The sequence below is a fragment of the Martes martes genome (assembly GCF_963455335.1).
Source record: "Martes martes genome assembly, chromosome: 13".
Classification (NCBI taxonomy): Eukaryota; Metazoa; Chordata; class Mammalia; order Carnivora; family Mustelidae; genus Martes; species Martes martes.
This window is the reverse complement of record NC_137901.1, coordinates 71950356-72090281: the sequence shown is the minus strand read 5'-3', so window position 1 is coordinate 72090281 and position 139926 is coordinate 71950356. Positions and strand designations below refer to the sequence as shown.

Sequence of the window (139926 nt, the reverse complement as noted above, 5' to 3'; positions counted from 1 at the left end):
GACGTCTCCCGAAGCCTCCCGGAGTCCGTGGCGGAGCTGCTAAGGGGTCGAGCAAGGAGACCTTTCAAAGCCGTGGCTGGCGCCCAGGCATGGACAGAACGGTCCCTCCCCCCTCCCCCCGGAGTCCCCGCGCTCCGCAGCCCGAGCCTCCGCCGAGCACGATCCGCTCGCACAGTCTCTGTCGGCCCCGAGCAAGCGGCTACTGCTTCTTCAGCGGGTCGGAAGGCTGGAGGCTCCGCTCGGCATCACGGGCGCGGGCCCTGAGCCGAGGGCGCAGCGGGGCTGGGGAGGCAGCAGGCGCCCGGGGTTGGAGCCCAGGTTTGAGGGAAGGCGCGGTTCCCCTGCTCCGCGGCGGGTGCGCTGCACCCCGGCGCGCCGCTTCGCGGCCACGTCCGCCGCCTGCCGCTTCTGTCCTCGTCTGTTCGGTCTCTGAGTTCGCGGGGTCTCCGCGCCCGCTTCCGGGCGCGGGCGGGCAGCGAGTCGAGGGGTTGGGTCGTTCCGAAGCTCGGGTTCCCTGCCTCCAAGCCGAGGTGCTTCACGAGTCCCCCTCAGACCCGAAGAGGGGGGCGTACGCGGGTTGGGGGGCCAGGCTAGGCGAGAGGGTTGAGGCGTTCCGGCTACGCTCTAGGAGCCCGGCATGGGGGGGCGGGGGCAGTCCTGGGGGGGTCCGCGCACCCCTCTGCTGGCTGGCGGGGGGGGCTCTGCGTGGGGCGTTCCGAGGGTCTCGGCTCCCCTCTCGGTGTCTGCCTCTCGCCCAGCGCCGGGAGAAGCAGCAACAAGTTTTGCATTTCAGCAATCAATTTCAGCCATTACATTTGCACCAATCAGCGCAGCCCGAGCTCCGGGCCCGGGGCGGGGCTCGCTCTTAAGGTGGTCCTGGTTGCTGGCTGCCGAGGCTCCCGCCATGAACCCGCACTCCGCCAGCTCCCGGGTCCCCCGCGCGGGTTTTGCCTCGGGGTCGGCGCCAGTGCGCTGGGGGGCGCGCCCTGGCCTCCCGGCGCTTCGGGCTGGAGGGGGCGCAGGCGGAGAATGGCGGGATCTTGGCTTTGTTCACCCCCTTCCCACTCACACAGTTCCCAACTCCCCACCCCTAACTGAAGAGAGACCTGCGGGTTGGGCAGGGGGCGGGGAGGTGGGCGGTAAGCGGTGCGGGGCGCTTAGACAATAGGGTCGCCGAGCAAAGCTCTTGGACTCGCCACGGAAAGTCGCAAAGAGTCAACTGCGCTTCAGCCCCGGGGCGAACCCACGGTTCTCCACCGCTGTCTGCTTACCAGTGGCACCCAAGTTAGCCGGCCCTCGGATTTTTCTGGAGGTGGAAGCAAACGGGGAACCCCGAAGTTAGGGTTCCGCTCGAAAGGCCCGGGAGCCTGCTCACTCCTCCTCACTAGGGCGCGCACAATTGTTCTTTATCCGCACACTCTGGGGTTCCCCGTTCTCAGTCGCAGGCTTCCGCCCGGAGGAGCCGTAACGACTCGGCTACTTGTGGGGGAGGGAGGGGTGCACATCGAAAATGAACGCAGAGCTAGAGCCGCAAGGCGGCCAGGAGCTTCGAGAAGACCCGTGCGCAGAGGGCGCGCCCGCCCGGGGAAGCAGCCTCCTCCGGACACCCGGGCCAAGGCCCAGGCCCTCTGCGGGCGCGAGGTTGGCCTCCTTAAGAGATCAATTAAACTGAAGAGGCCAAGGAACGGAATTGGGTTGTGATACTAAAATCAATAGGAGTAATTTAATATCTGCCCTTCTCTTTATGAAATATTTATCCCAATAATCTTAGTTAAAATGTTTAGATCTTCCTGATCCCTACTGAGGCTGAAATCTATCTTGCAATTAGAAGTTGCGAGTTTAGAGGGGATGGAGAGTAGGGAAGATGTTTATTCTGTGTGCCTGCGTGTATTTTCCTCCCTAAAGTGCGTGTAAGGGAGGGAGGGGGAGAAGGCCTGTAATTTCCCTTGCCATAAAATAGCACGAGGTGATTTTGCTAGCAAACCAGCATTCGTCGGAGAAGGGGAGGGGAAAAAAGAACTTCCTTTGAAGTGCCCCGATATCGCTATTAAATCTAAATAAAATTAACCATGGTGTATAAAAATGCCTTTTCCCCCCACAAAAGAAAGTGTTTATCACCCAAGTCTGTCTAGCGTTTGCTAAATTGCGCATGAAATCTGAAATGAAATAAACGTTATAATAAAACCAACCCCTGAGCCCTTTTTATTTAAAAACCTCAGATTAAGCACTCCACCGTCGCGGGCAGGAGTTGAAAAGTTACCCACGTTGTGAGCACACGGATTCATTGCTCCCCCGTGTCGCTGCTGGGAAAGCAGACTCTGGGTGTTCCTGAGCCAAAATGCCAGGAAAATGGGTTCCACTTAGGGGGAGGGGAGGCAGGAAGCAGGGTCTCTTGAGGGACTCTGGAAGAAAATAACACCCCTCCCCAAAAGAATACAAATGAAAACAAGCAATAAAAACCTGCAACTTTGAAACTCACAGAGCGGAAGCCAGCTCAGATCCAAGGTCCTTCCTGGGACCTTCCTGTTGTGGATGTCTACAGATATTTTTTTCTTTTTGAAATTAAAAATGAAAATTACCCCCACCAAAAATGGAGTCCATAAATAAGCATCGGGAAGAAGTATTTGTACGGGGTGGTGGAGTTTTAAAAGGATTTTTCTGCAGGATCAGGTTGTTGGTCTGTGATTAAATATTGATTTTGTGTAATTAGTTTTCATGTGAACTATCCTCTTGCTGATAGCTTAGAGGTTCCAGAACTAGAAAGAAATGGAATCGGACATGGAAATTATTACTTAGCAAAGTGACAAGGAAGTGAGAGCCGAAAAAGACTGGGGCTTGGCTGATTTAGGCACAAAGAAATAAAGGTACTGGGTAGGCCTCCAGTGGGTGGGGGCAGGCCCCCGAACTCCCACCCAGGCCAGAGACAGGGAGACCCTGCGCCTCCTGGTCAGGAAAGGGACCAGCAGGGGGAATGGTCACCGGAGGAGGACCCTGAATGGGCAAAGGCCTGTGCAAAGCCCATGACAGCTAGCTGGTGGCACGCCTTGTCCAGAGCCATCAGTGCTGGGAGAGAGGGATGTCTCAGGAGCCCTATGAGAGAAGCATTATGTCTCCTGTATGTCTGGAGGGAATGGGGGAAGTTGGGACCTGTCTGGAGGCCTGGGTGGGCCCGGGCAGTGGGAAGAATGGCCCACAGACCTGCAGTCTGGGGAGACCCTGGCTGGGGTGTGCTCTCGGCTAAGCCATGACTTCACACGGGGGTGGGGGTCCCCTGAACACCTGGGCAGGTTTCCTGTGGAATAATTCTGTGTGCTCCGGGGAAGGGGGAGTGTGGGAGTATTTTTCTGGGGCTGTTTCCAAGAGTTCAGTCTACAAGGTGTGTGAGTGTCTGAAAAGAGGGTGTGTTGGGGCCTGGCTGGGTTTCTGCTCAGGATGTGTCTGGGTCACCTTTCCTTCACACTAGAATGTTGTGCGGGTGTGTGGCGGGGGGCCTGCGCTTTGTGTCTTGGCCTGAGTGGGGGTGGCTGGGCAGCCGTGTGTGTTTGTGGACGTGCCTCCACGTGCTTCTGGGCATCTCACTGAGTGTCCCTGGGGGAGGGGCTGTGGACCCCCACCCCCATTTCTCTCTGTGCGCACACCTGTGTTGGCCCCTAGGCGTGCGGCAGCCTCACACCTTGTATGCCCGAGTCTCTGCTCGAGTGTGTCTGTTTTCTCTGCAAGTGTGAGACTGGGCGCCCACCTGGATCCATCTGTGCCCATGGACACGCTGGCGCGTGTGCCTCCATGGGATGGGCGCCCCTGCGTGTGCCGGGATGTGCACTCCGCCAACGAGGGCCCGCGGCTTCTTTGGAACAGACACATTGCCCCCTAGCGCTCAGACAATTCAAAGTCCCCTCCCGCTGGCACTGAGCCTGGAGCCGAAGGGTCCACCCCCAGGCCCGTCCTTCGTCTTCCTGTTTCCCTTCCTTCGGCCTGGTCCTCGAGGGGTGCTGCATGTGCTGGCATTCAGAGGGGCCTCCTGGATGGAGAAAGGAGATGCTGGACTAGGGCCCCAGAGCTATGGAGGGATGCTCCCAGCTGGTGACAAGTGAAGGGACTGCCTGGAAGGGACCCCAGAGGGCTACCAGAACTCGCCCTCCTGGGGCCGAGAGACTGGCATATTCGAGCCACCCTAGGAGCTCCAGTTTAAAAGGGAGACCCCCCAACCAGTGAACACTCCGCTCAACAGAAACACAGAACAATCAACACTCAACACCCTTCACCTAGTAGACACACAGCCCTCACACCTTGCCCCTCAGGTCCCCAACACCAAGACAGGCACAATTGCCCACACACACCTCCATAATGCACACATCTGAACACCCGCTCATGGGTATGGAAGGCTCAGTGCTGATTGCTTTATATCTGGGGTCCCATTTCATTCTCATGGGAGCCCCACGAGGTTGGGGCTCTGAACCCGTTTTACAGACGAGGATGTAGAATCTCACACTGGCCAAGTGACTTTCCCAGAGTCCAATGGTGGCAGAGCTGGGATTCCAAACCAACCCACCTGGCCCTGAGCCCTGGTTCTTCGCCACTGCCTGCTCTCCCTAAGTGTGATCGTTCAGGTAAACCCCTCAGCACAGGGCAGGGAACACGGTAAATGCCAAAAAATGGTAGCTGCCTTCATCACTACTGCCGTTATTATCACTATTAATATGATTGTGGCTATGATGATTATTATTAGTCTCTGTGTGTTCCCCTGCCCCACACAGACAGGAGAGAGCAATGGGCACACATATACATACACACACTTCTAGCCTCAGCCTTTTCTCCCTTAACCCCCATGCCCTTTAGAGCCCAGGAACTCACAGGAACCCCAGCATCCCTGAGTTGCTATGCAGACAATGGGACCTGCTTCCCCTAATGCCAAGGGTAGAGCATTCACGCAATGACTACCTCTCCTAAGTCAGTGGTGGGGAGTGTATGAGTTTTGGCATGACCTAGCCAGATTCCAATCTTGTCTTCACCGCTTCTGAGCTGTGCAACCTGGGACAAAATACTTGCCTCCTCTTGGCTTCAGTTTTCCCCCATTGCAAAGGGGAATCACAGCCAGCACATATGGAGCGAAAAGATTGAAGATGATGCTTAAAGAGAGGCCCAGAGCATGGCAGGTGTCCTCTTTTCTCTCTATTATTATCATTATTGTTTCTTCTGTGTTTGGATCCAGGGAGGAGGAGAGCAAAATAAAGACCCCAGAAAAACTGGATTGATTTGGTAAACCAGCCTTGTCTCATCAACCAGGCTTTGAGAGAAAGGATGTTTCTGTTAGGTGGTCACCATAACCTCCCCAACTTCGCACTGTGCTGGTGTAAATGGGTGCAGGCCCAGCAGCTGGCCAAGGAGGACCCAGGGCTGAAAGCTCTGGGAGGGCCCGGCTATGGCCAAGGCAGAGGAGAGGACCTGGCTAGAGGTTGCAAGGGATGAGACCCTCAAGTAGCCACAGGTTGCCGGGTGTGAAGCAACCACATCTCCTCCCTCTCTCTATGTAAGATGCCTGATATTTTCGGAGGCCGGTCCTCCATCTGTCCATTGAGTGCCTACCATGTGCCACTGGGCTCAGGCTTAGAACTTAGGAAAAAGGGGAAGCTCCAGTCCTGTCTCTCAAGCCAGATCCAAGAAACCACCTCGTATTATAGACTACATTACACACTGTAAGGGGTAAAATAACTGCTCTGGGAGAAAGGGGTTCTCAGAGGTGGGTTTTGAATATAGAGTAAGAGTTTAACAACCAGAACAGGGTCAAGGGACTTCCCAAGCAGAGAAATCAGATTAGAGTGCGTGGGGGAGGCTTGGGCAGCACTTTGTTTAGAGCTGGATGAGGGAGAGGCAGATCTAAAGCCCAAAAGGTCAGGAGGACCTGAATTGGGAGGAACATAAGGCAGGTGGGAGAGTTTGGACATGGTTCTGGGGAGCTAGGAAAGGGTTTCAAGCAAAGCCACGTGACCTCGTTAGAGGTGGGTTTTAAAAGATGCTTGGAGACCTGAGGCTCTCAGCTTTTCTTTGCCTTTCAAGGTGTACCCAAAAGCCATCTTCGCTGGTTTCCCTGGAAACAGAGACTGGGGAGGGGGATAACCCTAGGGTCTGTAACCAGGCAGGGAGCACAGCAAGACAATACCCACTGGTTTTCCCAGACAAGGGTCCCTTCCCCTCAGTGACTACAGATGCTGCTCCCTGTTGAATTGAACGTGGCCCACCTGGCCCTCAGCTAGAGGAGACTGAGGGATGGGTCCAAGATGTCCCAGATTCAAAGCCCAGTTCCGCCACCCCCTGACCACAGGACGGTGGCCCAGACCTGGACTGGAGCTCCAGTTTCCAGCTCTATCACAGTACCAGTCTCCAAGGGTGGCAGGGAGACTGCAAGCATGGGAAAGCACCCAGCCCATATAATATCATATATATCATATGTAACATATTATTTATTATATCCAATATTATATTGAATAACTACCTTGTGATGTAAGTTCTATTATTTTTCCTCTTTTATACAGGAGGAAACTGAGGCACAGAGAGGTGAAAGGATTTGCCCCAAGTTTCCAGAGAGCAAGGGGCAGAGCCGGACTCACACCGGGACTGACTTGACCCTATGATCAGCCCTCCACCAGTCCACAATCCGTCCAAGTTGGCCTGGGTCTGAGCCTCCCCAAGGGAGGAAAGGGAACGGACCTTGCCAGAAAAACTTCTCCTTCCCCTGTCCCTGGAGACTCCCAGCCTGGATCGGGGGTCCCCTTGCTCTCTGCTCCTTTCTGCACACCTCCTATTCCCAGAGGTGTCTGGGGTCTGACGACAGCATTTCAATATAAGAGAGCCAGTGAATTTCCCCTTGAATACAACCGGGCCGCTTCGCAGCTCACCTGGCTGGGGAGGGCTCCCTGTACAGGAAAGGAGCTCTTGCCACCATAAAGCCGTCCAGCTTCCCAGGGACCCAAACACACAGGGACCGAGCCTGTAACCTGCTTCCAACATCAAGCTGTCCTTGAAACCTGGCCTTCCCTGGGGCACACCCCTCTTTCAAGAGCCTAGCTCATAGCCAGTACCCACATGCTCAGCTGTGACCCAGGGGACCAGAAGTAGGACCATGGCTTGAAAGTATGAATAGTAACATTAATAAGAGATGCCTCTTTTCTGAGCACAGAAACTCCCCTCAACTTCATTTAATCTTGAAAAAGATCCTAGGAGGGAGACAGGTGCCTCCATCACCCTTGGGAACTTGCTGGAGCCCACACGGCTTGTCCATGGCCAGGCCTGGACTCAGACTCTGGGCTGTAGGATCCTTAAGCTGTTCGGCCAACCCCTCCATCTACGAGGTTTTCTCTTCTCCAGACAGCATCCAGCTCTGAGCTTCTATTTTCCATTCTCTAAGCTGAACCCAGGCCCCAGTCCCAAAATAACTCAAACCAGTTCCATGGGCTGGAACTGAAGGCCTGGCGACTCCATCGCCCTGTCCAGCCTCCCTCTGAAAAAGTTCTCATTCAGCAAAATAACAGGCACCACGCGAGAAGCATCACACAGCACACAATGAGTCAGAAAATGCGAAAGTTCGGAGGGGGTCATAATTATTCAACAAACCTAGTTAGCATGATACGCCCCCCCACTTCATTCTCTCCCTGCAGCCGTCAGCGAGGTGAGCTCATTACCACCGAGAATCTAGCTGGCAAACCAGCTCCATAAACAGAACCAAACAAGCATATATGATGGGAAAACATTGGACCAGCCGGTCATTAGCTAAAGCCTTTCAAATGCCTTGTCTGTTGTTCCCTCATCCCCACCCACCCCTGCTGGGGGGAGGCTGCGGCGTGGTGGTGTCTCCAGTGGGGTTGGGAGAGGGGGCCAAGGCAAGGGGAAGGTCACCCAGATGTGGTCCAGCAGCACCTGGGGCCAAGGACCTGTCTCCCAGAGAGGATTCCTGGGAGGACCTAGAGTCTGAGGGGGCTGCTGGCTAGGACTTCCTTAGCTTTCCGCTGCGGAAGGAAGGTGCAGGGCTGGCGGGGCTCAGAGCCTCCCCCAGATGTGAGATCTATGACCTTGGACAGGCCATTCCTCTCTCTGTGCCTCAGTCTCCTCATCTGAAAAAGCAGGTCCCAGCCTACCTATGCCAAAGGATGTTTGTGAGGGGGCCACCTGGGTAGCCAGTTGGTTAAGCATCTGCCTTTGACTCAGGTCCTGATTTCAGAGTCCTGGGATCAAACCCCAGAGCCCTGTGTGTGGCTCCCTGCTCAGCAGGGAGTCTGCTTCTCCCTCTGTCCCTCCTCCACTCATACACGCGCACGCTCTCTCTCTCTTCCTCTAACAAATAAATAAAATCTTTTAAAAAAGGGGTGTTCCATGAGAATACCTTGAAATGACATTGATTGAGTGTCTCAATGTTGAACCCCCCAAGAGATAAGGGGAAGCCAATGTAGGAAATGGGGAGGGCTAAGAAACCACAAAAGGAGGAACGCGCTCTCCTGGTCTGAGTGCTCCCTGTGGCAGCCTCTGGTCTGAGTCTGCTCCTTAGATTATTTTTAACTCCTAAGGCAGCAGTACCCAGGGTTATGCATGTACCCATTTTACAGAAGGGAACTTAGAGGAAGGTACACTGCTTTGGGAAGGAGTGTGGGGAAATTTCCTTCAAAATAAGAGCCTTCGTCTGTGGCTCAAAAGACCCCGGGGTCGGGGGGCGGGGCACGGAATAAACAGAACTCCCCAGGGAAGGCTCAGACTACGGTACCCCACCCCTGCCACTGAGGCTTGTGGAGTGAACCCCGGGCCTGGTGGGCTTTGAGGGCCCTTCCCACTCCAGTGAGGCAACGGAGCCCAGGCCGACTCAGTAATGTGCTGATTGGAGTCAGATCTTTGGAAAAGTTCACAAATTATCACTATTTGGCCCGTGACAGTATGAACAGCTCTTCCTCGGCAAACTGTTCCGTGAGTAAGCAGAGGGCCAGGACAGTCCAGACGTAAGTGGGATCGGCCTCAAGTGTAGCCACTCACAGCCACTTTACGTCTCCGAGCCTCAGTGTCCTCATCTGTCAAATGGGGGTAATAATCATCCCTTGGGTCGTCTGTTTGTGGGGGGACCCAGCACAGAGTACTTAGCACATAGTTAACACTCCATAAACAGCCACCCGCTGCTACTCCTGCAGGGCGGGCCTGGCTCCCACGGGGCGGGCCTGGGGAGGATTGATGAGGTGCCCAGACCACACTTTCGCTCCCTCTCAGCCCCTGGCTGGGCTGTTCAAGGCCCCCAGCTTGTATCCAGAGGCCTGGCAAGGCCAAACACATGGCCAGTTCCAAGGAGGCGTAGCAGGCCAGCGTCCCCAGCCCAGGTTCTCTGGACCTGGCCCCAGCTGTGTGCGGCCCACCCTCCCCTGGCTCCCCCCCACCCACCCCTCCTCCCCCAGCTGAGGCCCTGCCACCTCTGACATTTGCCACCAGGCCACCTGGTGAGCTCTGGGCAGGCTCCCCTCGCCAGCTGCCCCCACCTCTGGCTGGGATGAGCTCATTTGGGTTTGGTAACTTCCAAAGCAGCCAGGAATGTTTGCTCAAATGTTCCAGGCCTAGGGAGCAGAGAGAGTAAAACGGTGCCCTCCGCCCCGCTTGTACACGCAGAAAGCAATCTGCTATAACTCAGACAGGCTGGCTTCACCAGGCCTAGGAGATGGATGCCACGTTTTGGAATCTATATCACCCAAAAGGAAAATGCCTCTTAAATCACAGGGAATGGAGGGAAGAGGCCGGGAAACAGGGACCTGATGTCACTCCAAAGGTGGGGCCACGAGGGTGGGGCCGCCTCCAAGCACTGGACCTCCTCCTGCCACCGATGTCATGCCTACTCCTTTGGTGGAGGAAGGGAGGCCCGGAGGGGCTCACCCAGCTTGGACCCGCACCAGGGTGTGCATACATGTGCACACACACGCACATCCCTAGGTCCTGTCAAAATCTCTCCTAGCTCCTTCCCTTCCCTGGTTCTGCTACCCTCCCCACCCCCACCCCACTCAGGAATTAAATCGGATCAAATCAGATCACATACACCCTTCCCCCTTCCCCACTCCCACCCTACCTACATCCTGAAAATGTATGCAAACCCCAGTGTTTGGGAATAAAGATTAAATTCCTTGCCACAGGGCGCCTGGGTGGCTCAGTGGGTTAAGCCTCTGCCTTCAGCTCAGGTCATGATCCCAGAGCCCTGGGATGGAGTCCCGCATCGGGCTCTCTGCTTAGCTGGGAGCCTGCTTCCTCCTCTCTCTCTCTCTCTCTGCCTGCCTCTCTGCCTACTTGTAATCTCTGTCTGTCAAATAAATAAATAAAACCTTTAAAAATAAATAAATAAATAAATAAATTCCTTGCCACAGTCCGACAGGCCCTAGAGACCTGGCGATGTCCACCCCGTCTCTGCCTAGCCACACCTCTGGGGCCCTCTCCATCCTTCACAGAACCTCACATGCGCGGTGCCCCCAGCTGGCAGGCGGTGGGGGGGGGCCTCTTTCCTGCCCATGCCCCCCCCCCCACCAGGTGAGGCACAGCCATCGCTCAGCTCAGCTTCCACATCCTTAGGTAAGTCCTCCCCAGCCAGTCCTACCTGAAAGGCTGACTTCAGGAAGTTCTCCTCACCCTGGGACTGAGTAGAGTGACGCTCATCACTGAGGACATCTAGCCAGCATTATTAGCTCGGGGGATCCTTTAATGAATCTCTGTCCACCCCACTTAATAGTGAGTGCCAGGCAGGCAGGGATTCTCCCTGCCTCTGGGTTCCTCTGGCTTGCTGGCATCATGGAGGTACACAATGCACATTTACCGAATGAATGAATGAAGACATTGTGCATCCAGAGAAAGGGGCAATATTGGGGGTGCAAACAACATTTCTAAAACCTGTTAGATTAAGCCTGGCGCTGGTCCTGACTAGGGAGAGAAACACAGGAACAGTCGTTGAATGCCTAGATGGGGGAAGCTCTAGATCTGCAGGAGCAAAGAGGAGACCCTGGAGGGGCCGGGCAATCAGAGTGGGCCTCCTGGAGGGGGTGACGCCTGACCGGAGTACAGCAGGAGAAGCAAGGGCATTCCAGCAAGGGCCCACCAAGGGCCCTTGCAGTTCAGTCTTTCCTGCTCAGTTCCTCCGGCTCCAGGGCCCTCCTCTGGGCTCATTGTTACTTGCCTCTCTGGGCCTGGTAAACTCCTATACATCTTTAGTGCTTTTCAAACTGGAGGCTGTGACCAATTAATAGATTAAAAATCCATTTAGGGAGTGTGGTGTCTCCACACCATGGAATATTCGTCAGCCAGAAAAAGGAATGAAATTCTGACACATGGTACAACATGGGGGGACCCCGAAAACATCGTGCTAAGTGAACTAAACCAGATGGAAAAGAACAAATATTGTAGGGTTCCACCTACATGAGGTAACTAGAAAACACAAAGTCATAGACAGATAGTGGGATGGAGATCACCAGGGGCTGGGGTAGGGAACAGTGGGGAGTTGTCGTTTAATGGGTCCAGAGTTTCCATTTGGGGATGAAAAGTTCTGGAAATGACCTGTGGTGATGGTTGCACAACATGTGAATTATACTTAATGCCACTGAACCGTACACGTGAAAACAGTTAACATGGTAAATGCATGTTATGTATATTTATAATAAACAGTAAGAATCCTTCAACTACCTGGTAAGTATGCAAGTAAGAATTATCTAGCGAAACTTTTGTTTGACATGTGTTTTTGTTAGGGTGTTTGTGTAAAGTATGTTTCTGACTTTGGGTCAATTTGGGTCAATTTTGAAAAACACTGCCCTCCAGAGTCACAGGTCCTCAGAACTCTGACCTGGCCTCAGGGAGAGTGAGGTACTCCCTGGCCTCTGCTTTCAGGCCCCTTCATGCCAAGGCTCAGTACTCAGCAAGCGTCCCCTGTGGTCTAAGCTCACGTTTATCTGTCGGTCACCAGAATCAGACCACAAGCTCATGAGGCCCAGGGTGGTGTCACACTCATCTCTGCGCCCTCAAGATGTCAAGCTAGGTGCCCACCCATGACCAAGATCCAGGTGAGTCTAATAGTCCCAGACCTGGATTCACCCAGATTTCAAGTCCCAGCTCTGCCACCAGTATGCTGTGTGAGCTCGGGCAAGTCACTGCCTCTCTGGGCTTCTGTTTCTTATTAACTATAATAACAAAAAAAAGCACCGTAATTTATTGAGCACTTGCTATATGGCAGGCTAAGTGATTTATAAACATGGATTCGTTCAACAAATGTTTGAGCAACCACCATATACAGCCCTGGAGATTAAAAGGTGAGCAGGACACGTGGATCCTGGATCTTTAGCTTTGTGGATCTTTGTCTCATCAAATCCTCCCAGCACCCATTTTACAGACAAGAAGACTGAGGTCAGAAAGTTCTGACTCTGAGCCTAGCCTCTTTGCTGCCTCCCATCGCCCTATGAGGGTCCCATGGCAGCAGAGCCCAGGACTGGAGAGGAGTCACGTTCTTTCTCATCCCGTAAAGATTTCAGTAGCCCCACTGTGCACCTGGCGCTGGTCCTGACTGGGGAGAGAAACACAGGAACAGTCGTTGAATGCCTAGATGGGGGAAGCTCTAGATCTGCAGGAGCAAAGAGGAGACCCTGGAGGGGAGAGGCAATCAGGGTGGGCCTCCAGGAGGGGGTGACGCTTGACCGGAATACAGCAGGAAAAGCAAGGACATTCCAACAAGGCCAACAAGGAAGAGCCCCAGAGAGCTCCCAGTTTTCTGTTTGGATGGCTGGTTGGGAAGGTTGATCCTCTCTACTTTGCATAAAGGAAGGTCACGTGTGCCTGCATGTCCTGGATGCACTGGCTGGTGAGGAGGCAGGAAGAGGCAGAGGAGAGGCAAGTGGAGGGATGGGGGCAGCAGCCTGGGGTTCCCGGAAGGACTCATTGTTGCTGGAAGTGAGGCAGGAAGGCAGCCCTGCCTAGCTTCAGGCAACCCAGAAACTGCATTCGCGACACCCATCATCTGATTAAAAAAAAAAAACAAAAAAAACGGGAAAGGCTCCTTCCATGCCCAAGCCTTCTTTCCCTGAGAATGCCGGGTACAGCCCTAACTACACATTGAGACCATCCTCCAGAGCCAGACATGGTGTGGCTTCCCAGGCACCATGCAAAATGGGTTGTAGTGGGCCCTGCACTTAAGGGAAACTGAGGCCATAGAAGGGAGGAGACAAGATTAGGACTCCTACAAAAGAGACGGTTCACTTCAACAGACTCTAAGTGAGCCCCTACTATGTGCTGCATACCAGGACTATGATGATGAGTTAAAACAGATGCAGTCCCAGCCTTCAAGGAGCCCCATAGTCCAGAGGGAGATGGGGTATGAGTACAACAGGGACAGGAACGGCACAGGATTCCAAAGAGATCAGGGCCCTGAAGGCTCTGAAGGGGAAAAAGACAGAGCCTGACAGTAAGAAACTCTGAATGAACTGGAGCCCAGGGAGAACAGGTGGGAGCTAACTAGGGGAGAGAAAGAGAGAGGGAGAGAAACAGTGCCCCAGGCAGACAGAATGGCACAGAAAAAGGCCCTGAGGCAGGAAGCACCAGCAGAAGTTCAAGAAACAAGACAGACCAGAGAAACGAGAGGCAGTGACAGGAGCCAGGCCCGTAAGACTCACAGACCAAAGGAAGCCCTTCAAGAATAAGGGCAGGGAAATTCATTCATTCACTCGGTTAATCAGTACGCATTTAACATCTCCTGTGAGCCTATCTTTGCATGGCTCTGTTCTAGGCCCTGCAGAAACAATACGGAGTAAGACTGACAAGGTCCCACCCCTCAGAGAGCTGACCCTCTTGAGACCTGACTTGTCATATTTCATAAACTATCCTCTCCCTCCCTCCCTCCTTCCTTTCTTCCCTCTCCTTTCCCTTCCTTCCCTCCTCCTAACTTAAGCTGTTCTTCCCCAAGAGTCTCAACGCTCATCCTTGCATCATGTTACCAGCTGGAGAAAACTCACATTTAAGCAGCTGAAGCAAGATGGGTAGTGAGCCCACGTAGTAACATCCTAGGGTTCCCATAACAAAGCCCCACAAACTGGGCAGCTCCAAACCACAGAAATATACTCTCTCGCCATCCTGGAGGAAAGAAGTCCAAAATCAAGGTCTTGGAAGCCTGCACCCCCCCTCCCAAAGGTTCTAGGGTGGTGGTGGGGGGCGAGGGCAGGGGTCCTTCCTTGCCTTTCCCAGCTTCTGTGGCCTCCAGCCAGGCTTGGTCTTCCCAGACTTGTGGATACTTCCCTCCAGTCTCTGCCTGCATCCCCATGTGGCTTCCTTCTGTGTGTCTCTAAATTCAAATCTCCCTTTCCTTATAAGGACCCGGGTTATACTGAATGGACGGCCCGCCCTAACCCAGTGCGGACACATTGTAACTTGATGACATCCACAAATAAGAAAGACCCTCTCTCCCAATAAGGTCACATCTCCAAGCTCTGGGTGGGCCTGAATTTTGCGGGGATAGGCTCTTCGACTCAGCGCACTCTGGTTCCTTTAACTCAACTAGAACGTTTCGCAGGGACTTTTCCAAGATACGCTGGATCAAACCCATGGACGAGAATTGTCCAGATTCAGCAGGTGGGACTCGATTAGATGCTCAAATATATTTTATCAGGTAATATCACAAAGTCCTCCAATGACAGGTAATCTGAAGTTCATCTCACAGGTTCAGCCAATAACGAACAACAACAACAACAAAAATTTTTAAAGGAGGGGGCGCCTGGGCTGATCAGTGGGTTGAGCCTCTGCCTTCAGGTCGGGTCGTGATCTCAGGATCCTGGGATCGAGTTCCACATCGGGCTCTCTGCTCGGCAGGGAGCCTGCTTCCCCCCCGCCCCTCTCTGCCTGCCTCTTTGCCTACTTGTGATCTCTCTCTGTCAAATAAATTTTTAAAAAAATTTTTAAAGGAGATAAGTGCAGACCAATTAGGCTTGAGCAACATCTAGGTTTGTCTTTCACTCAAAGCAGAGGAAAAGTCTGATCATGAGTCACCTCATGACGGGATATGCTCCCCTGAACAGCTAATAATAATTATTTCACTAACTAGGGTTGTTTTATAATTGTATTATGATGAAAAATATCTTATATAATAATTGCATTCTTATAACCAACAGTTTATAATTTTATAAAAAGATATAATCTATTTCTGTTACTTTGATCAACTGTATATCAATGATAACTATAATGATAACTCATGCCAGAAAAAAAATACTGTAATCCTTCGAGCTTTATACCCAAAGAAAACGAGACAAATATTTTAAAATTTTTAAAAAAAAATATGTGTGTGATAATTTGGGCTGAAGAAGATAGGACTGAGTCTGGGTGGTGAGAATAATATTTCTTTTTAAAGATTTATTTTAGAGAGAGAGAGAGCATGAGTGGGAGGGGCAGAGGGAGAGGAAGAGAGAGTCCTCAGAGCTGATTTGGCGCCGAGAGCAGAGCCCGACGCAGGGCTCGATCTCACAATCCTGAGATCACGACTTGAGCTGAAACCAAGAGCAGGTGGCTTTGACTGCACCACCCAGGGACCCCTGAGAATAATATTTCTATAGCGTAGAACCCACCAGGCTCAAAGAACCCACTGGGATCCTACTCGTGTTTCTGGATCTTTCTCATGCTCCTGCAAGACATGGCACAGTGAGGATATACATTTCATGTGTCCATTAACCTGCGGACGGACACTTGGGTTATTTCTGCCTTTGTATTGTTGTGGATGGTGCTGCTGCAAACACGTTCCTAAAGTTGCTTCTTTGTGTACCAGGCGTGGTACCTGGCCTTGGGAAAGCAACAGGGAAAGAGCTAGGAACATGGCTGCTCCCTTGAGCTCTGGGGCTGCGGAACACGGTATGGGGGGTGGTGTGTGAGTGATAAAGTCGATTTCCTGCTGGACAGTTCCTCTTTTGGTTCCCTGGCTCCTGGAGCTCAATAAATGTTAGTGGCATGCATGAATGAATGAATGAACAAACAAACCATTGTCATTGTCTAACTCATTAACAGATCCCCAGTGCCTGGAACGGGAGTTACGTGTCATAAGTATTCAACATACATTTGCTGAATGACTGGACCCAAAACCCAAGGCTTGGTTCCAAAGAGGAGTGCAGGGCTTCTGCTCAGATCCTAGCCCACATCCCAGCTATGTCACTCGCATGTCGGGTGACGTTGGCCAAGTCCCTCACCAATGCCTCATCTGGAAAGCAGGGATAGAGCTCTTGCCCCTCCTGGGGCTGCTGTGACAGATCCCCAAGGCTGGGTGACTTCGGGGGAGGGGTTGCTGGCCCCAAAGGGTTGCTGGCAAGGGGAAGGCCCTGCTGGGTCACATGGCTGGCGGCCCTTCCCGCCCCAACAAAAGGCCCAGTTTAACCCAGCCACAGCCACAGCGGCTGCGGCTGGAGCACAAAACAGCGGACTCGTGGCCAGCGTTGCTGATCAGATTTCGAGTAAAATCCCCGCCAGGCTGCCCAGGCCAGCAGACAAAAGCTTCTTTGTTGCAAATATATATATATTTTTTAAATCCCTGAAGATATTAGCAGTGAAGGGAGATCACACTGCAAAACAGTTCAGAAATGTTGTGAGGAGCCTGTTTCAAATGTGAGGGTGATCACTCCAATGGAATCTGCTCCGTGCTTTTTTAGGAACAAGATTAGCTCAGGGCAGACTTGGGCCTTGGACCTGGGCTGGGAAGTCTCTAAGGGGAAATAACTCCACAGCCATCATGACAGCTGTGATTCACGGAGCCCCTAACAGGTGCCAGCCCGCCTACGCACGTGACTGCCAGTCCTCAGCACTCCGGGAGATTGAGACTAGGACTCCCGTTCTACGGATGGGAAAACTGAGGCATAGGGATGCATGAGTCCACGTGAGGGGGCCAGACTTGACCTGGGTGTCTTGGACCTTCTAAACCATTTCCTTTGTACCCTCTTCATCCCGTTGATGGTCACACACATGGAATGCATTCCCACCTCTGAGCTCTACCCCACTGGTCACCCGAGAGGACATCCAACAGCCACTCGACCTCAGACACACCCTGTTGCTTCAAGTTCACACGTGAGCACCTCCCCCAGAACCTCTCTGCCTGACCGGTCTCACCTCCAAAGGAAGCCCATTGGCTCCCCTCAAGTTTCTGATAAATGAGTGACAGTTCTTCAGGGCTGTGTAGTGCCCAAAGCAGACAGACACTTCCACGACCCTCAGCGTGAGGACCGCGTGGTGAAGGAGAACTTGGACTTGAATCAGAAACACCAGCTCCACCTGGACGTTCACAGGTTCTGTGACTGAGGGGAGGTTCAAAGCAGATTCCCATTCCTCAAGCAGTGGGACTGTAGGGTTACCGGATGACCCAGAAGTTCCACCCTTAGGTATATACCCAGGAAAATTAAAAACAGATGTTTGTTCCAACAAAAACTTTGCCATGAATGTACATAGCAACACTGTTCATAACAGCCGAGAAAGGTGGAAAAAACCCAACGTCCGTCCACAGACGAATGCGTAAACAAAATGTGGTGAGTTCCTATGACAGAATATTATTCAGCAATGAAAAAAAAAAAAAAACCAGTGAACTACTGATCTACGCTACGACGTGGCGGATCCTCGGAAACGGTGTGCCAAGGGACCAAGGCAGACGCAAAAGGCCACATATTGTGATGACTCTATTTCTAGGAATTGGCAGATCCATGGACACAGAAACAAGGTTAGTGGTTGCCTGGTGCCTGGAGGAGAGGGGGATGGCGAGTTAGAGCTCATGGGTTCAGGGTCTTTTTTTGGGATGACAAAAACATTTTGGACCTATACAGAGGTAGTGGCTATACATCACTGGGAATATACCACAAACACTGCGGAATGAGACCCTAGGAGGTGGTTAAAATGGTGAATTTTATGTTACGTGAATTTCACCACAATAAAAAAATTCGTGTAATCCCTTGGCCTCAGTTTCCCTGACCTTCGCGCAGCTGTTGTCCTTGAGAACACAACAAAATGACGCATTTAAGGAGCTTGACACCCCGTTAAAAACAGCAGCTACTCATTTTATTTTTGTTTTGTTTTGTTTTGTTTTGTTTTGTTCTGTTTTGTTTTATTTTATTTCTCAAAACCACTCAGCTGCCCCTTTGCCAAGATTCAGAGGTGAAGTGACCCGGCTAAAGTCATGCAGTTAGGCAGGGGCTGTGGCAGCCTCCTACCCGGGCTGGGTGTGGGCCTCGGCTTATTGAGGTAACCATGCCCTGCTTACCTCCTCGAAGAGAAGGGACGTCTCCAGCAAAGAAGATGTTCAAATGAAAAGTTGCCACCAACTCCCCACTCTGCTGAGTGCATTAGCAAGAGCCTGGAACCTGCCAGCCACCAAATGAGCCCACACGGGGCTCGATCCACGACCCTGAGATCATGACTTGAGCCAAAACCGCAAGTTGGAAGCTTAACCCACTGAGCCACCCAGGCGCCCCAATGCAAATGATCTTTCTCGAATCAAACTGTATCTTGAGACCTTGGGCCCACTCTGGTGGTAGCTTCTGACTTTTCTCATGGGACCAGGCGCTGTGCGTCGTGAGCAGCTGAAAACAGTCTCGATGTTTATGCACTGAGGCCTCACTCTGTGCCCACATCTGCCGGGGTCCAGCAGGAGCTCAGAGTTAGGGGATGGGATGGGGGGTTCATAAAAGGCCCTTCCCATGAGCAAGGGCCAGGGATCAAGTCTGCGAGACAGGTGACAGATCTGCACCGAGCCTGCCACACATACACACACAGTCCCCAAGGAGGACTCAGGGGACAGCTCCTGTTCTCTTAAAAATGGCCAGCATTCTCTGTCTCAAGCTAGGACCCGTAGCTAATGTGGACATGGGTCCTAATTTGGCCTTTAGCCACGAGAAGCTTTGGGCCAGTCCCTTCCCTTCCCGGGGCCTCAGTCCCTCCCTCTTTATAAAACAGGAGTTTGGGTGACATCGAAAGGCCTCTCCAGCATACGTGTCTTTGCAGTGCTCTCCCCTCCTCCCAAGAGTCATTCGCCATCCCTGATCCCCAGTGAATGGCCGTCTCACCCGTCACAGATCACCTGTGCGTCACTTCCTAGAGGAAGCCCCGATGTGATCTATCTCAGTGCTCCCCCAGGGGGACACATCACATTCCCAGATGGTCTGTGTGGTGGGAGGGCATGGCTGCCTTGGCCGCCGCTGCCGCCCCAGCCCCAGCAGCAGTGCATGCACAGCCTGCAGCGAACAAGCAGGTGGGAATGTCCGCAAACATCTCTGACCTTCACCGCAGCACCAGATTCTGTGCTGACACAACTTAAACACAGAGTCCTGCCCCGGACCCAGCCGGTCCACTCCGCGTGTATGCCCCCCAAAGACTGAAAGCCAGGGTTCCAACATAAACGGGTGCAGGAGGGCTTCTAGTAGCGAAAGAGGCGGAAGCAGCCCCATGTCTAGCAACAGAGGGATGGATAAACAAAATGTGGTGTATCTGAACAACGGAATATCAGCCCGCCTTAAACAGGCACAAAGTACAGACTCACTACCGTGCGGATGTCCCTGGACATCGTCCTGCTTACGTGGAGGAAGCCAGTCATAGGACCACGGCCGTGTGATGACATTTATGTGAAATGGTCTGGAACAGGCAATTCTACACACCCAGAAAGTAGCCTAGGGGTTCCCAGGAGCTGGGGGAAGCGGAGCTGGCGGGGAAGGGTATAAGGAGTGACTGTTACAATGGGTACAGGGTTTCCTTTCCATGTGAGAATGGTCTGGAACTAGTTAGAAGCGATGGTTGCACCACTCTGTAAATGTACTCAATGCCACTGAATCACTCACTTTATTTTATTTTAAAGGTGTATTGATTTATTTGGAAGAATGCAGAGGGAGGGTCAGAGGAAGAGGGAGAAAGCAAATCCTCAAGCAGGCTCCCGGCTGAGCACGGAGCCCGGCTTAGGGCTCCATCCCAGGACCATGAGATCGTGACCTGAGCTGAAATCTAGAGCCAGTGGCTTAACTCACTGAGCCCCCCAGGTGCCCCTGACTCATTCATTTTAAAATGGTCCAAATGATCACTTTGTATGTATTTTGGAACAATAAAAACATACGTGTTCATCACTCCTCTTGCAGGCAAGAGGCAGCATGGGGACAGGAAATAGCATCAAAAGACACAGAGACCAGCTGAGCTCTGCTCTCCATGCTGAGAGCCCTTGGGTAGGTGAGGGAACCTCTCTGAGCATCTCTGTCCTCCTGCACGTATCAGGTCTATTGCTCTTGGCCCTGCAGACCTCAGGGCTCAGGGGAAGCTCAGGCAGACCCCATTGGTTCAAGAAATTGTATGATGGCTATGAAAGCAAGATGGGGACCAAACCTTGGGCTCCATGCAGACAAGTGACATCCCTTAGATTGTCCTTAGGTTGGCCCAGACTTCTCCCTTTTTCCAAAGGGTTCTATTGCACCTTGTTCTCACAAAACCCCTGGAAAGAAGGCAGGCCAGAGAGGAGGGGTATCCTTTGAGTTCGACCTGCCAGTGGGTCTGCCCTGGCCGGGCTTTCGAGAGGGTGCACTATGGGTGCACATAGGGAGCACCCAGGGAAGCCTTCAGGTGCCCACCTGTACAGGTAAGGACCTGCCCTTGTCGCTGGCAACCAAGTAAGGGAGAGGAGAGCAGCAACCATACCGGCCTCAGGCTCCTATTGGCACAGTATGTCCATGCTCACCCCTGGCCCTTTGCACACACGTTCCCATGGTGGAGCGAGTCTCCACCACTGTCTTCACTTCCTGTTGCTGCTGTAGCAAATTGCTCCAAACCTAATGGCTTCCAACAACACACATTTATCACTTTACAGTTCTGGAGGTCCGGGTCTCCCTAGCCTAGTATTAAGGTGTTTCTTGCTGGAGGCTATAGGGGAGATTCTGTTTTCCTGGACCTTGCCTGCCCCTTTGCCTGGCTCGTGGGCCGCCTTCTCCCATCTTCAAAGCCAGCAACACTGCATCTCTCCAGCCATCTTCCCACAGTCACTTCTCCCTCTGAACCCTCAGGAGAGATGCTGTACTTTGAAGGGTTCCCTGATTACGGTGCTTCTGCCACCAGATAAACCAGGATAATCCCCCATCTCAAGATTCTTAACCTTAATCACATGGGCAAAGTGCCTTTTGCCACGCAAGGAAACATATTCACAGGTTCTAGGGCTTAGGACTTGGACATCTTTGTGGGCTGTTATTCTTTCTGAGACGATCACTGCCTCTGACCTTGACCTCTCCCGTTCGTTCAGTGATCTAAGGCCCATATTTTGGGCACCTGAAATGTCCCAGGTACCACACTGGGGAACACAGCAGTGACTCGGACAAACTCACCTTCTGCTATGATGGACCTCCCAGACCAACGGGTCTCAATATAGATGATCACCGCCTCTAAGAAGCCCTTCCTGACTGTCCAGGGGGCTCCTTTGAGCTCTCCTGGCCCCAGGTGTTACCCCCATCCCAATACTGTCATCTTGTAAAGTTGGCCCATCTCTTCAGCTGGATTTCTTAAGGTCAGGGAATGTGTCCCATCCACCTCCGTATTGCCTGGGCCCCCATCTAGCAGAGTGGGTGCTCAGGGACACACCAGTTGAATGGGTGAATCTGGGTCTCATCCCGGTTTCTCTACTTCCTGGCTGTGTGACCTTGGGCAATCCCTCTTCCTCTCTGAGCCCAGTTTTGTCATTTCTACAGTGGGTATATGCAGCGGCAACTGGCTTCAGACCTTGTTGCAAGAATTAAACCAAACAAGGTCCACCCTGAACATGGGAGCTGTTCAACAATCTGCAGTTTCTTCTTCTCTTTGGCCTATTCCACAGAGGCAGATTCTGAGCTAAGTGACCCCTTGGGGTTGAACCCGGGCCTCAGGGTTCTCCATCAAAGAAGTAGGTTATAGGGGCATTCATCACAGCCTCATCCATGTGAGGCACACAGTGTGGCCACAGGTGTCACCCTCCTGAACATAACTCCCCCCCACCCCGGGAAGCACCAAATGCCACTCTCAGAAGATGGGTTAGAAGCTTGAAAATTACGTCTTAGCTGGATATACGGCAAGAAAGCCACGGGAAAGAAGAACCCAACCATATCTGTCTGCACACAGTAGGTGCTCACATCCACATCTCGTGCTGGTGAAAATCAGGACTTGGGAGTCAGGCAGAACTAGATTCCTATCACCACTCTCCCATAACTGATATACTGACCTCGAACAAGTCCCTTCAACTTCTCGGAACTTGATTTTTCTCCTAAGTGGAATGGGATAAGAAGAGGACAAGGATAGAAATGCCTGGCGCGTGGTCTGGTCTGGAAGGGACCAGATCATTCTGAGAGCGACGATGATCAAAGAAAAACCTCATCACCCCCGTTGAGGCACACGCCAGGAGACAGAGCCCCTGGAACCTATACAAGGTCAGCCTCTGATTTCCCGTAACTCAGCGACTCCTACTCGCCTCACTACTTTGGAAAATATTCTCTTAGCATTTGCAATTCTTGATCTGGGCCCAACACTGAAATTCCTGCAGACGGTCTTTCTTCTTCTTCTTCTCCTTCCTCCTCCTCCTCTTCTTTCCTTCTTCTTTTTCTTCTTCTTCTTCTTGACAGCTTGAGCAAAAGGAGCTGTTTTTGAATTTTGGGAGGGGAAAAACACACACGCGCGTGCGCACAGACACACACACACACAGATCAAACAGCATCACTTTGCAGGACAGAATGTCCCCTGTGCTCCAGCGCAGGCGGCCCCGGCCCCGCTCCGGCTGGCCCCACAAACACTTAGTGTCACTGCAGGTTATGTAAGCGTGGTTTGGGCCTGCGAGGTTGGACGTGGCCTTGGGTTTTAAAAGGAGGCAGAAGAGTTTGGGTGAGGAGCTGTTTGGCTCAAAATAAATCCAGGAACTCAATGCAGGGGAAGAAAAAAAAAATCCTCGGGGCTCTAATGGAAGGAATATTTAGAGGTAGAATTTGGAGTGTCAAAAACTCAGGAAACTCAGGCCAGCGTGGTTTTCTCTACCCCATCATGCATGTGGGTGAGGCTGAGAGGGCAGGAATGTAGAGTGGGGGGTCATAATGTGACCCTTTTAGTGGGATGAAGGGCAACACGTAGACCATATGACTCTTGGAAGGAAAACACCACTTCTTAATATTTTCAAAAACGTTTTTTGCCTTTTTCAGAGTTTACAGCCCCCTTTGTTCTGTTGGGGCCCCCCAGTTTAGTGATTCCTACTGGCCAGGGAAGCCAGTAAGCAAGATCTTTGATCCGGCTCAGGGGGAGGGGGAAGAACAAGAGATATAAAGTATCCAAGTCATCCTGATTTGCCTGAGACCTTCCTAGCATTAAAACTGAAAGCCTCACACTCAAGGAAACCCCTTAGTCTAGGGTAGATGGGGAAAGCTGGTCACCCTACAAGACCATCAGAGCCATTAGAGACCATCATCTCAGTGCCCCTTGTCATGTTAAGGCTTTGTATAAATAGATCATCTTTTCAGGGATGTTATGCCTATTTTACAGACCAGGCAACTGAGAATCAGCAGGAGAGATTAAATAGCAGGAGAGTAGAAAATCTGCAGGGGCTTTTATTAAAATCAGAGATCCCCTGACCCCATGCCTAGAAAATCCAACTCAGTGGCTGAGGGATCTGTGTTTATAAAGCACCCTCCCACTGCTCCTATGAGCAAATAATTTCAGTGTGCAAAGCTCTACCAAGATCCACTGGGAATGGCCTTGGAAGTGAACACAGAATGGACGTTCGATGGAGACAAGCATTCAAGCTAAGGGAACAGTGTGAGGCAGGGCCTAAAGTTGTAAGGACTGATTAGCCTGTACTTGAATATAATGCCCTTGAGGGACAGAGCAGGAAAGGAAGCTGCTGTTGAACGGTCCAAGTCTGGAGGGCTTGAACACCAGGCTAAAGAATTTGGACTTTATCCTGAAGGCACTGGGGAGCCATGGGAGGGTTTAAACCATAGTGACAAAGTCAAATTTGTACTTTGGAAAGACAATTCCAATTCTTATGCAGTGGTTGTGCTGGAAGGAGCTGTGACTGGGGTCAACAGAACAGCTAAGAAGAAAGTGAAAGAAGCCAAGCTCAAACTGGCTTGGAAATGCATTGACTTACATAATTGAATTAGCTTCAGGCATGGCTGCATCCAGGTGCTCAATTAAGAAACCAGTCTCTCTACATGTCTTAGTCTGTTCTGGTATCTTCCCAGATAGACCTTCTGTCTTTGATGATAGGATTGCCCCCAGAAGCGCAAGGCTTGGCTTTGTGACTTAGACACCCCACCAGAAAGAGAATGCCTGTCACAGTACTTTCAGCCTAAGTCCTAGTGATGCCAGTTGCTGGCTTGGATAGACCCACATCTTAGCCAGTCACAGTGGTATCTCACTGACCAGGTCTACATCAAGGCCCACACTTGGAGTTAGGGAGTGGGATCAGCCCCACTCCAAAGCCACCATCTGAGATGGGAAGGGGAATGGTCCCCAAAGGAAAGTCTGAATTCTATTTCTAAAAACCTCGATCATGGGCCATGAAGGGGAAGGAGCAAACTAGCCCAGCCTTGGGCTATAACTGGATTCCACTGGATTACCACTCTCATTTCCCTGAAGTGGAAACAGAGAGGTAAAGTGACTGGCAGGAGGTCACACAGCCACCCAAAAGGACTCAGGTCTCCAGACTTCCTTCAGATAGCTGCAAAGGCCAACAGCTCACAAAACCCCTGCAGGGTAGGAGCTATGCCCACTCTCGTAACAACCCAGAGAGGCCACCCAGGGAGCCTCAAACATTTAAGGAGTGACTCTAAAAGCTGCTTTCCTGCAAGCATCTTCTCAATAGCCACTAGCCAAGAGAGCGGAAGCCTCAAGCAACCTCTGATCTAGAGTTGCGACTGAACAGAGCATGGAAGCCCCCAGAACACATTGCTTCACGTGGGAGCCATGAAGAGAGGGCTGCAGGTGGATGGAGATCAGGGGCCATGAAGCACATGAGGCCCCAGGGACTCAGCACCCAGGCATGGGGAGTACTGACATGCAGAGCTGTAGCTACTGGAAGGGAGTTCTTTGTGGGATAAGCAGGAGAGCAAATGGCCCTGAGTGTCCCCTCCCAGAACAACATGGCACCCACTGTGAGTCATTGCCCTTTACCCTCTGTCCCCGCCCCTGGACTATGAGCTCCAGAAAGTCAGGGGCCGTGTCGCCTGTGTCCTCATCATAAGGCCCAATGAATGTCAGATCAGTTGTCAGATCAATGGATGGCAGCCCCCGTGGTCTTGCACACCTCCGTGCACAGGAGGCTCACTGCCACCCAAGACAGTCTATCCCTTTGTTGGACAGCCCCGCGAGGAATGTCATCCTCAACCGTCTCAGGATGGCAAAATGACAGAACAAGATTCAGAGACCTCCCTCTGTGGATTTTATTCTCAGGAGAGAGTTCAAAGGAATTTTTTTAAAAACCCAAAATATCCATAGGAAGATGTTCACTCTAGTGCTTTGTCGTGGTGGGGACCTAGGAACAATGGGAACACCTCACAGGTGGCAAAGAGTGTGTGTGTGTGAGTGTGTATGTCCGTGTGAGTGTGTGTCTCTGTGTGCACGTGTATGTGTGTGTGAGTGTATATAAGTGTGTGCGAGTGTGCAAGTGTGTGTGTGAGTGCTAGTGTGTGTGCACACACGCTTTAGTTACTCCTGAGACACCACGGCATGGACTATCTAGCAACCCTAAGACCGCGAATCCTGCGAAACACATAGAACACAGGAAATGGGATGGGACAGAGGGTTAGGAACAGTGGAATATGCCCTGTACCTGCAGCCAGGGGAGCTAAGGACACACACAGGACAAGAGTGGGAGGGGCAGGACAAGCGTGCAGGAGGGACATTGCCATGGGGTCAGCGTGACAGCACCTCGGCTCTTTCTAAAGTTTCTTTACGATTACATCCCCTCGGGCCACTGGTACTATTATTCCCATTTTAGAGATGAGGCAATTGAGGTCAGGGAAGGCAGCCATTGGCACACGGTGCTGCTGGGACGGCTGGCAGCTGACTCAGAGGGGGACCTCAAGCCCCTGTGTGGAGCCGTGTGCCATCCCTGGCCTGCGCCAGCCACTCCTGCCACCCTCCTGAGTGCTGAAGACAGAGCTCTTGCCTCTGGATCCTTCTCTTCCCCTTGCTGATCATTCCTGCACCCTCGCTGTCCCCCAACTCTGGACCCCTGCCCCAAGACTTGGTCTCAGGTCTCCCATTGCAGACCAGGAGGGACACTGACCGGAGAAGTCTCCGCAACAGACAGGAATGGCCTGGAACATACCCGCATGGCTGCAGCCCGGCTTATGTGTGAGTCTTGAGAACAAAAGCGCCCGCTCCCACTGGGGCCACACTGCCAGGCAAGCAAACAGAGCGATGTGTCAGAGCCACCCGGGGTGGCCATCTGCTCCTTAGCACGCAATGAAATCTGACCCAGTGATGATGACATTGAGGTAGGCAACGACCTCATAACCACAGAGCATCCCCTGGCCCCAGGTTCAGGGGAGAGTTCTAGAGTGTCATCCATACAGGTAAGAAGAGACCCTTCTTCTAAGGGAAGTGAAAGAAGTAATTCTGCCTGCAGACAAAGCTGGCTCTGCTGGGACATGGATTTACATTCTCTTCTTTACACTTCCTGACCCATGAAGCTATACAGTCAGAAGACAAGAAGGGGTACAGGATGCCAAGAGAATGTGGGGCCACAGAGGGTTTCGCTGATGGAGTGCCACACAGGCTAAGAGCTAAAGATCGGGAGAGGTAACAAAACAAAGAAAGGAGAGAACAGTATTCCAGGCAACAGAAACAGCATGTGCAAAGGCACTGTGGTAGGACCCAAAAAGATCAGTGTGAAAGGAGCATAGGAAGTGTCCAGGGAACAAAATAAATTTGATTAGCTCCTAACTCCAATGGTTCCAGCTAACATTTGCTGTGTGTCCGCTGCACAGGGACCCACATAGCTTCCTGTGTGTAATCTCTTTTAATCTTTATAATACTTCCATGGTGAGGGTATCCCACACCCTCCCCCGCTGTTTTTCAAATAAAAGGAAATGGAAATGCAGATGTTGGAAGTCTCCAAAGCCAGTATTCAACTCCACCTGCAAACCCAGCCACTGCAGTGGCGGGTTATTCTGTACTTGGCTCGTGTGAGTCACTTTACACACATTATTGTGATGCATCCTTCCAGCAACCCGTGACACAGAGACCATTATCACCCTCACTGCACAGATGAGAACAGTGAGGCTCAGACAGGGCATGTGACCTGTCCACGGTTACAGAGCTGGGGAGCCGCAGAGCTGGGATTCAAACCCCAGTGAGCTCGGCATCTTGCTGATGGTTATCTCAGGGCCTGGCCCCTCTTGTCCCCCTTGCAGGTCTCCTGGATTATCACTGGATTCCTTTGGCATGCCCATGCTGGCTGGCATCTAGACACACTCGGTCTGGGCTCCCCCCAGAGCAGACCCCGAGGTAAGGTTTTGGAGGCAAGCCCCTTGTTTGGCAGGAGATCCGGGAAGTGGAACAGGAAGGGGGAAGTGAGAGGAGAGGAAAGCCAATAAAGGATACATTCAGGAGTGGGGTACCATTGTGGGCAACAGGGATGCCTTTCTGCTGGTCTGTCTGGGAGGCTGTGCAGATAACACTTGGGGGGCTCCACCCGAGGGACAAGGGAGCTGGGGTATGTATCCCCCAATGCCCATCCTGCTCTGACTAAGGCTGTTCCTGGGGTGGGGCTGGAGGCGTTAACCCTCTGGGGTTTGCAGCCAGCCTGCTCCCTCACCTGGCTGGAGAGCACAGCCGCTGGCCTGTGTGCACGTGACCTCCGGGGTGGGCTGGGCCAGGACACGTTCCAGGGCATCCATTACAGGAAGTTTGTTCACCTATCTGGTCTGGCAGGCAGTGAACATTTCTCCAACCTCCATATGGTTGGCGGTGCTGTGCTCCGAACAGAGGGCAGCTTGGAACAGCAGAAACAATCAAGCACCTGCCACGCAATCAGGCACCAATTGAAACTTCACATGCGCTCTCGCTCCAAGTTACATGTGCACATGGAAGCATCAAAAGACCGCTACACGGGATTTTGTATCTATTAATCCTGGGCTTTGGAAACTAGGGCATATGAATCACCTTGGAACCTCAGTTTTTCCATCCATAAAATGGGCACAAAATCAGTATTCGTTGAGGAGGATTAAACCATAAGGTTCCAGGAAACCATGCCTGGTACAGAGTAAGCATGCCACAAACTGGAATGATTCTCCTAGTCTTTTCTTCTTAGCACCAAATTTCACCAAATCTAGGACATTATCAGTTGTAAATCACATCCCAGTTTTAGAGCTATTAAAATGCAGGGTTGGGAGGAAGGACTTCTTAGAATTGACAAAACACAGCATTTTTCCCGTTTTCCTGGTTGGGGCATTGAGGCTCGGGGCAGGGGTATAATATGTCTGTTGCTCCTCTCTATGTTCCCTGCTCTTGTCCCAGGACAGGATCCTTGCCAAGTCACCGTCAGGTTCGGGCACATTTTGCTGTTAATGCCACGTTGCATGAGTAGACTCAACCCTGTTCAAGCAGTGGATTAACTTATTTTACTGCTGTGTCAAAGAGAAGCAGAAGTCTGGAGCAATTATGCTGATTGGGGACCCCACCTACCCAACACTCTGCTCCTGGCCTCTGCCAAGATGACTCAGCCCAAATTATCCTCCTAATTGTCTCAACCTGTGTGGACTCCCAGCTGGGGCCCTCCTTCCCCCAAACTCACATTACTAGTCCTTGAGGGCTGCAGACAGGAGGAGAGATCCAAAGAGTCTCCAAAATGGAATGTGGACTTCCAGGCCTTTCCAGCCTTCTTATAAACCCAGTTTCCACTTCCCTTCTGCCCACCCTCCTCTGCATACATGCCTGGGTGTCAGTGGCCTTTATGAGAGTTCCTGCTTAGAACAGAGGACCTCTCCCCTTGGGCATCCCTGTTTCTCCACCCTTGGCCTTGTCTTATGCTTGTTGATTGGCCTAAGAAAGGGAGAGTATTAAATTTGAACCCATATTGAAAGGAGGAAAGATCTTTCATTGACATTTGAATCCCACCCAGTAGAGCAAATGGCACAGAGAAGCTATTCAAGACACATGGGTTGAATAAAGAGAAGGGGGGGTGGGGGACAAGAACCGAGGGAAAGCTTGAGTCATGGGAAGAGAAAAGACCTCCAAGGCATGGGGTGCTACAGCTGATCAGACTCCTGCAGCGAGAACAAGCAGACAGAGCAGCAAAAGCAACAGACAGAACAGCAAGAACAAGCAGACACGGCTGTGTTCCATGCTAATCAAGTAATCAACAGCTGTCACCAGGAGGGGAGAGGAGGCATTAGAAGGTGGGTTTTTATCTGCAGGATTCCATAATTTTTTTTTTTTTTTTGGGCCAAGCAATCTCTTTTAGTATACTGGTTTTATGAATGCAGAAGTTCTATGAATTGAACAGGTATATAATGAAAACCCACAGAAGAGGCAGTTTGAGGCTCAGGGAACCCAGGACCATAGTCTGGGAGACACTGGGAGTCTGACTTACTTCTTTTGGGATATATTTTTTAAGTGATCTCTATACCCAACATGGGGCTCGACTGACTTGTTTTTGATTGGCAGGTGCACAGGAATGAATGGATTCCCTCAGGACACTCATCCAGGAGAGCTCAGTATTATCACCAGGCTGGCCAGACCTTCCCCACTAGGCTGTTCCCCTCCCTGCTGCCGTGGACATGGCCACCATATTTGAAATGTAGCTTCATCCTTCCAGGACACCTGCTGCCCTTTATGTACATATTTATTTATATATTTATTCAAGAACAACAAACAATAATGGGTAGGTGGTTTTTAAATGAACAGAAGAGATATCATCTTCTGTGGCTTGTTTGCAATTTTCTTTTCTCTGTCAGTATTAATTTCCAAGATTTATCCCGGCTGGGAAGTGTAGGGGTAGCTCCCTTCTTTTGACTACTGTGTGATATTCCACTGCATGACCATCCCCTATTTTATCTGTCCACTTCCCCATGGATGGAGACACAAGATATTTCTAACCCTGCCCGACTAGACATACATTTTCCTTCGTTAGTTATCTCTTCTATAAAAATGAGGTGCCACAGCTGACTTCCAGCTTCCCACAGGCTGGCCACCTGAAAAGCAGAGCTTACCCCCTACCGCACCCCGGAAGGTCATAGTCCAGTCGGAAAGACAGGGATCGTAGACTTGTATGTACAGAAAAGGGATTTCACTGCTGAATAGGGTGCCAATGTGTTTCTTAATTCTCATCTCAGCCACCAGTCTCTAAACTCCTCCCATCCTGAGAATGCTTTCCACAGTGCCCGGCACTCCTGGAGCAATGAGCAAGGCGAGCGAGGGGGTCTGGCACTGGGGGGAGGGGGTATGTGCAGCTCCACTGATTCTGTCGGGAGGCCCTGCCTGCTCCATCAATAACAGCCCAGGCTGGGCAGCTTCCTGCCCCAGACTAGCAGGACGCATCTCACGTCACACAGCGGGAATCCTCTCACTGTTATTTATGTTGGCTGCAAAATCCAGGAAATCGCCACTGGATATATAGCCCAATGTCTCAAGATTAAATCCTGTTAGTATGAATCTCATTCCCCAGTATTCCCCTGTGATCCAGACCACGGGGCCTGCCCGATGGTGGATCCAGGTTTGTTGTTACAGGGAAAAAAGAAAGAAACCAGAGCCCACGTCGAGGAAGCTCAGAATCAGATGTACGGCCTGGTGGAAACACGGCCATATGCTTAATTGTGCTCCAATTACACAGAATGCTCCAAAATCACCGCTCTGGGGTAGAGAGATGCTAATGGCCATCATTACATTTGGACAGCCCTGTTCGGTTATATTGTGATCTCGCCGAGAGTCACCAGCCTGGTCTAACGTGGGAGAAACATCAGAGCTGCTCCTTTGCCCACGCTTCCTGAGCACCTAGAAGAGACCATACCTGGCTCTGGGAACAGAGGACGGGGAAAAATTGGCTCTCGTTGAACTTCCAGTCCATCTGGGAGAGACCAGCTGTACACACGCACGTGCACGCAAACACGTAGGCATGTATGTGCCGTGCAGGTAGTGATAAGTGCTGTGAAGGATTAGGAACTATGACAGATGGGGAAGGGCCTGGTTTTATATGAGGTGGCCTGGGAAGGCCCCCTTGAAGAGGGAACACTGGAGCATCCAGGTGAGACAAGGGAGGGAGCTGTGAGGGGCTCTGGTGAAAGGGTGTTCTGGACAGCAGGAAGAACCAGTGCAAAGTCCCTGAGGCGAGCTGCCCGGAGTGTTGGAGAAGCAGCCAGCAGGAGGCCAGTGTGGCTGGAGGGGAGTGAGGGACAGGAGGCCTAAGAGGGCGGTCACAGAGAGGGGGTCACAGTAAAGGAGACCTATACTTTCTGAGTTACATGGAAGGGCTTTGAGCAGAAGAGGGATGTGACCTGTCTGGTACTTAAATGAAACCCTCTGGCTCCTCCATGGGAGGGGAAGGGGCCAGTTACGAAGGTCTTGAGCCACTACCTGGGAAGAAAGGATGGTGGCTAGACTGGGTCAGGATCATTGACCATGTGGTGGATGGACATGGTCACAACGGTCAGATTCTGGAAGTATTTTGGAAGGTGAAGCCTACATGATCTCAAGTAGGGAGTGAGAGGCACAGTTGACCCAGGCAGGGAGTTGGGGCGCTGAGATAGGTCCTCTGCTTCCTTCTACAGCCTACTGCTGGGGCCTCAGATGATACACTTGAACAACCGTGCTGACAGCCACTAAACCCAGTGAAACCGGCGGTTTCGATCCCTTAAGGTGAGCCCCTGGCTCCTTTCGCAGTCGCTGCCTCTATTCTTCGCATCTGGTCCCTCTTGCCAACTTGATGATCACGAGGGTGCGAGACCAGGACCCTGAGCCAAGGGCAGTGTTTTCAGAGACATACAATGCAAACCCATGCAAATAATCCTTTCTGTTTGCACCACAATCCAGAGGAGAGTCTTTCCATCTTTATCATACAGATGAGGTGGCGAGACCTGAGAGCTTAGAATAAAGCTGGGGGTTGCGCTCAGGTGACAGGGTGGGGGGGTCACCTGGCCGAGCTCTGCCCATTGAGAAGTGAAGGATCCTGGTGCTGAGATACTGCTGGGGCCAGGCACGGGTTCCCACTCCTTTACCCTTGGCCCAGCTTGTTTTCCAGGCTCCCTGGCTCCCCCAACCCAGCCTGGAAACCTCACACTTGAGTCCACAGCTGTGATTATTTGGGAAGCCGCAGACTTTCAATATTTGAAGGTACCTAAGGGATGTGGAGCTGTGATAATCAGGTACAAGACATCCGGCCTCTTGTTCTTTCTGGCTGCAGAAGCTCCCGGGACGATTAAGGAAGAAAGAACGGTTCTGTCTTAGAACATTCACAGTTCCCGTCCATTCCATTTTAGAATTTCTTAGATCTAATTTCTTGTGTGTTCCATCTTGGGACTTCCAAGGTTTTTGTTCCCTTAAAAAATATCCTAGATCTAATTCCTGCCCTAACTCGAATTCCCTTGATCTAATTTCTAATCGAGTCATCCCAGAACTTTGGAGAAGTACGTGGGAAACAGGTCTGGGTCACTTTCCCTACCATGAATATTTGCTTGTATCTAATTATTCCTCCAGTCTGTTTGGAGTGTTGACTGCGGGCCAGGCACAGAGCCTGGAACTAAGAATTCAAAAGTGAACGGGACAGAGCCTTTTCCTTCTCTTGAGGGTTTCACAGTCAGCGGGGGAAAAAACACTCTACATAAGTAAGTGATGATGGCATTTGGTGCTTAAATTCATGCCAAATGTCCTATACATCCCATCTGTGCCAGGCACACGAGTGAGAGAGCATGGCCTCTGCGGGCACTTGTGGCTTCCTGCTACGCTTCCCAAGTTCAAGTGTGTACGAGCATCACTGCTGGAAACCGATCAAAATGCAGAACCTTAGGCCTGAGCCCTCAGGACTTTTCCCTCTGCAAGTCCAGAGTAGGGCCCAAGTAGGATGAGCAATTGTCCCATTTGCCCAGACCTTGGGGGTTCTCCAGGGCACAGGCCTCTAGTTCTAAAACCAGGACAGTTCTGAGCAAATTGGGACAGTTGGTCTCCCATGACCCAGGAGTATGCATTTTTAAAACTCCCCAAGTGATTCAAACGTGGGTGCTCCACAGGGTCCCATGGGAGCCGACAGGAAGCCCTGAGCCCCAGTGTTCCCTTGGGTAGGCGGGGTAACATGGCCCACCTCTGAAGTCCAGAGGTAGAGTAGGTGGAGAGTTTACAAGGGCAAGTTCGGCTGGCCAGGGGTAGGGACGTGGGTAATCCAGGCAGAGGGGGCAGTCAAGACTCCTAAAAGTGCCCTTGGGGTCTAAGTACCCAGAATCTGCTGACCTAGATCTCCTTCAGAGCATTCCCAGCATGGCAGGCTAGTGCGGGGAGAAGCAAAACCGAAAATGGATTGATCAGCCCAACTGGGTGGAGACAACTGAGCTTGTCGATACCGCTGAGCCAAATTTCCCGGCGGCCCCTAGCTGGGCACAGCTGAGCTCCGGCTTCTGTGAGCTGCAGGATATTTGAAGGAAAGGCTCAACCTTGAAGAAGTATTAATGAAAATGTCACAGGCACTAAAGTCAAAGCAGATGCGAAGCCGGCTACACGGGCAGACATAGCTGATAAGAAACAGCCCAGGAGAGAACAAAACCTCTTGAGATTAGGTCAAGGGCAGACCAAAAAAAAAAAAAAAAAAAAGACATCCGGGGGTCCCCCATGGCAACTCAGAGGAAGGCTGTCGCTCCTATGAAGCGGGCTGACATTTTGCGCTGCTGTGTTATATGCTGACATCCCGACAGGGCAGCGTTCGGAGGCCTCCACATCAGCAAATAAATATTACGTCTCCATCTTCAGCTAAGCAGAGATGTGGCGCATTCCTATTACTTCATGTGGATTAACCATCTGGAAGTTGAATCAAGCCACAGAGTAAAGAATGGGATCCAATTTTGCATTCACCAAAATAAGCCGTACTAGTCTCAATTTATGGCAGATGGTTATGCAGTCTCAGCGGGCCAAAAAATCTCTCTGCAAAAGAATAAAGTTTATGCCAATTACTGTAATAGGAACCAGCACAACAACTGCGTGGGGTTGACTGAGATCGCAGATATCGCCGTACAGCTCGTAAACGGCGGGGGGCCGGGGGAGCGATGGGGACCCAGTTAATTCATTAAGATAACGCAAGAGAAATGAGGAGCAGAGTTAGTCATAAAACAGAAATATTTCCTCGCCAAGGATGGGAGGGGATCGAGGTGGAAGAGGTCTTACCGGGCTGCGGCCTCAGCCGTGCTACCGGCGGGGGCAGGGGAATGGCTGGCAGTTAACGTTGAGAGACCTGGCCTGCCTGCTCCGTGGGAAAAGGCATGGGAGGAGAGGGGTTAAATGTGGGGTTTCTCTGCTCCATTCATTCAGCACAGATCTGCTCAGTGGCCGGTGATCCTGGCACCTGACCTTTGAGCATCCAGTAGGGATGCGGGCCGAGGCAGCTGGTCAGGGGAGGGGGTCCTCAAGGACCTGGACCTGGGGCTGAAGTCGAAGAATGAACGGGGGACAGAAAGGGACTCTGGGCCAAGAGGACACCGTGGGCTTTGGTCATGAGAGCCTGGATCGTGGAGGGGAGGGGTTAGGACAGAGAGGGTGGCCAGGCCCAACACGCAGGGCCTCCTCAAAACCTCAGAGGAAGTTTTGCCCATCCTCAAAGCAAAGATGGAATGAGGCGATCCACCTTCCTTCTGGAGAGCCCTTGGGCTGCGGGAAGCTCTCCTCTTTTCAGCAGAGGGCAGCTTCTTGACCTGTGTGTGCCCTAGTTTCCTCAATGATAGGGAAATGTGAGAACTCTCCGCTCCCTCAGGGGGCCGGTGTTGGGGGCGGGGAGTGTGAACCACAGCAGCGGGGGTCATGCTCTCCCCCATGGAATGGCCCTGCCGGAGCAAAGTACTCCCAGGCCCCCCTGGCCAGCACCTATGAAGGCTGGAGAAAGGATGAGGCGGCTGGTTCGGGACCACATCAGGATACAGAACAAGGCTGCTTGTCTCCCATACTATGTTCGTTTGGCTTTTGTATTTGTTTTTAAATGAAGCTGCTGGCTTAAAGAATGTGAATATTTGGGGCTGGAAATTAGGTGGCCCACTGTCCCCAGTTTGCCCAGGACCATCCTGGTTCAGCCTGCCAGGAAACTCCCCTATCCTGGGTGAACTGGGATGGCTCGTCGCCCTTACTGGTTAGGAGACCCACTAAGGGGCAAATCCAGTGCTGGAGAGATTTTCAACCATGACTTACACATTTCTTATCTCGGGGCCCTATTCCGTGTTGGTATTAGTACCCCAACCTTCATGGGCAGGAAGCAGAGGCTCAGAGGGCCTGAGGCTTACTCACTGGCCTGTTGCTCAGTAAGTGGAGGCAGCAGACTCGGAATGCAGGTGTCGGATGCCAAAACCCCCTTGTCCAGCGTGGCCTCTCCCGGGGGAGTGAGGGGGGAAAGAGACAGCAGCAGCAACCATTAGTAAAACCCAGTGGCAGAGGTCATGGCTGCCAAGCTCCACATTCTCTGGATAGGCTGACAAGGAAGCGAACAAAGTTCTTCGTAAGCAACAGTCATCTCACGATTCCTCGCCTGGCCAGACGACTCCTTCCAACTCACACTAAGGCCTGAGCAAACACGGGGGCCAACACTGTATCCTGGTGGCCCAGAGCCAGGGCTAGGCCAGGCTGGCCTCAGTCACCGGTAGAACATCCCCCGGATGCTGGGGGCCAAGCGGCGTGCAAACAGCCCCAGGATGGAGAGGACTGAAGATGGGGGGTTGGTGAATTCCAGGGCAAGTGGGAGAAGCCCCTGCTTGAGGCCTGGAGCTCGCATGCGCGGGGAGCCCGCCGGCCGGAATGCGGGCGCTGACCTCAATCGCACAAGTGGAAAATCTGAGCCTCTTGGGTTTGGAAGGGGCTGGGAGGAATCCTGAAATCCCCTCCCCGACGGCTTTCTGGCACGCGCCTAGGAAGAGGAGCGAGCTCATGGCCCACCAGATGCAGAAGCAAAAGATCTTATCCCCAGTGATAAAAGGCACTGCTGGGCACTCGCGTATGGGGGTGTCCTTTCTCAAGGCCTGGCACAACCCAAATAGAGTTTTAAATAAGATTCTCTTGCAAAGTCAAACACTGAAGACAATTCGGGGGGTCGGGGGCAGTGGGGGAGAACAACCCACAATCCTGCCATGTTAACAAAACAAGCCCGATGGCTCCCTTCCAGATGTTCACAGGCCTCGAGATTTCCTGCAGCTGAGGAAGACTGCAGCTCTGAATTCTCACCTCGACATTGCAGAGAATGTTTGCATTTCCACACGCATTTCAGAATTATCACTAAATCTTTTCCCCCGTGTACTCTGAGGTGCCTGACGCAGGAGGCAGGGAGACAGGAGAACCACAAACCCTCCGTTTTCACAGCGCCATTGCACAACCAAGTGTGAGGGCTGAGAAGGGCAGCTGGGTTTGGGAGGCGGGTGAAGGAGTTAGGTCCGGAAGCCTGCCTAGAGAAGTTGCCTCAGTTGGACACAAAATGCAACATGGGAGCTGCCTAAGAAGCAGGGAAGCATGGGAAGCATGGGAAGACTGAGGGGGAAATTCGACACTGACTAGGAAAAAATGTTTTCTCTGGTCTGGGCTCTGGGAAGAATCAGTCATGGAAGGTTGCTCCTAAGGGGTGTTTAAGAACAAAGGGTCCTCAATAGAATTTTTATCATCAGGGTTGCTCCTTCCTTCGACCCTTAGTAAATGCCACAGGCATGGACCTCAGAGGTCCTGAAAGACAGGGAGGCAGGATGGGGAGTGGTTAGGGGTGACTCCGGTGTGACTCCACGAGTTATATCCCTAGTTCTGCCGCTTTCAGGAACGGGACGTGGCAACATTAGCCTGGGCCTCAGTTTCCTCGTCTGTAGAAAGGGGGTGTAATAGCAGTGCCTACCTCACAAGGCGGTTGTTAAGGATTCAGTAAGGCCGTTTATATGTTGCGCTCAGAACAATGCCACGCTCTTAGGTGCTGGCTGTTTTGGGGGGGGAAGAATCTACAGTAGGGATTGGCAAACTCTCCGGCCCACTACTTGTTTGTGTAAATAAAGTTTTATTGGAACACCACCACTCTCATTAGTTTACATTGCGTCTAAGGCTACCTTCATGCTACAAAGGCAGAGTTGAGTAGTTGCCACAGAGTCTGCACGGCCCACAAAGCACAAAATATTTACCATGTGGCCCTTTATAGAATTTGCTGATCACTCATCTAAAGAAAGGCATGGAGGGCTCGTGCGATGTCCATGCGGGGCTGATGTGGCCCTGATTCTAAGCCTCCCTCCAGCCTTACTGGGAGAAGTCACCTGTCCTACACAGTGCCTCTCCGGAAATGACATTTTGGAGTTATGGATACAAAACACTCACAGAACCTCTTGGTAGGCTGAGTTGTTTCAGGGCTTCCCAGGCCATGGGAAAATGGAGTCAGCTCTGAGAGAACACGCCATCAGTATTCCAGGCTGCAGGGAGCCAGCGTGCAACGGGATGCCCAGAGGCAAAGCTTTTGTTTAGCACATACATTAATAAACACTGGAAGCCACTCCTCCGTTCCACTTCATGAACCTCCCTCAGTCTGGAGTGCGAGGCAATTCTGCTATCGACTGATTAGCAGGTGGTGGCAGAATATATAAGGGATCAACGAGGCGGAGGCACGTCACGGTGCTTTACTGCTTCTCAGAAATTCAAGGAGTAAACAGAGTCGACCCAGGGTGGAGTGTCACTGACTCTGGGAAAACGGGACTGATTTTCGAGGCCAGGGCCTGGCTTTGCCGTGCCCCATGAGAAGTCATGAAGCCAAGCTCGGGTTAACCTGTGAGCAGTGGTATCTAGAAAACTGACTTTCAATCGTGGGAAACACGTAGGGCATCTATGAGCTTTTCCGTGAGCACAGCATTCAGTTTAACAGCCACAGATGGTATTTTCTGGACAACAGACGACAGACAGGGACGTTAACACATGCCAGTTGAGAAGTTTAGCTAACCGGCATTATCTTCATTGTATTTCAGACACCAACAGCTTTTGTTAGCACATCACAGCTCTACCCTTCAGCTCGGGGTTGGTACTGGTTGGCAATCTGACGGCAAACAACAGCAACTGTCTTCCGAAGCTGAGCGCTTTCTAGGACAACATCCACGTTACGCACAGCTGACATCAGCTCAGTCCCTTCCACCCAGGCCTGGCCATCCATCCGCCATGAGGAAGATGAGCATCACTGGCTCCACTTTACGGAGAGCAGGAGGCAGCTCTGGCTGGTCATTGGCCTTGGCCGCACTGGTCTTCTGGGCCTCAGGGAGCCATGCAGGTGTTCAAGAAGGGGTTCGGCACAATCAGGGGCATTCTAGAAAGTCTCCTCTGGCACAGCCTGATTTGGGGTATCTGTGCTCTAGACCAGAGCCTGGTGAACTTTGATCCCAGCAGCCAAATCTAGCCCACCACTTATTTGTGTAAATAAACTTTCATCAAAACAGACCCACTTATTTGTGTACTGGTACTGTCCGTGGCTGTCTCTGCAGTACAAGGGCACAGCTCAGGAGCTGGGATACACCAAACGGCCTAAAAAGCCTAAAATAGTTACTGTCTAGCCTTTTTACGGAGAAGTTGCCGGGTCCCTGCCCTAGACGAGAGGACAGCTTGGAGCAGGCCCCTGCGAGCAGTGGGATATGGTATCACAGGCACTTGGGGGACTTCTAAGACTCAGGGGCCAGTAAGGCTTCCTGGCTTGGGCAGTGGAGCCGGCGATGCAGGTAACCGACGGAAGACAGTACACCTGGGGTAAGGAGGAAAGACGTGAATCTGGTTTAAGACTTCTTGAGTTGGAAGAGCCTACCAAAGCTCCGGTTTAGAGGTCTGGAAAGAGAGGAGGAAATGTGGACCTGGAGCTCCCTCCTCTGTCCTCTCCCCATACTTTATACCATCAGCTTCTAGAATGACTACATCCTGTTTTAGCTCGTTGCCACGCTTAATTCTCTAAGGGCAGATATTAGAGCTTACTTAGATTTGGAGGCTCTGCTCCCTTCCCCTCTGACCCCAGGACTCAAAAGGGGCCTTGTACAGGGTGGGCAGGTGTGCGCTACAGGGGAACAGAGCAGTTTCAGAGGCCAAGCTCCCCCGAGGAGAGGCGCCCCGGGTGTGGAGGGGGGAACAATGGTGGCTCCTGCCCACAAGGAGGTCCCAAGCTAACTTGGGATGTGAGACACACAGACACGGAAGACGACAGCATCGAATAACCTACTGAGGCAGCACGGAGTCCACAGGTGCCACAGGAGGGGTACGGACTGCTGCAGAGATCACACCGGGTTAAGGCCGGCTATGTGGAACGAGTGGCACTTGGCTTTGTCAACTGGGTAGGAGTCTGACTGCTTGGAGACAAAGCCGTCTTCTCTGTCATCTCCTAGGAAGAGGGTGGGAATTCCCTGGGCCCTCTTTCCCTGTCCTTTGAAAACAGGGCACACTGAACCCAAGCCATAGAAAGGCATAGAAAAGGCAACTGGTGGGCAGCTGATACTTTTAAAGGCTCCCCCACGTGACTCAAGGGTGCTGCCAAGGCTGAGAATCTCTGGTTTACATGCACTGGATTTTTTCAAACCAGTAGCCCTAGCAGGACAGAGCTAACACTCAAGAGATGCAAACCCCTCATATGCCTGGGGAGAGATTCATCCAGTGACGGATTTTAATTCACGATTTAACTCGATGCTGGAGGTGCTCGCTTCAGCAGCATATATACTAAAACTCAATGCTGGAGAAGAGCATGAGGAAGTCAGGAAGCAGGGGTTCTCCACACAGCTCCCTCCACCCCCCACCACCCTGGGGGAGCGCAAGCAATCTTGGGGAGTTGGGGAAGCAAACCGAGTTGGCTCTGAATCCCTTTTAAACCGTAAGCTGGCAACATGGCACTTTCAGAAGGGATGAGCATCAAAGCGTCAGGAGCCTCCAACTGCTGACCACTGCTTCAGATGCCTAGCATGGCCTCGAAGGACACGGCCTTGTGAGAGGCCGCTCTGGAACAATCCAATCTGGTTGAAGACTGGTTTTGAAGAGACCAGCTGTTGTTTCATTTTTCCAAGTCAGAAGACACAACCTCACGTGACCCTGGAAGGATCCCTAGGAAGCACTCCCTGTGGGCAGTGGATGCTCCAAGCTCAGTGGGATAATCTGCAACCTGTCTCTTGGCGCTTTCCCTCCCCACCAACCATTCCAAGTCCCGAACTCCACAACTGCCAGTGAGGGCAACTTGAAAAAAAATCCTAAATCATAAAACATCGTAACATTCAGTGGCTCTCTGGATGTCAGATTGGAGGGTCTAAGAACAGGCAGAATGTTCTCCTTTCAAATGGTCAAGAACAGGGTATCCCCCAGGGACCCCTTGTCAATGCAGCTGCTGAGAGATGAACAGAGCAACTTGCAGTGTCTCTTCCTCAGAGACAAGAAGTGAGGAGGTGGGGCTCTGAAACCATACAGCTTAGCAAGTTGGAAATGGAGAGAGAGGTGAGCTTTATAAAAGCCAGGTGTTGGGTCCACCATGATTTCCGACCAACCAGGAGGCAGTCTGCCGAAGGAACAGGAAGGGAGAGATGACACGGAAGAGGGTGCACCATGTGCTCAGGGACACATCCCGACTGACCCCGAATCCTCTGCAGCTGGGCACTCTGGGACTCAGCAGGAAGCCAGCAGGGGTGTGCCTGACCCCAGGCCCCCTGGGGCAATGCCAGCTCAAGAGCAGCACCCTAGGCTCCTCAGGTGCCCAACTCCCATCCAGCTACCTTTTGCCTGAACATTTGCTTTTGCATCTGTACGATGTGGATGATGTCTAAGCTCTCTCTCAATCAACCTACTGAACTGTAATTATCTGTTCATGTGTCTGTTTCCCACACTGGACCGTGTGCTGCTTTTACTCATCCTGGTGCCTTCGGAGAGACCCAAACACTGAGCTTTAGCATCAGCATCCCGAACGACAGACTGGTCCGTGAACACAGACACTAACTCTGAGACACAACACGAAGAAAATCACCTCAAGAAACAAATGACCACCTGGAAATATAACATTCTGTAAGAGCCCATCCATGTAGCAGGCCACCTCTCCTAATGCTGAGCAGCTCTAGAATATAAGACGGGATCATGAGAAAATAGCTGTGAGGTGTCTCGAAACAAGGAGTGGAAACGATGACATCTCAGGAGAGGTGAAACGCCGCCCAATCAAACCAAAAAGTCACCATCTTGAAACAATCAGAGGCTGATAACAAAATCCTGAGTGCTTCTAGAAATACTATGGGCTTTCCTTATTTTTCCCCTGGAAACATAATTTTTAAAAAACCTCTGAGACCACAAAGAAATAACCCTTTAGTTTTCTCCTTAGCTTTTAAAAGCAGAATATTATCTAAGAAAACAAATGTAACAGGTTAGTGTAGCATAGGCACATTTCAAGACTAAGAGTTTGCAGTGGAAAATTTTTAAAAACCATGTTTTTCCTTTATTTTTCCCAGAATGTCAGGGCTGCACAACAGAGACGTCTTGAGAAAGAGGCAGAGAAGTGGTCCGCAGTGTGCTGAACCAGACGTGGCACCGGGGAAACAACCACGCAAGCACACAAGTGGCATTTTGTGATCAAATTTATTTTTTGTTTCAATTTCATTTACTTTGTTTTACTGTAATTTACACAAGAGACTGCCAAGTAAACTAGATATTTTACATTCACCGCACATTCCCTCAAATCTCCACAGTTGTTAGGAAAACATTAGAATCCGTGCACTGGGCATGGATTTCCATGTGCGCCCAAGCTCCCAACAATGCTACAGACGCCAGTGAGAGTTTAGTCCATTAAAAGGAGAGGGCGAGATTCTTTATTTCACAAAATTAGCAATAATCTTCCTTGCACCAAACACTTTGCAGACAATGATTATGCTTTGACAACACCTATCTTACAACAGTGCCCAGAGAGTAAACATGTCTTGATCCTGAGTACGTGGGGGATATATGCGATGTGGGGCTTGGAGCCAAGGCTAACAGGGCATCACGGTGCGGCAGTGATCCTCAACACCCTCATCTGACTCGCGGCCACCACCTCGGTGGGGACACAGGGCATGTGGGACAACGGGGAGCAGGGTGGGCAGCACTGTCAGCAAATCAGATTACGAATGTGATAGGACTACAGGGACCGGCGTGTGGCAGGAGGGACGAGAGGTTCAAGAAGACAGTTTGTGACCAGAAGGCTTCAACAATATCATTCTAATCAAGCTTCCACGACTGACAGGAGAAAAACTGGCTCTGGACAGAGAAAGCTGATAAAAATCTTACCTAGCTATGGTTCCTTTCTTAAAGAAGGAAGAAGGACAAGGTGGCAGCGGCTGCTAACCTGCACGCTCATGACACTTACTCATGACAGGTTCCAAATGGCATCCTAGTAGAGAGCACCTCCCCGTGGGAGGCAGAGCACTGGCCCCTCAGGGGGACCACCCAGGCAAGGAGCCCAGCCTGCGGCTGCCTCTGATACACTTTCTCAAAGGCGAAATTCCACTACCCACTATCTCAAAGGCAGCGCCTCCCCCTCAGGGTGTATTTTCAATATGAAAAGAGCAAAAAATAAAAAATAAAAAACAAAAACAAAAAACAAAAAACCGTCATTACTATCTGTATTCTAGTGTGTCAGCTGTGAGGAATCTAGATCATTTGCATAGTTTCCAAGCTCTAATTTCAGAAAACAGTCATTTCAGAAACAAGACTCCATGGAAGTGCTCTACTTCCAAGTTTTCCTACAGCCTACGATGCTATTCATTTCTTCATCAATTTCTTTGTTTGCCTAACAGGAGCCTGAAAATTGTATAGTGTTTATTATAAATCACAAACCGTCAACTCCATTTTTGTTACGTTTGATGTAGAAAAATACTTGAAATTTAAAATACAAAAATCCAATAAAAACCAGAATTTTTTTTTTTAAGGATTTTGTCCCCTCAGGGCAAACAAGTAAAAACTGGCCGGTAACTACACTCCTTACTAATAGACACTGTCCAATTTGAATTTAAGATAATAACCATTCCGAAATAAATCGTTATAAATACATTCAAAGTTTACATTCCAGATTCATTGGAATACCAAAAGATTCTGAATATTTTCCTGTGGGAGTCTGTTGCTCATGGGACTAAAATAAAAATTTATAAGAGACTGATTTAAAAGAACAGAAAAGTAATAAAAGGCTATATATATTGGTCCACAATTTGACATTTATGAAACATACCAGCTAGTATTACATTGCAGTCAATTTGTCCATTAATGGTATTACTCTGATAATTATTAAAATCTGTTCCAGGTATATATATTGAAAATATTTTCTTTTGCACTCTTGCTGAAGATAGGTACAGTACTTTGGAGAAATTGTACTAATCCTTTCAGTATGTTTGTATGTACATATATACACAAGTGTGTGTATCTTGATCTGTAGCTCTACATGCGTTTTATATACAGCTACAGATTTATACACACACAAACATATATACACACGTGGTTGGGAACCTGTGCAAGTGAGTACATCATCACAAGCACACGTCTGGGAAACGTCAACACTGCAAGATACTGGTCAGATTCTTCTTCACTCATCACTGGCTGCACTTGTTCCCCTCACTTGACCTTGATTACGTAACTGTAAAAAAAGCGAAAGACAGGGCAATATGTTAAAACACAGAGACACACAAAAAATGTTATTGTGTCACATACATTCTCCAGAAAAAGAAAAAAAAAAAATCCTCAACAGGGCAAAACTTTTGGCAGAAAATGTATCTCAACTACTACTTTAAAAAATTTAATCTCTTGAAGATTTTGGTCTCACTGTGACATAACATTTTGTTTCATCAGGGAGAAAATACACTGGAAGTGGAAATAAGTCACAGAACTTAGAAGAACTTAACAAAAAAAGTAACAATTTATTTTTTTCTAAATGAACACTGTATTTAAAGACAGGGCTCTGGAGGAATCCTGGCAGAGTTCCTTTATTCTCATTTGTACAACTACTTGTGTTCACAACTGAACAATTCATTTCTCCCCTGTTTGATAATTCGATAACTAAAGAGCAGGTAGCACACGTAAGGGGCACCAAAGAACCACAGTGAGGGAGGAAAGTGTTTTTTTGTCTTGTGCTTTTCCTCAATAAACACTGTAGCTCAACAGTAATAACTGGCGGCAGTGGACTGTCCCTTTGTGTTTACTCATGCTGCTTTCCTGTGTTTCCCCTCAAGGACTATCTCTTATCTGAGCATATAAATTTGTGTTAGGAAATGAAGCCAGAGAAATGTTTTATATTATTGTGAAAACCAAAGCGTATTTATACATATTAAAGCTAACTGTAAAGGTAACTGAAGATGCAACATGAAGGAAGACGTTGAGATGTTCAGAAAAAATTTCAACTACAATGAATCACTAAGGTTGCCCTTCTGGTATGGGACGAAGGAGCTCTGTTTGGTTTAGAATGCTTTTATGTATTTCCTTACTAACCACATATGGTCCTATTGAGAAATAGGTCAATTAACTGGCCATCAATGAAGAATCAGCTGGCTTCCAGGACAACACTACGTGATGAATGAGTATGCCTGACAGTTGGTTTCTGGCCCTAACACTAAGCACTAACTGGAGATTACCATATTCAACCTGTTCCACAGAATAAAACTCTAAGTAACTTCAGTGTTCCATGTCAATCTCTAAAATATGTTATCTCTTTAAATTCTAAAAATTAAACAACATTTAATACTTAGTCTCTGCTCAGCAAGTCAACTACCCATTACCAACAAGGTACTGGTTTTTAAACATTCTTTTTACCGGGTCTTCACTTACACAGTTTGATATTGTCTCTGACCCTACAGGGAACTCATCTAGACATCAGCAGCCGACGTGCCTCGGACGGAACCCTTCTTACGCATCTAAACGTAAAATAAAATCATGAGCTGCTGAAATCACAGACTCTAAATTGGGTTAGTAAGCGAAGGCAGAAGAAAGGATCTAGGAAAGATTGTGAATAACCGCTGCCTGTTCATAACACCACACCCACACTGAGAATGAAGCTCTGAGGCCCCTCTTGCTGCAATGTTGGTTATCTAAATCCTGCAAAAGGCTTTTCTTACAACAACACAAAAAAATGTGTATCTATTCTTGAATCTAGGAAACAAAAGCCTGCAGATGGTATGAAATTATCAAAGACAGCCAAGGGTAAATGAACTGTTGTTCACTAATACAATGTAAGAAAATGCCCTGACAGTCTGATTCAGATTCTCATAGTCCCTGGACCAGACAGGAAGACTCCTCTGCTGCTTCCGAGACTAGAGTCCCTGAGAAGAGTTCTTCATGGGAAGTTTATTTAAAAGAGGGAGGACAAAAGGAAGAACAAGTGACCATGGGAACAATGTACGAAAAAAACAAAGGACATAAGGATGCATCAGAAAGGACAGGCATTCGTATAGTAGACCACAGACAATTCAAAAAAACTTAATGAGAAAATCAGAAAAGAATGGACAGAAAAAGGAACAGATGTAATAAACACACTTCTAAACCTCAACACTTCTCCCCGCCCCCGAGAAGTGCCAGTTGTGAACAAACAGGCAGTAAGTTTACCCTCGGTACTTCTTTAGCAGCTAAGCCTTAAACCCATATTTCTCTTTAGGATTCCAGGCAGGGACATTCCTGTCATGCCTAAGGTCTCAAGATGCTGTTCCTTTTCTCCAGAGCCAAAACCCATATGAACGAAATCCAAGTCTTAAAATATTTGTGAATTAAGAAGAGAATTATAATGTATCAAACTCTATCATCAGGTCTCAGGAAACAGGACCTCAAGAAAAGGGGAAACCCCTGGCGGCGAAGACTTGGAAATGTTAAGCCCCCCGTCATGAGGCAGGTGCTTTCTGGGTAGGGCGCTGTGGCCTGCAGGCATGCTACTGCCCAGAGTCTGAAGACGCTCACAAACCAACTGTCAAGGCTCAAAGCAGCAGCAACATGATGTGGAATAAAGCACTCCCCAATGACCCAGAGCAAAGTAACTTAAGTGGGATTTTACGTTACGATGATCAGCAAAGAATGCTGAAATTGCCTTAAAATGTTTTGGAAATACTTAACAAAGAAACTGACACGTACCCCCAAACCCTGAACCAACAAAAGATTTCTACAAATTTCATGTGGGAATCAGTCAGGCTGAGCCATGTAGGCACAACAATGGTATCTTCTAATAAACCAGGCTTCTGTGTAACTACTTGTCTACCTTAGGGACCTGCATGATGAAGCAGAGTTGAGCCTGCAGGCCCACGGCAAGAGACGGGGGCGAGTGTCCCCACCTCATCAGGGCACTCGCTGTGTTCACACTGGGAATGCTCTGTGTCCTGAGACTGGGAACTCAGGAGGCAAGTAAGGACGCCCTCCTGAAGGAAGAGGTCTGTCTGAGAGGTCCAGGGGTAGGTAGGGCTCAGAGCTCCAACCGGGGAGGGTTTCATCCCTCACCCTCAAACCATGACCTCTTTTCCTCATGTTATGGACAGTCCTCTCAGAGTAAAACTCAAAACCAGGGGCACCTACATGGCTCAGTCCGTTGAACATCTGCCTTTGGCTCAGGTCATGAGTCCAGAGTCCTGGGATCAAGCTCTACATTGGGCTCCCTTCTCAGCAGGGGTCTGCTTCTCCCTCTCCCTCTGCGCTCATGCTCACTCTCTCTCTCAAAATAAATAAAATATTAAAAAAAAAAAATCAAAACCAAAACCAAAACTCCTCTTTGAGAGTTCAAACCAAGAAAAATAAGTATGTTTTGTTTTATCTCAACACTGGCAAATCCTTTTTGAAGATACCAAGGCTATGCCGTGAATTTAGTAAGAATGAGCATGGTCACCATGCCCCTAGCTGCTCAGGGGGGCTGGGGACAGCTGACAGGTATCTCTGGAGCCTGGAGCACCTAGAGGGAGCAGAATCAGGCAAGACAAGGGAAAAGGGACTAAAACTGGGTGGGAGAAGGGGTGCTTCTTAGGGAAGGGCACTGGACTCTTGAAAAAGGAGAGATAGAAGTGGGAGACGGACAAGGGGAAAAAGGAAGTATCCATGACTTACTCTTGGTTTAAATATTAGGGGCCAGCCTAAAACTAAGGGGATGAAGGAGAGCCCTCCATGTTTACCATTCTATCACTCTACTCCTGAGATCCAGAACTCAGAGTCATACTATTAGTATGAGAAATGGAGGTCAAAGAGGCTTCTATTGTCTGGCCTAGAAAACGAACTCCAATTTATAATGTTGTCTCCATGGTAAAACATATCCCAAATTCCAAAAAGTCAACTTAAAACTTTGGAACAAAATCCATTCATAAGTTGGAGACTGCCGAAAGTTTACTTTCTGTGTAAGATAAGGTTAAAACATTTTATTGCCTTATAAAGAAAATATGTCCTAGTCCTCTCAGAAGGTTTGTATAAAGCTAATTAGAAGCAGATCTGCTGTAATCACCAAAAGTAAGCAATTTTAAACACAGATTCTTTATAAAGCTGTGTGCCAGACAAATAGATTTCCTTTTGTGCCAAAGAACCTGATTCGCTGCCATTCTCCTGTGATTAAGTGGGGGTCCTGCCTCACACACAGGCGTTTGTCAAACACTCCCGTCTGCAGGGCTTCCAAAACTGGGACTGCTGGCGGGACTCTGGATGACTGCATGGAAACCACTAGCCTATCCCGGACATTCCTTGGGTTCACTTCCCCCCAGGAGGGCCTTACTTTCAACTGAAAAGCAGTGCAGCTCAGAGCAAAACCAAAACCAGACACTTCTAAGATGAAGTGGGAAGAATCCAACCCTGGCAGACAGGGGGCGCTCACAGGACGCAGGGCCTGCCCTGCTCATTGGTGGTGAGCCGGAGCTAGGGCAGGTTTTAACTGTGAAACATGGCATGCTGACCTCCAGCCCAAGCATCACCTCAATTTCTGCCTAAAGCTTATGAAGAGCTAAGGATTCAGTGCTAGCTGCAGGGAAGGAGGCATTTCTGGCATCTGTGACAATATGGCCAGGCTTATCTTTTCTATAGAAGAGGGAAGTACGACTTACTGTGCTAACATCAGTAACTTTCAGTGATAGGAGCCAAAGGCAACTTGGTCTGATAAAGTGAGTGCCTAAAAGGACTATGAACCATAAGAGAGAGCTAATGCATGACAAAGAATACAGAACCACTGGGCACTTTACAGGTAACCAACTCTAGATTAACAAAGCTCTAGTCTACTTTCACGGAAGATGCTCAAGAAAAGAGTAATCAGAACATGCGAGGGATGTTAGTGTCTAAGAAACCTGATTTTGATGAGGGTAAATATTAAAAAACAGCTTTTAACGACATTCTTCTTAATCCTAAGTCTACACTTACTCAGCACGCACACAGTTTTAGAAAGGGGAAATGAGAGAATTTCCACAGACAGGGAAGTCTTACTGTTTCTAGTTCTTTCTGAGTTTCATCCTCCATTCTCCTAATGTCTTCCATTGTCAGATCAATCCACTTGTCAATCCAACAAAAAAGCTGGCGATGAAAGTTTGTAAATATTCTTTTCTCTTGCTTTTAAAAAAAAAGAAAAGTAGTATAAGACAGCAAAAATCTAAGATCAATAACATACTAACTTTCTACGTCCCAATTAACCCATGCAACCTCCATAAACCTGGTTTGAAAAGAACACTTTGTCGACTAGTAGAAATCTTAGTTCCATCCCATTACCATTTTGTAAAACAAATGAAAAAGAAAAATCTCCCTGTGAAATGTGAAACAATCCTTCCTTGCAAAGGCAGCACAATTTATCAAGAACTGAAAAAACCATGGTGCGCACATTCTGATCCCACATCAACTCCTGCTAGACCTGATCTATTTTTACTTTTTTCTATATCTCAATGACCAAAGGTCAACTCGATGCCTTCTACTATAAGACTATACACGGTCATTCTTCTCTGCAATGCAAAGAAATACTATGAAGTAGATTATAATGTGTACAGAAACTAAAGAATCCTGGTTCTTTGGAATAAGATGTTTATCTCAATCAAGAATTATTACACACAGGGGCGCCTGGGTGGCTCAGTTGGTTCAGCGACTGCCCTCAGCTCAGGTCATGATCCTGGAGTTCTGGATGGAGCCCCGCATCTGGCTCCTTGCTCAGCAGGGGTCTGCTTCTCCCTCTGCACCCTTCCACCTCTCATGCTTTCTCTCTCCCTCTCTCATTCTCTCTCAAATAAATAAAATCTTTAAAAAAAGAATTATTATGCACTCTCCATCAATTTTTATACTCCCATGTTACTGAACTACACACACACACACAACCATGTATATAATGAGTGGTTTTAATTGCTGCATTATTTAAATTTTACAAAAATTTCCCAAGAAGAGAGAAAAATGCACTGAACAGTGAGTACTTTAATACTTTTGGACAATCTTCAACTCTGTAATTTTTTTCCATGAACAGAAGGGACTTCATCAATTACACGTGTGACGAACTAGATTGTTAATCTATTACTGTGATCCAAGAGGAAGGACGGAAGCCAACATTTACAGAGTGCCTATCGTGGGCCAGCTGTAAGCAGGCCCAAGAGTAATCACAGTTTCCAGCACATTAGGACCCTTCTAAAAAAAAAAATGTCAGAGCAGTTCCAGCTTAACAGTAGAAAAGTTATGGTGGAACAGACATGAGCAGTTGTGGGTTCAGAGGTATACCAGGGGTTTCTTAATAATGATAACAGAAAAAATACACTACACTACAGGAAAAGTAGACACCGAAGAAACTTTTCATATCCCCTATGTGTTTTCACCATGTGAACGTATTTACAGAGCTCCAATTCTCCCCTCTTTCTAGATCAAATTGTCCATGTTACTCTCACTTTAATAAAGAAGACATAAAAAAGAGGTAATCAGAATTTGGATCCTCAGATTCTGTCACCCTAGGTTCAAAGGGGTACTATTCCCAGTAAGGACCTCTAAAGAAAACATCCCATGAGAAAGTGCCAAGTATGTAAAAAAGTGTGTCGAGAGAGATTCGGGTTGGGGTGTGAGTGGGGGGCCAGCTGAGCTAGGACAGAGGAGCCCCTCACCGGGGAAGGCCTGGCCTCTCCCTCCAGCCAATGCAAGGACAGTAGGTCCCATTGGGGACATGCTGTATGCAGAAAGCATTGTCTGCAGAACAGCTGGGGAAACCACTGGGAAAGCACTTGGAACAAAAAACTCCTATGCTCTTCCCCAAAGAAAGCCCCTTAAAACCTGCTGGCATCTGTCTTTGCTGTTTCTAGGGAGAATAAAAGAAACACGAGATTAATTATACAGAGGCAATAATTTTTACCTCATAAGTGAGAAAAAGCAGTGCTAACAGAAAATACCCCATTAACAGCTACCTAATTTAAGTCACTGCATTTTGAACAGCCCTTTACCTTCTGAATGAAGTTTTCTACTTTGCTTTGGAGTCCCCACCACTTGAATTTGATGGTCACCAGCTTATAAGCACACATCTGAGGACAGTCAGGGTTGTTTGCCAGCTCCTTCTAGATGAAGAAAATTGAAAAGGAGAAATCGTGACTTAAATATTTATGTTTTGATGAAAACTGACTGCTGCGTAACAACGTCACAGACATACATGAAGAAAAGTACAATCTCTTATGTGTTTAATTCGGGTATTCGGAAATTCAAAATCATTTTAGCAAAAGCAGCGGTATTCCCCTGCTGCAAACCCTCCTTCCACAGACGAAGTTACTTCCTGGCTCTGCAGTTTAATAGGTGCATTGTTCTGCCTCAAATTACCCTGTTCAGATTTCATATTAAATACCAAATTCTATCCACATCATGTCAACAGTGAACTCGGATATGGCAGGGTTCTCCTAACACCATTATCGCACTCCCGCCGAGGATGTGCTGAGGCATCATGAAGAACGATCGCAAAGTGTAGCCGTCGTCTTCTGTGTCTTCTAACACAGGCACAGGGAGTGGCACTGTTTGTTAACTGAGGTATCTTCCCTGCAAGGGCAAACTGAAAAGGGACACGGCAAGCAGCAGGAATGATCTCCAATGACCAAGTCTTTGAAGATAGTCCCATACGGCATGACTTGAATTTCTACAAATGACCACACCTCATAGTTTAAACGGCAAATGGCAAAGTCAGGGAATCAAACCAAGAGTTGTTATGGTTAAAAAAAAAGAAAGAAAGAGGGGTCCCTGGGTGGCTCAGTGGGTTAAGCCTCTGCCTTCGGCTCAGGTCATGATCTCAGGGTCCTGGGATTGAGCCCCGCATCGAGCTCTCTGCTCGGCGGGGAGCGTGCTTCCCCCCTCTCTCTGCCTGCCTCTCTGCCTACTTGTGACCTCTCTCTGCCAAATAAATAAAATCCTTTAAAAAAATAAAATAAAAAATAAAAACAGAAAGAAAGAAAGAAAGAAAAAAGGTGGGGGCGTTTATTTTAAAAAAAGGAACAAGGGAGAGAGGTGGGGGGTTATCTGGATTAAAAGAGACTAAAGTAGTAAAATATAATGTCTATACTGTACTTTCAGAAAAACATTAAAAAGCACTTAGAAAAAAAAAAGAAAAAAAAAGCAATTAGAATTTGGAACTTCAGATTATGTCAACCTCGGTTCAGCCAAAAATCTTGGAAATATGCAATACATTTGTGTAGAGAGAGGAGGAGAGGGAAGGAGGAAAGAGGAGAGGGGACGGTGAAGTGCTAACAACTGGTGAATCTAGGTGCAGGTGCTCATTGTTCTTTCCAGGTTTGGGGGCAAACTGTGAAATTTCTATTGTAAAAACTTGGTAGGGAATTGCAATCTGTATTACCACCCATTTCTGTGAAACTGAGTAAGGCTTCTGCTGTGGGAAGTTCAATGCACCAGCAAGTTTGAGGGAAGGGTTAAGGAGGGAGCTTCATGTGGGTCTTGCAAGGTGTATGCAGGAGACCAAAAGCCTCCTGGGCTGAGCCAGAAGAGCGCCTGGGACGGGCTCATGCCAGTGAGCAAAGGCAGACACGGTCCTGACGGTGTGCATGGAAAGGAGGTGCGTGTCAAAGGATCACAGACTGCAGGAGAGGACGGCAGGTATGGTCTGAGGAAAGAACCATTTGGTAAACTGGTAAGGCCCCAGGGCCGGTGTACTTACAGGACGAAAGCTATGTCTCAGGACCCTCTTGTGAAGACTTAGTAAAACTGTGAGCTCCATGCTTAGCTGGGAGAACTCAAGAGCTGAATACATATTACTTCTCACTCTCCTTTATTCTTTCATAGAGTAGGAATAACCAGTTTTGAGTTTGCAAAACAATTTTAAATAAAACTTCTCAAAAGAGTACAAAGTCATGTACAACACTATGGGGGCACTTTTTATAAACACTGAATTATTGAATGAAAAGAGAAAACAGTCTTTTTTATAAGGAAGGGCTTTTCCCCCTTCTTCACCACTGTTCTCAGCTTCACCCCACACTCAAGACACTGCAGTGCCAGCATCGGTCACACTGTGTGCCGTTGTCCCTTTTTGTTAGCTGCAACCCCTTTGCACATCCCACTTTCAGAAGGTTCACTGGCTGTGGCAAATATTTGTTCAACTATATGTACATACTCTTTAAAAAAAATCATGAATTTCTAGGTCATAGTCTAAACCTCAAAATTATTCTTCATTTAAGCAATCATAGCACCAGACCACAATTCCCCCCAAATCCTCAGTAATGTCCCAGTTCCAAGTGAATTCTAAAGACCGGATAGATGAAAAAATTCTCTCCTGGAATTATTATTATGACTCCACGTTCTATAGAGTCCTGCATGACTGATCAACTTTTCTCAGAGAATCTCTTCTGTCAAAACATTTCATCCTATTAATGAGCTGGTACATGGGTTAAATCGGGTTCAATCAGTGAGGTAGCACCATTAGCATTTAAATGAAAACATGATATACACAGCAAACTGTCCTTGTACAGGTGAGTTCTATGTCAACAGAAGAATTTGGTTAGCTGAGCTCTATTTCCCCTGCCATAAAAGAGTACTAATGTTAAAATTCAGCACAGATGTGTATATATACACCCACACATATACAATCCCATACACTTTATGAACAAGTTTAATTCAGCAAGTATTAAGAGGGTGTCATTTACAACCCTATCCATGCTAGGTGTTGTAAGAGGTCACAAAAGTGGCCAGTTGAGAGGAGAGTCATTCCATGTGCATAAATAACAATAAAACCACTATCCTTGGTGCTAATGAGCTCTACCAGAAGAGATACCTTTCTGCTGCTGTTGCTGCGGCCCTGGCCTGAAACATACTTGCAATTCCCCCTCACCCTCCCTGGCCTGCTGGTCCCATGCACTTCAGGGGGGCTTCTGTGTGTGGAAGTAGCCAGCCAGCCTTCCACACAACTAGCTTCTGAATGCCCAGCCTCACTGAAATTATCACAAGACTGGTCTTTCACAGGTCATTTTTTCAATAAGCCATGAGCCAATGTTGAGGTACTCTCTAATCCAAAGAGTGTCACTGAAAACCTTCATATGAAACACAATTTTGGATATGAAGAATATAGTACTTAAGTACCTGTTAAATAGTAGCTAGGACTAGGGGGACATGAGTTGCAGTTCCCATTATGCAAGGTAACTTCCTATGCAAGGCAGGTAGGATCCTTAACCTCTCTGGGCCTTATTTCTCAGTCAGTAAAAGGAAAGGTTCAACTTTTCATCCTCCACTGATAGGATATTAAAAGCAAAGGTGAGTGAACTTAGTTCGTCCAGGGTCGGGGGTGGCCCAGTGCTATAGGCAGTAAGCATATGTCCTTGACATCTGATGGCCTGTCTTAAAATTTTCTTTAATTTTGCACTTTATTCTATAATGGGCTTAGTGCAAATCCTCCTGCCCATGCACGTGGGCTAAATTCCCTCTACAGCTGAGAACCTCTGATGCACCACTCATTAGCCCTAAGATAACTTCCAGATGGAACATTCCAAGGTCCTATTAATTACGGGCGGCTGATGGCTTCGTTCCGAAACTCCAAATCATTGCACACCTTGTGCTAACCAAAAACCTTGGGTGTTTTCAGCAGAACACCAACTCCTCAGAATTCTCCTACCATTTTATAAAAGCAGTGGGATGAAGCATGGTTCTAATTAAAGAGTAAACTAAATTTAATACAAATATGTCCATACCACACTTGCGATCCAAGAGCAGGACACACAGGACTTCAACAATTACCTAAGTCTGTTTCTCACATTCTTTCTAGTGACTCTGGCAGTCTGTTCAAACCAATTAAGGTAATACTGGTAATTTACAAACTAACACTCATCTATAAAGTTTAGTTTAAGTGATGGGACAAAAGGAACCTGTTCTCTGAACTATCTTCCCTAGATATAAAATGTGTATTCCAGTCTCACTGGCTTTTTGTTTTCCATGAAAGTTGTAAGTAGTTATTAAAGAGAAGAAAAATTGGAGGAATATGTACCAATTAAAGAACATACAAGCAAATGAAGAGCCTGCTGCCTTTATTCCTTCGCCTAATTCTCTGTAGTATCAACACCTTACAGCATGAGTCACAGAAACATAATCTCAAATAACCAGAAGAAAGAGCTGAGAACACAGAAGTTGTGTTTTTTTCATTATTAATATATATATATGACAGTCAAGATCTCACTCAGCTGTTAAAATGACTCATGCAGGGGCGCCTGGGTGGCTCAGTGGGTTAAAGCCGCTGCCTTCGGCTCAGGTCATGATCCCAGCGTCCTGGGATCGAGCCCCGCATCGGGCTCTCTGCTCAGCAGGGAGCCTGCTTCCTGCTTCCTCCCTTCTCTCTCTGCCTGCCTCTCTGCCCACTTGTGATCTGTCTGTCAAATAAATAAATAAAATCTTTAAAAAAAAAAAAAAAATGACTCATGCAATTCTCCTCTTAATTTGAGCTATGTATGGCCTTAAGACTAATGGTTAAATTAAAAAAAAAAAAGTCTCCACACTTAGGGGCGCCTGGTGGGCTCTGTTGGAAGAGCACGTGACTCTTGGTCTTGGGGTCCTGAGTTCGAACCTCACATTGGGTGTAGGGATCACTTAAATAAATTTTTTAAAAAAAGTATCCATACATAATGGTGAAACCAAAAATAGAGAAATTGCCTAGATGTGGTTAAGTAAAAGCGGAAATGATACTTTTGGCACCATCTTCTTGGGGTAAGATCTGACCCCACATCATTTCAGAGCCTTAAAGCTGTTCATTTCCTATGTATACCACATATTTTTTAACTCGGCAATTCCACTTTCAGAAATGTATCCCAGTTCATCAGGTAAGGAAAAACACTACAGATTTATTTATAATCGCAAAAACCTGGACTTAACGATGGGTTACTGTACAGCCAGCCACTAAAAACCATCTTTTTAAAGAATGTTCATTTTTTAAAAAAGGCATAATGTGAACAGAAACAGGTATCTGTGCATGGCATAAACACTTATTAACAAAACTACATAAATCAGGAAATATAATAAATAGCAATACTTAAATGGTGAAACACTAATTGATTTTTACTTTATTTTCAAAACTTAACATATATCATTTTGTAATAAGAAAAAAATTATGTTTCAAAAATACACTACAGAAGTTTTTGCCCTAAGCTGATCATTTTAGGACAAAGAATTATTTTGCCCTAAATTGCCTTGGGTACTATTTCAAATCTTCATTCTTCTTTGACTATAAACAATCTAAATGTTTTCCTGCTTCTTTTCGTTTTGATGTTTAATAAATAAAAGCTACACAAAATCAAGCTAAAAGCTAAACTAAGATTTAAATATCTAACTTTAGCCCAGTCCATACTACATTTTTCCTAATCTTCTAAAGTAAAAATGAGGTACACACGCAGAATAAAATATACTCTTCAAAGTTATTAGGAATATTCTTGTGAAAAAATGTGTAATTTTAAAAAATGTGAACAATCTCAACAGGGCAAATATTTGGGCCTCCACATTCAGAGGAATGTTCTAGGATCCAGAGAACCCAAACGAGTTCCAGTCTGTCTGCTCAGCTCTGAGGAGGCTCACTGGGGCCTAGCAGAGCTTCCTCTCTAGCCTTAAACAATACAACCGTTTTCTAACTCTTTCCTCTTCCATCAGGTTAAAAAAAAACAAAAAACAAAACAAAAAAAAACCCCCAAGGCAAATAAAGCTAAAATCCAAATTCAGATCATTCATAACATTCCAACATAACCCAAACTTAACAGTTCCTAACTTAAAGCAAGACAGGATTCACTCTTTCCTAAATCTAGAAGTAAATACAATTATTTCACTGATAAATATGAGTTGTATATAGATTAAAGCATGAAAATTTAAAACAGCAATTGAAAATAAAATGTATAGACTGGTTGGTCACCAAAAGGCAAGAACAGTCACAAGTTTTAAATGAAAATCCTGAGCTAACTGAAGAACCCCAAATTATGACTCATCTCGACATAATTTAAATTTCATCTGTAAAACAGCAAGCACAAGCTAGCTGCGAAAACGTTTCCAAAATTGTATTTAGTTTGTGTATTCACTGAATTCCTTACATTTCATGTTTCTAACCATAAATGAAACCCCCAAACTCAGATTGTGTTTTTAATTTAACGACGCGTATTAGGTTACTCTGAGGTATGTGGACTGGTCCTGAGGGAGAGGAATGTATACTGGAGCCACGCAACAGAACTAAACAAAACGCAGCGTGTGTGACTGGAACGGTGAGCAATCAGGCCACGTTATTCACAAGAACTAGTTTCTTGTATCTGTGACAAACAAATATAAATAAATGTAAAAGACAATTAGGAAAAAAAAAACAAACCCAAAGGCATTCTGGGAACTCATTTTCTGAAAATGTGGTCCTCTTACAGTTCCATGCTACATGGCAACTCCACACACTTTTTCCAACCTAAAATGCGTTGGGATGAAGGTGGAATTGGTATGTGCTACAGTTAATCAGAGTTAATACTTTGGAAGGACACAGGCATTTCTGGTAGGCTTGCACTGCCTTCATATTTTAATTTTTCAATTTTAGACAATCTGAATGCTCAATTTCAACTGTTGATTTCATAATGTTAAGTTTCCAACCCAGATTTCACTTAGAAAGTTAAAAATAAACGCACTGCTGGGGCTGTTGCCAGTGCATGCATCAGTAAATATCAACAGAAGATTACAGAATATATGTGAAGTATGTGTAACAAAATTTCAAGCAAAACCCAATTCCTCACTCAGCCATACCATTCCCTCAGTTTTGTTTAGATTTTGGTAGCCACTGGGACATACCTACAGTGGGCATTATATTCTTTGTAAGTATACAGCAAGTCCAACATTCGATTGTGTTTTATTTGGTTTAAGGCAGTTAACTTGAATTCAGCATATACTTACTAAGCCTCTCCCAGGAGCAAACCTCTGTGCTAGGCAGTGCCCCATATTAAGTAGGTCAGAAGACACAGAGCCTATGGCTGAAAACTCAGTGTATACAAGGGGACAAAGGAGGTGGGGAAGAAAGACAGGGTGAGCACATAAACCAGGACCCCGTCATGAGACACAAAAAGTACCATGAGAAAGGTCACCAACAAAGGACTTCAGTAGGGTTCTGAAATGGAAGATTCCTATCTGACTGGGCAAATGGGAAATGTTAAATGGAGTAAGCAAATGTGAAATCAAAGTTCAAAAGATGAAACTAATCACAGGTTAAACTAGTTTCATGAAAATAGGCAAAATGAAAATAAAAAGGAAAGCTTCCTTCCTGGGGCAGGACAATCAGTCACATTTTCCATGTCTCCAAACTTCGTATTTTTGTAGCTCACTCACACCCATTTTACTAATCAGAACTCTGACATGTCCTTCATGCTTGTGGCCAATTACTCTAGGAGTGACACTATTTACAAGTGAAACCACAGGTTCACCCTTCAGATAATACCCATGAAGAATACATCGTCCCTGACAGCATCAGTAAGAACTCTGCAAGGGGCACATCCTGTCAAGTCACCTCTCGAACTCAAGTAAGACACTCCATCTGTCCAAGCCTGAATCCTTTGGTGCTGCCTGAGAACAAAGGCATTCACTGTCCAAGATAAGGTGAGAACTAATCATGTATCACTCCTGGGGCACTCAGCTTCTTGAAGACCTGGAAGAGCTTTTTTGGTGTCCTCTGTAGGTGTTAGATAATTCATACATACCAAGTGTTACTTATATTTTATGATGTATTAAAAACCTAGTTTCCAGGGTGCCTGGTTGGCTCAGTTGTTAAGCACCTGCCTTTGGCTCAGGTTGTGATCCCGAGGTCCTGGGATCAAGCCTCGCATAGGCTTCCTGCTTAGCGGGAAGCCAGCTTCTCCCTCTCCCACCCCCCCATTTGTGTTCCTCTCTCCCTGTGTCTCTGTCAAATAAATAAAATCTTAAAAAAACAAAACAAAACAAAAATACCTATTTTCCAAACCAGATGCTCAACAAACAAAACAGCCATGTTTTAAGGTCTGCTTTATTATACATAATCCACATGTGGTCTAACCAGAAACTAATTATTAAGCATCTTTATGTCACCCACTATAGGTTTTTGAAAGTGAGACTCTAGGGAGGTAACACATTTTAAATGTCTTCACATCCTTCCTGGAACTCACAGTGATGTCTAGATGAAGACCTCAGGAGAGCACCCTCAGTCTCTTTCCTTGGGGGGCTATCAGTGCTCATCAGCCTCCTGAGGACTCTCTGGGCTATGTTCTCGCCAACCTCTATCTCAATGAGATTTCCACAACTGAACTGTAACTTCTCCCTCACCCCACTTCCATTCTTCCCATCCCTGGCCAACAGGACCTAGAGGTATCTTTACTTCAGGCCACTGACAAGCAAGGTTCCCACTTCTTTCCACAGATGTGAGGCGGGAGGAGAAAGGAGTCTTCGTAGCAGGGCAGCGAACAAATTAGCGTCCCTATAACCCACAAAGATGGCTACCCTCCAACTAGCTTGAAGGATCCAGAACAGCCTCTCTGGTAATTCTAAAATGAGTCTGAAGCAGGACTGAGCAGGCAAACAGCATGACATAATGCTGTGAAAGCTCCAACTGCCAGAGCTTCTGCTCCAGAGTGGAATTAGAACATTAACATGACATGTCTTTATGGTTAGAGAGAGCACGTAATACACATATAAAGATAACATAAAAGTCTCAATTTCTAGATCAATACCTTCATTTGACCTGATCCCCTGTACCTCAATGTTCAGACTCAAGATAACTCTTTTGAGACATGTCAAGTACTCTAAGGGCCAGATACTTTGGCAAAGCCTCCTACAGAGGCCTAATTATTAACTATCTTATATATGTAGACACAGAAGCTTAAGTCTTCATGAGGAGTCTGGATTAAATGAGGAAAGAAATGAGGCCTTGCCATAGAATTAAAATGACACTATAATCTTCAAAGATGGTATTTCAATTTGCTAAAATGACAACTCTTCAGTTCGGAGGAGGTAAACTGGAAAACTAAAGGAATCCACATGTACGTTGTTTTTGATAAGCCATTAGAATAGGCAGTCATACCCATGATTTAATACACACAAAGCCCTCAAAACCAAAAAGAAGCCAAAGCATGTACACACACACATGCATGTGCATGCAGTGCTATAACAAAATAAACATTTAAATCCATAAGAAATGCACAAATCTACCTTGAAATAAAAATCTTTATCAGGTTGAACACTACTTAACAAAACAGAATTCATGTACTCAGATTTTTAAAAAATTATCTTTTCAGAGGGAAAATGAATATATAACTAAGGCTGACATCTCTGGATCTGAAGTTTTCAAAAAATAAAAGGTATGTATCATACCACAGGGGGGAAAAAAAACCCTGGAAATTGGAAAATATGAACATCTACTGCCCAATTGGAAAATATGAAAATCTATTCCCTGGCATCCCCATGATCCCCTGCTAGCAAAGACTCCCTAGACTTTATGCAGCCTCTGCTTTATGGCTGACCCAAGCCAAGCACTCATTAAATACACATAACCATAAAGGGTAAGGACAGGTGAGTCAAGAAGAGTTTGACAACTCCCAGATACTAGAATGAGGGAAGCCCTAGAGACTGGACAGAGACAAGGAATAACTGCGTCATAAATAGGGTAGCTTATGCATAGATGTAATCAACCCCAAGATATGATGAGGCTTTTCATTCCCAAAGACCAAAGCTTCCTCTCTGCTGGGAATGTGACATTCCTTACTTCATTCAGTCCTGCAACAACCTTGAGGCAGTTATAACATCCCTCCCATTTCAGAGATGTGGAAACCCAGACCCAGAGCTAGGATTGAGTTATTGAACTCACAACTTGTAACATATGGGATAAGGGAAAGGATTTCACCCACAGACTCCCTGACCATTGGAAACATACAACTGATACCTGGCAAATACCATGAATACAGAGACCCATACAAGTGCCTTGAGGCAACAGGGCATAAAAGATGCACTGGTGATTGAGGAGTCATGGGCTTCTGAGTCAGAAACTGCTATGTCTCTGCGCATTACACATCTCTGTGCCAAGCCCTGAATCAACTGCTATGGATACGGGAGCCATCCTGCTGTTTCTCCTACAGCTATTAACTGTGTTTCTCTGACCAAGTTTCTCATCTATATAATGAAGCAGTTGTACTTACCCCACAGGAAGGTCGTGAAGATTAAACACGACCTTGCATAGTGCCTGGCACCAAAGGAGAAGTTTCTTTTCCACTCTCCAGTCTGGTACAGACAAGCAGTAAATACTGCAATAGGTCAGAAGAACACCCCAGTGTGGGATAAGTAAGGAAAAGTTTCAAAGAGATCACACAGTTTGCAGTTAGTGCTGAAGAGACTTATGAGTATGTTCCTATAAGGGGAGTTTCTCCCAAGGGGCCACAGGAAGGGAGAGTGAGGGTGGGATGGCACTTGGAAGGCCTCTCAAGCAGCTGCAGAGCTACTAAGCAGCTCCGACACAGGAACATTCCGACACATACACACTGGGGTAAGTGGGTCCAGAATGGGATTTCTTCATCCTTTTTGCCCTAATTACCATGTATTTCTTGCCTTCTCTCCTATTTCAGAAGCACAGAAATCTGCAACTATCACCCAGTGCTGCCCTCAGTGCCGTAAGAAGTATAGTTACTGACAAACTGGGCCTACTGGAGACAGGAGCCGCTGAGAAGGTCAAGATCAAGATCAAGTCAGTCCACAGTTTTCTACATGCTGAATTACCAGTTACCGTCATCCTTTCTACTCTTTATTCTTCTTGAGAGAAGTAAGCAGATGGTGTAATTTAGCAGGTCCCCCTTATCCATGGGGGGTATGCTGCAAAATCCCCCAGTGGAGGCTTGAAACCACGGGTAGTTCTGACCCCTATATATACTATGTTTTTTCCTACATGTACATACCTATGATCATGTTTGATTTATAAATAAGGCACAGTGAGACATCAACAACTAATCACAAAACAGAACAATTACAACAAAATACTGTAATAAAAGTTACACGATGTGGTCTTTCTCTCTCTCAAAGTATCTTCTTGTACTGAGCTCACCCATCTCGTGATGGTGTGAGATGACAGAATGCCTACATGGTGAGACGAAGTGAGGTGAACAACGCAGGCACTGTGATGCAGTGTCAGACTACCACTGACCTTCTGACCTCAGAAGGAACAACTAATTCCAGAATGCATTTGACCACGGATAAATGAAATCTCAGAAACAGAAACTCCAGAGGGGAGCAGGGGGTGAGGTGCGGGCAGACAATGACAGATTACTGATTATTTCTGGGACTGTGAAAATTCAATGTAATTCAGTTAAGCAGTAACTCCACTTTTAAGAGTAGCTACATACACCATCATTTGGCTGAAGTTAATGACCTAGAGATAAATGGGTAGAAAGGGATCGCTCAACCAGCATCCTCTCAGAGAAATAATAAGCAACTGTCTCATGTGCATACACACACACACACACACACACACACACACAAACACACAAAATGGGGAAGAATGCTATACTGTAACGTGAAAAAATGTAAATTTCACATTTCTAAAAACTAAACCTATTCTAGAATTTTAATTAATCACTGATGATAAAAGACAAAGCAATGTTGGTTAAAAGGGTAAAAATCATAAATAAAAAAGGAATAAAAATCATATTCCAAGTTCTAAAAGGTTGGAAATTAGTCTCAACTTTGCTCTCTCTCTCTAGTCCCTGTAAAAGCATTGTTAGCTAGCATTAGGACTTAATGGAGCAAGACAGCCTTCTAGAAGATAGGGCTGCCTTTGAGGTGGCCACCCATCTATTGCTCCAACACGACCCGCTCTTTTGGAAGACCAGGTTAAATCTCAAAGGGGAAAGACTTCTCCTCTGACTCAGTGTGAGTTCTAAAGTCCACAATTAGAAATCTGCAAAAGGGTGGGAAATTCTTTAAATCCAGTCACTGAAATTTAGATCATACATACCAAATCTATTCCTTAATTTGTAAGTAACATAGATCACTTCCTGGGACTTAAAGTTAAAAGTCTCTGGCCATGACCATTCAATTGGGAGAATCTTGAACTAAACTCTACCCAGAGAACAAATGCAAAATTAAGGTAATTATGAATCATTTCTTATAGAACAAAAGTCAGACCCACTCTTCATTTTAGCTGATGTGCAAGACAGTCTACAAAACAGTCCAACACCCACGGAGAACCACTGAATGGGTTATTTGTGGGGCCATTATAGTAATCCTCTTTCAGCAAACAACAACTAGCACCCAGACATATTTTATCGATGACCAGTGACTGGCATTAGCATGAAGAGACTAGTTACCAAGTTAAAACACGTTGGTGGAAATCTGCTTTGGGCATGTTTAAGTTTTAATGTTCCTCTGCTCCTGTCAAATTAACTGTAATAACTTGCCATCACCACATTAAGCTGTCTTTAAGGGTCTGTCATTTAGTTTAGTGGATATCTTTAAAATGCATTATATTTCTATAGCAATTTAAATGATTATCTTGACATTGCTTTTCCTACTCCCATGAATAAAGTAAGGATGTGTTCTTTATTAGAAAACGACTACTTGCCACCAAAATTGTTCTCTGGTGTCCTGGTTTCCAGAATGTAACTATTAAAAGGCCAGGAACATGAGCTCAGGTGAAGGCAACTTGTTCAGTTTTTACTAAGACTAAATTTAAACTATAAACCTTCATTTAACATGGATTTTTGTACTGCTTCAAGTCTCAAAAGAGAACATTACAATCCCCAAAGACTAAATCACTTGTCTCTTTTAAGAGTTATCAGAATAGCATTATGCTGAAAGTGACAGTCTGGCTGTGTTCTGTTTGTTAATACAGCACAGACTTGCTGGCCAACTGCAACTGGCTGTAAGTCCTTATCACAAATAAAACTATTTTTGTGCCATTTCTATTTTTCACTTAAACATCACCAGCTCTTCCAGACTCGGGACCTGTCAAGTGGTCTGTTGCCAAGACTCTGCCTGTCAGAAAGGTCAGCAGCCAGTACCTTCCAGTTGGGTCCCAAAGGGCCTCTCTTGGTCTTGACTGACTGGAATAATGCTGGGTCTTCATCAGCTTTGTAGTCCTGCAAAGCAAAACAAAGTCAGAGGCAGAGAAGAAACACAGAGAAAATTCTTTAACCTTGCCAGAACAGCTCTTTGCCACTACTAAAACATGGGACAGAAACTGATTACACCTGCTGTGCTTTTGTGTAAACGTAGCAAAATGGTTCGTTACAACATTAAGTTATGGTTTGGTTCTCTTGCTTTACACTTTCACGTTAAGGCCAGACAACTACGTAATATTTAGTCAAAAATGTCTTGATGAGCAAACCACTGGTTACTGTACAGCTATCTCCATGAACAAATCTTCCCACATTTAACAGTTTCAACATTCTGATACGTATATAGTCATATTCGAGAAATAAAAGGTACCCATCCCAGTCTTGACAATACCCAGAGGTGATGACCAAGAGTGACTACTGTGGCTGGGAACGCAGACTGAATTCCTGATCCTGAAACACCCCCATCTCTTCCATGGCTGGGTCTGTGCCTGATGCCTCACGACAAAGCCAGCCTCTCCAAACCCTTGCCCAGAGACCCATAAAGTGCAAATCCCTTGGCCTGCTCATGGAAGAGGGACTGCTCTCATGGCAGCTCCTTGTTGTCACAGAAGGTGAGAGAAAGGCTTATGACTCTGTGATGGGACTACCTCAGTTATATCATGTCACAGGGGAACGGCCCTAAGACTTAGGTTTTAAGCAAAGTTCTACAGCGTGTGTCAATTCTATTTCCCTAACATCCTCTTCCATATAGTATGGAGGAAATGAAAGAAGTAAATCTTTTTAAGCCTGTCTGCTTTACAAAAGTTCTTTTGTCATTGCACACATATACACACACAATCCAGCGATAGGAAAAAACTCCCTTTGGAGAGCGAAAGTCCAGATTCAGAAAAATAAATGAGGTTTAATGGTACCAGCGAGCAGAGGTCAGTTGGTGAGTTGAAAATCCTACAAAAGGAGAGCCCCTGCCTTCTTGAGTAGAATTTCTCAGCCAGGGGGTCCTTCATGGCATTCATGGAAGGACCACATATTTTGGGGGAAATGCCCAGGCAAGTCAAATACGTAAAGTTATTGTTCTAGAGAAAACAGCAAGCACTGAACAGACTCTAAGGTATATGAGAAACTTTCACAAATCAAAGAAAACATGTTGAGAAGCAGCCGCTCAAGATTCAACACTTACTCAGGAAATGCACATGACATGGAAATAATTATTGACAAAGTTATAGGTAAATAGTGTGAAGAAGGAAAAATGTGAAGTTCGAGTAGAAAACAAACTTCAGAAAGGCCCCCAACAGCGTACCATAATTATTAAACAAGCACACTTAGCTGGCTACACTGGGTCTTAGTGCTTTACAAGACGCAGTGTGGTGCAGCCACAGGCATTAGGTCATTCTGCATTATCCACGAACAGTGACCCAGGACAAGCCGTCTGCAAGGAGCTGGAGAATTGGAGTTACTCATGTGTCTGGGCACATCAACAGAAAGTTCAATTACTGTCAACTAACACAAATTCTTAAATTCCAATTAGAGCCGCGCCCTCAAAATTAACAACTTCACTGCTGAGAAAAGAACCAACTGGACAGGTGGTCTCAAGACCTGGGTTCACAGTGCAGACTCCGCCATCCTGCAGACTAACGTAAATAATCACGTGGTGCCAGAAAACCTTTCCTCTAGCTCTGACACCTAGAACTGAAACCTAGACACAAGCTCACTTTTCTCCAAAATTGAAAATATTTAACATTCTATCAAATAATCGCTTTTGACACCATCTCCCTCCATCAAGGTCTATTTATTTCCATAGCCACCACACATGGAAGGCAGCAAGCAAGATACTATGAGGTAGTACGAGGAGTCTGAGGATGTAAGGAGAACCAACACTTACTCAGGGCTACCTCCTAGAAAGTCACAGTTGGGCTGAGGGAAAGAAAGAGAGGCAAACAAAGAAAAGATAACAGAAACCCCAGAGAGCACAGATTAACTGCCAACAGAGAATGGAGTGAATTATACTCAGAATCGAAATCAACCGAAACAAGCCAAAGAAATGTATTTTTAAAATGAGTTTTAACATCATGTTTAAAGGTAGAAAAACCTTAACTGCTAAAGTGTATGTTAAAAAATTTTATGATTAAGTTATAATTATCTCTATAATGCCCAGAGGCCTGAGGAGTGTTTTGTATTTCATCCCATTTAAAGGGAAGATACCTTTTTTTTTAAACGGTCTCAGGTGTGACCTCACTGTGGGTATGCCATTCAAGATGTTCTTTTTAATGCAAAATCTGAGATTATTATGGAGCCTGGCACACGCTGAACAGTAAATATCACATTTCTCAAATCTGAGAGGCTGGCAGTGAGAGGATGCTCCACCATTTTCTATGTGCCATTAAGAAGGAACACACTCAGCCAATAAAATATGCCACAACTGGAAGACAAACCCTAATTTCAAAAGTATTAAAATGTGAGGAAAAGAAGGCAGGGGAACCTTAGAACTGATAAAATGGAGCCTGCAGAACTACCACACAATTATGGCCCCAGTGAGGGTGAAAACGAACAGGTGCATCAGGCAGACTTCACTGACAACACTCCTTCAGGCCCTTCCCAACCCCAGCTCCACACCAGGGTGACAACCTCAGGGATTCTCAATGCCTATCTGACAGATTAATTAACTGAAGAACATGGAATAATGCTTCCAAAACTTCTCCACTCTGTGCCCAACACAGTGCTGTAGTCCACTTCCCAGCCCCCATCACCGGTACCAGTTATTCACAGCGATACTTTTCTGAACTAAGAACTCACAGAATTATAAAGGAAAACCCAACCTTGGAGACCATCCCAGATGCCTCTTTCTGCAGATGAGGAGGCCACAGTCCCAGCAAGGAAGTGGTATGGCTCTCTTACCCGAGGGCTTCTTAGCCTCTGTCCCGGCTCACTCTAGTACACCACACAGGAGGTGGCAGAAGAGCCAGATAAGCAAAGCACATTCCAGCAACACCAAGCAGCAGCAGGGGTATCAAAGTAGATCTGCCTGTAAGGCAGGAGTGTGTGTGCATATAAAATACTATACACACATACATAGATCTCCAAAGGTAAGTCTTCCTGGCTTTTTTCTCTTGACTAAAAAGCAGCAAATATTAAAGGTATTATACTGAAAATGTAACAGAACCCAATTATTAACAATAGCACCTTAACCCTGACAGATGAGGATAATGCATCTTGTCAAAACCTAGGAATTTTTGTGCCTTTTTAAAAAAATATTGGTTTGAATACGTAAATGTTTAATCAGTTGAATTAAGTAGCAAGGTATTAAAAAGCAGGAAGCAGGTATTGCTTTAACAACCTCAGTTTTGTACCTTTATAACAAACATTTAATTTTTTTAATTTTCGTCTTTGCTACAATTTTATTGTTGGGTATCTAGTCTGGTCTTTCTGCATTTGAGAACTGGCCGACTTATATCCGTATCACAATGAACAAATATATTCCTTCATGTATGACAGTTTCAGCATACAGAATGCAACCTCAGCTACCAATTATAGCTGCAAATGAGCAATAGTGTGGAATGAGACAGCCTGCTGGCTTTGTTAGTATTCTGTCTCCTTTGGGATCCCATGGGGAAAGGGGAGGCTCTGATGAAGAGAAGCCCTTGGCTCATGGTTTATTGTGCTTGCCACCAGCTGCAGACTTCTCATCTCATTAGTTCTTTTAGAATACTGTGGGTGAAGACAGCTGTAGCCTACTTGAGTCTTCAGCTCCTGGGTATTCTGAAGGCTGAATTTGCTATGCACTTTCTGTAATCCTTGGGAAAAAAAGAAAGCAAATTCACTAGGCCAAGGAAATGTATTTTTTTAAAATGAGTTTTAAAATCACGTTTAAAAGTAGAAAAATCTTATTGCTAAGGTGCATTGTGTTTAAAATTTTTTATGATCAAATTTTAATTATCTGTATTGCCCAGAGGCCTGGCCAGGATAAGGGCTTAGTAAAACCATCATTATCAAGTTAGGTGTAATGTCCCTAGACACTGCTCGCTCCACCAATACTAGTGCCCGAACAACAGGGAAACACAATGGTATCAGCATAAGGTAGATTCGGATTAGTTTTAATACAACTCTATTTAATTGAAAACTCTTATTTAAGTAAAAAAAAGGAAGAAAGTGAAAGTCAAAACACCCTTTGGAGAATAAAATATAATATGGTAAATAAATGGCTGAGTCTCCATGCTGAAGCCACAGAATACATTCATTAAATTCTTATAAATAGCCGTTTTCTGTCACTGGAATACAAAAGTTGTGCTACCTCTTGGGTGTACATCTGTTACTCACTACAGCTCTCAACAGAAACTCTCAACAGAAACGAGATTCATTTTGAAGACAAAGAATATTAGTTTTATGAATCTTTTAGCATAGTGGCTGTTCCCCAAAATGCAAGTACAATATCTGTGCTGAGCCAACCTAAATGTCCTTGAGCCCAGATTTAACTCATGATTATGAATGGGGAAGTGAGTAGGAGGTGGGGGACTGGTAGGAGTTTCTTGACAGCTTGTGGAAAAATCGAGATGAGCTCCAGATACCAGAAACTGCTTAAAGAACCATGCATGGGTTACCACAGGTGAGGCTAAATGTAAGCTGAGGAAAACAGGGCCCAAACCACAAGCATTAGCAACTCCTCCACACCTGCTTATAAAAGGGCATTTCCCCTGCCTCTCACCCCCACAAAAAAACAATTCTACAGGGTAAAAATAAAAACTTGAGAAAGATATCAGGATCCTGCAGCCTGCTGTAAAATGCTTTCCTTTAGCACAAGATGATTAATTAGGTGTCTATTCAAATAGCTCAAAGATAATCACGAAGTTTAGAATGCATGGGTATTGCTGCTCAACCTGGCAAAGCTTATTTCCTCTAATCACATCCTAAAAGTAAAGACCAGGATGAGTGGGAAAAGACCAAATTAAATACGAAGATAAGTAACAAACCTCATCTATTAGCAATGCCCTTCCTTTTTCAGTACACACTGTGGCACGTGGAACACAAGGAGTTCCTGGATCCTATCACCGCTGACCCTAGTGCATAACTAATTGGACCTGACAAAATTCAAGCCAGACTCCAGAGGGGAAGCCCATTAAAAAAAAAAATGTTTGCATTAAATTTTGCAAAAGCAAGTAACAGAGGTGTAAAGACAAATAACATTTACGAACTTGTTTAAGAAACTCATTTCAACAGTTATTTGCAATAAGCAGCTTTCTTTCCTATTTTTAATTACATCTCCCCAAGGACTCCTCACCCTTTCAGGTTCCCACAGAGCACCATTAATATAGTATAAGTAAATCTCATTAATTCAGGTCCTACCACCTTGGAATTCATAATAATTCGGACAGGGGCTGGACTGAAGTTTATCTTTGCGTGATCTATGAAAAAAAGATTTGCTACACAAATTAATAGAGTAACAAGATCTCAGGAGGGCTGTTTAAATAGTTCAGAAGTGTTTTAGAGCAATTCAGAAGCATTCATTTGCATATAATTATTATGCTAATTACAAATCATTCTTATCTATTCATTAAAACAGATTCCCAAAGGACCACTAATTGTCAATAACTTGTTGGCCTAGTTTCTGTTACTGAATGTACCTCAGAGGAACAAAACTGCATTAAAAATATTCTCTAATTCAGCCCTCTCATTAATCCTTACCGGCTTCCCACCAATGAATCCTAAAAGGAGAATTTTTAAACAACTGCACTGAGAAAAGAAATGCAGTCAAACCTACAGGGCCGAAGAGAACACTTGTTTTGTGATCATTTTAATCTCATAGAGACCCTGCATAGAGATCTGGGGTGGGGGTGAGGATGGCATTGAGCTTAGGAAGCAGGCAGAGGCTGTCAACAGAGCTCTATGTTAAAAGGTGGCCACAGCCCAGAACACAGTCTGGCTACAGACAGCGGAGGTTAGAGTACAGTCAGGCTGGGGCACAGCCAGGCTGGAGCACAGTCAGGGAAGGGCACAGCCAAGCTGGGGCACAGTCAGGCTAAGCACCTCTTCCATTCTTTCTCATCTTATCAGTATCTTAGTCAGAGACAGTCGACACTGTCATGCTTATGAAGGCAGATCCCCAAAGCCTCTGGAAGGTTACAATAAACAGAAAGAAATCAGAATTCCAGCCCTGAAAGTAAGTTACAACCAAAAGCCTAATATGACAGGGCACCTGGCTGGCTCAGATCCTAGAGCATATGACTCTTAATCTATGGGTCATGGGTTCGAGCCCCATGCTGGGGCTCGAAATGAAAAAAAATTTTTTTTTTTAAAGCCTGATGTGACAAATCCATCTACAACCCAACAGGGAAACCAAACAGTTGTGCTCTGAGATGTGGGCAGGTGGGAAAGGATAGCCCAAGGCAGGGGGTGCTACTTCTTAGCCCTGCCTTCAGAGTAGGTGGGCTACTACTGGTTTGGGTAAGCTTGCATTCCATACACAAACAGACAGTATGTTTGTTACTACAACATATTCATTATTATGTTTTTATATTTATTAAAGCATTTTAAAATGAAGATATTTTAAACTCGACACCAGTAAGTTTTAACACATTAACAAGTCAGTTTGGTTAAAGGTGCTTGTTAAACGTTACATATTTTAAGATTAAATTTCAAATGCCTGAAATGTAGTATGTTTAAGAAAGTCTTAACACAAAACGTATTTACTTCCTTAAATGACAATGGGTAAATATAAATAAACAATATAAACCTACCATATCTAATTCCTTAAACTAAAACAAGGGGGAAAGTTGTAATGAATATTCAGGTGAGCCCTTTCCAGCAAAATGTTCATGTTGGTTTATGAGCTGACCTTCAGACACAGCTGCTCCTAAGACCCATGACCCCAGTTAACCCATCAGCACTAATTTAACAAATACTAAATAGGAAATAATTACAGAAAAAAATTATACTTTTTTTTTAACAGCAAGAGCAAAACCCAATAAATAGCATCATTCTTGCTACTATATTTGAACTTACTTATGTGCCAGGCACACACATTCTCTCAGTTAACCCTCACAATCTTGGAACAAAGGTAATACCACCACTTCTGGGGGTGGAGAAATGAAATCCTTTGCCCTTGTGGAGCAGAAGAACCAAGACTCAGATGCTGTTCTGTCAGTACCCAGGCTAAACACCATACTTTAACTGCAAATATGATGTGATTTACATTTTATCATTTGAGAAGACTCAAGTACCTGAAGGGATCTTGGCTCCCTCTCTGCCTGGAGAACTTTCCCTAAGAAAGAGTAACACTGATTTAAAAAAAAAAGCGGGGGGTAAGGGGCTTTTGTAAGGAATACACTTTAAAAACTCGATTTGAAAAAAATAAAAATAAAAAAAAATAAAAACTCGATTTGGAGCCACTTACGCTAATTTCTTTCAGCTGCTCAAAAATGCATTTTTCCCCCACCCAGAAACTGGAGCAATTCTACTTCACACCTCACCACCTCCACCACCCTCCCTATTTTTATTTTTAAAATATGGAAGAGATCAAAAATAAACATTAAGTTAATAGGTTCTAGTTTAAAAAATATTTTGCGCAAAATATACTGGTTCATGCAGATTTTTTAAGCTTTATTTATTTGAGAGAAAGAAGACACATAAGCACTCTTAAGATTTAACCAAGCATGAAATAAGGTCATCTCACGGAGGTTAGGGGCACAGGGAGAGAGACAATCTCAAGCCAACTCCAAGCGCTGAGCAGAGTCCGACGCAGGGCTTGATTCCCCCTACCCCGAGATCATGACCTGAACCAAAACCAAGAGTCAGATGCTTAACCAACTGAGCCATCCAGGCATTCTTCGTACATGCAGATTTTTAAGAGAAATTTAAAAATCTCTGAAATTTAACCAAGCATGCAATAAGCAATATGTTATTCTCCCACAAGAGGGCACTGCCATCCAACTATGCCTTCAAATACACTAAAGCACATTCTCTAAATACACGATGGGATATAAATCTTCCAAGAGTTCCAAAAGTTGACCGTGTAAGGCAACAGAAGAAAGTGAGAAACATTTTTACATTTCTTTTTAATAGAAACTACGCTTATGTTTATTCATATGTCCTTTAAGGAGGGGGGAACCCCTATAACTTATTACAAAAAGGATTTCAACAGCAGTATGCTTCACGGCACAGAAAAGGCAAGACGAGATGAGCATCTGACCAGGGGAAATTTTGTAAGCAAATGCAAAATCACTGCTATCTGAAAACCCATGTTTTGTTTTGCTTTGCTTTGCTCTGCATTCAAGGGGGCTACTATTACAATTAGGAGCTGGGTCAGACGTCTCACCTCTTCATTATGCACGCACTTTAACAAAGAGCTTTTGGAGCTCTCGCACATATATTAGAGATATGTTACAAATTTTAAGATAGAAATTGAGTGTCTAGGTTCATTTATGGCAAAAGGAAGAGGTACTTTACTAGATCAAGTGTCTTCTCATGCCAAAGAGAACAACGGAAGCAGCACTGGCAAACACAGGCTCTCCTCGGACTTGCTGGATCCCAGCCATGGACTTCTAATGAACAAAAGCTCTCTTCAGGGCTAAAGAATTGGGTAGCCACTGCACAGCTCTGAGAAGCAGAAAGGCCTTCTTAGGAAGTAAGCGGCAAGAGCTGGAACGAAAGCAACATCTACAACTGCGAAGCTTTTTGAAAGCTGTGAGAGATAATGAACTGGTGTTGACCGCTAGCCTTATCATCCATCAAAGATTAATTTGGAAGGTCTACTAGGTTGACCCCCAAAAATGTCATTTATGTGCTCAAAAGCTGACAAATACTAACAATTTCACAAAGTCTGATCTAATATTTAGCTTTTTCCAGCCAGATTTCATGTTTTTAATTTTAAAAAAATTAATCTTAAAAAGATTTAGAAAGCACATTATATGATTCTTGCATTTCTTTAAAATTATGACGTTTTTTCTAACGGCAATACAGTAAAGCATATGTTGCCAAAAATATACTCAAATGTGTAACATCTGGGCACTGTCTCACGGAATGTCTGATCAAAGGAAAAGATATGCCTGAATCCTTCCTAGAGCACCAGAAACAAGCATTGCTGAAGGTGTGACCAAACTTAAATGCCTAAATAAATTAAACCAAGTTTCATCAGCATTCCAAGGCTGACATTCAAGAAGTCTCTTTTAAAAAGAACAATAACTAAAAACAATATACCCTCACAGTTTAAAACAATTAAAAAGTGTCATACTGTTCAACAGTCAAACAAGTGAATGGTATGTTCAAAGTAAAAATGGCTAAATGCAAGGAAAAGCAGGCCTTTATATATTCATTTACAAAGGCAAATGGGATTTCAGAAAATGAGGTGTTGCTCAGCATTATTTCTGCTCTCAACTAAAATGGGGCATTGTTTCGCCTACCAAAACATACCAACAAATCGTTCATAAACAATGAACAAATGGGTAATTCCAGAAAGAACAAAGAAAAAGCACAAATTTTAAGAACAAACTCAAAACATGACAATCCTTAAACAGATTACCAAGGGAGCGCCTGGGTGGCTCAGTTGGTTGAGCAACTGCCTCCAGCTAAGGTCATGATACTAGAGTCCCAGGACCGGGTCCCGCATCAGGCTCCCTGCTCAGGATGGAGTCTGCTTCCCCCTCTGACCCTCCTCCATCTCATGCTCTCGCAAATAAATAAATAAATAAATAAAATCTCTTTGAAAATTTAAAAAGATTACCAAGGGATTCCTACAAATGGCTTAAGTGAGCAGTTTAGAAGAGCCCGACAATTCCATTATTATCTTTCGATGTACGATGAAAATGGGCCACGGTCTTCTTTTAGTATAAAGTACAAAAACTCCAAGCTTCCAGGTTCTAGTCAGCCCTTGAACTCTCACTCTGGCTGCAGCCTGGAGCCCAGCACTGGTTTGTATCAGTTGTGAGGGAAAAGGAAAAAAAAAAAAAAAGAAAAAACCCCAAGGTACAGGGGAACTTAGCATCACCACGCTAAACAAGCAACCAACTACAAGTCACTTAGAAACACTTTAAAGTGTTCCCTGATTAAGAATCTTGCACTCCCTTAGACGGATACAATTATTCTTCTATCTGGAAAAATATTTACCATACACACACAGATCAAACAGCAAGTTCCAATAGATATTTGCCAAGTGAACATATGAGAAAACACATGAGCAGTGTTCTCTGTTAAGCACCCAAACCAAAAAACATCTTAGGGGCTCTAATCCTTTTACTATTCTATTGCACATCTGCAAATTTCAAACTATCCCAGAGTCTATAGTGGTTATGGGAGGAGGTGACCAAGGCCACTGATGAAACTGCTTTTTCCAGGAACCAGGGGAGATGGAGAGAGTCCCCAACTTCCCTTTCTAGCACTTACGTGGTTTAGAGAAGTTATAGCACCTCCCCTGGGCTCAAACTCCCTTAACAGTAAAAATAAAGGCTGGGTGAATATTTTGGATCCTGGCCTCCAAGTGAGATTCCTTCTGTTTTTAAAATCTTCAAAGAGTGCACACTGTACAATCTTCACCAGGTAGAGTGTACTGGAGGCATGTCCCAAGTGAGCATGTGTATAAATGGCCCAGAGAACTGGATGGAGCCCAGAGGCCACCCAGAGGCTGACCAGGGAGGGAGCTAAAAATCTGCATTTCCAACAAGCTGTCCCTGGGCAGCTGGAAAGAAAAGGGCCTCAAGCATTTTGGCCAGAGTCCTAGTTTTAAGGCTTTGAGAGGCAAGCTTGGGAGTTAGTCACAATGCTCCACAGAGGGCCTCAGGAACCCTAAAAAGAACCTCTTCACTTCCAAACAATGTTCAGAGAACTGGACCTGTGGGCAGATTCAGCCACAACTGGGATACCCACATGTACAGACCTGCCTTCTAGCCACCGTGGGGGGTGTTCTCCAAAAGAAAATACACAAGAGGAGTGAGGCCAAGTGGGCTGGACTGAGGGAGGCAATTCCAGGTACCGGAAGGAAAGGCAAACTTTATCAGCAGCCCACCCCCTCAGCTGGGAGTGCCTGTGTCCTGTGAGGTATCAAGGAAAGAACTGCGACTAGGGAGTGGAGCCACACAGTGGTCCAGAAGCTCATGCTGAAAAACTGCTTGGGAGAAGGGTTGTACTGCCAAGAGGTGGCACAGAGGGTGGTCCACAGTTCAGCAGTGTGATGACCCAAGGACCACAGCTCAGGAAGTCTGGCTCTGCAGAGCAGGCATCAGGGCTGCAGGGTGGCTGTAGCACTCGGGACCACACTGCAGGACACACCCGTCCCATCTCTCCCTGGGGTGGGGGATCTGCAAAGGAGAGGGACTGAGAGAAAGGATGGAGACTTGGGCTAAATATGACTGAGAAACAACAAGAGGGTAACAAAGAACAAAAGAAGGAAGAGGCAGGAATGAAATCTGAGCTTTATCTTAAAAACATAAGCTTACTGGGTCACTCACAGTCAAAGAGACCCTTCAAGCTCTTCGAGGAAGTCCCTAAGAAGGACCCTATCAGTCACAGCACACCCTGCACATTCTTTCTGTACCCAGAAACAACTGGCAGGAATATCATCTTCAGTGAAATATCACCACAGTTTCATATCATTAGTATTTCCTTCTTACTGATGTTTAAAAAACAGCTGGATATGAAACTATATCACTTTCGGATTTATGAGCCTTAAAAGCATCAATTAAACATTATTTCTATGAAAATAAATTCTTGGAAATGATGAAATCACACAGCATACACTGCAGAGGAAATATATACTATAGAGGTAACCTTTCTGGTTACACATAACTTAAAAATGTGGTTCCAATTTCTTTTTTTCAAACCATGCTCATTTTCTTTCAAATTACTTCCAAAAACGAAAGTCTCTCTCATGTTAATCGTGTGTACACTTCAGCTTACACTTTAAAGAGTCTTCCTCTCCTGGGAAGTGACTTTTGTATACAAATCATGAAAGGCTACTTAGACAAAGTGCTGGAGATGATTAAAAGGAGTCAGATTCACATTTATACCTTAAAAAAAAAAAAAAAGCAGAAGCAGATGTCAACTGACTCATTTGTGTAAGTTTTGGAAATGAGTTGAAGATATACATGCGCATTTCATCAGGACATTTAAAGAATTCTCAACTTTTTTACTGCGGTTCTGTATCGACAACTTTAGAAATTAAAAAAAATTATATTCTGGTATCTTTTGTATGCTAGATAAAACCTTGACTCATTACAGTTTGGTCTAATGAAAACACTGTTTAATATGACAGAAAGATACTTACTCATTTAGAAATGAATTTTTAGAATTAAAGGCAAATCACATGTGCTTCATCACTCAGGATTAGTAAAGAAGGAACTAGAGTAGCATTTTGTCCATTTAATATCTGAATGATAAAAACCTCAATTCCTCCAAATGGTCTTTTCCCCACTCCACCTTTTTTAAAACACAACAAAGGAAAAATCCGCAAATTCTTTTTGATTCACCAAATCTTTATTGAAAAGTTCACTTGATGTCTCGTATTAAGCATCTTGCTAGATCCTGGAAACACAGAGATGATAAGGTACAGTATAGTCTGGGCCCCCAAAGGGTACCCAATTTACCCTTTGGTAAGGGTAGCAGGAAAAAAGGAAGGCCTTTCAGGAGCATTTCCTGGGTTAGATTTGAAATGCAAGAGGGGCCAGGAGGGTGTGGGGGTTTAAGGGATGTGTTCTTCTAGAACAGCATACCAAGTAGAAGTAGGCTTCCTTCTTAAGGGATATTAACACCCTAACCCTTGACTACAATGCTGCTTTCCCCTAAAATAGGAAACTGTTTTGTATAGTGGCCAAAGGAAAATGAGTGGGGACATTTAGGCAGAAATCTTAGACTCCTCAGCTTGTTTCACTAGGCAATCACTCATCTTCTAGAAAATTACAGAGAATGGTGGCTATAGTAACAGTTCTATACAGACTTTCCAAAGTAAACCAACAACAAAAAAATGAATAACCCACACATTTAAACATACGTATGATTTCTGAAGCAAATTACTGTGGGCACAATGACAAACTTTTACTACAAATCCTCGAGTCCTAGAGTTATTGTGACAATGTCACCCTTCGATTACATAAATATGTCAAAGCATCCACTGAAATATTTAGTTACTCTGTAGGTTCAATCACATCCGTTCTATGCATGGTTAAGTACAGTTCATAAGCATGATAAAAAAAAAACAGCAAGTCTACAACGAGAGTGACATACAATCTGTCTGAAACCAGCAACCCAGCAAAGAAAGTAAATCCTAAAAGTAATCAACAGTCACTCTGAATTAAAAAGTTTAGGAATGTATTTGAATTAAATCCACCTGCAGTGACAGAAAACCCCCACCAGGTGGAGGTAAAAGATGCAAGCTTCACTTCCAAATTCTTGGGTTTAATGAACTCTTACTATTTCATATTTCTCCTGATTGAGAAGGAGATTTGGCTATTTATCCTCTCAAAATTACTAATTAACTGCTTTTACTTCTTTTAAAGTAATAGGCAGGACAGAAATTCAACCATTTAAGAATTTTTGGAAAAATTAGCTCATTCAGGAAAAACCAGAGTTTATTAACAACCAAATGAAAATCAACGGATTCAGACAGACTGATTGAGAAAGACAGACCAAAACCTCTGGGGGTTAAGGTACCACAGTCTGAACTTTGAGAGATCACCACACCTTCACAAGGTCTTCCTACCAAAAATCCACCTTGTTGGTCCTGTCAGAATAACCAAGCTGTCAATTCTAGTGTACCTTTAATCCCTGGAAAACAAGTTTTAGTTCCTAAAAACTGACCAATGGCATGGCAGACATCCCCTAAGATGACTCCGACAATGAATCATACTCCTGTATAAGCTTCCTCCTGGAGCACAGGTGGAACCTGTGACTTGCTTCTCACCAAGAGACTATATAATGTAGAAGGGCTGTCACTCCTTTGATTAAGTTGTGTTACATGGCCATTAAATTTGTGATTTGTCAGGCAGCAACAGGAAACCGATACACTAAGCGAGAAGAGGCCATTCCCAATTCATTGCACACATTTCTGAAAGACCTCAACTCTTCTACCCTGTTCCCCAGACATCTAGCTCTCTCACCACCGTTCATGAAGGAATCACGCTTCCTACCATCTTGCACATTGTTCTCCACCATCTATACATGAGCAATCAAATAAATGCATAGATATATTTTACCCCTTTTACAATATTACAAATGGAAGTATCCTATAATACTCTTTTTTATCTTTCTCCAGCCACACTACCTTGTGAAGGATTCCCAAACAGTACAAGTAGAGCTCACTCCCTTAATTCTTTTGGAGGGAGACATTTAGACTCCAGAACATTTCCAGTCTTATTTTATACAAGTCACTTAACGAACAGATCAATTCTTTTTTTTTTAAGATTTTATTTATTTATTTGACAGAGAGAGAGAGAGACAGAGAGAGGGAACACAGCAAGGGGACTGTGAAAGGGGAAAGCTGGCTTCCCACTGAACAGGGAGCCTGATGCGGGGCTCAATCCCAGGACCCCGGGATCATGCCCTGAGCCGAAGGCAGACGCTTAACTGACTGAGCCACCCAGGCACCCCTGAGTAGATCAATTCTTAGAAACGGGATTCTGCTGGGTCAAAAAGCATGTACATTTCTAATTCTGCAGAACAGGTTATGCTGATTTATACCACCACAGACAATGTATATGAGTGTCTGTTTCCACACCCCTTGCCAACCCAGGTGTTACAAACTGACATCAAATTGATTTTATACAAATTCTTGATTCAAAAAAGTTAGTTTCATCATGATCCTCAAGCTCATCAGGTTCACTCTACAAATACTGATGAAGTACTCACTCTGAAAAGGGGATGGGTTTCTGACCATGGAGAACAAAATACATCAATGAAATGAGTAAGAGAAGAGCGGTAGATGATTCTAACATGGGCGAAATCTCCCTGGAGAAAATGAAATCTGTCTTACAGGACACACGGGCCTCGGATAGAGAGAAAGTCCCAGAAGGCATGCCAGAACAAACAGCGAGGAAAGGAAGACAGCAGCTTGAAGAGCAACAAAGCAGGGCCTTAGCTCCAAAGGAACCAAGAGTGAGGAGAAAGAACACTGGATTGAAGAGTTAGAATTTCTACTTCTGGCACTGGTTAAACCACCTTGAGAGAAACTAGTTTATCTGGGCTTCAGTTTCTTCACTTGTAAAACAGGGTGGTTAGCCCTGAAATCAAACTTTCTGTAGCTGCAGAACTGTGTGTTCAAAGTAAATTGCATAGTGAAGACTAATGTCAGACAGACAGAACTGTGCTGGGATAGGGGGACAGAGGGAACTCCTCAGCCCCAGTTCTAGTCACTCCATCCTGACAGCCTGAGAAACTGGTGGGCTCCAAGAAATTCTTAGGATTATGCAAAGCACTGTTCAAAAGCAATGTGGCCTGAGTAGCTCAGGTCCCCATTAACTCTAAAAACTATTCCAACTTTCCTTTCAGTGTCAGATAACACAGCCGCACCCCTGCTTGCCTACACTGCATTCATTCACTGAGAACCTACTATGTATAGCTCAGGCACTCTTCTAGAAGCTGGGGAGACAAGTTAAAAATACAAAGATTCTTCCCTCTGAGTTTCAATCTCTACTCAGGGAGAAGAGAAAAATAAGTAAACAAATTTATAGTATGTCTGAGTAATGAGGGTAAGAGAGAAAAGTGTAATGAGGATGGGGGTGGACTGTTCCATCCATCAAATCCTACTCTCCCTCCTGGTACGACTCTTCGATTCAGTCTGTCCAGATTTTTGTCCTCACAGATCATTTACTCTTTCCCCCGAAATCCTGCAGCACTTTGGACCATGCATAAGCCTCTGCCATTTGTTCACTGTTTCACTGTGGTGGGCTTGTCTCACCCAGACTGCAAGCCTCTCAAAGGTTCTATTCCAATCTTGAACAGCTACTACAGGAATACCCCAGGAGCACAGACTGAGCAGGCACTCAATGCCTGTTAACTGCTATGAAAACACTGTCATTTGAGAACTGTAAATACGTGCTTAACTTCCCTTTCCCAACACCCCAGACCAAAATTTTCAAGGAACATAAAAGTGCAGAATCAAGGGTTGCCTGGGTGGCTTGGTCAGTTAAGTGTCTGACTCTTGATTTCAGCTCAGGTCATGCTCTCAGGGTCATGAAACCAAGCCCCACATTTGGGCTCTGAGCTCAGAGAGAAGTCTGCTTGAGATTCTTTCTCTCCCTCTCAGTCTGCCCCTGCCCCTGCTCCTGAGCTCGCTCTCTGAGTCTTTCAAATAAATAAAAACTAAAAAATAAAAAAAGGGCAGAATCAAATGAACAAATAAATGCAACAGAAAACCAAACTGGATCTAGTAAGCAGTAAGGATGGCCAGGTGGTCCAAGTGTTCGCATTAGAAGCTAATTCCTAGGATAAACATTATACTCGGGACGTCTGGGTGGCTCAGTGGGTTAAAGCCTCTACCTTCAGCTCAGGTCATGGTCTCAGGGTCCTGGGATTGAGCCCTGCATCAGGCTCCCTGCTGAGCAGGGAGCCTGCTTCCCCTGTCTCTCTCTGCCTGCCTCTCTGCCTGCTTGTGATCTCTGTCAAATAAATAAATACAATCTTAAAAAAAAATTAAAAAAAAAAAAACCATTATACTCAAGGCCAAAAATAGAAGGGGTAGAACCAAAAGGGAGAGTGTCAGGGTGAATGTCCCAAACTTCCCAAAGTATGGGAAGAAGAGGAGGAGAAGAAAAGGGCAGACCCAAGGTCCCTGCCCCCCTCCTTCCCTACCTCCTTGCCAGAATGGGCACTGGCCCCACAACCCATCCCCACCCCACACTCCCTCAGGCAGCTCAATGCTCTGTTCCTCATCCCCAGACTTCAAATTGCCCAGGGTACCCTTGCCTCCTAGCACACAGAGTTCCCTTCTGCACCAAATATGAATGTCAGGGTTCCTTTTTCACATCCGAAGGTCTAAGAATCCCTACATGGTATCAGTTTTACTTCCAGTATTCACAACTGAGAAAATAGATGATCACTTTGACAACAGTTTTTCACAGCAGCACTAGTTACAATAGCCAAAAAAGTAGAAACAACCCAAACCTTCCTCCCCCGATGAATACATACACAAAGGGTGGTATATTCATACACTGGACTGTTATCAGCCATAAAGAGAAATGAAGTAATGACACACACCACAATGGGGATAAAAACAGCCTAAAGTACAAGAAGCCAACAATGAAAGTCACATATTGCTATGATTCCACTTCTATGAATTATCCAGCATAGCTTAAGTCCACAAAAACAGCTTAGTGGTAGCCACAGGGTGGGGGGAGGGAGGAGTAGAGAGTGACTGTTAATAGGTACAGGGTGTCCTTTTGGAGTGATGAAATGTTCTGAACTGGACAGTGATGGTATAAAGGTACTTGTACTAAATGCCATTGAACTGTACATTTTAAAATGGTTAAAATGGTAAATGCTATATGTAGGTTCATCAATAAAATAAAATAAAGTACTGGGAATTCAGTCAACTTTAAAATAAGTTTGTATCTTACTAATCTCTACAATGTAATTGGCAAACAGGAGATGCGAACACTGAAAAACAAAACCACACATACCTATTGATTTACTCCCCAAACAATGCTTGGTGTGAAGAGTTCTCAGAACCCCTGCACAACCGTGGCCAATCACAATGCCAACGATGGTGAACACTGGGTAAACCAGGCACTGCTCCAGTGCTCACACTTAATGCTGTGAGATAATTAGCCCCATTTTACACAAGATAAAACAGGCACAGAGAGAGGAAGCAACCCATCCAAGACTGAATAGCCAGAAGGTGGAAGAACCTCAGAATCTGAACCCAAAGCCAATCTAGTTTCAGAACATATGCTTTTAGTCACGGCTCTATGGACTCATAGAGCCTCATACAGACCCTTCTCATTTGGGCCCAATCCCTTCTCTTTCCCCATGTATCCATCCAAGACGACATTCCACACAGGGAAGCACCCGCTCGGCCTCTGCATGTGCAGTGCTTTCCACCTGGAGCACCAATCTCAAGTGCCCTTGTCACACCCCTCAAGGTCAGTAGCGCCTTCTCTCCTCACTGGTCTAGGCTGGGGTGGAAGGAATGAGACCTGGAAGGAACAAGACCAGGGGCCTCCAGGGCTCTTACACAATCGGCCTTAACTGTTCTATCTATTTGCATTCATGCCTGCTAACACTGACTGAGCATCCATTTTAGCCTAAGAACAAGAACAAAGAACTCTTATGACCCCAGCAAAACCAAAGGTGCCTTGTATTCTGCTGGAGAACAACCTAGAATGCAAACCCATGAACAACAAGATCAGGTTGTTTTGTCTGGCTGACACGACTTTTTCAAACACCAACAATATAACCTGAACGCCTTCCCTGGGGCACCCATACTGCCGCTCACCATTACCTTGTGACCTGCTCCAAGCACGTAGGCAACCCCGACCTAGCCCATTAACCAACTCACTCATTGCTCACTACCAAGGATTTTTCCTCCTACCATCATTCTTTGACATGCAGTAAACATGGCTGGAAAATACAAGAGACATAAAAGGGCAAAACAGACATCTGAATACTGTTTCTAAAACAGAACATACATTCACTTCTGAGAATTAAAAAAAAAAGTCCTTTATAATTTCAATATATAATTATCCTTAAAATTGAAATCATGTCAAATCATAGCACAGTTAAAATTTAAGAAGTTCTACAACAAGGACCCCTCATTAGTGCTCACATTTCTAATCAGGGAGGGGGGGTCCTACCAGAACAGAACCCAGCCTAGCAGAGGGTCAAAGCTGGCAGTCTCAAACCCATCAATTTCAGAGAAAAGGTGGGAGACCTTTGTTTTAGAAGGGTAATCTTCATTTATTTTTTTAAAGATTTTTTTTATTTATTTGACAGAGAGACAGAGCACAAGTAGGCAGAGCGGCAGGCAAAGGGAGAGGGAGAAGCAGGCTCTTCACTGAGCAGGAAGCCCAATGCGGGGCTCAATCCCCAGACCCCAGGATCATAACCTGAGACGAAGGCAGACACTTAACCCAGTGAGCCAGCCAGGTGCCCCTAGAAGATTTACCTTTAAATTTCAACAGCAAAAACAGACATTATGTGTTTGGGTTATTTCTATTTCTGTACAGCCTACAACACTGCTCGTGTTCAGACAATGAGCACTAAAAATGAAATAGAAAAGTCATGAAATAAAAATGCTAACTGAACATGCGGGCTTTACCATGACAGAAGAAATCTCAAAGCTTCTGCTCTCTACACTAGCATAAAGAGGGTCAATGGTTGTCTTAACATAGGAAAAGTCCACAACTGTGCCCTACAAAAGCAAGCAGCATCAGCATACTCTAAGAACTGAGTTAGTATTTTTTTTTTTAAAGATTTTGTTTATTTATTTGACAGAGACAGATCACAAGTAGGCAGAGGCAGGCAGAGAGAGAGAGGAGGAAGGAGGCTTCCTGCTGAGCAGAGAGCCTGATGCGGGGCTCCATCCCAGGACCCTGGGATCATGACCTGAGCTGAAGGCAGAGGCTTTAGCCCACTGAGCCACCCAGGCGCCCCTGAGTTAGTATTTTCAAACTGTGGCAAAGTAATAAAAGGGTCTTACTTTGGGAGAATGCAGGTCTTCACTTCTAGGGGGTGGGTATTAAGTCAAAAGCCTAGACTATGAATATTTACATCTAGTAAAAATCAAGATTAGAAAGCTACACAACTGTTCAGGTTTCTCAATCACACTTTAAAAGTATAAGGGACCCACATTATTTATAGAAGCCCAAAGGAGAATTCGTTTATAAAATAATGTTAGTCTCTACCCCACCCCCACCAATGAAAAGAAACCTCTATATATCTCAGATATACTGGGATTTCTCAAAGGGATCATTTGTGCAAAGGTGAAATCCACACAAGAAAACAAATAACCCTCTCTCCTACTCTCTGGTCTTTTTCCTGCATACCCAAACTCCAGGCTCCCTGCAGTGTACAAACACAGGCCATACAAGAGAGAAAGATGGTCACTTTTTTTTTTTTTTAATTTATTTATTTGACAGAGATCACAAGTAGGCAGAGAGGCAGGCAGAGAGAGAGGAGGAAGCAGACTCCCTGCTGAGCAGAGAGCCTGATGCGGGACTCAATCCCAGGACCCTGGGATCATGACCTGAGCCGAAGGCACAGGCTTTAACCCACTGAGCCACCCAGGTGCCCCAGATGGTCATTTTTTTTTTTAAGATTTTATTTATTTATTTGACAGACAGAGATCACAAGTAGGCAGAGAGGCAGGCAGAGAGAGAGGAGGAAGCAGGCTCCCTGTTGAGCAGAGAGCCCGATGCGGGACTCGATCCCAGGACCCTGGGATCATGACCTGAGCCGAAGGTAGAGGCTTTAACCCACTGAGCCACCCAGGTTCCCTCCAGATGGTCATTTTTAAATGTAAGAGGCAACAGGTTAAAATGTCATTGGGGAGTATGCAGTACTTACTGCTGGTTCAACTTGACTTCGATCTGCAATATCTATGTGGACAATTTCAACAGTTTTCCACGTGTTTGGATCTAAACCGTGTACCTATAAATGACAAAGAGAAATGAAACACAACAAACCATAGACTATTCTTACTAGACAAATGACTACACTTACATATGTAATCTTTATCTGAGTCTTTTAGGCCACAATACAAAGAATTTTAAAAATTCAGATTGCTATTTCATTAAATTAGCAATCTGAAGTCTTAAGGGATCTAGAAATCTTTTGTTACCCTTGTATCCCTAAAAGATAAGCATGTGGAGAGGGTGGTGTGAGAGGACGCTGCCCAATTAACAGAAATCTGTCATCATTATTCTCTGTTAGTCCTTAGAGAAGAATTATATAACAAAATGTACCTAACCTATGTTTAACCCAGTAATACATGACCAAGTTCTTGTAACCTTTAAGTCCTAGACAAACATAAGGTGACATTATAATTAGATTTCAAGAAGCTGCACTGGGAGGTTTAAAACCTATCCTGAATTTGATTATCCCAAAGCTTTTCAGTTTTGATAGGAAAGCAATTCCTCCATTCCTCATGTTAATTAATCATTTATTTCTAAAACTCCCTCTATGAACCAATTAAGAACTGTTTACACACTGCCAAAGTTTGTCCATTTGGAAGCTGGAAAAGGCAGATCAACTCATACACAGACTAAAGCACATCCAATCATCTCATTTAGATTCGAATTTTTAGAATAACTGTGAAAAAAACCCATGAAATGTCAAATGATCACCCCGAAGAAAAACTCAGGTCAAATACTACCAATTATAAATAAAAAGTTCTATTAATTGGCACCAATCACATAAAAGCATTATCTACCACCACATGAATTTACTCTCCCGTAACAGCATAGGGTGAGGTTGGAACAGTAGTTCTCAAACTGGAACTCTCAAACTGGAGCGTGCACCACAACACACAGCATACTGGGCCCCACCCCCAGGGATTTTAATTCAGTAAGTATGGGGTGAGGGCTGAGAACACGCATTTCTAACAAGTTCCCAGATGTTGCTGCAGAGATCACACTTTGGACAGCCACTGGGCCAAAGGCACCGATCAATAACCAGATGCCTTCCCCTAAGTCTCTGAAACATCTTATCAAAAGTTAATGATTACAATGAGTCTTAAGTGATTTTCTTGACATTTGAGGAATAAATATGCTCCAACTTGTAAAAATAAGAAGCTTGTCAATATTTTTATAAAATATTCAAAGTTGCTTCTCCCATTCACCTTTTGGCCATTTTTCTGACATCAACCCTGCAAAGCAGAGTGGAGGTGAAAATTAAAGCGTCAATTTTGCTTTGTAGAGTAGCTCTGACAAACATACAGAGATGAAAAGATGAAAGATATCTAAAGTTAACAGCTAAAATAGGCTTGTGAATTTTATCTCTGCTCTCCCTGTCCCAGGTAAAGAGTGCTGATAAAAAACACCAACTCTCCCCACCGTCCACTCTCGCACGAAGGCAAGGAGGCTGAGAGGGAAAGCCCCATTTGTTGCTGGTTGCTGGCCTGTCTCACTGCAATTGGACATGCCCTGGTGTGTCCAGGTACTGGTCTCCTGCAGGTGGCATCACTCTGGTGATGACAGAATGGACTACAATATTCCCATTTCCAGGGGCTTCTGCACTGAAAGCCCAGAGTTGAAACTTACATTTTCTAATGTTCCCAAGTCTGGTTTGTGCCATGTTTCAATTTTAATGAAGAAATCATCTTTCATATATTCATTCTGCAGAAAACACAACAGCAAAATGACAGTGATCCTTCACCGGTTCTTTGGGGCTTTTATCTGCAGGAGCCTTCCCCAGCATAAGCATCCGTGCTTTGACTCTATAAGACTAATCCTCAAGTGACAAAGAATCATTAGCTACCTGTTTTTATGGACTTGTCAGGCAAACCAAATGCTGCATGCTTTTAAATAATTTAAACAACCCTACTTGTCATGCAGCATACAGGGCTAATATTAAAGAAGCTGGGAGGTTTGGTGAGCAAATACAGCATTCAAAGGAAGTAGCAGAAGCAAAACAAAGTCAACAGGGAGATTTTGAGACAAGGCTGGAAAAAACCCATTAACACTGGGAACATGTGGTGGAGTGCAGGCTGGTGGAAAGAGCACAGAGGAGGGCCATGCAGCAGTGGGCAATTTGAATTTAAAAAGCAAGGAAAGACTGAAAATAATTACTATGTAAAGCAAAATTTAAAGACGAAGAGTAAGTGACACAAAAATAGTTTTACTCACCGTTACAACTGAGGCATAATGGACAGGTGGGCAATAAAAGGGGGAAAATTTCAGAATATTAATCCAAGTCAAAACAATCTGTCATATTATTTAATGTCACGATGATTAAACTACCTGAAAGCACAGAGCATTTAGTAGTTTATGTCTGCAAAAGTTTCTACACAAATGACACTACAGTCTGCCTTAGATTAGAGTCAATAATCTAATTTTAAAACAATGGTAGAATAATGTCGCAAAAGCAATATATCACTTTAAGGCTAATTTAGCAAACAACAGGGAACTGTTTCAGAAGTCTGCTATATTCCTACTCTACTATATGTGGCAATATGAGAAAAATACTATTAAAACTAAACCAAAGGACACTTTTGAGTGTGGATGACTTTCGGGTCTCACCCCCGGAGCCAGTGCAGTCAGCAAGGACCTCTGGGAATGAACCAATGCCCTCACAAAGGTCTGGAGGAGGAACACAGAAATCTCTCCTCTGCCACAGCACCTGCAGGGACTGCCCAAGAACTCACAGAGGACTTTCTTGGGTGCCACCCTTCTCAAAGGCATCGGCACCAAGAGTCCCTCTCCTTATCAGCAGTGGGACAGCGGGGTGGAATGACTGCCAGCAACCAGGCTTACTTGTTCTACAGTAGGGATATGCGTTCCAGGCTTTCTCGTGAAACACCAAGGAGCCCTCTGGAGCAATCATCCTGACAAATGCAGGAACTTTGCTGTGAAGAGAGGAACAGTGAATATATTTTCAATAGTACCATCACTTCTTTGTTGGCATCTATTGGGCTACCTCAAAGAGTACTGTCATCAAAGGTGATTATGTTCTAAGTTTCATGAACCCATGTTCAAGATTGTTAGCAATAGGTTTCATTTTCAATCCCAAAGTAATCAAGTGGAAAATTAATGTAAAAACAACAACATGATTAAAAACATTTAGCTGTATACAAGATGTAACGGGGAAAAAAAGAAACAATTTTGTGTTTGGCTTCTGCTCTATTCCCCTAAGGTGAAATCGGAGAGTTAACTGAGGCTATTCAGACTGTGCATGTGGTTAGATCACACTCATTGTTTAACATGAAAGAGTCCCTAGAATATGGGAGTATCTCTGAAAAAAAGACTTCAAATACATTTTGCAGAATAAACTTAAAAGTGACAATCTGAGGAACCCAGATGGAAAGGAGATCTTAAAACATATCCAAGTATAAAATTCTGTATGTTTGGAAAGTGAATGCCTCCACTATAGTGGGAGAAGGGTTAAGTATATAATACATGAGGAGTTTGTGCCAATTCCTAAGGTAATCCGCAAAGATCCCAACAGGTAAGTGGGCAAAAGACATCCACAGACATGCTACAGATAGAAAACAAAACTGGTTAACAAATGGAAAAATCAGTCTTTTCGGTCTTCAGAGAAATGCAAATGGAATGACCACTTCTAATGATTTTAAAGAAAGCAGTTTTACATGCACAGGCTTTTCATACAGATCAGATTCAAATCCCAACATCAGCATTTAGAAGCTGTGTGATCTTGGACACATCACTTGGCTCTCTGAACTTCCCCATGAGTTGAACACTGTTCCTATTACCTCCTCTGCAAGGTTATTAGGAGGATTCAATCAAATAATACCTATAATGTGTTTATTAGCACATTGTGTAATAGAGGAAGAGCTTAATAAACAGCAGGTACTGCTCTTTAATTATAAGCTGACATAAAGCTGAGTACTTTCACGTGCCTTTCTTCAGTTATATCTTCCAACAGCACTGCAAGGTACACATTCATTTATTATTCCATATAACCAGCATTTAAGTGGCTAAATAACTACATATCAAAACTACCTCCTCCAACCTGAAGCCCTATATACTTTTTCTGTATCAGAACTGCTTCTCTGAGAACCGTCACATACAACTTCATTTCCTAAGTTAGGAAAAAGAACAAACTAAGGAGACTTGGGGCCCAGAAAGGACTTCTGCCTCTGTACTAAGATAGAGCAGGTAGCCAGAAGCATCCCTATGAATTCTGGAAGCTAAGTAAAGTGAATGTGAGGAACCTCCACCAGCCAGAGGGCCATGCAACTATAGAAAAGGTAGTCTGAGGGCACCTGGGTGGCTCAGTGGGTTAAAGCCTCTACCTTCGGCTCAGGTCATGATCCCAGGGTCCTGGGATCGAGCCCTGCATCGGGCTCTCTGCTCAGCAGGGAGTCTGCTTCCCTTCCTCTCTCTCTGCCTGCCTCTCTGCCTACTTGTGATCTCTGTCTGTCAAATAAATAAATAAAATCTTTAAAAAAAAAAAAAGAAAAGAAAAAGTAGTCTGGACAGCCCTTCCGCTGCCTCCTCAGTACACCAAATCATGTGCATGTCTTGCAGCTTCCACTACTGTGGCAAATTAAACCACTGGGAAAGAAAAGCTGAAGCACTGTTATATGGCATTATAAATAAGAGTCCAATGGCATAAAGAGATTTACCTATGCCTTTACATCCTGAAAAGATAACAATAAAGGAGAACTAATTCTTTGAGCACCCATTCTTTTCAAATCTAGGGAAGATTCATGCAAAGGGGCACAACCTCCCAAAAATAAAGCCAAGATACCTGAAAATACTTTCACATTTAAAGTCAATGAATACCTGAAATCCTAATTATTTCTTCCATTCCTCAAGTACTGAAACCAAAATCCCTTTAACTGGGAGAGGTCTCATCTGGGTATAATGTAACACATTTGGGTGATTTCTAAAATATACCTACAAGATTACCTATCAATCTGAAAGTATGACCAACAGCTCTATCAGTGGTTCATGTGGTCAATGTAGAAAAAGACAGGAAAGGGGTGCCTGTGTGGCTCAGCTGGTTGAACATTCTACTCTTGGTTTCAGCTTAGGTCAGGCTCTCACGGTCCTGGGATTCCCGCTCTGCGCTCAGTGGGGAGTCTGCTAAAGATTCTTCCCCCTTCTCTCTCCCTCTCCCTAACAGGCAAATGCATGCTCTAAAACAAATAAGTAAATTCTTTAAAAAAAAAAAGAGGGATGCTTGGGTGGCTCAGTCAGTTAAGCGTCTGCCTTTGACTCAGGTCATGATCCCAGGGTCCTGGGATGGGGTTCCTTGCTCAGCAGGAAGACTGCTTCTCCCTCTGCCTGCTGCACCCCCTGCTTGTGCATGCATCTGCTCTCTCTCTCTCTCTCTGACAAATAAAACTTCTAAAAAACATTTCTTAAAAAGAAAAGAAAAAGGCAGGAAAAAAAGTTGCATACCAGCTCAGAAACCTATTTTAATTATCCTATTTATTTCCATAGTGCCCCATAGTCTAAAAACCTTAAACATTCATCAAAGGCTCTAAAACTTGCTGACCCAAACAGAAAATTGGCAGTCACTAAAGGCCAGCAAGAACCAAATCTAAAAGAAAGTTTTAACATGTCTTCATTTTGCTCCCAAATGCCTATTCTCTTACTTCCACCAGGATACTTTTCCACTATGTGAATTCCAAGAGTCAACTTTTTGACTTAACTAAGAATGACCAAACCTCTGAGACAGTTATTTCAAATTGACTCACTTTCTACATTTAACATGAAAACACTAACAAACCTCTCCCCTCAGTGAATCTAATTGTGGGCTAAACGTTTAATAGGGAAAATGCATACATGGAGTAAATAAAACTAAATTTCAATTCTGCTTTAAAGGAGAGAAATTTTCATTAGTGGAAACTTTAAAATATTCCTAACAAGGTGCTGCAAATGTGCCATTTATATAATTGACAGCACACACACATTGGTTTTCTATCATCTACTTACCAAGGAAATTCTGTTTTGGAAGCTTAGAGTCTCAGAAAAAGAACAAATATTAAGCGAATTAACAAAAGGGAGACAGACCTTCAAAAACAGATGAATAAGGACATTCCTCTTCTTGTTCTCCCAACAATCATGAAATAGAATCTCATGACAAACCAATATTCATGATAGAACTTAACTCAAGCTAAACACTTCTAGATTTGTCTAAGAGTCAGGCATAAAATAATGTCCAAGAGCACAAAAAGTTCTTTGCCATACATAGTCCTTTTCCCATCCCAACTCTAAATGTATATGAAGAACATTTAACTTCAGAGTAAAATTCAACCAAAATGTTCCATCAACTGTGTTGACAGGAGATAACATGAAGATCTAATTTCTACAACAATGGCTGTGAACCTGTTAAGTGTAAGACAACTCTGTCATAGTGGCAGAGTAAAACAAAGAGCTTATATGGTTTCAAAGATATATAATAAATGACCATAATGTACACCGAACCTCTGACCTAATAGCATTCTTTTTTTAAAAAATCTGTTCCTGAGACATAACATCTTGGCAAATCATTTCAAACTGCATTCTTCCTGTGAAAGTTTTACAGCCACTTATAAACAAAATGAGTAAAGTGTGCAGTTCTATTTTTCCATCCTACAACCTACTGTAAACATCGAAATGCAGAAAAACATATGGAAGAATATGAAGATGAGATTAATTTGCCATAAATAATCTTTCATTTTATAATCAAATGAAATATACCTTAAATACATGGCCACCTCACTCATTCATTCACTCAAGTATTTATTTACTGAGTGTCCACTGTGCCAGGGGCTACATAAATAACAGTGTGCAAATGGACAACTCCTACTCTGAGCTCACCTTCCAGGGAAAGAAGCAGGAAACAGAGCAGGAAATAACAAAAGGAGTGAATTACCTCTTCTGAAGTGCAGTAAAGTCGAGGAAGAGAGCACAGGACATTATAAGCACCGTGTTTAAGGGTGCCCAAGAAGGCCTCCCTGCGGAAGTGATAACACAATGGTGATCTGAGGGTGAGGAGGGCCAGCCACATGAAGATACAGGCCCCAAAGTCCTAAAATAGCTAAAGATTTGGTCTGCCTGGGTCACTCTGAGGCCTCCAGCATGGCTAGACTGTAGTGAAGGAGGAACAGAGGGACGGACATAAGATGAGGATGGTGAGGAGAGCAGAGGGCAGACAGATCACAATGAGGCCCATTTTATAAGCCAAAGGGTTTGGGTTTTAGTCTTTGTACGACGAGAAGCTACTAAAGGCTTTAAGGAGAAGAATGACACAACCAGATTTAAGTTTTAAGAACATTCTTTGTCAATTTAGTAGAGTCGTGTTAGAAATGAAAATTAACTGGAGAGGGCAAGAGTGGATGGAGGCAAAAATTAACTCAAAATGGACTGAAGATCTACATTTGAGAGCTAAAACTGTAAAATTCTTTGTTGTTGTTGTTTGAAAGAGATCCAGCTCAAGTGGGAGGAAGGGCAGAGGGAGAGGGAGAGAGAGAATCTCAAGCAGACTCCCTGCTGAGCATGAAGCCCAGTGTGGGGCTGATCTCATGACTCTGAGATCATGACCTGAGCTAAAATCAAGAATTGGATGCTTAACTGACTGAGCCACCCAGGTGCCCCTAAAACTATAAAATTCTTATAAGCAAAAGTGGATATAAATCTTTGGGACCATGGACTGAACAATGGTTTCTCAGATAGGACACCAGAAGCATAAATGATGAATTAAAAGAAGTAAATTGGGCTTAATCAAAATTATAACCTTTTTAATGCCTCAAAGGACACTGTCAAAAGAAAGTGAGCAGAAAACTCAGAACAGGGGAAAAACTGCAAATCATGTACCTGGCAAGGGGTTAGTATCTAGAATATGTAAAGAACTCTTAAAATAGACAACCCAATTAAAAAAACAGGTAGAAGATTTGACCGGATAGTTCTCTGAAGATCTACAAATTACTAGCAACACGTGAAAATACTCTCAACATCATGCATTGGCAAAGAAATGCAAATCCAAACCTTGACATACCACCTCTCACCCATTAAAATGGCTATTACAAAAACAAAACAAATCCTGATAATAACAAGTGTTGGCAAGGATATGGAGACACTGGTGCCTTCCCACATGGTTGGGGGGAATGTAAAATGGTTCGGTCACTTTGGAAACAGTCTGGGAGTTCAAAAAGTGAGGAGTTACCATTTGACCCAATAATTCCAACTAGGAGAGAGAGAGAGAATGAGTGAGTGTGTGTGTGCGTGTGCACATGTGCACATACCCAAGAAAAATAAAAACATGTCTACACAGAAAACTTGTACACAAGTTTTCACAGCAGCATTATTCATAAGAGTCAAAAGAATGGGTGGCAAGAGATCAGTCTGGAAACAAGTGGAAAAGCTCAAAAGAAAGAGATAATGGTAACCTACATTAACGTGGTGGGTATGGAGATGGAAAAAAACGGGTAGAACAACAGGAAAAAATTACAAAATGACTTCAAATCCTGATTTGTAGGAAAGGAGTAAAATAACCAGACACAAATTGGCTAACTTTCAGGAGATAAAACAAGACTTTAAAGTTCTGGAGAAATAACAAAAAGAGAGAGGGAAAGAAGTGTTTTCCACATAACGAAACAGAATACCAATGAGAAACATACCATAAAAAGGAAACAATACATTACAGAAGTATTTCTGATATTTTCCTGGAATAGGATCACTATTTAGAAAACTCTGAACTGTGCAAAACTGAAGACTTAGAACTATACACACAAAAAAAAAACTTTCCGTTGGTGACTAATTCTCGACTTAAGAATGAATTACTATATTGGGTTGGTATTTATAAATTTCTTATGTATACTTATGCAAAGATGCTCTGTTGTGAATCATCAGATATAATCAATCTTTGCATTCTCAGGTGATTTAAACTTCTCATTTTTAAACATGAATGTAACTTTAGTTCCTGGCAAATGACTCTTTTGCTTACAAAAATGAGCTCTTAACTGGAACTAAATGAAATTTTTAAATGATTTTCAATTAAACCTCTGCTGTTTCAGTCTTTGAGGAACAAGACCATTCAGGGGCATGGTTTTATGACTTCTCTGTCATTCAGGACTGACTGGAGATGGTGAAGATATAATGCTTATAAAGAATAAAACAGTAAAGCTGATTTTCCCCAAGAAGGAGAAAAAAACAACAAAAGGACTAGTCAGTGTATTCCTTCCTACAAAGTCTCAGGAGAACTGCAAGTTTTTCTCCGAAATAACCATCTCAAAGGTTGCAACACATTTCCTTGCCTTGCTTCAAATTTTTTTGCCCAACAGTCTGTCCTCTCTCCCCACCATCCACTCTTTAAGTGTATATTGAACATCATAAAGAAACATACTCAAACTTTTATGGTAAATAGGGTATAAGACAAACACATAGACATGAAATACACATGATCAGATGTTAAAATGAGTAGATGTGACAAAAAGTGACGAAGTTTAGGGAAGAATAAAAGTAGTCTAGGAATGCTTCTACACAGGACAGAGCTGAGCTATGCTCAGGAAACAGGTTATGGGCAACCCCACATCACAAGAACCTTAGGGGCTGAACAGGGCACTTCTAGAAGACAATGAAGAGTCAGGCTTGCTAAGAGTTAATAGTTTTTATTCTGGACAGTTATAACAACTGGAGCGACATGGATAATCTTGAGTAGCTTATTAAACTTAACTTTATTCTGGAAGATGACTTGAGACTTTAAAGACTATGAGAACATGGGAATCAGTGAAAACTATCGCCTTGGGAGAATTTCTCTGCACACCTCTTTGGCATTCACTTCAGAAAATGGAATATATTCTAACCCTTCCACAGGGCTCAGCAGTAGAGCAAAACGATTAAGAGGGCAAGTTCTAGAGTCACAATGCCTGCCTGGGTTCACTGCCCATGTTTGCTACCAACAGCTGTGACAGAGGGGCCAGTTACTTACACCTTTCTGGACCTTCATTTCCTCACTAGAAATGGTTGCTATGAGGAATCACTGAGCTCCCACCTAGAGCATGTACAGTAATCAGCACATAGTAAGAACACAATAAGGACTAGATCCTCTGCTTAGAATTACCATGGGCAACTACTTATTGTAAATTATCAAAGGATATGGAGAGAATCTCATTATCCTCTAAGATTATTATTTGAGATTCAAGGGGGGGAAAAGTCAATGGTCACTAAATTATGGTCTTTTTTTTAATACCTTCCCAAGATGTTTCTCAATCTTCTGGTTAAGATGAAGTGTGTGTACCTTACACCAAGAAGTGTTTTGCCAAAATGGGAAAGCATACTGGCCAGAGAATCCAGAGATGTTGATTCCACTGGGTAGAGTGGATCTCAGAATTTCAAGTATTTCAAACGTACAATAAAGTGTGGGTGGCTTCAGACAACAGATTTAGCCAGTCAAGTCTGCAATTCTATTGCTGCTATACAGTCATAGTGCATACAGCACTAGAAGTTACCCAAGGAGAACATGCTGGAAAAGGAAATATATATTACTGGACACAAACTTAACTTCCTCAGGAAGAGAGCTCTAAAACTCTCTAGGAACTGCTAAGAGTTAATAGTTTTTATTCTGGACAGTTATAACAACTGGAGCGACATGGATAATCTTGAGTAGTGGGGAGGTCTACCGCATGCTGAACTTGCAGGATGCGCTTGCAGGATACTGAGGTCTGACAGGCTATGCAGCCAACCCTATGTCATGATTGCTATCTTCCCTATGGCACAGTGAAGGCCTCAGCACTCACTGCTAAATGATTCTTTGCCCTTCCATAATCTAGTTATCCCATGGCTATTGGGCCTTCAGCACAACACGGATGCCTTTGAGCATGTGGACATGTGACTGCCTTGCACTGTGACTGCTCTCTCCCCCAGACTACAGCAACAGTTGGTCCTGGTTTTGTTTGCATTACTGGACAGGTTTTTGGTTGTTCTTCACCACTGTCAGAGAGGCTACTACCCACCACACTGACTGAGATCCATTAATGCCATCCTCTTTCCTTTATTCCTTTCCTGTCTCAGGCCTCTCCACGCTCTGTCCCCAGCTGCCATCTTTCTTTGTGTGACAAAGCCAGCCTTCTATGGACATCAAACAGCCCTTCCCATCCAATCAGACCCCCTCCCCTCCTTCTCATGGGACACCTGTGCTCATCAGGTCCTGAGTGCTTATTATCAGGGAGTTGGGATTGCCTAACTATGACCAAAAGAGCATGGGATTAGAACCCAGAGAATCCAGATCACAGTTACCATTCTGCCACTTACTAGCTGTGTGACTTTGGGCAAACATGCATTTTGGTATCCTCTTAGGTACACCAGGGATATCCCCTATTTTTCAATAGAAGTAATGAGGAGTAAATGAGTGCATGACAGGGTAAAACCAAAGGATACTGGGAATAACTTCAGCTCCTTCTAGGAATGAAGAAGCCAAGAGAGCACTGGGAGGCTGGCCTCCAGAGAGCCATGGTTTTCCTTTATTTAATCTATTAAAAGCCTGAAAGGAATTCTGAACCTTGTCCCCAAATACGCTCTTCAGAACAGTAACATCTCTTGAACTAACCGTATTTATACAGCCCTCTTCAACTTAAGAGATTTATTATTTATGGCTGGAATGTCATCTGAATCAGATGCCTCAAAATATTTATCGTTTTTCTAATTAAAAATACAGAAAAGTAAAAAAAAAATTTAAATCACCCATAATCCCACCACCAAGAGAAAAACATTAACATTTTAATGAATCTCTTTCTAGGCCTTTCTCTGATTAGTTTTTTAAAAATACATGTAATGCAGTGCATATTTATATTTATGTACATATTTAGCAATTAATCTTTTCCATTTAATGATACATCAAACATTTCTTCAATTTTCAACTCTCAGTTTTCAAATGAAGGGTATTTTGAATCTATTTCATGATTATTCACATATGGCCATCATACACCAACAGAAAGTTTTATATATTGAACTTTCTGGTTAATTTTAGAATCCCCAAAGAAAGTTAAATGCTTCCAATAAAAAAGTTTTATGTGTTGGTAAAATCCAATTAATGAGTAAACATAAAATACTAAAAAATAAAACTAAGTATACACAAACAAATTCAATACTATAAATACTATGTAGATAATACTATCTAGAATGCCACACTTTTCTCCAAATAACACATTTTTTTTAGATATACTTAGGGGACTAACAAATTCATAGGAATAAATAAGACAGTCTCTATGGATAATTGATTGATCAGAATTACTGCCTTCATTCAAACCTGCATCAGAAACAAAGAAACACTGCATTCTAGGAGAAAAAATAAATAAATAAATTTAAGATTCCATAAAGTGATAACCTACTTTACATTCATGTGTCAGTATAAACCAAGCGATGGTTTTAAACCGAGAAAACAAAAAAGATCATCACACAGCTCACCTACAACTTTAAGGAGCACTACAAAAAAAAAAAAATCTACAAAAATGGGTGTTACTCATTTCATTATGAAGTAAAGCCAAGAAAAGACCAACGATTTCTCCTACTTTTTAAAAATTTTATTTATCTGTCAGAGAGAAGGAGAGCGAGCACGGGAGCATGAGCAGAGGGGGATGGGCAAAGGGAGAGGGAGAAGCAGACTCCCATCTGAGCAGGGACTCCAAAGCAGGACTCAATCTCAGGACTCTGGGATCATGACCTGAGCCAAAGGCACACACTTAACCAACTGAGCCACCTAGATGTCCTGATCCCTCCTACTTTCAGTAAATTAGGGGGACCACTGACAAAATGGACTCTTAAAAACCATTACTGATCTTTTGCCCTTGGACAAATACTGGCATGCATATTCTATTCTAAAATATTTATGCTAGCTAGGGGTATCTGGGTGGCTCAGGTCAAGATGTCAGTGTTGTAGGATCAAGCTCCATGTCAGGCTCCAAGCTCAGCGCAGAATCTGCTTGAGATCCTCTTTCTCTCTCTCTCCCCACCCCATCCCTCCTCCCACTCACTCACTTTCTCTGAAATAAATAAAGTATTTTTCAAAAAATATTTGTGCCAAACTCAGGAGAACTTCTATAAACCAAAGAGATAAAAACAATGAATGGAAGATTTCAACAGTCAAGTCACAAAAGAAATTCAAATGGTCTACTAATAGGAAAATACATTCAACTTCACTAATAAAGCATGCAAATTTGAACAAGAGACTACTTCTGCATATCAGATTGGCAAATAAATAAGTGGAGAAAAATACAGAAAATGAACACTACCAAACGCTTGGAAGGCAATCTGGCAGTAATACCAAAATATTAAATAAGCATGTCCTTGCAGCAAAATTCACTTTTATACATATCTCCTGGAGAAACAGTAACCTAAGGCATGAAGACATGTGCAACCACGTTCGCAGAAATACAATTTGTAACATGCAAAAAGGAAAATACCTAAAACACCTGAATTGACTTATCATTTAGAGAATGGTTAAATCACCTATGCTTTGTTCACAGCAAGAAAGGTCACTCAGCCTTCAAAACAAGGACACAGACATTAAATAACACGGCAGGGTGTTCACAATGTGTCACTCCATGAAAAACAAAGCCAACTGCAGAAGCATATGTATGACAGGATCCCGTTTGTCATAGAAAACAAAAAATGACGCCAAGTGATAGAGCTCTCTGTATGTTTATTTTTGAAAACTTATTTGAATATCTATAGAAAATGATCCAGAAGGAGGAACTGTTACTAGTGGTTCTCCCTGGGGTTATGCATATGTGATAGCAAGAGGCGGGACTAAGTTTTTATTTTATAACCTTCCCTGTTGTTTGAATTTTTTTTATAAACAATTATATCACTTTTATAATTTTTTTTTAAGATTTTATTTATTTTTATTGGACAGAGAGAGAGAGACCACAAGCAGGCAGAGAGGCAGGCAAAGAGAGAGGGGGAGAGAGGGGGAAGCAGGCTCCCTGCTGAACAGAGAGCCCGATACGGGACTCAATCCCAGGACCCTGAGATCATGACCTGAGCTGAAGGCAGAGGCTTAACCCACTGAGCCACCCAGGTGCCCCACACTTTTATAATTTAAAAATAATCAATGGGGGGGTCTCTCAAAAAATTAAAATGCAACATATTGTCAGAGTAAAATTTAAAAAGTATCTCAGCATACAGCCCAGGAAGTTAGGGAATTACCCGCTCAATAAATAAGCTAGAGAATTAAAGCATCATCTTCAATAGAATGACTAAGCATCTGCTGTGAACAATCAGCTTACCTCTTTAGGTGATAGATTTTGTGTGTATACTGTCCCTTTTCTCCATCCTTCTCATAAGGTTCATTTTTTAAGACTTCAATTCCTTCTCCACCACCGGTTTCATTCTTACTAGCTTCTGCAACAGAGTAAAGCTGCCCAACCTGATACTGGAATTTCAGAGCACAGAATTTCATTAAGCCAGTAGTACCTGCGGAAATTTCCTATGCTAAAATCTTACCATATATGATATAGAAAAGCTTATCCAAACCATTCAGCACATCTGTTCCATATGAAAACATGATTCAAATTAAAAATTAATATGCTTAGGAAGATTAAACACTAGATCATACAACCTCAGGAAACTGTATTTTACGAGATTTCCATGATTTGGGAAAACTGCTAGTTACAAATACTCTGGGGTGCCCTCATATGTCCTAGCCACTTATCAAGAAAACATCTTGATGCTTGGCCCAACTTTTTGTATAATGTACATTTGTATTTTCCAAAGCACTTTCAGATCTATCCTATCTCATTTAATTTCACAGAATTCTGGGGGAAAAAAAAGCATGAAGGAATATAATTGTTACTCTGCTAATTAAGAAAGCTGAGCGACCAGAATACCATCGTCAATGATAAAGAGAAGGTATATGAAGTATAATAAAAAAGCCTGAAAATATAAAGAACTATTACAGTCCAGATTTCAATAGAGCTCTGGGGTCTTTTTTCCCATGACTTAAGCCTGACATGCCCAATTTGTAAAGTTCTCCAGTAAACAGAAACTGTTTTTGAAGTATTACAAATACACAAGAATGACTATAAAAGGCAAGAAATTGCTGACAGTGGTTTCTATTTCATTTTAAAGTGAACCAGAGTTCTCAATGGCCTGAACCAATACCTGTGAGTGGGCAGTATTGTTCTGTGCCAATCTGGAGCTGCTAACAGTTCCAACAAATAATAAAAAGCAAAGTTCTCATGTTCTAATTTGTTCTAGTGACTCAACCATGGCACTGTCTCCAATCTCTTCAAATTTGGCTAAGTTTCTTCCTCCCGGCAAGGACAGCCTGAAGAAATGCTTTTGTTTTAAAGCACATTTTCAAAGAAAACCTATCTCTAAAAACTAATCATTCAAAATGAACATTTTATGTGAGACAAAAAATAGGAGTAGTTGTAAGCTCAGTACATCTTTATATCTAAAAAGTCCATGAGAATATGACACTATCTTAAAGGTTAATTTAAATACACACTAGCTCAATCACTCAGTTTGGGTTTAGGAGGGTAGAACCAAACACATTTCTTAAAAGCAACAGAAATAATTTCTGTAGGGATTTTAGACAGCAGAGAGGGTGTATTTCTTTGGTTTTTGTGATATAATATCAGGTTAATCCAATAATGCTACAATCCTTAAATCCTTTAAAATGTACTTTTCAACACTGTCATATTTTAAAAGTATAATTAAAATGTCTCAATCAAAAGGTAAATTTAATCTTGGTCAGAAACAGAGTAACAGAACTTTACAAAGAAACAACTAAACAACAGTGTCCAAAAAAGTTATTAATGAACTGCTATTTTGTGACATGCCAGTAGCCTGTCATTCTCATTTTTAAGACTAATTCAAACAGAGACAGAAGGCATGGTTAGTAAGCCTGTAAAGAAGAAAAAACTGAACTTATTTTCAGTGACAACACCAAGGCTCGGAAAGATTTCGACAAGTTGATTCAACTAACTGAAACAAAAGAAAAAAATTAACAAAAATGAATGTCAATTTCTGCATTCAATTTCAAACAATCAATTGCCCACGCAAAGTATAGGGGTGCCTGGTTTGTCTTGAGTGTTTAAATATGGGGAACCTCAGGCACTATTGAGATACACACAGCTATGTTCAAGTCTACTTTAAGCTGTGCCAGACAGCTACTCATTTTTAGTTCCTGCATTTTACTTTGTTTTTGTTTTTTTCTGTCTTCTGTCAGCTGTCACTTCTTAGGTTATCAGTTTGTTTTGTCCCACTTCCAATTCACTGCTTCTAATCTACTGTCAGCTCCAGGAAAATGAGATAACTGAGCAAGTGCAAACTGCGTGCAAGTTATCAAAGGACCCAGCTGGCTTTGCAGGGTTTGCTACATATATCTCAGTTTCTCTGCTTTTATCCTCTTCCCTTCTACCACAAACAGCTACAACTGAAGGACATGCAAGTTCTGAACAGGTAGCATATTTCTCTATTATGTGCAGATCAAGGGGGACAATAATCTCTCACAGTTACATGGTGGTCGGACCACATCTGGAATACTGTTTGCAGTTAAGAGCAACAACTATAACGCAAGAGGTAGTGAGACCAGCTGGTGAGGAAATCTAGAGGTCATGTTATACTAGGCCAAATGACCGTGCTGGGAATGTTTAACCCTGTGACCTCATGCAGAGAAGATGGAACAAAAGAACTTGAGGGGAGCAGAGAGAATGGCCAGGAGAAAACCTGATGGGCTACCATATGCCAGTCAGAACAGGCTTATTTCCCACTGCACAAGTGGAAGGAATTGTAAACAACAAACACTACAGGAAAGCAAATTTTGGCTTAAAGACAAATGTTTAAAATATCCAATAGTAAAAAATTTCTCTAAGCTGCAAGTTACTTAGCCTTAAAGTGCTTATGCTGAGGCTGGAACCTCCTTTCTCTGGGATACTGTAGCCAGAATCTCTGAACTGGCAGAAGATTAAACCACAGTCTTTAGAGTTTTCCGAAACAAGGCAGTGTATCAGAATTCGTTTACAATGAATTATCTGTAATATACCACAATTCATTCTGTCACACAAACTGGAATGTAAAGGTAAGGAAATACAACAAAAGTATTACTTTAGATTAACATATTGAAATAAGCTATATCAGCAAAATACAGAAAAAAAGGAAGACTTACCTCCTGAACAGAACATGGCAAAACCACACGGCTAAAACAACAAAAGAAAAAAAATACGTCACACATGAAATATTTGGCTTTAAAACACAGATCTCTACACTTAGAAGAACTTTTGCTTAAATCCAATGATAGCGTAATACAAGGATGTTATTGTCTTTGCAATGCCTAGGGCTCTAAATAAGAATTTTTAAATTGGGGAAGTAAAACTACCACTTGTGGGTCTCAACGATCACTCCCATTTAGTGACCTCATTGTACCAGGACCCCAAAAACACAGCTGCAGAGATTCTTGTGAGGAGAAAAGGAACAAGAGTATACTCATCACTGAAAATTACAGGGTACTGAATATATTATTTTTAGACTGTCTGGTCAGGTTGCCCTCATGAAATTTTTAGTATGGTTTCGTTCTCTATCTATGTACGACATATTTTGTTTTTATGTTATTTCTCATAGAATGTATGTCTTGAACGTCATGAATGAATGCTTCCAAAAATTCTTCCCCAGTACCTGATTACTCCTCAGTTCTATTAAGAGAAAAACAAGTAAAAATTCCTTTAGATATAACAAGAAAAGTCTTCACCAAGGGAAATACTTTGAACCTTAGAAATAGAACCCCTTCCAGGGCAAACACAATGTAAGGTTGACTGGTGTTTGATTCTGTTCAAGAGTTTGTTACTAGACCAACAAAAGGACTGAAATGGAGGCATAATGCCCCGAAGATATAATCCAAAAAAAGAATATTATGGTAAATTATATCAGAATATTGCACTTTATCACCAGATTTTTATAGGGAAGTACCTTCACTTATCTCCAGCATAAACTGTGAAAATCCCTATCAATTATCTCATGATAATAGCTGGTGTCCAAGACAGCAATTTCTTTTTTTGGCCTGGTATTTCTCAGAATTTTCCCTACTAACTATTAGGGTACCATAGCAGTGTTATGTAAAATTTTCATTTTAACTTTCTATTATAAGAAAACGGAAAAAAATCCCACAATGGTCACCTTGATTTTCATTTTATAGAAAATTCCCAGGAGTTTTTCCTCATTCCAACTTCTCTTCAGCTGCACATCCACCCATACCTCTCTCCCGATTCTCCTCAAACATCTATGCCTGAGTCTTCACATCACCTTGACCTCCAACATGTATAAAACATGCCTCCTGTTATTCTCCCCTGTCACTATCTGGGGTCACTCATCACTCTGTCTCTCTGATAACTGTCACCTAAAGACAATGAACATTCTCAAACACCATGATTACTAATTCCTATTCTCATCAAAAATAAACTTGTTATACAAAAAATCCTTGCATACCTAATCCTCTTAACTATCTCCTCAGAATAAACACTGATTTGCTCACTGTCTCAGTAACAGAAAATAAACTGGGTCCAAGAGGGTGTGGTACGGGGGAGAGGCAGACTAAGATATAGGTTGAGAGCATGTTCTTTTCTTTTTTATCTTTACTTTTTTATTTTTTTTTAAAAGATTTTATTTATTTATTTCACAGACAGAGATTACAATTAGGCAAAAAAGCAGGCAGAGAGAGAGAGGGAAGCAGTTTCCCTGCTGAGCAGACAGCCCGTACCCACAACCCTGGGATCATGACCTGAGCCGAAGGCAGAGGCTTTAACCAACTGAGCCACCCAGGTTCCCCTTGAGAGCATATTCTGAAAAATAAAGAAAGATCTAGACAGAGATACATGTTGGGAGCATATTTTTAGGACCTGGAATACAATGAAAAGAAATCTATTACATTTTTAGGCAACAAGGGATCCAGGAAGGTTGTTTCAAAAGGGAAGTGACATGACTATAGCTAATCTAAAGAAGTCATCTGTAGCTGTTTAAAAAACATTGAAAGGCAGGAGTGTGGGGAAAAAATCACCTTTGGGGAGGCTGGGCAAAGATTTAGAAAGGCCTAAACCAAGAAGACAGGCTGCAGAAGAAATGGAAGGAATAGAGAGGAAAGAGTTAAAGACTTCCAGGAACTTTCACAAAACCAAAGAATCACTGTTGAGTAATTTTAACAACTACTCACTAGTGGGAAGATCCCTATTTTAATATAACAACACTTAGAGCAAAACTTATTTCACAAAATCAAAGTGACTGATTAAGACATTCTGGATGAATGATGAATCAAATTCTTCACTATCTGCTTATGAAAAGTAAAAGGAATAGACAGGGTTTGATTTTCTCTTTTTCTCAAAGCCTCATTCATCTTTTACAACAATTTGAAAATTTTCAAAATTCTCTGAAAATCCTCAGGAAAATAATTTTCCAAATGGAACTAGCGACTAGTTCTTTAAAATTAGGACTCTACACTAATGGCAACTTCATCTATTGCTTAAGTAACAACTGAAGGGAACTCCCCACCCTGAAAAGTAATTTCTAACCTTTTTATTTATGTCAAAAATAGGTAACATTGTTTAAGACAACAAACATTTGCCAAAGTACTTTACAATTTACCAACATCTTCACACAGGAATGACCTATTCAGTGCTCCTGACCAAAAACGATTTTAGAAAGTTGACTCACAAACAGGAAGAATTCTGTTTTTCATTCAACAACACTGAGCACTTACAGTATGCTGGCCTAGATGCTACGCCGGGTACTAGAAACAAAATAAAAACAGACTCTGCTTTTAAAAAGTCTAAAAGGAGGGGAAAAAAAGTCTAGGGAGACAAACATGAAGCGTGAACATCAAGAAATGTAACTGTTTAGGAAAAAAAAATTACCTTTGGGCACATGTCAGCATGTGTTACCTTGGTGCATTTAAATTTTTATAATGAAAGTAATGGTTTCACAAAAAGCATATTGTGCAAATTCCCCATGGGAACTGCTTTCCATGAGTTGGCTTGATACTCCTCACTGTCAAAGGGATCTATTGAACACTTAATTCACATTTTAGAAGGGAGGGAATAACTCTAATAAAAATGATGAGATCTATAATGTAAGATCAGTTCTGAAACTCACTTGCTATGTGACCTGGGCCAAGTCAATTTCCTTCTGTCTTGTTTCCTCCATTTGTCTTAATATCTGCCACCTACCTACATTACGAAGATGTCAAAGTAATAAATAAAACTTTCACGATACATTGCATAAAGGACTTGGAAGAAAAGCTTTATCCAGAGTTCAATACTATAAATAAACTTTTATCCAAAAACGTGTCTTTTCTCAGGATCCCTGTGACTGACTAAAGTTGTGATTTTTCATTAACTCAAGAAGTACTTATTGAGCCCTTACTATGCTCCAAAAACTTTTCTAAGAGTTGGGAATATGGAAGTGAGCAAAAGAGACAAATTCATGGAACTTGCATGTAGCAAGAGAATACATGTGGTAAAATAGAAAAAAAAAAAGTGACTGCATTGCATGTTAGACAGTAATAATTGCTACTGACAACAGTGCAGGAAAGGCAAATACCAGTGGGGGTTGCAATTAGGTCTTTAAAGAGGGACTCCCTAAGAAGGTGATACTTAAGACCTGAAGGAGGCAGCGTAGCGAGAGCACTTCAGGCAGAGGGAACAGCAAGCAGAAAGGCCTTGAACTGAGCTTTTTTCCTAAAGTAATGAAAGAACTATTAGGAAGCTTGAGCTTGAAATGGACACGGGAACGTGCAGGGTAGTAAATGCGATCAGACCAGAACAGAAAATAATGTTAAGACCTCGTGGGCTACTGTAAGGACTTTTTATTCACAGTAAGATTGGCCGGGGGGGGGGAGTCGTCTTCGGAGAGTTTTAAGCAGAGAAGTGAAAGAAGTGACTTTCTAAAGGAAATCTGAGAACAATAAAGATAAGTCGTCTTACGATAACTAAATTAAACCAAAATGTACGTTTAAGAATTTAAAGTGAGACGAGCTTTTGAAAAAACCTAACAGGCCATACGCGAAATCCCTAGTTGCCCACAGGATGCTGAGGATACGAATCAGCTGTGACAGCTCAACAATCATGGCTAACAGATTTCCTGTGATAGCTGCAGTGCTTGCTGGTGGGAAATGCCGTAACTTTTCAGTAAAAGCACGCCGCCGGTCTAACGCACCTGAAAGCCCTTCCATCTGACAGGCCACGTGTTAACAATTCCTGACCTCAACCTCGTGCAGAAGGTGGAACCCAGCGTCACCCCATCTTAAAGATGTGAAAACTGAGACTCAAAGCAGAGAGACGGCTCTCCCGATTAAGACAACTGCGCTGCCTTGGGGAGCGCAGTTCTCCGAACTCCCAGCTCCTGCTTGAACTTCAGGGCGCCTACGTCCCAACTCGAGTCGCGACACTGGAGCTGTCTTCACCTGGCAAGCCCATCTTCCGCGGGCTACAGGTAGGCTCCACCCCACACGACAAATCACTGTCAGACCCACCGCGCCTCCCCACCCTCGGGCTCCGACTCGGTCCCGGGCTCCGTTCCCCCGCGACGGGCCTGCGAATGGGCCCAGGCTGGAACTGGAGGTGGGGGGTGGGGGGTCGACGGGGAGAAGGCGGGTCCCAGCGGAAACTCCCGGCCTCGCCTTCCCGAGCCACGCGCTCCGGCCGGGACCCAGGCGCCTCCGCCCCAGGGGAGTGGGCGGCGGTGTTACCACGGCAACGCCAGGGGAGAGGGTCTGAGGACGCGCAGTGGTGAGGCCTTTGGGTCGGGGGCACGGGCCGGGGGGAGGGGGCGCGCGCAGGGAGCGGTCAGACAGAGGCTCGCTCCTTTCTGGAAATATTCCGCTTCCATCACTTCTCAATCGGTGAGCCTCCCACCACCGCCGTCGCGTAGCCTCCCTCGCGCCCACCGACCCACTCACAATTCTTTAATCAGCACCATCTTCCCGGAACCCCCTCACAGCTGCCGCCGCTACCGCCGCCGCCGCCGCCGCCGCTACCGCCCCTCACGGCGCCTGCGCGACCCCGCCTCCTCACTCCCTCCCGAACCACCGCGGCGCCTGCGCGTCCACACCCTTCCGCCGCGACTCCTCGCGTCAGCGCGCGCGAAGGGCTAGCTCCGCCCTAGTTCGCGCCCCACCCTGGGCTCTCGGAGCTTCCATTGCGGCTGCGCGGCTGGCTGAAAGGGGGCCGTGCAGCTTGTAGTGCCGCTGTGCACATGAGGCGGGTGCTCCCTAGTCCCCTTCTTGCGGCTCCTGTTTTCGGTCGAGTTTGGCCGGGGCGTGTGGGGAACCTACACTCTTTGGTGAGTTTTTCAGTCAGTTCTCTGGAAGTCGTTTCCTAGTGACCAGCGTTAAACTTGCTCCCACCGCTTTTGAGAGGAGGTCCTCTCCTTGAGCTTTCACTCCGGGTTGGGGAGGCCGACGCCACCGCCTTCTCCCGTGGCTCCGTCGGATTCCGCGGGACCGAAAAAGGTTACCTGGCACGTGGCTCACGTGCATATTCCGGCAGCCTCGTGAGTGCAGCCGTGTGACCATTGCTCACCTGGCTAGGGCCAGCAGCTGTGGCCACACGACCTCCCTAGCGCCGGAATCCACCCCAGAATCCAGTGACTCAACGGGAGGAGCACCCGCCACTGGCGACGACGTCCCCTGTGAGGGCAAGGGGTGCTCGCCCAGAAGACCCAGGAAGTGAAGCTGGGTGGGAGGGCTGTCGCTCGGTCACAGTCTCCTACCCACACCCAGGCTCCAACCTGCCTGAAAGCCGAAAAGGACCTTCGGATGAGTGGTGACCCAGGGGTCACTCGCTTACTCTGTGCCACGCACAGTTCCGGACACTGGGGATACATCTGAAAACAAAATCCTCACGGTCTCTGACCTCCCTTGGGAACAAATCAATAGGAGAGGATTCGGTTTAGCGGGAAGCGCTGAATGAAACAGGGTAATTGCCCAGGACGCAGAGTCATGAAGACAGGGACTCTCAGGAAGCGAAGGTTGAGTGTACGGTTAGGAATAGCCCAGCCTGTGAAGATGGTGGGGGAGGTACTCCAGTTAGAGGGCCCCTGAGCCTGGAAAAAGTTCGGAGTATTTGAGGGGCAGGTAGAGGGAAGGTGTGGCTAGAACATTTTAAATGAGAGGGGAAGATAAGCTGCCACTAAATAGGTCACTAGGCCATACTAAAGAACTTGAATTGTATTCTGAGAACCATGGGAAGCTGTTAGAAAGTTATTAGAAGAATGAAAGGAACATTAAAAATATTTGCTATAAACCTGTGTGGTGTCTCTGGTTCTAGAAGACATCCAGTGGAATTAGGGTTGCCTCAAAAGTAATAGAAATGAAATATTTACTAAAAAGCTAGAGATTTCCTCCCAAGGCACTATCTGGGGGATCATCTCTGTGATGTTGAAGCACTTTGCTAGGTATTATGATGGCGACGAGTCAAGGAAAACCCTTTCCAGGAGGTTAGAAGCTGGGAGTAGCTTCCATTGACTGAGCACCTATCCCTATGCTAGGTACTGTGCTAGGTAATGGAGATGCTTTATCTCATTTCATCCTAAGAAGAAGGCAATGATATAGGTATTTTAGCATGCTTTAGAAAGGAAAGAAACGAAGTTCAGGGAGCCAAATTAAGTGACCTGTGCAGACGTCATTCAGCCACCTTCTTTACAGAACCAGGTTTCAAATTTGGGTTTTGAAAACTCAAAGTCTGGTTTTTCCACTACACTGAGTTTTGTTTTGTTTTGTTTAGAAAAAGATGAGTAAGAAATTGGGGCATGCAGACAACTTTATGACAAATAATTGTTCTCAATTATAGGAAGAAAAAATTGTGGTTAACAATCTAGAAGTTACTTAGCAGTAAGAGAAAGTACAAATTGGAATAGTATGCCTATGTGTGTGGGTGTAATATTTCCTAAGATCCAAGGAGGTAATGTTGTCAAACTTGTAAATAGCCATTTTATGTCACAGTTTCTCCCTAAATGTTAAGCAGGGTGAAAATACAGCTTTAAAAACTTCGTGGATGAATTTGTGGTTGACATCCTTTATCAATCATTAAGAAAAATTAGGATGTTGTATAACTTAATTGACGTTTTCCCACAAGTGTTTGTTGATTCCATTGTCTGCTCACAGTTGCTGCTCATAGTTAGCACTCAAATGTTTGTAAAATAGAGAGACAGTGTGCTAGATGGAGCATAACTCTGAACCATTATACGGTATGGATGTTTCTCTTTGCCATCCAAAAATTCATATTAAATAAAACATTCAGGGGCGCCTGGGTGGCTCAGCCGGTTAAGTGTCAGACTCTAGATTTCACTCAGGTCATGATGTTGGGGTCGGGAGCTGAGTGTGGAGTCTGCTTGGGATTCTCCCTCTCCCTCTCTCCTCCCCTCTTATGCTCTCTATTAAAAAAAAAAAAAAAAGTATAAACCATTCAATACAAACTACAAAGATAAGAAAGTAACCAGTTTAGATGTATTTATTGAGGGGAAAAAAGCTAATTCAAAATTAACTAGGTTGGTAGGAAACATGAAATCTAGATACTGTGCTTTCTGTCTGCCTGGGAGATAAAAGTGGCAGAATGAGGGAATATTGAAGAGGACTAGGAGCAGCAAAGACATGCACTGTTACCCCAAAATGAGAAAGGAGGACTTACAAAAAAAAAGATCATTACACATAAAAAATAAAGATTGTGTGGCATATTCTTATTTTAAAACTGAAGATGTTAGATCTTGTGCATTTTGTAAAGATGGACATAATATGGGATATAACTTACTAGTAATTGTTTTTGGATATAGAAAAAATCCAACATCTTTTAAGCCTGGTGTCCTTTGTTCTTTGTTCTAACTTTCAGCCCTCAACAAAGGTAACTTTACACACAAGATGTACGATTGAATTTAACTAATTCTACATGCCTCCTGTAATCACCAACCTCCTTTGTATCATTCTGGAGCAAAGAGCTCATTATAGTAAGAATAGTCATAGATTTATTGAGGCAGATCAAAAGATTTCTGACCATGAGCTATATTTGGAACATGTATACACTAGTTGTGAAGTACGACTCTCTCAAATTCAGTCTTTCAAATATTATAATTCAATTTTCCCCTTTTTCTTTTTTTCCCAAAGGAGATGTTTTTTAACCAGGGCTTTTTGGTGTATATTAGGGAATTTGTGAGCCACTGAAATTATATAATTTTTTGTCCGTTTTTCCTGGGGAAAAGTCCGTAGCTTACATTGCCTTGCTTAGTCTGCATTTTGCCATCCTATTTTTACCTTCTTCCCATTCTAGAATTATCTTGGTTAAGACTATTTCTATGAAAACTAGAAATATTTCCAAGAACGCTTTAATTTTGTCAAACCTTAAGGCATCGGTCATGATATTGTGCCACTTTGGGGACATAGGATGGGTTTCGCAGTGGAAAACCCTTGGCCTGAATCCAGGCTCTGCCACTTGCTGCCTATGTACCTTGAGTAAATTATTTAATCTCTCAGAGACACTGTATAAAGAATATCTATAACATAGAATTATTGTGAGGAATAAGTTACGAAGTGTATAAACCTATCTTACTACTGGATACATAATAGATGTTCAATGAATGGGAATCATTTAAAGCATATAGCTTTCAGAAAGCAGAACAGTAAATATATAATTAAGTTCCTCCCATCCATCTCCCTTCATTCCTAGAGGTAGCTACTATCATTAATCACTGTTCATCCTAATGTATGAATAAGAATGCATGTATGTATGCATATATTCATATATGTAACTTACCCCTTCACCTACAGAGTATAATACAGATTTCTGTTCTGTATCATCACCAACATTGGGTATTGTCAAAATTTTTCATTTTTGTGGCTTTTATTGGTTTTAGAATTGCTATCTCATGTATTCACTTGACATTTCCCTGCAGTGTCAGGATCTCCATGCTTACTGTCTATGTTCTTATTTGCTTGTTTTCCTATTGGTTTTGTTTTCCTCTTTTTGATTTATAGAAGAATATATACATAGCCATTTTGGATTCTATCTGTGGGTGGTTTTATCACTTAGTTTGTAGCAGGGTGTCTTGATCTCTATAGTATTGACATTTTGGGTCCGATGATGCTTTGTTGTGGAGACTATTCTGTGCCTCGAAAAATGTTTAGCAGCATCCCTGGCCTCTATCCACTAGATGCCAGTAGCACCTCTCCAGTCATGACAATCAAAAATTTCTGCAGACGTGGGCACCTGGGTGGCTCAGTTGGTTAAGCAACTGCCTTCGGCTCAGGTCATGATCCTGGAGTCCCAAATCAAGACCCGCATCAGGCTCCTAGCTCCGCCAGGAGTCTGCTTCTCCCTCTGACCTTCTCCCCTCCCATGTTCTCTCTCACTCACTCTCTGTTTCTCAAATAAATAAAATCTTAAAAAAAAATTTCTCCAGGCAGTGCCCACTGTCCCCTAGGGGGCAAAATTACCCCTGTTTGAAAGTCACTGGTTTATAGTCTCTGTTGTGCAGTTATTTATCTTTAAGAAAATCTTATCCCACTAGCATTTTTTTGAGTACGTATTATATTCCAATCCCTAAGTGTTTCACATAACCTAACCCTATTTACTCATCACAGCACATATAAAATAGGTACTATCATTATCCCTATTTTATAAGGAGAAGTCAGGTTTATGTCTTATAATGTGCAGAAAATGTTAACCAACTATACTAAGCTATAATTTACATACAGTAAAATGCACTATTTTAAATACACAGTTTTAGGGGCGCCTGAGTGGCTCAGTGGGTTAAAGCCTCTGCCTTCAGCTCAGGTCATGATCCCAGAGTCCTGGGATCGAGCCCCGCATCGGGCTCTCTGCTCGGCAGGGAGCCTGCTTCCTCCTCTCTCTCTGCCTGCCTCTCTGCCTACTTGTGATCTCTGTCAAATAAATATATAAAATCTTTTAAAAATAAATAAATAAATAAATAAATATACAGTTTTAAGAGTTATGTCAAATAGATACTCTGATAATACAGCAATCAAGGTGCAAGACCTCTCCATCTGTATAAAAGTTTTCCTTGTGTCCCTGTCCTGTCAGTCACCCTGCACTCCCAGCCCCAGGTATGCATGGAACTGCATAAATTAGTAACTATAAATTAGACTCTTTTTTTGTTTTTTGTTTTTTTACAGTATATCATCAAATTATATAGTGTGCACTTTTTTGTATCGGGCTTATTTCATTCAGCATAATGTTTTTGAGATTCATCAGTGTTGCGTGTAGTTAACTCCTTTGCACAGCTGAGTGATACTCCTCTGTATAGATCTATCAGATTTTTTTAAACATTTTTTTAAAGATTTTATTTATTTATTTGACAGATCACAAGTAGGCAGAGAGGTAGGCAGAGGGTGGGGGAAGCAGGCTCCCTGCCAAGCAGAGAGCCCAATGTGGGGCTTAATCCCAGGACCCTGGAATCATGACCTGAGCCCAAGGCAGAGGCTTTAACCCACTGAGCCACCCAGGCACCCTGATCTATCAGATATTTTTTAAAAGATATTTATAAGAGAGAGAGAGAGAGAGAGACTGCACAAGCAGCAGGGAGGGGCACAGAGAAAGGGAAAAGCTGACTCCCCACTGAGCAGGGAGCCTGACGATGCTGGGCCTAATCCCAGGACCCTGAGATCATAACCTGAGCCGAAGGCAGACACGACTGAGCGAGCGACCCAGGTGCCCTGATATATCAGATTTTTTTGGTCCATTTATTTGTTGATAGGCTTTTGAGTTCTTCCTTGTAGTTGGCCATTATAAATAAAGCTGCTGTATTTGTGCAGAAGTCTTTCTGTAGGGGTGCCTGGGTGGCTCAGTTGGTTAAGTGTCTGCCTTCAGCTCAAGTCATGATCCCAGAGTCATGGGATCAAGTCCCACATCAGGCTCCCTGCTCAGGGAGTCTGCTTCTCCCTCTGCCCTTCACCCCACTTGTATTCTCTCTTGCTCATTCTCAAATAAAATCTTTAAAAAAAAAAAAAACTTTCTGTAGGTATGTTTTCATTTCTTGGGGGAAAATTTTCTTAGAGGATAAGGGAAGTATATGTTTAACTCTAGGAGAAACTGCCAAATTGATAGCCAAGTGGTTGTGCTATTTTACATTCCCACCAGCAATGTATCAGTCTAGTTCCTCTACATCCCCACTAACACATTTTAGCCATTCTAGTGGATGGGTATGTTGTGATGTCTCATTGTTTAATTTGCGTTCCCCTAAAGACTAATGCGAGTGAGCACTTTTCATGTGCTTATTGATCATTCATATATCTTTTGTGAAGTATCTGTTCAAATCTTTTGCCTATTTTTAAGGGCGCTTGGGTGGTTCTGTTGGTTAAGCATCTGCCTTCAGCTCAGGTGATCCTAGGGACTTGATCCAGGACCCCAGGTTGGGCTCCCTGCTCAATAGGGAGTCTCCCTCTCCCTCCTCCCCTGACTTGTGCATGCTTTCTCTCCCTCTCTCTCTCAAAGAGATAAATAAAAACTTTCACCTATTTTTAAATTGGTTTATCTTTTCAGTATTGAGTCATGATAGTTCTTTATATATTCTAGGTGTGAGTCCTTTCTCAGACGTAGATGTTACAAATATTTTGACCTGGCCAGCTGCTTGCCTTTTTATTTTCTTGTTGCTATATTTTAAACAACATATTTTAAATTCTGATGAAGTCTAGATTATCAGTTTTTTATTTTATGATTCATACTTTCTGTGTCCTGCTGAAGAAATCTTTACCTACCCTATCCCAAAGTCCCAAAGACTATGTTAATTATGTTTTCTTCTAGAAGTTTAAAAGTTTGACCTTTTACATTTAGGTCTACAATCCATTTCAAGTAAGTTTTTATTTTTTATTGTAAAATACACATAACAAAATTTATTATGTTAACCACTTTTAAGTGAACGGTTCAGTAATGTTAAATACATTCATAATGTCATACATTCATTTCCTTAGCTCTTTTCATCCTGTAAAACTGAACTTACATTCCCATTAAACAGTAAATTCATTCTCCCTGCTAGCCCCTGGCAACCATCATTCTACTTGCATCTCTATGATTTTGACTACTATAAATACATAAACAGAATCATTAAATGTTTGTCCTTTTGTGACTCATTTGTTTCATTTAGCATAATGTCCTCCAGGCTCATATTATAGCATGCATCAGAATTTCCTTTCTAGGGCTGAATAATATTCCTTGTATATGTGTATAGACCACGTTCTGCTTATCTGTCTTCCGGTTGATGGATACTTGGGTTGCTTACACCTTTTGGCTGAATAATGTGAATAATGCTGCTATGAACATGAGTGTACAACATCTCTTAGATACCCTGTTTCCAATTCTTTTGGGTTATATATCCAGAAGTGAAATTGCTAAACTATATGGTAATTCTATTTTTAATATTTTGAAGAACCACTGTATTGTTTCTCATAACTGCTGTACTATTCTATGTTCCCACCAATAGTGCATAAGGATTCCAGTTTCTTCACATCCTTCTAGCTCTTGTTATTTTCAGATTTTTTGGTAGTAGCCATCATAATGGGTATGAGGTGCTATCTAATTGTAATTTTGATTGACATTTCTCTAATGATCAGTGGTGTTGAGCATCTTTCCATGTGCATATTGGCCATTTGAATATCTTTTGAGAAATTTCTACTCAAGTCCTTTATTTTCAAATTGTTTTGTTGTTGTTGTTACTGTTGAGTTTTAGGAGTTCTCTGTATATTCTGGATATTAATTCCTTATCAGAAGATTTGCAAATATTTTTTCCCAGTCCATGGGCTGTGTTTTTACTTTATTGATACTGTCTTGTGTTGCACAAAATTTTTTAATTTTCATGATGTCAAATTAATCTTTTTTCTTTTATTGCCTGTGCCTTTGGTGTCATATCTAAGAAATCATTACTAGATCCAAGACCACGAGGTTTTTGCCCTGTTTTCTTCTAAGGGTTTCTAAGTTTTAACTCTTACATTTAGGTATTTGTTCCACTTTGGGTTAGTTATTGTATGTGATGTTAGGTAGCATCCAACTTCATTCCTTTGCACGTGGACATCCAGTTTTCCCAGCAACATTTGTTGTAAAGACTTCCTTTTCCCATTGAATGGCTGTGTACCCTTGTCAAAAATCATTTCACTATATATGCAAGGGTTGATTTCTGGGCTGTCTATTCATCTATATGTCTGCCTTTGTACTAGTACTACACCGTTTTGATTACTGTAGCTTCATGGTAAGTTTTGGAATTAGGAAGTGTGAGTATTCCAGCTTTGTTCTTTTTCAAGATAGTTTCAGCTATTTGGGATCCCTCTTTATGAATTTTAGGATAGGTTTTTCTATTTCTGCATTGGTATCTTGTAGAGATTGTAGCAAATGTGTAGATCACCTTGGGCTGCTTCATTTTTTTACAGGTACATGATGATTCCACTGTAGAGTGCACTATAATTTCCTACTGGTCTCTTAGCAGTAGCGACTTAGGTTGTACTCGGTAGTTTGCTATTATAGGAGTCCTGCAGTAAATAGCCTTTTACGTTTCATATGTGTGGAATAGTAACCGTAAGGTAAATTCTCAAAACTGGAATCATTAAGTCAACGGTATGTGCATTTGTAATTCTTACAGGGTTTGCCTTAGAGTCCTCCATAAAGACTACCAATTTATGCTCCCACCAGCAATGTATAGGAGAGTACCCATTATCCCAAACTATTTGAACATATTTTCAAACATTTTTTTAAAACTTTTAATTGTAAAATATAGTACAGATACAAAAATCTTACATAAAATATTGCCAGTTAATTATAAACAACACTTGTTATCTCTGCCAGATCAAGAAAGAGAACATTGCCAGTCTCTTTGTAAGTTTTCCATGTACCTATTCTAGCTACAACTCCCTCTTCCCTTCTTGACTTTTACAGGAATCACATCTTTGCCTTTGTTTATAGTTTTGATCATAGTTTATCTTTTTGTAGTGATAGTAGCCATTACCATTATTGCTAAATGCTTAGATCCATTAATTTATTAGGGATTGCAAAGTCATGATTTTTTTTTTTTATTCAATCATTTCTTGATATGTTGGCTAGAATGCTTCTATAAAGAGGAACTGGCCATCTAGTGGCACAATTTATATAGGAAAGGAAGAATAAACCTTTGATTTTTATCCATTTTTTTAAAACCAGTTTTCAAAATGAGAATTTGTTTTCTGTCATCCTCTAAAAGTAATCAATTACTATTTTTTTAGTGTAGCTTTAAACAAATTTGAAGTGCTGCTTTCTATACTATTTGTATTGTTGTCCACACTCTCCTATCTGTGGCCAGCCGAGCCTCTTCAAGTTGTCTGAGTCCTTTTGAGTGTTCCTGATAGTCTTTGATAACTTCCTTTGTATCTAGTATGATAGAATCTAGTATGCAAAGACTGATCTTGGGGTGCCTGAGTAGCTCAGATGGTTAAGTATCTGCCTTCAGCTCAGATCATGGTCTCCGGATCCTGGGATCAAGCCCCAGAACTATGCTAGGTTGAATAACCTCCAAAATCTTTTGAATATTTGGTTGAGGCTGGTTGTGTAACAAGATCCCAGTGAGGCAACTAACAGTACTATGCTCAAAGACCTATAATTTTTATTGTATGCAAACATCTTTAAAAAAAAAAAAATCTTTTATTTATTTATTTTGAAAGAGCGAGAGAGAGAGAGAACATGAACATAGGGAAGGGGAGAGGGAGAGGATCCCAAGCAGGCTCCAAGCTCAGCATCATGGAGCCTGAGGCAGGCTCCATATCACCACCCTGAGATCATGACCTGAGTTGAAACCAAGAGTTGGATGCTTAGCCAACTGAGCCACTCAGAAGCCCCCGCAAACATCTTTTTAAGACTAGTTGGTGATCATTCATGTATGTGCATTTGTGCTAGCTTTCTCTCTGGGCCATTTCTATTTATGAAAGCATGTTATAATGGAAGGAAGTGTACTGGCTTTGGGGGAGCCGAGAAAACTCTGGCTGTACCACTTATAATATCTGAGTCCTATTTGTAATACAGTAACATAGTAATAATATATAATTTGTTACATCAGATTAACACTACTCAGAGACTTGGTTTCCACTCATTTTCTTAACCTCCATATCTGAAGAGATGTTCCTTTTTTAAAATTTTTAATTTTTTTTAAAGATTTTATTTTAGAGCATATGTGATCATGGGGTGGGGAAGTGCAGGGAGGAGCAGAGGGAGAGAGAATCTTAAGCAGGCTCCACACTCAGGACAGAGCCCCACACAGGGCTTAGTCTTTCAACCCTGAGATCATGACCTGAGCCAAAAATCAAGAGTCAGATACTTAACTGACTGAGCAACCCAGGCACCCCTGAAAAGATGTTCTTAACTACTCCCACTTCTTCTATCTTCTTCTCTCTCTTTTTTTTAAAGACTTCATTTATTTATTTGAGAGAGAGAGAGTGAGAGAGAGCATGAGAGGGGAAAAGGTCAGAGGGAGAAGTGGACTCCTCACAGAGCTGGGAGCCTACTGCGGGATTCAATCCGGGGACTCCGGGATCATAACCTGAGCGTAAGGCAGTGGTTTAACCAACTGAGCCACCCAGGTGCCCCGCCACTTCTTCTATCTTCTAACTAGGATTTCCTTTGTTAAGTTTTTCACGTTGTTTTCTTTTCCATTTACATAGGTACTATCTAATCCATTTCACCTTAATCTCATGATTGAACTGTTGTTATAGTATGTATTGCATAGTGTAGACAAGTGTTTGTTTTCTCTTAAGAATTCCTTGTAAAACACTTCTGACGTGAAGAATAATATAGAATAATATACTGAATATCTTTGTGCCTACCAGGTAATGAAGAAAACATTGCCAGTAAAGTTGAAGCCCTCATGTATACCTGTATGATTGCATCTCCCTCCTATTTCTTGCCTTCTATTCAAAGAATCACCATCTTGAATTATTGTAGATTAAGCTAATAGTATATTATTTCAAAAATAATAGACTTCTCTATTCAGAGATAAAGATACTCTAAAATTTAAAGTTTCACATTTTATATTTAGGTTGTTAATCTACCTGGAATTACTTTTTGTGTATGGTGTGAGCTATAGGGATCCAATGTTTTTTCCCCACACCTGAATAACAATCTTGCCATAGTTTATTTGAATAGTCGTTCCTCTGATATATATGCTGATATATCAGAATTTTTCCAAGATCTCTCTACATGTGACAGTTTTGTAAAATGTGTGACTATTCTTGAAAACTCCATTTTCTCCTGTATTTGGACTATTAGGTCAAATTTATTCTTTGTGTGGTTCAAATTTCCTAACTCCTTAGTGGTGTGTGTGTGTGTGTGTGTGTGTTTGGTACAATTACTGGAAGAGATATGTTAAAATTTCCCAATGTAGTGATTGATATATTTTTTTTCTCTTCATTTTTAGTTCTTTCCAATTTTTTCCATATTATTTTTGAGGATATACAGTTAGGTGCATAAAAAGTAGAACTTTTACATCTTTCACAGGAATTGATGCTCTTATTCTGTATAATACCCTTTTACCAATGCTTTCACCTTTCTTCTGATACTCCTATAGCTATACGAAGTTGCTTTGGGTTAGTATTGTCCTGGAATGTCTTTTTCTGTGTCTTTTTAAACCTGTTTATTATTAGAAAAACAATTTTGTAATATCCAAGTTGGAAGAGTAATGAATTCTCATGTGTCCATCACCCACCTTCAACAATGATCAATTTGGCATTTTTGTTTCATCCACTCTCCCTTCCCAGGTTACTTATTTTGGGGTATATTCTAAAGCAAATTCAAGATACCGTATAATTTTTCCTACAAGTGTTGTTGTTGTTTTCCATTCCCTGACTTTCAACCTTCTGTTTTAAGTGTGGCTCTTGTTAATAGATTAAGGCCAGATTGTTTGTTTAGCCTTCATTTTCTGATTTTTAAAATACATTCTGAAACTCTTACGTGGTGACATTTCATTTTCATTTCATTTTCAGAATGCAGGTCTTTCACCTCCTAGGTTAAATTTATTACTGGGTATTTTAATCTTTTTGATAAATTGTTCATTTTTCTTAGTTGCTTTTTCTGATAGTTCATTATTAGTGTATAGAAACACAACAGCTTTTTTGCATATTGATTTTATATCCTGCAGCTTTACTGAATTTATTTGTCCTAACAGTTTTTTGATGGAATCTTTTGGGTTTTCTATGTATGTCATGTCCTCTGTAAATAGTGACAGTTTTACTTCTTTTTTACCAATTTGGATACTTTTTATTTCTTGTCTGATTGCTGTGGGCCAGGACTACCAGTACTATGTTCAATTAAAGTAGTGATTAACTGTTGAATGAAAAGCGGTCATCCTTGTTCCTCATCTTAGAGGAAAAGCTTTCAGCTTTTTACTGTCAAGTTTGATGTTAGCTGTGGGCTTGTCATGTATGGCTTTTACTACCTTGAGGTATATTTCCTCTATACACACCTTGTTGAGAGTTTTTATCATAAGTGAATGTTAAATTTTGTGATATGCCTTTTTTTTTTCATCTGTTGATGTGATCATATAATTTTTATTCTTCATTTTGTTTTTGTTTTTTTAGGATTTTATTATTCTACTGAAACAAGACAGCAAGAGAGGGAATACAAGCAGGGGGCAGTGGGAGAGGGAGAAGCAGGCTTCCTGCTGAGCAGGGAGCCCAATTTGGGCCTCGATCCCAGGACCCTGGGATCGTGACCTGAGCCCAAGGCAGACACTTAATGACTGAGCCACCCAGACACTCCATTCCTAATTTTACTGTGGTGTGTCATGTTGATAGATGTATGAATATTGAACTGTTCTTGCATCCCTGGAATAAATGCCACTTGGATCATGGTATATGATCCTTTAAATGTATTGTTGGGTTCCTTTAGTATTTTCTTGAGGATTTTGTATCTATCTATACTTATCAAGGATATTGGCCTGTAATTTTCTTTTTTTGTATTTTCTTTGTCTGGTTTTGGCGTCAGAGTAATGCTGGCCTTGTAGAATAAATTTGGAAATGTCCTTCCTCTTCAGCTTTTTGGAGTAGTTTGAGAAGAATAGGTATAAAGTTTTTAAATGCTATGCAGAATTCACCTGAAGCTGTATAATCCTGGACTTTTTTTTTTGTTGGAAGTTTTTTGATTATCGTTCGATTTCATTGCTAGTAATCAGTCTGTTCAGATTTTTTATTTCTTCCTGATTCAGTTGTAGAAGATTACTTGTTTCTAGGAATTTATCCATTTCTTCTAGGCTGTCCAATTTGTTGGCATATAATTATTCATAGTAAACTCCTAATCCTTTGTGTTTTTGTAGTGTCATTTGTAACTTTTCTTTCATTTTTTTACATTTTATTTGGGTTCTTTGTGGGGATGGGAAGTGGGGGAAGGAGCAGAATCTGGCCAAAGATTTATCAAATTTGTTTATCTTTTCAAAGAAGCAGTCCTTAGTTTGACTGATTTTTTTTTTCTTTTGGGTGTTTTTTTTTTTCCAGTCTCTATTTCATTTATTTCCACTCTGATCTTTATTATTTTCTTCCTTCTAGTAACTTTGGGCTTTGTTTCTTTTTCTCATCCCTTTGTTGTAAAATTAGATTATTTGCTGTTTTTCTTTTTTCTTGAGTTAGATCTTTATAGCTTTGAAATTCCCTCTTAGAACTACTTTTGCCACATCTCATAGATTTTGGAAGTTGTTTCCATTTTTATTTGTTTCAGGGTTTGTTTTTTCATGTTTTTTTCTTATAACTGATTTCTAGGCTTCACACTGTTGTGGTTAAAAGAGATGATTAATACTAAGTCAATCTTCTTAAACTTATTGAGACTTTTTTCTGTGGTATAACGTGATCTGTCCCAGAGAATGTTCCATGTACAATTGAAAAGAATGTGTGTTCTGCTGTTTGGGAGTGGATTATTCTGTGTATATCAATAAAATTTGGTCTAATGTATTGTTTAAGGCCATTATTTCCCTATTGACTTTCTGTTTGGATGATCTATCCATTGATGTAAGTGGGATGTTAAAGTCCCGTGCTGTTGTATTACTGTCAGGTTGTTTTTTTATAAGTGTTAATACTTTATGTATTTAGGTGCTCCTGTTTTGGTGCATAGATACGGTTATTATATCGGCTTATTGAATTTATCTTAATATAATGCACTTCTTTTTCTTTCGTTACAGTCTTTGTGTTAAAGTCTATTTAGTCTAATACAAGTATTGCTACTGCAGCTTTTTTTTTTTTTTTCATTTCCGTTTGCATAGAATATATCTTTCAATCTCTTCACTTTCAGTTTGTATGTATCTTTAGGTCTGAAGTAAAGCTCTGCAGGGAGCATATGGATGAATCTTGGTTTTTTATCCGTTTGATTACCCTGTGTCTTTTGATTGGAGCGTTTAGTCCTTTTACATTTAAAGTACTTTTTAAAAATATTTTATTTATTTATTTGACAGAGATCACAAGTAGGCAGAGAGGCAGGCAGAGAGAGAGAGGTGGAAGCAGGCTCCCTGCTGAGCAGAGAGCCTGATGCGGGGCTCGATCCCAGGACCCTGGGATCACGACCCGAGCCGAAGGCAGAGGCTTTAACACACTGAGCCACCCAGGCCCCGCTACCTTTAAAGTAATTTTTGATAGGTATGTACTTATTGACATTTTGTTGCTTTCTGGTTGTTTTTGTAGCTTTTCTTTGGTCCTTTCTTCTCTTGCTCTTTCCTTGTGATTTGGTGACTTTAGTGTTATATTTGGATTCTTTTCTGTGTGTGTGTGTGTGTGTGTGTGTTGTGTGTAAGTATTCTAGGTTTTTGGTTTGTGGTTACCATAAGGTTCATCTCTAACACCCTCTGTATATAGCAGTCTATTCTTTGATGGTTAAGTTCAACTACATTCTAAAAGTGCTATATTTTTAACCAACCATTTTATGCTTTTGATATCCTATTTTACATCTTTTTATTTGTATATGTATTAACTAATTATTATAGTTGTTTTTATTATTTTGGTTTTTAAGTACTGTTATTATATGCTTGCTTTTACCAGAGAGGTTTTTTTTCTTCCACAGTTTTCTTACTTCAAGTTAATGGCCTTTTCTGCTTAAAGAAGTCCCTGTAACATTTCATATAAGGCCATTTAGAGTTCATAACTCCTTTAACTTTTTTTTTCATCTAGGAAACTCTCTCTCTCCTTCAATTCTGAAAGATAATCTTGCTGGGTAGATTATTCTCGGTTTTAGATTTTTTTTTTCTTTCAGTATGTTGAGTGTGTCCTGCCACTCCCTTCTGGCTTTCAGAGTTTCTGCTGAAAAGTCATCTGATAGCCTTCTGGGTGTGCCCTTGTGTGTAACTAATTGCTTTTCTCTTGCTGCTTTTAAGATTCTCTCTCTTTAATTTTTGACACTTAATTTCTGTTGTCTCAGTGTGGGCCTCTTTACATTTATCTTATTTGGGGCTCTCTTTGTTATCTTGTTTGGACCAGGTACCTGTTTTCTTCATGAGTTTAGGGAAGTTTTCAGCTTTTTCTTCAAATAAGTTTTCTGTCTTTATCTCTCACTTCTGTGAGAAATTAATAATGTGAATTTTAGTACACTTGATCTAGTAGTCCCAGAGGTCCCTTAAACTATCCTTAGTTTTTAAAATTATTTTTGCTGTTCAGCTTGATTTTTACTATCCTGTGTTCCAGACTGCTGATCAGTTCTTCTCTATCATCTAATCTGCATTTGAGTCTCTATGTGTTTTTTATTTCAGTTATTGTATTGTTTAGTTCTGATTGGTTCATTTCCATGTTTTCTTTTTCTGGAAATTCTCACTGTATTCATCCAGTCTTCTCCTGAGTTTGGTAACCATCTTTACAACTGATACTTTGAACTCCTTATCAGGTAGACAGCTTATCTCTGTTCTTGTAGTTTCCTGTTTTGTTTTGTTTTAATCTTTTTGTTTGTTTGTTTGTTTGTTTGGAACATCTTCCTTTGTCTCCTCATCTGTCTGACTGTGTGTGTGTGTTTGTTAGGTAGATCAGTTTCATCTGTAGGTTTTGAAGGAGTGACCCTGTAGAGAAGGAGTCCTGTGGGGCCCAAAAGGATAATTCCCTCTGGTCACCAGAACCAGGTGCTCCGGGGGTAGCCTTTGTGTGGGCTGTGTGCACCATCCTGTTGGCTGGTCTGTGACTGTCGCAGGCATGCTGGTGGGCAAAACTGGTGCCCCAGCCTGCTGGCTGCAATGCCCAGCAGCAACTGCTGCACACACACACACACTGGTTCATGGGGCTGGCTCCTGGCACAGCTGGCTGAGAGGCCCAGACTCAGCTGCTGCAGGTGTGCTGGTGTGCTGGTACGCAGGGCTAGCCCCTGGTGTGGCTGGTGTGCTGCTGGGCAAAAGCCACTTTGGGGGTGCAGGAGTTCAGCCAAGGCTCCCTGCTGTGTCCAGTAGGGTGGAAACCACATCAGAGGGTTACCTGCTAGGGCGAGTGGGTTGTAGGGATGGATCCAAAGGTGAACACCAGGGCAGGAAAGCAGTTCTAGTAAGGTAGATGGAAAATGTCAGAAATGGCACCCGCCAGTGCTAGAACAGCTAGGTAGAAGGAGGGTAAAAAATCACCAGAGCTTCTGGGTAGTTCAGTTGGTTGAGCATCTGCCTTCGGCTCAGGTCATGATCTCTGGGTCCTGGGATCAAGCCCCATGCTCCACTCTGCTTCTCCCTCTCCCTCTGGCCCTCCACCCCCACTCATTCTCTCTCTCTCAAATAAATTTTAAAAAAAATTTTTTTTCTTAATGGCTTTCACCAGCACTTCTGTTTCCAGAGAAAGTTCCTACAGATCTCTATACTATTTGCACATTTCCTAAGTCACATATGACTTAGGTGCTTTACAGTCTGTTGGCTCTCTGCTAGGTCTAGAAGCTAGTGAATTTGTGCTGGACACTTTGAGAGCAGAGTTTTAGTTTCCTGTAGCCCTCCAGCACTCCCACAGTTAAGAACCACTGATTTTCAAAGCCAGAAGTTATGGGGCTTGTCTTCCTGGTACCAGGGTCCCCAATGTGGGGCTTGAACCCTTCACTCTTCAGGGAAGACTTTTGTATCTGTGGTTCCCACTATGGGTTGTTGCACCAGGGGTGTCAGTTCTGAGCAGACCATGTTCTGCCCTCCTGCGTGTTTCAATGTGTCATTCACTTTATATCTCTGGCTATGGGAGAGCCAACCTCAGTTGCTCTGTAAATAGTTGTAGTCAGGGGCGCCTGGGTGGCTCAGTGGGTTAAGCCTCTGCCTTCGGCTCCAGTCATGATCTCAGGGTCCTGGGATCGAGCCCCGCATTGGGCTCTCCGCTCAGCAGGGAGCCTGCTTCCCCATCCCCATCTTTCTCTCTGCCTGCTGCTCTGCCTACTTGTGATCTCTGTCTGTCAAATAAATAGATAAAATCTTAAAAATAAATAAATAAAAATAAAAACACCATGACTATAAATGTGAAGAAAAGGGACAGAATTTAAGTTTAAAAAAAAAAAATAGTTGTAGTCATAGTGTGTCTATGGGAGGAGGGGAGCTCAAGATTCTCCTACTTTTCCATCTTGATCCTCTCCCTATCTTTATTTTTTCTGATTAAAAAATCATTCATTTTGAATCCTGCATTCTTCCTTTATGTGTGATGTGGTGTTTTCCTCTGGAAAGCATTCAAGATTTTCCTGTTTAATTTTGGTTTTGGTTTTTTATTTGGTTATTTGTTTTTTTTATTTTGATTATGGCTGTGCCTATGCATATTCTTTGTATTTATCTTTCTTAGGGTTTTCCGAATTTCTTAAAAGTTAACGTCTTTTACCCTATAGAGTGAGTTTTTGACTATTATTCATTCATTCAGATTTTTTTTCTCTTTTAGGAATCCAGTTTTACCTTTTCATTTTGCCCCAAGTCCCCAAAGTCCATTAATTTTTTAAAATATTTTTTCTCGGGGCACCTGGGTGGCTCAGTGGGTTAAGCCTCTGCCTTCAGCTCAGGTCATGATCTCAGGGTCCTGGGATCGAGCCCCGCATCGGGCTCTCTGCTCGGCAGGGAGCCTGCTTCCTCCTCTCTGTCTCTGCCTGCCTCTCTGCCTACTTGTGATCTCTCTCTGTCAAATAAATAAATAAAATCTTTAAAAAAAAAAAAAAAGTACTTGCTTTAAAAATAAAATAAAATAAAATATTTTTTCTCTGTAAATATCGTCTAGTTTCTGTTGATGTCTCTTCAAGTTCATATATCCTTCTGTTATCTTCAAACTGATATTAACCCATCCAGGGAATTTTTTCTATGTTATATACTGTAATTTCAAATCTAAAATGTCCTTTTAGTCCTTTTATATAGTGTCCACTTCTCTTGCTGACTTTTTTATTCATGTCTTACAAGTGTTTTCTTGTGTCCTTGAAAGTGATTGGAATAGCTACTTTAAATTCCTTGTTTGTTAATTTCAACATGTGGCTTCCTGTCAGGATCAGACTCCATTGAATGTTTCCAAGTACAGCTTGTATTTTCCTGTCTCTAGTTATGTGAAGTACATTTGGATTTTATCCTAGACATTGTGAATGGTGCAGTATAAAGACTTTGGATTCTGTTATATTCCTCCTAAAAGTATTGGGAATTTTTTTTTTCTTTCTTTTTTTTTTTTTTTTTTTTGTAATCAGTCCATTTGGTTGGCTGAACTGGAACTGGAAATTCATCTCCTCCATAGTGGGGAGCAGCTCAAAATTTTGTTTGGTTCTTTTAACCTTATTTGGGCTACTCGGAATTCATGTGTGTGCTTCAGGGGTTAGCCAGAGATTTGGACAGTGTTTATGACATGATTTGGGGGTACTCCTCTCTTGTTCTCTCCTTTGTATCATTTTCTTCCTCACCAGCTGCTACATTTGCCATGAAATCTTTCCTCTTGGACAAGGAACACTCTATATTTTTAAAAACTGCATTTTTGCCTCTTGACATGGCATGGATTGGGGCCTGCCCACAGTAGAAAATGCAAAACCCACCCCAGTACTCAACACTCCACTATAGAATTTCCCTTCTTTTGATTGCTCTCCAGTGCTTTTAGGTAATTTGTAAAAATTTTGTCCAGAGTTTTTAATTGTTATATGTGGAACTGTTATTCCTGTAGGTGTTACTTGGCCATGATTAGAAGCAAAATCTCTGGGCTCTTTTTAATGCCTTAGTTTTGTAGACATTTGAGGAGAGCAGTTCCACATGGACTCTCATGAGTCCCTATCTAAGACCTGAATTACATGATAGGCAACAGTATTAGACATGACTTTACCATAAACTTTGGCTGTGAGATTTGGCAGTAGTAATTGGACCAGGAATCCTTTATTAGCATTAGATCAAGTTATTTCTCTGAACTGTATGTCACGAGGACGCTGCAACATTATAGGGCCAGGAGTCAACAGGTCTTAAGTTTTGTATTCATGTAGAGTCCAGGGAGAGAAAAGTCCATTCCCTGTGGTCAGTAAATGTTAAATCATTATGAGAAACCGCTTCAGTCTTGTAAATGATTCAAAATGCTATATAATTTAGAGCAGTGATAGATTTGGGTGTGCCCAAGGAAAAGAAAATTGCCTGGGATATAAGGAAGTTTCAGATACATAACCATCTGTGACTTGATGGAGGGGGGTGTAACATAAAGATGTATGATGCCATTTGTAAAACTAATTTCTCTTTCCATTTAATCTCTTGTTGCCTAAGAAAATGCAGCTAGTAATTAAGATACCATTTTGGTCTTGCTTGTAAGTGCAGTTGCCTTCATTAAATTTCACACTTGTGAAAAGGAGCTATTAAGAGACAGCCTAAGGTAACACTTTTGAATAGCTAACTTTGTTAAAAATACGTTTTCCAAATTTCTTGCAATAAAATGTAATTGCATTTTCTGTTTTCACTCATGTAGAATCTTCTCACATATTATCTATTAGAGATAAGACTTGATGCTGGAGGGAATATTCTGCTAAACTGGAGGAGTACAGTGACTTCTGAGTTCTCCTTTCCTTACCATTTATAATAAGTAAAGTTTTCTGGTTTCTCTAATTTTTCCTACAGTTCACTTCTCATAAGGTTAAGTGGTGGCAAGAGAGAGATTCCAGAAAACATAGTTTAAGTGTCAAGTTTTAAAATATTTGTTATTAAATTAAGCTGGTTAGGAAGCAATCAGTAAATAATCACTGAGCCAACATTGCAGCACTGGAGTACCTTGATGGCATACCTATAAAGTGAAAAACAAACAGGGTGGCAGAAGAAAAAAATAAAGGAAAAACCATGCAATTTTTACCCTTCATAACAATACCAAATCATAGCCAATGAAAACATGTTCTACTTTATAAAAATGGATACATAGTAAAATTATTGCTATTGTGTACATCAGCAGTGAACTTCTTCTATGACATGCCTTTACTATTTAATGTGTTGATTTTTCCATGGAATTAAGTCCTCATTTCTGTGGCTGGTTGATGGTCAGTTTAATATAATGCATGAAAATGTTTTTGCATTAAATGTTAGTATAAAGTCTATATGCTCTGTGTCAGCTTAACACAGATATTAATTCAAATACTTTTATTAGTATTCCTGTCATACAGGAGAAACACCAACTGCTTCTTTCTCTCTACTAATTGAAGTCTGTTACATGTTTTTAAAAAGTGACAATATTAACATTACTTCTAAAGTTCTTTCCCCACACAGGTGATAATATAAGCATTCTTCTCTATTTGTATTAATTTTAATCTCAAAAGACCATCTTAAAGAAAAGATGTCTAGTTTTCTTTCAGTTTTATTTTGTCCTTAGCTGTTTCTTAGGATTATTAATAGAATGTGTAGTTGTTATGGATGCTTTTTCTGATGCAAATGCTTTTCTACAGAGAACAAGAAGAAAACTCTAAATTTGCTGACTTCAAGTGTAAAATGCTTTTGATTCAACAATTTTTAATCTAATTTGAAATCAAATTGCTGTAAGTTATATAGCTCATAGTATGTTTTCTTCAAATTAATGCACAAAAATCTGTAACCTTCTCATATATAGAAGGACCACCTAGACCAGTGAAAGAGAAATTCTCATTTTCAGAGACAATAAAGTACTTAGGAATGAAGTTAATGCAATGTTTAAAAGTTACATGAAGACAACTTTATGACATTCTTGAAATAACACAAATGTAGACTTGAACAAATGGAGAGATATTATGTGTTCTTCAGAAGGATGTTTCAGTATCACAAAGATGTCAGTTTCTCTCCATGTTAAAAAAAAAAGCACAATCCTAGTAAAAATACCAACAAGTTTTTTTTTCAAGGAAACAAAAATTATTTATAAAATACATATAAGCAATAAATAAGCAAAAATAGTGAGGAAATCCCTGAAAAAGGTAGTGATTGGATTGTGGATTAGCCCTACCAAATATTGAAACTTACCATAAAGCCTTTACAATTCAAAAAGAGATGGTAACGGTATAGACGTATTGGTGGGACAAAAGAGAAACTCCAAAAATAGACCCATAAACTTGGAGATTTGGTATATGGATGTTGCCATCTCAAATCAAAGATGGTGTTTTTAATAAGTAATGTTGAGATCACTGGATCACAATTTGAGAAAAAGATATTGGATCTAAACCTCACACTGCACACCAAAATAAGTTCAAATAGGTCAGAGATAAATGTAAAAAATGAAACCATACAAGAGCTGGAAGAAAAAAAAATGGATGACTTTCCTTTATAACCTGGTGATGTCAAAAACCTTTCTAACTCTGGCTCAAGTTAGCTATAAAAGATTGATAACTGTGACTCTATAAAAATTAAAGAGCATTTGCATACCAAAAATACTGTAAGTAAAGTCAATAGCAAATTGGGAAATGGTATTTGTAACCTATGTTACAGGGGCTGATCTCACTAAACTACAAGGAGCTCTCAAAAAATGAGATCAGAAACCCAATAAAAGACTGGGCAGAAGCTTGAACATCCAGCTCACAGGAAAGAGTCAAAATGGCATTTGAACGTATTTAAAGATGTTCAGCCCCACTCAGAGTAACGAGTTCAAATGGACACCACAGTCTGAGATACTACTTGGCAATAAAAAGGAACAAGCTGTTGATACTGATATTATGCTAAGTGAGAGAGGCCTGCCACAAAGGCTACCTACTGTGATTCCGTTTCTGTGACATTCTGGAAAAGCAAAAATTTAGAAAATCAGATCCATGGTTGTCAGGGTGGTGGGATGGGACAGGAGGGAAATGTTTGGGGTGATGAAAATATTCTTCAGTTTGGTTATGTTGGTAGTCATGTGAACATGTTCAACAAAACCGATCCAACTACACTGAAGAAGGTGAATGTTATGGTTTGTAAATTCTACCTCAAAAAAACCTTGAATTTTAAAACCATCAAAACCACACTATAATGTCACTTCTTTCTTACTAGCTTAGCAAAAAATAAGACTGTTGGAGATGCTGTGGAGAAACAGGCACCTCACCCATAACTGGTGGGGGTACATAATGGCACAACCCTTACGTAGGGGAGTTTGGTACTCTCTAAAAAGATTACATATGCATTTATTTTATCCACTGGCCTAGAAGTTCTATTAACAGCTTCAGAGTATATTCCACTGAGTACATAAGTTATTATGTAACTGGTCCCCTTCTGATGGACATTAAGATTTTAAACTTTGTTGCTCTTACAAACAGTGCTGCAAGGCAAAACCACTTCATGTGTGTGGAGGGTATGGGTAGGGAAAATTCCAAGAAATAGAGTTGCTGGGTAAAATGAAAGGTACATGTTTAGTTTTGAAGAGTAGTGTTAGCAAATTGCCACCAGTACAGATTGTACCAATTTACACTTTTAACCACTGTTGCGTGAGTAGGACTGTTTCCCCTCAGCCTTGCCAACAAAATGTGTTATCAAGTTTCTGGATTTTTACCAAAATTATTTTATTTTAGTTTTATCCTTTGGTTAGTTTTCTGTTAAGTTGCCGGTCTCCTATATTAGCCCTTTGCAATGTGAATTTTAACTATTTTTCCCACTTTGTCTCTTGTATTTTGAGTTTGCTTTTGTGATTTTTTTTCCCTATATAGAAGTTTTTTTGTTTTTATAAGGTTAAATATCTTTCACAGTTTATAGATTTTGAATCTAGTTAAAAGATGCACCCAGGATCATCTGGGTGGCTCACTTGGTTGGGCATCTGCCTTCAGCTCTGGTCATGATCTCCGGGTCCTCGGATCCAGACCCACATCAGGCTCCCTGCTCAGGAGGGAGTCTGCTTCTCTCCCTCTCTCTCTCTCTCTCTCCCTCTCTCCCCCTCCCCACTGCTCATTCTCTCTCTCTCTCTCTCTCTCAAATAATATCTTTTTTTAAAAAAATGGCCCTTCCCAGTCTAAAGTTATTACAGAACTTTGCCATATTTTTTCTAGTGTCTTTAGTAAAGCATTTTTCCATTTTTTATATTTAACTCTGATTCTATACGGAATCCTGGTGTATAGTTTTTTAAGTAGTGCATTATCCTAATATGGTTTCCTGACTTGCCTATTTCTGCCCTAGTGACTTGAAGTGCTACCTCCACTATGTATTAACTTTCCATGTAGTAGAGTCCAGTTCCCTTCTTTCAGTTGTGTTTCATTTGTCTGCCTATTAGGTGCTGGAACCACAGTTTCTTAATTAAGGCTTTTATTGTTTGGTGTAGCCAGTGCCCCATTCCTTCATTCTTTCTTTCCTTCCTCAGCAGAGTTTTTCTAGATATTTCTACCTTTTTTATTTCCAAACGAACATTTGAGTTGTCCCATCTAGTTGAACAATGACAAAGCCCTCCAAAATAGTGCCCAGTACTAATCAGAAACTTCTTTTTTAAATTAAATTTGTCCTTTTTTAAAGATTTTTATTTATTTGAGAGAGAAAGCTTGAGCCAGGGGGAGGAGCAGAGGGAGACGGAGAAGCAGATTCCCCGCCAAGTAGGGAGTCCAGTGCAGGACTCAATCCCAGGACCCTGGGATCATGACCTGAGCTGAAGGCAGACATTTAACTGACTGAGCCACCCAGACATCCTAAGTTAAAATGGTCTTAAATGTATAAATTAGCAATAGGAGAACATCTGTTTTCTTCCTAAGTAAGCACAAAGCATACTTTACACTTTGAATACTAGAATTTTTAGCTTTAGATTTGAAGGATTAAAATACTCAAAATAACATTGTGTAGTAAAACAGCAAAAGCTATAATACAGTTATTACTAATAGCATCTCATGGTGTCTATAAAAGCATTCAGTTATTCATTAAAGTGCTTTTAGCAATGTGTCCCTTTCTGTGTATAACTATTTACTTCTCTGACTAGTCTTCCATATGTTCTAATGAAGCAAAGCTTCTTGTCCTAAACATTAAGTATTAGCTTGATATTATGATATAACTCTTAACTTCCTCCTCCTGTTGTCTGTCTCTATCGCCTGTCACTTGTTTAGATCCAACTGCATCATTAAAACACAAATATTTTATGGGTACTTTGAAAATCCGAAAGAATCAACTCGAAGAGCACTAACACAGCCAAATATAAGCAGATTAAAAAAAAAAAAAAGTACCGATTATTCTACACACCAGAACTAACAGTGTAAGAAATATAATACAAGAAAAGACCCCACTTTCTATAGCAGCAGAACTATAATAACCTAGGAAAAATAAATTTAATAAGAAACATACAAATATTAGAAGAAAATTATGGTATTTTAATAAAGGAAATGAGAATTTTGAATAAATAGCACAACACTATTAATAACGCTTTCCTAAAATAATATTTGTACATAACCCCATTTTGATTTATTTGGAATTGCATTATGTGGAAGTTTGAGTTTATTTTAAGAAAAAACAAAGTATTTTAGTTTAATAAGTTTATTTTAAAGTTCATCAAGAAGAGGGGCACCTTGGTGGCTCAGTGGGTTAAGCATCCAACTCTTGATCTCATCTCAGGTCATGATCTCAGGGTCATAAGTTCGAGCCCCATATTGGCTCTGCACTGGGTATGGAGCCTGCCTGAGAGTCTCTTTCCCTCTCTCCTCCGCTCCCCCCCGCCACACGTCTGTCTCTCTCCCATTCTCTCTCGAAAAGAAAAAAGTTCATCAAGAAGAGAAGAGCCTAGAAATTTTTGAAGATGAGGCGGGCAAAAGACTTTCTCTGTAAGATACTAGAGTGTACTGCAGTACAGAAAACTGGATCTCTGGTGGGAACATTGAATTAAAAAGCCACTAAAATGCCAGAAGCATATGTAGGTTTTCCCCCACCATTTTCTTTTTAAGATTTTGTTCATTTATTCATCAGAGACCAAGAAAGAGGCAGAGGGAGAAGCAGGCTCTCCCTGGAATGGGGAGCCCAAGGCAGGACTTGATCCCAGGGTCCAAGGATCGCAACCTGAGCCAAAGGCAGATGCTTAACCAACTGAGCCACCCAGGTGCCCCACCACCATTTTATTATGAAAGATTCTTAAACATGCAGAAAAGTTGGAGAAATTTTAGAGTAAACATTCATATGCCTAGACCATTAACCTTCAGTGTTCTTGCTGTATCACATGTAGTTCTCCTTCAATCTAGATTTTTTAATTCAAAGTAAACTTCAGATATCAGTGTTCTTTCCCCTTTTAACACCTCAGCATGTGTATTATTAACTGGGTTTTTTTTTCTTTAATGAGGCTTTTATGTTTATAATTTTGGAATAAATTAGACTCTTAGAAGCATACTGGAAAATTTTAAAGAGAAAAATCAGGTACATTAATAAAGAGGTGGAAATTAATAAAATATTATCAGATTGCCAAGATAAAGATTTAAAACCTAGACAGGGTACCTGGGTGGGTCAGTTGGTTAAGCATCCACCTTGTGATTTTGGCTCAGGTCATGATCTCATGGGTGGTGAGACTGAGCCCCACGTTGGGCTCTGCACTCAGTGGGGAGTCTGCTTGAAATTCCCTCCCTTTGCCCCTCCCCCCCACTGGAGCTCGTGTGCTTGCTCAGTTGCTCTCTCAAATCTTAAGAAAAAAAAAGACTTCAAAAGAAAAAGAAAACAGACAATCCAATTTGGGCAAAAGATTGATGAACTAAGCTCCCTCAAATGTTATTTGTAGCAGTATTAGTAAATCGGCTTCTTTGGAAAGCAGTTTGCTAAAATATTTCCATATGTAATATGTACAAAACCTTTGACCTAGGAATTCCATTTAAATTTATTTCAAGGAAATATATATATTAGCTTATTTAATATCTCAACATCATTTATAAGAGTGAAAAATTGAAAACCCAAATTAAAATAGGGAATTTGATTAAGTAAATTATGGTTATTTATACTGTTGGGTCTGTGTATCTATTAATAATGATAATGTTGAGTCATAGAAAACAAATAACAAATTGGTACATGTAAACCTAGCCATATCAGTAATTACATTCAGTATGAATGGAGTAGGTATTCCAACCAAAAGCAAGGTGTGTCAAACTACAAGATCCAAAATATATAGAAAAGACTTTAAATTCAAAAATACAAATAGCTCGAATATACGAGGATAGAAAAATATGTGCCATGAGGACAGTAACCACAAAGGAGCTGGAAGAACTACATTAATATCAGACAAGTAGACTTTTTAAAAAAACTGCTAGAAACAATGAAGAGGTGTTTCATAATGATAGAAGGGACAAAACTTCAGATTTAAAAATCATAAATGCATCCAATAACAGCACTAAAATATATGGAGCAAAAACAATTCAAAGGAAGAAGAGACAAATTCAACCATTACAGATGGAGATTTCAATGCTCTAATACTCTTAATAAAAAAGCTAGACAGAAAGTCAGTAAGGATATGGAAAACTTGAGTAATATCCCAACTCTGTTTAACTGAAAAATATAGAACTCTCCACCCAGCAACAGCAGAATATACGTGCTTTGAAACTACATATAGAGCTTCATCAACAAGCTTAAAGGTTTGAGATTATTTAAATCCTATATTAGGTGCAAGAGAATTAAATCAGAAAACAAAAAGTTATATTCTTCAATCACATGTAGAGATTAACAATCCTTGAACACTTGGATTTTTTTTAAGATTTTATTTATTCATTTGAGAGAGAAAGATCATAAGCAGGGGAAGGAGCATGGGGAGAAGCAGACTCCCCACTGAGCAGGGAACCCGATGTGGGGCTCAGTATCAGGACCCTGGGATCAGGACCCCAGCTGAAGGCAGACACCCAACCAACTGAGCCACCCAGGCACCGCACTTGGATTTTAAACTTTACACCTAAATCCATGAGTTGAAGAAATCACAAGGGCTATAAAACATCTTGAACTGAATTAAAAATGAAAACAGTTTATGAGATGCAGCGGAAGCAGTGCTTGGAAGGTCATAGCTTCAAACACATTAGGAAAGTCCAAAATTCATATACTAAACTTCCACTTGAAGCTAGATACAGAAGACCAAATCAATCTCATGTAACTGAAAAGAAGGAAATAATAAAATTCAGAACAGAAGTCGATAAAATAGAAAACATAAAAACAAAAGAAAATTGATGGAACCAAAAATTAGTTCTCTGAAAAGATTTCTAAATATTGTCTTTAATTAGACTAAGCAAGAAAAAAGACCCAAATTGCCAAAATGAAAACTGAAAGAAGAGACAGGATTATGAACCCTAAAAGGAACTGGAAAAGAATATTAAAAATTTCTTTAAGTTCATAATGGACATTGGACAACTTAAACATCAGGAATTAGATAATTTCAATGGAATAAATAAATTCTTACACACAAATAAAACTGACTAAAGGGGAAATAGGAACTCTGCATATATATATATATAAAGTTAAGAAATTGAATTAGTATTTAAATGTCATCCAACAAAGAAAAGTCTCAGTCCAGATGGTTTTGCTGATGAATTCTGCCACTTAAAAAAAGGATTAAGGGGCTCCTGGGTAGCTCAGTCATTAAGTGTCTGCCTTCAGCTCAGGTCATGATCCCAGGGTCCTGGGATCAAGCCCCGCATCAGGCTCCCTGCTTGGTGGGAAGCCTGCTTTTCCCTCTCTCACTCCCCCTGCTAGTGTTCCCTCTCCTGCTATGTCTTTCTCTGTCAAATAAATAAATAAAATCTTAAAAAAAAAAAGTCTATTTCCCTCCACTCAAAGTTCCATCTTTAGTGGAGAATGAAACCTGGTTTCATGATATCCAGTTTGATAAGACAGAAGCTTAGTGAAATTTTTCCTACCTGAAGATGTTTTTGGTTTTTTTCTTTAATGGGTCTGGATGTTTATAACTCAAAACTTGGAAGGTTTGAAGATAATATCTTCTTCAGAATGAGAAACAATTTTTGTTAGGTGTTGGTAGAGGGTACCAATTCTATGGGCCAGTTTACTGTGTTAAAAACAACCTAGAAATAATTCCAAATTTAGGTTCTCATTCTTTACCCTTAGGGAGTATTGAGGGAAATACCAAATTTATTTCATTTAGTTATGATAAATCCAACCTCTGGAACCACAACTTTGTGCTTGGTTGTGCAGAAAAATACTTTCCCATTGTCAATTTTTAGGCATTATTACAGATACAGAATTAGTTGACAAAAATAAGACGAGATAACATCTTGATTTGGTTATATTTTATCTTTCTACATATGCATTTATCAATGTAATTTGACAAAAAAGTCACTTATTTCAAAGGGCAGTGTTACTTCTCTTTCATGATCAACTGAGGAAAAAATTCTCCATTTAAGTATAAGTAGCATTTCTGCTTTATGTCACCTGTGGACCAGCAAATCCAAGGTGCTTCTCACATTAAGAAATTTAGAATATATTGATGTTTCCTTAAGTCATGATGAATATTTTTGGCAAATTATTCTGATATGCTGTGTTGAAAGGGGAATTCTAAGTGAATCTGGAAAATAATAGTAAGAAAATGTTTACGTGTTAACCATACTCTAATCTGATGAGTTAAACATTTTACTTTCATGATATCATTTTAAGGTTCAGCTTAATTTTCAGAAAATGGAAAGTAGAGATACTTTTCATTGGCATTTTGCCCTTTAAAAAAACTTAATACAAGATTAGCAAGATATTAGAGCTGTGGTAATTGGATGTCTTTCAGGATAATAAACCATTAAAGTTTATGAGTCACGTTAACAAAGTCCTCCCAGTTCCACCATTTCCCTTTATCGGTTTATTCTACAATAAACATAAAATCCTCTGCCTGGAGTTCAGAGCACAGCAAGGGAGAGAGGAAAAAGTCAGAACAGAAACTCCAGAAAGTAATAAGCAGGAAATGTTCAGTAACCTTTTGATCGTCAAGCTCATGACAAATGTCCGGTGCTTAGTGCCCTGCTGGGACCAGCAAAGCTTGGCGATGGCAAGACTTCCTCTCAATGACTTAGCAACTTGTCTGGGGTCTCAAGGATGTAGGGACTCCCCAGACACGTTTTCTAGAAGTCCTCCCAAGGCCAACTTGGTCATGGGGGGAAAAAAATGAAGAGACGGTAACAGAGAGCGACGTTAAGAGTTCTGGCCTTTTGGGAGGAGGAGTCACTTGATCCTTCCTTGTTGGGGCTGCTGGTGGAAGCCTCGAGAAGCGGCAGGGTGTGGGCCACAAGCTAAGTCTCTGAGCATGGAGAGTATTGCCAGTTTCTGCCAGTGTTGACTCAGTGTCTCAGTGAGAAGAGCGCCATGCTGTGTCTGCTGCTCTATACCGTCCCAACTTAGGGGAGCCCTTGGGAGCTTCATGTGTCTGACCACAGACCACCACCTGATAAAACCCTCTAGTGTAACTCGTTTTCTTCCTTCACCTTCCTCATTACTTGACTCTTACTTTTGTGTGGATGGATTTGATTCTGTGCTTTTATTTACAGCTTCTCAAAAATCTTCTTGAAGAGTATGTGTATGTATATGTGTTTCTTGAAGAGTATGTGTATGTATATGTGTTTCCGCACATGTGATTTAACAAGAACATCCAAATTAACATACACATAAAAACAGGTCTTTCAAGATTTATGGACGGCATTATGCAAATCTTATTGCATGTGGGTTTTCGTTCAAAAGAATTCTTTGATGGCAAATTTTCAAAGAAAAAAGCCATTGTTTGCAACTTATTTTTCAAACAGAATATGGTGAATGCCAGCTGCTGTTTTGTGGCTAGGATGATGTATCCAAAACCTATCCTTCTATAGAAATGGCAACATCCTTCTGTGAATTCTGAAAGTTTGAAAAACTTTCTGAAAGATTGAAATTCTGAAAGTTTGGAAAACTACAGAGGAGTTCTCTGTGTGTTAGGATCCGGGTAAGAATGGGGTATGGAGGGTTGGGGATTGGGATTACCTCAGAAAGCAATCTGCTGTCTATTCAGTTGTGAAGTCATTGGCATTTTCAGAACTTGTACATACAACCACTTTTACTGGGTCTTATTTCTTTTTTTAAAGATTACAGTGAAAGTAACCATTCTGAAGCCTTTATGGCCAGCCCAGAGGAATTTTTCACTTCTCACTCAGTTGTTTTTGCCCTAAGAGTAGGAAAAAAACAACCCTACCATGTTACCTCTGACAGGAAACTTTAAACTCCAGAATGTTCTCTTATCCTGTACACTCATCTGCTGTGTGTTCATGACTCCTGATTAAAAATACAACTTTTGGTTGGTAAGTTAATGTTTTTTGATGAAGTAGCCACATGCAAATGTCCTATATTCTATTACTCTTCAGTGTCATTTGATAACGGCCATCCCACTCAGCCTTTTAAGTTATAATAAAGCTTTGTCCAGATTTATTAAAATCTGGACAGTTATCAACTTGGGCAGGTTCCAAATTAAACTGATAACCTTGCTGTCAAAATTAGCCAGATGTTTTCGAAATTATTTTTAATCCAATGAAAGTTATCTGAGAGCACCTGCATTAAACTTCCTTGTGTGAGTACATTTTCCAGAAAACCCATGATAAATGGAACCATTTTAGCAATGTTTTATTTTAATTTCTTTGGATGGAAATGTTTCCAACTTAGATTAGCAACAATTTTCAATAAAAAAGTTTCAGTCTTAAAGAGAATAACCTAATGAAAATCCATGTGTACCCTCTATCCCAGGAAATGAAATATTATAAATACAATCGAAACTGCTGGCATGTTCCAGATCATATTTCCTCCTCCGTACCCACCCTGTAAATCTATCATAATTCCCACGCATTGTCTGTAATAGATTATTTTTACTCATCATTGTTGGTGGGGATTTACCCATGTTGGTATGTGTGGCTCTAGTTCACTCTTTTCCAGTGCTATGCATTTCATCATTCTCTTGGTATTTAAGTTGATTTTCACGTTCTGCTGTAATAATATCAAATGCACGTTCCAGTAGGTCTCTTTTGTGCACATGTATCAGTTTCTATAGAATATGTACTTAGGAGTCAAATTGCGGAGTCATAGGCTATAAACATCTTTCATAGTTGTTACCCCTTAATTCCCAAAATGTTTACACAGTTCACAGGTCAGTTGTAGAATGCCTTTCAGTTTGAGTTTGGCTGATGTTGCCTCGTGATTAGATTCGGGTTTGGCAAGAATATCACAGAAGTAAAGATGCGATCTTCTTAGCACATCCAGTTAAGGACCATTGTTATAAAATGGCCCATGATTCCAGTTTCTCCCATTTCCGATGATGTTTGTTTTGGTCACTTCGTTACAATGATGTCTGCCAGGCTTCTGTATGTAAAGTTACTCTTTTTCTCTTTGTAATTGGGAAATATTTTGTGGAGAGTTCGTTTGAAACAAAGTAAATACCCCATTCTCCACATCCACTTCCTAGCCGCGACCGAATAACAGGGTCCAAACTTACCCGGCAGTCTTAAAAAATAGCAGAAATCTAACAGAATGTGTGGAACAGCTGGATATTGACCCTTCAGAGCAGGGGAGCCCTGTGATTGCCTTAAGTGCTTACCTAGAGAGAGTTTCCAGACCTCATCAAAGGGAAGGGGACTCATACAAGCTTCGTGGTCTCTGAGTTGAGGTTGAGAATGTGGGGAGGTCAATGTGGCTAGAATTCACAGAACAGAGTAGCAGAGAGGAGAGAGCAAACCAGTTCTGGAGATAGGCAAAGAGTTCTCCTCAAGTCTCTGACAAGTCTGTGAGAAATTACACGAGGCTGGGGAGAGCCCCACCATAATGAAAAGGCAGAACGATCTGTAGGGCTCACAAGGATGGGATAGGAATAGTTCACGTTCCCAACAGCCAGAGTGGAGACACCTCCTGATACACGGCATTGGATAGAGTTCCCAAGATGGTTACCTCAGTGGTGTTGCTGAATTAGCCTTGGACTACAGGCTGCCCTCGTACTAACTTAATAAAGATTAAAAGCAAGCCCTGATAAGATAAAACCGTTTACAAGTAACCTAATGATGTCCCAGGACAAAGTGCAAGAATATTTACAGGGAAAACCCTCCCCCCAAAACCCCAGCACCTACAGTGTAGAAATTACAATGTCCAGCATCTAACCGATAATCACCAGGGATGCAAAGGAGGAAAATACAACCCTTAATGAGGAGAAGGCTCATCCAAAACTGACAAGAAATGGCACAGATGATAGAATTAAAGAAACAAGGACATTGAAACATCAATTATAAGTATATTTCTTATGTTCCAATGTAGAGGAGAGCACAAGCATGGTAAGGAGTAATAACGAAAATCTTAGGGGGGGGGGAACCAATGAGAAAACAAGCCCCCAAACTCCCAAATATTTCTACAGATAGAAGCTATCTTATTCTTCATTAACTTTCAATTTATTCATTTTTTGTGCTTTTTGTATGGACTCAGTTTTCCATTTTATTTAATGGATTATGATTTACTGTCATTATTTATTTTGATACCCAAATTGTACTTGATCTGGCCAGTGGAAGTCCGTAAGGTTGTCATCTGTGTCACATTCTGAAAATCAACCTGAAATCAACTGTTTTCCAAGGAGCTCTGGTTTCTTTGAGAGAAGAATAGTATTTAGAAGCCAGGATCTGAATGTTAGGTGTTTTCATTCCTATGAGGGTATTGCTGCTGCCAGTCAGAACCAGGGAATATATATGTCTTTCAGTTGATTGATTCATCAGTTGATAGATACATCACTAAGTAGATGTAAACCATGTTTACATCAGTGGTTTCAGTTTCCATCCAGCACCATAGAAGGTTCATTCTAGTTTCTGATATTTGTAACTCCAACAGTGAGAAACCAATGAACTAATTATCATTTATTATCTAATATATTAACTAATTATCATTTAATACATTACCTTGTAGTAGGAAGAACGATGATAAAAACTAAAGCTGCAGTAAAGGGGATTGAACACGATGGCAAGGGAGGTTTAAAACATTGCCAGGGAATCGTAAACAATGCTGCTGTAAACGTAGGGGTGCATGTACCCCTTCAAATTAGTGTTGTATTTTTTGGGTGAACACCCAGTAGTGTGATTGCTGGATCGTAAGGTAGCTCTATTTTTAACTTTCTATGGACCCTCCACACTTTTTTTTTCTTTTTAAAGATTTTATTTATTTATTTGACAGATCACAAGTAGGCAGAGAGGCAGGCAGAGACGGGGGAAGCAGAGAGCCCGATGCGGGACTCGATCCCAGGACCCTGGGATCATGACCTGACCTGAAGGCAGAGGCTTAACCCACTGAGCCACCCAGGCGCCCCACACCGTTTTCCAGAGTAGCTGCACCAGTTTGCATTCCCACCAACAGCCTAAGAGGGTTCCCCCTTATCTGCATGCTCGCCTTGCGGCATTATCTGCAATAGACAAATACGGAAGCAGCCCAAGTGTGCATCGACTGATGAATGGATAAAGATGTGATGTGCGTGTGTGTGTGTGTGTGTGTGTGTGTGTGTGTGTGTGTGTCTGTGTCATGGAATATTGTTCATCCGTAAAAAAGAATGGTGTGCTAACTAACTGGAA

General features: G+C 43.2%; 1 protein-coding gene across 2 annotated transcripts; it reads right to left on the bottom strand.

Moving 5' to 3' along the window:
• Positions 1-41702: 41702 nt before the first annotated feature.
• On the bottom strand, positions 41703-106142 carry PITPNB (phosphatidylinositol transfer protein beta). 2 transcript variants are annotated; one of them, XM_080821908.1, is made up of 12 exons: positions 106044-106142; positions 101271-101301; positions 98386-98531; positions 86966-87057; positions 86339-86346; positions 85754-85828; positions 84060-84143; positions 63534-63611; positions 50496-50606; positions 48526-48648; positions 44929-45014; positions 41703-43744 (listed from the first exon to the last, which is right to left on the bottom strand). In XM_080821908.1, the coding sequence occupies exons 1-11, from the start codon at positions 106061-106063 to the stop codon at positions 44967-44969; spliced, it is 816 nt and encodes a 271-aa protein (XP_080678034.1). In that variant the 5' UTR covers positions 106064-106142; the 3' UTR covers positions 41703-43744; positions 44929-44966. The 2 variants fall into 2 exon arrangements, with proteins under 2 accessions (XP_080678034.1, XP_080678033.1); XM_080821907.1 differs by lacking the exon at positions 44929-45014 and having other exon boundaries at positions 41709-43744.
• Positions 106143-139926: the final 33784 nt, after the last annotated feature.

Coding starts and splice junctions, on each gene's coding strand:
- PITPNB (XM_080821907.1), bottom strand. CDS start 106,063: ATGGTGCTGATTAAAGAATT. Junction 101,302..106,043: donor ATGGTGCTGATTAAAGAATT/GTGAGTGGGTCG, acceptor TTGTTGTTTTAG/CCGTGTGGTTTTGCCATGTT. Junction 43,745..48,525: donor CTCAGAAAGAACTAGAAACA/GTAAGACTTCCC, acceptor CTTTTTTTACAG/TTACGTAATCAAGGTCAAGT.